The sequence below is a fragment of the Pezoporus flaviventris genome, unplaced genomic scaffold, assembly GCF_033815535.1.
Source record: "Pezoporus flaviventris isolate CSIRO_AGI_PZ_B2104156 unplaced genomic scaffold, CSIRO_AGI_Pfla_v1 ptg000002l, whole genome shotgun sequence".
NCBI classification, from domain to species: Eukaryota; Metazoa; Chordata; class Aves; order Psittaciformes; family Psittacidae; genus Pezoporus; species Pezoporus flaviventris.
The window spans coordinates 65112436-65256614 of NW_026892550.1; positions in this window are offsets into that span (position 1 = coordinate 65112436).

The window sequence follows — 144179 nt, forward strand, 5'->3', positions numbered from 1 at the left end:
AGGTCCTGCTATTTGAGACAAAGCACTTTGCAAGGAAGTTTGCTGTCAGTGACGTTTCAGAAGTTTTTTTATTTGCTGTCATTGATAGATGTATTGTTCTGCAAAGCCCGTAAGAACTTTAAAATGTTATGTCCCAGTGTTTGCAGTTATAGACGGGTTTTACTTGAGAGGTTTCACTTCAAGCTCTTACACAAAAAATGGATTTTATCTGTAGCAGTAATGATTAGGATTTCTGGGTTTAATCTGTAGTCAAAAAAAAAACTTCTTAAAATCAAAACAAACAGCTCCCACACTTAATCGTTAAAAACTTTAGCCTGTAGCTATACATGAGGGAAGGAAGCTAGGTTGTGGCCTTTAATGAAAGACTTTTTGTTATAAGCTGGTATAAAATGGATTATGGGTTCATTCTCATTTTCTTCTGTACAATGGAGTGTTTCAAACTGCTACCTGCACTTTGAAAAATAGCTTCACGTTCCTGTGCTATTTCTTTCTTAGAAAAGCAGATTGTAACACCATACCCCTCTATTTGTTGTGAAAACAAATTATACTCTTACAGTGTAAAAATGAGGAACTCTGAACTTTATGCCAATTTAAATGCCAGTACAGCATTTTTATGCCAAATATTGAAGGCTATTTTACTTTCAGATATAAAGCTTTTCACATGGGTTGGTGTTTTTGCTATTTCTTTCATTTTGTGTTTTACCATCTCTTCTGTATGTAAGTGCCTTTGCCTTTATTCTTGGAAGAACACTTAGATTAAACAGCTAACGACTTTAGCTCACAGTGCTACAAGTCTGTGTTATTTGCCACTGGCACTACTTTGAAGGAAACTTCTCTTATTTCACATCAATGATAGCTATGGAAGAAGACTTTTTTTTTCACTGTCCCAAAACATGTTGCAAGATGTGGAAATTGTTGTCAGTTGGGTACAGTCAATTTTTCAAAAACTTTCAGAATTAGGATTTCAAAAAACAGATTCCTCTGCTCAGTCAGGAGAAAGTAACATTTCTTACTAATGGTGCAAACTTTCTTAGCGACTTTTATGAAAATCCATAAAGCCTGATATTGACTGACTGCTGCTGGAACTTGAAGGTAAGTTGTCTGCTATGTCACATATTGAGCCTTTAACCAGCCTGCTGAGCTTGATACAACTTTCATGATGTGACTGCTTCTTGCCAAGGTATGAATCTGTGAATTTCCCTTAAGTTGTCAAACTGGCATAAGATGGATGGTATTTTTTCATTCCTCATGGGATTTTTTAAAACTGGAAATTAGGGAAGGAAGGTTGTCAGTCTTTTTACGAATTTCAGGCTCTTTCAGATAGAAACTGTCTTTAGTTAAAAGGGATTAAAGAGAATACTGAAGTCCTGACAAGTTAGAAAGGTATAGAGGAAAAGGTAAGGATTGGTAAGTCTGCCTTTGCTTTCGAAATAATTTTCAAAAATGTTATTACAACATAAATCTTAAACTATTCTAGCAAGAGAAATTGCCAGCTGCACATAGCTTTATGAGCTGAAGGTCAGATTTTTTTGGAATTTTTAGTTTTGATATAGATATATTGGTGTTTTCTGCTAGGTGCTAATATGAAAGCTGTTGCTCTTGCTTTTGGATTATTATTCACACTGACTGATTCAAGATCACTGGATCTTATTTTCTGAATATGTTTAAATATGTCTTTCAGAAACCATTAGCAGAGAGAACTAGGTATTAGCTAATGAATCACTAGAGATCATTTGTGGGCCTAAAAACAAGTCATGACAGTCCATGTATTTTTTTGAAATATATTCAGAAATTGTCTGCTGATGAAGGTGAGATCTGTAGTCAGAGCTGTCCAATGAAACTTTCGTTACTTATTTTGGCTTAAGACATATATTTCTGTGAATGCACTCTTTGAATCTCTTAATTATATTGAAACTGCAGACATCTGACTTATTTCAACTTTCTCACCAGACTATGCTAGGCTTAAAAAAAAAAAAAACCCAAATAAACCACACTAAAGTAAAACAAACCCACAAAAACCTCAAACAACTGAAAAGAAACCACAAACCCCACAGGTACTAATTTAAGCAAGACTTTATATATAGCTGCTAACAGCCTGCTAAAAGCTGCCTTCAGTTGAAAGTAACACTAACAAAACTTCCTAATCTTATTCAAAATATTTCTTCAATATAAGATATTCCATAAATCAATTCCATGAAGTTGGTTTGTTGGCTTGTGGGTTTTTTTTCTGTTTTCTGTTTTTTCTTTTTTCCATGCATATTGTTGCAGTTCTTCTGAAATCAGCTTCAATAATAATTGTAATCCATGGTCCCAGGAGTCTTGCAGTGGGTCTGTGAATTCTTCCACAGACACTTCAGTATTACTTACCCATTGGAGAAACCATAGAAGTTAATACATTAATTTTCAAAACTAGTAGTCTTGTATATGCTTATAATACATAGCTCGATAAACTGAAGAAGAAGAAAAGTCTGTGTAATAGATATCTTCATCTTTTTGGAGTAGTGTCTGGAAGTCCTGTCCAGTATAATTCATTTCCATTTATCTTACTCCATTTTGCTTTTATTTCATTTCACTTCTTCAAATCTGCTGTTCTCTCTTCCCTGCCTTGCCTTTGTCTTCCCTACCAGTGAAAGTATATGTAGAATTGTATAGTGATTCTTCACCAAGTCTGTAACCAGTTGCTGCTTATTTGCTTTGCTCTGTTGTTCAGACATTTTAATCTGATGGTAATACTTTTTTTTTTGTTTTTTTAAGCAACGGATTCTATAGTAATCATGTCAGGACAGGGAAGCACAAATACCTCTCATGGAATAGCATGATGGTAGTCTTATTCAAGACATATACATATTTATTCACCAAAACTGCATTCTAGTAATTGAAGATTTTCTCATTACAATAATCCCTGGGGTGTTCTGGCGAAATTGTACAAGAAGGAATGGATAAGTCCCACTTAAAACAAGGGACAGTAAAATTTGATTTTTTCTAAAACAAAAGTTTTCTTATGATGCTAACATTAGTAACAAACTAACACTGGTCAGATATTTTGAAGTCCCAGGCATGTTAGTCATTTTCATGTCTAAATTGTCCTGGTTTTATCTCAAAAAAGTATTCATGAAATTCATAGTAAATCTCTTCCCTTAAATAAAATTGTACATGTGCAACACATCATACTTGTTATTACTTCAAATGTAATTATGAATTATATAATCTAATGAGGAAACTTAATCGTGATAATACTTGTATAAAATATATATATACCATTTCAGAATCATAGTTTGAAAAATCATTTCCAAAGTCCTATCTTCACTCTACCATAACAGTTAATATTTTAACTACTTGTTAATTCATCCTAGATGATAATTACTGTAAGCAGTTTATCCAACCCGGCCTCAGCTTCGTAAAAACTTTGCATCTTTATGTCCTCAAGTACTATTTCTTACAATATCTGTATAGGACGACTCCTGAAAAGAAATGTAGAACTAAACCAAAAAAAAGTCAAAGATAGAATCACCTGTGTCACATTATCTCTAGTACATGCGCATAAACATTACAATACAGTTATTAATTACATGACACATTGTATTTTCCATGGGATCTTTGCCTCATTTAGCATGCAGATGAAACTGCACACAGTTAATGGTACAGCTGTTCAATATTTATTTTTATTTTCAGAGTTTAATGAGTGATTACTTCCCTCATTAATTTGCTGCAGATCATGGTGAATAGACACGGGAAACTCTGGTTTCCTGTCTCATTCACTACCTGTGTTTGTCTGCCTATTGAAGCTGAAATTAGGAGCAACTGATGTAAATGTAGATTTCTTATGTTTACAAATAATAAATCAAAGGTTTTCATTTGCGTAAACACATTTGGATCAGAGTAAAAGCAGATCAAAAGATCCATATTTTATGTCTATATTCGATTTATATCTATGTTCTATAGAGACATCAATTTGATGGTTGGATCACTTGGTGGATAAAGAACTGGCTGGATGGCCGCATGGCTGCACACAAAGAGTTGTGGTCAATGGCTCAATGTCCAGCTGGAGACCAGTAACGAGTGGTGTCCCTCAGGGATCGGTGTTGGGGTCAGTCTTGTTCAACATCTTCATCGCTGACATGGACAGTGGGATTGAATGCGCCTCCAGCAAGTTTGCCGATGACACCAAGCTGTGTGGTTCAGTTGATACCCTGGAGGGAAGGAATGCCATCCAGAAGGACCTCGACAAGCTTGTGAGGTGGGCTGATGCCAACCTCATGAAGTTTAACCATGCCAAGTGCAAGGTCCTACACCTGGGTCAGAGCAATCCCAGGCACAGCTACAGATTGGGCAAAGAAGAGATTCAGAGCAGCCCTGCAGAGAAGGACTTGGGGTTGTTGGTCGATGAGAAAATGACCATGAGCCGGCTTCAGTGTGCGCTTGCAGCCCAGAAAGCCAACCGTATCCTGGACTGCATCAAAAGGAGCATGACCAGCAGGTCGAAGGAGGTGATCCTGCCCCTCTCCTCTGCTCTTGTGAGACCTCACCTGGAGTGTTGTGTGCAGTTCTGGTGTCCTCAACATAAAAAGGACATGGAACTGTTGGAACAAGTCCAGAGGAGGGCCACGAGGATGATCAGGGGACTGGAGCACCTCCTGTATGAAGATAGGCTGAGAAAGCTGGGGCTTTTCAGCCTGGAGAAGAGAAGGCTGCATGGAGACCTCCTAGCAGCCTTCCAGTATCTGAAGGAGGCCTACAAGAATGCTGGGGCAGGACTCTTCATTAGGGACAGGACAAGGGAGAACGGGTTAAAATTTAAACAGGGGAAGTTTAGATTGGATATAAGGAGGAAATTCTTTCCTGTAAGGGTGGTGAGGCACTGGAAGGGGTTTCCCAGGGAAACTGTGAATGCTCCATCCCTGGCGGTGTTCAAGGCCAGGTTGGACGAAGCCTTGGGTGACGTTGTTTAGTGTGAGGTGTCCTTGCCCATGGCAGGGGGGTTGGAACTAGATGATCTTAAGGTCCTTTCCAACCCTAACTATTCTATGATTCTATTATTCACTGTGCCCCACTGAGTTTGATTTCTGCAAGTTTCTGAGATCTCTGAATCCAGTCTCAAAAGACAATTTCAAGTATTGGAATAATCATGCTGCTATCCTTAATTTTAAGCCAGAAGCACCAAAACTTGTGCTGCTTTATTTTACAAGGTGGCTCACAATGCTGGCTATTAACAATTAACTGCAGAATCTGAATTATATCCCATTTTGTGTTATGAAGTTTAAATTCAGGTTGCAATACATGTCATGAATATACTTGTTGACTGAAGTTCATGTTTCTTCTTGGGTTAACATTGTGCCTGCATTATTTATATACTTATCTGTTAATATTCAAAGTGATTTCCCTAGTGAGAAGAACATAGAGAAGCAAGAATAATTTTAACTTCTGAATAGGCATGTGCATGTATTCTTTAAATTTAGGGGCTTTTTTCTGTGTCTTGGTTGTCACCAGGTGGCTTTATTAGTATCACCCACAAAGTTTACTTTTTTGGTAAGGGTTTTACATCACATGTGGCACTCTTATTTAGGATAATTTCCCACTGTGTAGCTATTGATTCTGCCAACAGTGAAATTTCTTCAAATCCTATGAATTACTTTTGACATTTTTACACAGGCATAAAATTGTGTTACATTTCTTAAATGTTAAACATCAATTAGTTCCATGTACTCAATCCCCCCTGAAGTATTTTTACTTATGTAAAAGAAATTCGCAGAACAGCCAAGGGCTGTGTGTACTTTACTGTACAATCCAGAGAATAACTGTCTTGCATGGAAGTGTCAGGAAATGTTAAGTGATTCCAAATTGAATTTGCTTGCTGACTTTTTTTTTTAAGTATTTCTGTAGAGGGTAAGGAAAAGCACAAGGCTGATAGAGACAAAAAGAATCTTCAAAGTTCCTGTATCAGCAGTTCAAAATAAATAAATAAATGCTGTCCTCAACAAACATTATCCTCAGAAACCCAAGCTTATTGTATTGGGTTTTGTGGCAACATTTTGTCGGTGGGGGTCCACAGGGATGGCTTCTGTGAGAAACCACTAGAAGCTTCTCATATGTCCAATAGAACCAATGACATCTGGCTAAAAGATGGACTGGCTGCTGGCCCAGGCTGAGCCCGTTGCCAGTGCTGGTAGTGTCTCTTGGAGAATAAGGTTGCTAAGGGTAAAAAGAAAACCTGAGCAACTACAACTATGGAGAGGAGTGAGAATACATGAAAGAAACAGCCCTGCAGCACCAAGGTCAGTGAAAGAGGGAAGGAGTTGCTCCAGACGCTGGAGCAGAGATTTCCTTACAGCTTGTGTTGCCGCCCATGGTGAGGCAGGCTGTGCCCCTGCAGCACATGGAGGTCCACAGTGGAGCAGATACCCACCTACAGTCGATTGAGGATCATGGGAAGGACTCACACTGGAGAAGTTCGTGGAGGACTGTCTCCTGTGGGAGAGGGACATCATGTTGGAGCAGGGGAAGAGTGTGAGGTGTCCTCCCCTGAGGATGAAGGAGCAGCAGAAACAACATGTGATGAACTGATCAGAACTCCCAGTCCCTATCCCCCTGCACCAGTGAGGAGGGGGGAGTAGGTAAAAGAATCAGGAGTAAGTCTGAGCCTAGAAAGGAAAGAGAAGCCAGAGAAGGTGGTGTAAGATTCAGTTTTTATTTTCTCATTACCCTACTCTGACTTGAGTGGTAATAAATTAATTTTCCCTAGTCAATTCTGTTTTGACCATGATGGTAGTTGCCGAGTGATCTCTCCTGCTGCCATCTCGACCCATGAGCCCTTTGTTGTATTTTCTCTCCCCCATCCAGCTGAGGACATGAGTGATGGAGCAGCTTTGGTGGGCACCTGGTGTCCAGCCAGGGTCAACCTACCACACTTTTTCTTAGTGTATTAATACATGTTGTTACAACAGATCTAAGACAGTAGCTACCAAAGAAGTCATGCATTGGGTTCTCTCATTTACATATACAGAGTTATGTGTAAACTGTCAGACTATAGTAAGACAACTTCAATTTTTGGTGTTTTTCACTATATGTAAGAAAGTGGGAGAAGAGTTCTTGGTGTGTTTTGTTGTGTTGTTTTGCTTGGTTTTTTTTTTTATTAGTTTGTTCAGGGTTGTTTTTTCCTCTATGATTTTAGTGTGTAAGTTGCACAAACACTGACATAAAATAACCATTTTGGGCTTTTTTGCATGCAACTCAATGTGCAAGAGAGCAGGTTCAGCAGTTTTTTATTGCCACTTTAACACCTGAAGTGTATACAACATCACAATGATATTAGAGGACTGAGCTTGTTGCTTTGTATGTTCTTTTGAAAAATAATTAAAAAAATCTATTCTGAATAATTGTCATACTCCATCTTGATATGATACAGCCTTTCTCATAATTTAACAGACCAAAGGAATAATACTGGATTAACATGGATGTGGTAGAAATTTAATGCCTTGGGTCAGACTTGAATATTATGTTTCCAGTAGTTTTAATAATGATATGTGGGTGCTTCAGACTTCCTTTATTATTAATATTTGCTAAAGATTACCACTACTTGGTTTCTGTGAGGACATTCATTTTACCCTTGGTAGTCAGGGCCAAAAGATCCTTCCTTCACAACAAGAGAAACATTGAATGGCATTGTTAAGAAACAATACCTTGGAAAACCTAATCCCTCTCAGAGCTGTCTCTGCTTCATTGTATTTGCAAGGGGACTAAGCACTTTAATTTGACAAAGGATAGCCACTGCCTCCACTATCTAGTTGTCAGAACTGAAGGAAGGATATAGTATGTAAATATGTAGAATACTGAAAACAGTTAATTTTGACGGTAGCTGGATCACGTGGGCTTGCTTTAACTGTTAGGGAGTCAGTGGTACTCATTGACACAGCCAGCCTGTTGTGCTCCTGCATCTCCAGATCCAGGTGGGAGCAGGACTGTGTCTATGGCATATATAATACCTGCTAAGCACAAGCATGTATGTGGCTTCACAAAGCAAGCAACACAACCTTTCTTGACCCCCACAGAAAAACACTGACAGCACAGGAAGAGCATATCCTATCCTGCTCCTTCTCACTGGCTGATGAAGGCTGAAGCTCACTAGGAGATGTGTGCATATATGAGCACACACACACCTCCCTGACAATCACTGTCCTGTTTTCCATGATTTCTTGGACCTTCAGGTTCTCCAAAATCCGTAAGCAGATGCTGGCCCCGCTTATCACACACACAGTATCACAGTATGCTAGAGATTGGAAGGGACCTCGAAAGATCATCTAGTCCAATCCCCCTGCCGGAGCAGGAACACCTAGATAATGTTACACAGGAATATGTCCAGTCTTTCACTTAAACCTGTGGTCTTTTCAGGTGCTAGTCTCCTGGCTAGTCCACTTAAAGCTTGCTTAAGTGAATCACATGCACCTGCATGCACACAGAACGAAGGCAATTGTCACAGAGATTGGCTAGGATTAAAGCTCAGCTGCTGGTATAGAATGAGTTGCTCAGGTGTAGGGCTGTAGGTGTGCTTACCAGCAGCTTCTTGAGGTGTAACATTTCTCCTTCATCTTCCTTCTCTCTATTTTCCTATGCTTGTTCCTTATTCGTTCACCATCACTTCTTTTCCTGTCTCTGGCCCTTCTCCTAAATGAGCACAGTAAACTGTATACATTTCCACAATCCCTTTAAAACATAATGTTTTACATCATCCCACAAGCTATTCCAACACTAGTAAGTTTGTTCATTCCCATGAGATGCCTAATATAGTTTTGCTCCCCACCTTCCTGTCGGTTACAAAGCTCTGTCTTGTTCCTTCAGCAAGCAACCATCAATGGTGGTCTTGGTTATAGTCTTCATCACGTATCTTCTATTTCTTGGATTTGTAAGTCTATCAGATTTATTACTTATCCTGTTTCTTGCCCTTGGTTTCTATGGTCTTAAATGAGATATGTATGTAACATTACATTCCACATATCCTTACTGTTAAGATACAGAAATGTGTCAGTGAGTGGTCAGAAGATGAAAATCCACACAAGTACTGAAGTAAAATACAGTAGGAGTTGCAAAAGAAAGAATAAAGTCTGGATTGTGTGAATAGAGTTTCAATTTTTGAGCTCTCCTTAATGATGTTATTCCCTTCCCAGTAGTACTAATATAAGGTAAAACTGCATACTTTTTGTGGGATGTAGTCTGAATTTTTACATTTCCACAGTCTCAGAAAGCTCAAGGATTAACTTTTTACAGGGCAATTTATAAAACCAATTGAAGTGATGCAGTAATGTATTTTACCTCCCTGACCCTTAATGCTGTATTACCGGTACCTATTATTTCCCTACCTTATGTATTTCAGGAATTTATCTTATCATCTATTAGATTGTGACACATACACTTCCTTCAGCTGTCATAACACCACCTGTGGTAACTCTGCAGTGCTAATATTTAATTACTGATTAGAATATTGGACTTCTAGTATTTTATGGGTTTGTGTTTTCAGCATTTCAATGAGAATGACTGGACACTCTTGTAGTTTTACCTTTTCTCATGAAAAGTACTAAATTCCAAAAAAGGCTTAGGAAAACTTAGGTGCTATTATCACATTATCATAGTATAAATCTGAAAGACACTCAACTAGCTCATTATTACTAGCACCTTAGCTTTTTTGCAGTAGACCCATTCATTTTTTTGAATGACAAAAGCATAAAGTTATAGTAGTAAACAAAAATTATAAAGAAAACAATATATATAATGTGATAAGACAATGTACATATTACAAGAAAAGAATATCTATGGATTTTTAGAAGGAATATAATACTTTTCTTCCAGGGCACAAACCAGGATCTATTGAAAGCTGGAATAAAATTTTCCCTGGGGAGAAGTTATCTCATAACTGCCTATTGCTTTGTTTTCACCTAATATTACTGCATATTTCTAAAGTGGTGAGCCTAGGGCATCTGACACATGCTAATATCCCCAGATTGCTGCCTAAGGCGGCCTTAAAATTCTCCCACATTATTGCAATGTCACAAAATACAGTGATCAGGCTGTATTAGGGTTATGGAAATGACCAGTGCAATAAGTAGAAGTTAACTGTAAAAGAAGCCAATACCTGTTTTCTTTAAGGAAAAATTATGAGAACTGTTTTAGGGAAAATAACTAATAAAGTTATAAGTCAGTTGCTGAAGTCACAGCACTGCCTGAGGAGCCAGTCAACTGATTTCTTCCTCTTCTGAAAATGGGGAGGGGAGAGGGTAGATACGGAGTCCATCTGTGTTATAGAGAGTATTTAGATAGCTTTGTTTTCCAAAAGGCACATTGTTTTTAATCTTATCTTTATTTTTCAAGCAATCATAAGCTTCTTGTCCTATCAAGTTTATTGAATTAAGCATGTATTTACTCCCATTGTTTTGTAGTATTAAGGGTCTACAGTTTCTTATAGACTTAATCTTCTGCAAGCCGAATTTTTTGATCATTGCTCCCACTACAGAATTTCTTGCTTAGTAGTGAATTGTGTGTGTGCAGGTAAATACATTGCAAAAGGGCCTTTTGTCATTGAGTGGCTTTTCATCAATAATTTTCCTTCATAAAATGGTATGCTTCCCTACAGCTTTAATTGGGATACTCTTAAATGCAGAAAGTCTCTTTAATCACTGTCACTTCATGATTTTTTGTATAAGAAACAGATATTAAAAATTATCTGCTGTCAGATTTTGATACAAAATGACTAGTAATACAAAACCCCATTTTGTTTCTACTTTTTTCTTGCTCATTTTGCTTATGCAGAATTCTGTCATCTGCCTGTGTCCTTTCCATTTAAAAAAAGTCTTACTTCTGTAAATCCACAGACATGAGTGAGAAATCAGGCCCCTTTTTTAAAAGAAATAAATTAAAGCTATTTTGAAAACTAATGTTGTTTGTAATTTTTAAGGACTTTCTTAACAACTTCCTATAACATGTATTAACCTTCAATAAAAATGCATTATCATGAAGTAGATTATTTTTTATCTGCATACACAAATTATTAATATATGTATTAGAAATTGTAATAATTGGAAAAACTACATAAACTTATCTTCATGTAGTGTATATACTAGAGAAAGAACATTGGCAAAACAGAAAACTTGTTTTATTACTAACTTTTTTCTGCCCCTAAAATCCTAAAATCTTTTGTTTGTAATGTAGAGGGACTTTCAGATTAATCAGATATAAAAAATGTAGAAAATAATTTTCACTAGGAAATCGACAAACTCAAAAGAAACTGAGCAGTTTTTATCTGAAATCCTCTTACCAGAATATCAAAAAGGAAGCTATACAGCAACATCTTTCTAAGGAAAAATTAGTGCAGTCAATAGAAATACTACAACCAAAGATATTTAGATTAAATCTTTACTTTCTTTTGCTGCTGCTGGCCAGTCACCTCTGAGTGTAGCCAGGTGTGCTGGGTTCGATATAGGTTTTGTCTAGTTATGGAGGGTCAACTCCTGCTTCGTAAAGCTTGAAAGCTTTGGGCTGCCTGAAGCTGACACTAGCTTTAATATCATCTACCTGGACTTCTGTAAATCATTCGACACTGTCCCACATGACATCCTTGTCTCTAAATTGGAGAGACATCAATTTGATGGATGGACCACTCAGTGGATGAAGAACTGGCTGGATGGCCGCACACAAAGAGTTGTGGTCAAAGGCTCAGTGTCCAGCTGGAGACCAGTAACGAGTGGTGTCCCCCAGGGATCAGTGTTGGAACCGGTCTTGTTTAACATCTTCATCGCTGACAGGGACAGTGGGATTGAGTGCGCCCCCAGCAAGTTTGACGATGACACCAAGCTGTGTGGTTCAGTTGATACCCTGGAGGGAAGGAATGCCATCCAGAGGGACCTTGACAAGCTTGTGAGGTGGGCTGATGCCAACCTCATGAAGTTTAACCATGCCAAGTGCAAGGTCCTACACCTGGGTCAGAGCAATCCCAGGCACAGCTACAGGTTGGGCAAAGAAGAGATTCAGAGCAGCCCTGCGGAGAAGGACCTGGGGATGCTGGCTGATGAGAAAATGACCATGAGCCGGCTTCAGTGTGCGCTTGCAGCCCAGAAAGCCAACCGTATCCTGGGCTGCATCAAGAGGAGCGTGACCAGCAGATCGAAGGAGGTGATCCTGCCCCTCTCCTCTGCTCTTGTGAGACCTCACCTGGAGTGTTGTGTGCAGTTCTGGTGTCCTCAACATAAAAAGGACATGGAACTGTTGGAACAAGTCCAGAGGAGGGCCACGAGGATGATCAGGGGACTGGAGCACCTCCTGTATGAAGATAGGCTGAGAAAGCTGGGGCTGTTCAGCCTGGAGAAGAGAAGGCTGCATGGAGACCTCATAGTAGCCTTCCAGTATCTGAAGGGGGCCTATAGGGATGCTGGGGCAGGACTCTTCATTAGGGACTGTAGTGACAGGACAAGGGGTAACGGGTTAAAATTTAAACAGGGGAAGTTTAGATTGGATATAAGGAGGAAATTCTTTCTTGTTAGGGTGGTGAGGCACTGGAATGGGTTTCCCAGGGAAACTGTGAATGCTCCATCCCTGGCAGTATTCAAGGCCAGGTTGGACAGAGCCTTGTGTGACATGGTTTAATGTGAGGTGTCCCTGCCCATGGGAGGGGGGTTTGGACCTAGATGATCTTACAGTCCTTTCCAACCCTAACTATTCTGTGATTCTGTGAAATCCTAGGCATTTTGGCTTGTACTGCCTTGTCTTAAGGATAATTTCATATGAATCGGCAAAGTAGTGGAGATAAACAGAAATTTTGATATATATTTAAGGAAGAATGTAGGAGATCTGCAGAAGATATAACAACTAATAATAAAGTTACCTGTAGTGGCTACAGTTTGTTGAAATTATTACATCAATAATAGTCTGTTCACTGGCTTTCAGTGCCGTTGTTCAGCTATGTATATTTTTGAGAGCAACAGAATAGAAATCTGTTTCAAAATTATAATTACTTGTACAATACTGAAAGTTTTCTGGGATTCAGTAATGAAGTTAATATGTGAAGTGTCATGCAGAGAGCAAAAAGGGAAATAGATAAGACAAACATGAAAACCCTGCTGAAAAGAGTGCTGGCAACTCTGAGCAAACACAGAAGAATGGGAAATGAGAGGAATATTATTCAGTTTGTAGTGTTGAAATAGGAAAAGAATGTGTGAACGAAGCTGTGACATGGAATATGACAACATATGGCTTGAATATAGATTTCTTTTTTCCCAGAAACTCTGATACATTATTCAAGACAGAATAAGTTTTGTCAAAATAGGAGGGCAGATGCAAAAGAATACTGTCAGCCTGTTGGATAGGGGCTAGGCTTTTTCAAGAAGGAAAGTTGTTCAACAGAGAACACTAGAAATTAATAAGAAAATCATCTTTGTTGAAACATTTGATGATATATATCAGAAAATTTTTGGAGATGACTGAATTCACACAGCTTCACCAGTTTTTCATCTGAAAACGTGTCAGGAACTTAGAAGTTTATATAGAGTAGCTGGGAGGAGAAATGCTGCTCCTTCCCCCTTTCTACTGCTTGCAGGGCACATTTTTTGGTTTCTGGCAGTCTACCGCTAACAAGCCCCCTTCAGGAGTGTCTTACCCATGGAGTTTGGCTATCCAAGGTGAAGAATGATGCGCCTATTCTGAAGGGAACGATAGGCTGCAATTTTATTTTTTCTTTTCTTCCATGGGGATATATGATTTTTTTTTTTTTTTTTTCCCCAAATATTTGTAACAGTGGTAGTTGTACAGAAGTTATCAATGGTTGCTTAATTAGGGAGAAAACCAATATAAGATGCTGTTGTAGTTTAAACCCAGCCAGCCAGCTCGTTCACTCTCTCCCCCCTTTTTCCTCCCTCTTTCTTTCCTTCTCCCCCCCCTTCCCGCTCACAGAGGGATGGGGAGGAGAATTGAAAGAATGTAACTCCCACGGGTTGAGATAAGAACAGTCCAGTAACTAAGGTGTAACACAAATCACTACTGCTACCACCAATGGTAATAATGATAAGAGAAAATAACAAGGGAAGAGAATATGATACCACCTGCTGAAAAACAAGTCTGACCCAGAAGACCCCGTGTACTTCGGGGTAACTCCCAGTTACACCCCCTGGCATGATGTGCTGTGGTATGGAATACCTCTCTGGCTAGCTTGGGTCACGTGTCCTGTCTCTGCTTCCTCCCAGCTTCCTCTCCTCCCTGGCAGAGCATGAGACTCACAAAGTCCTTGGTCAGCGTAAACATTACTTAGCATCAACTAAGAGCATTGGTGTTATCAGCACTGTTCCCAGGCTGAAAGTTGAAACACAGCACTGCACCTGCTACCAAGAAGGAGAAAAATTGACTGCTACTGCTATACCCAGGACAGATGCCTTTTTGGTGATGTGCCTATTGAACAACGGAAGCTTTTTTGAATTAATTTAATAGGTGTAATGTATCCTGATTTTTAAATAAACTTCAGAGTACTAACGTCAGAAGCCAAACAGATCTTCATCTTACAAGAGCTATCAAAATTTAAAAATAAAACCCAAACTAGCAACACCCAGATTTTGTACACTAATGCAAAAAGAGTTTGTATATAAATCTCTCTGCTGTAGACCCAAGCGTGCTTTCGTTTTACTTTGTTGTCTTCAGTAAATTAATTACATTCCTAGGAGCGAATGAGCGAATGAGCCTTTTGTTTTCTTCCTATCTATTCTTCTTCCTATCTGTGTTTTTCCCATCTATTTTAAAGTCTAGAAGCCTGTGTTGATCTCTCCATGAAGAAGTTTTTTCAGATAGTGTTAGATACTAATGATTAGTGTCGCTGTTGGGGAAGGGAGGTGCATAAAATGAAGGTTTAGCATATTCAAAATAAACAGCCTAACACAAGTTTAGTCAAAATCACTCTCTCTGGAAAAAAGAATTACTGGTGTGATTTGATGACTTTTTTTTCCCCTCACACTGACAGCCCAAATCTCAAAGTTAAAGGTTTGATTTACTCTGTTTTAACAGTCTCTGTTACTTGTAGCTGACCAGTTTGATACTCTTCAGAATAGCCATAATGGTATATAAACACCTCATAAATTGACATGTAGATATAAGATTTTCAAAACTGGATTTATTTTGTTACCTTAGTTTTTACAACTGATCTTCAGCTGTTAATGTTTCTTTCTCCCTTCAAAAAATAAAACCAACTCTCTAGCTCAGAGTTTTTCATAAAATGGAATAGCTATGACAAACTAAATTTTTTTGCTTATTTAACACATAACATGCTTGGGTGGCAGGGAAGGAATACAAAAAAACCACATAATGTAATGTTACTTACACTCTAGCTTACCTCACACTTTTCAATAAATAAAAGATGGTAAATTCTTTGTTCTCTGTAATTCTGCTCTCTGTGTTTATCTGGATATCTGAGTGGCTTCCAATTTAACATTAAAGGCTGTGTACAAAATCTAGCTCTTCCCCTTGCTCTTTTCCCATTTTTGAGAATCCTGTTTTATGAGGATACTTAGTTTTGTTTTCTTATATGTAAGCAGATACGTATTCATTTCAGATACAAGATGAAACAAAGGAAAAGGTATAAAGAAAGTGTTTCCGAGCACTAGAACTACGTATATTTGATTCACTTGTTGAAGAGCTATGCTACTACTATAGCATCTTCTACTATGGTGGCATTTCACACCTTTGTGGCCCAACCTATGAATGCAATAGAGGTAACTAATATAACAGCAGATAGCAGTGTGGTGCTTCAGTTAGAGACAAATAATTGACTACGATTTGATTTTTCCTTCATTCCATCAGGCTGTTGTCAAAAAATCATAAAATACTGTTGATTTTTATTGTTTTAGTTGTCTCAAAACCAGCTGACAACTTCATGCTCTGCCTTGAGTACAGGCGAGACTGAGCTTCTGCTTCCCTGAAGAGAAGCAAAGGGCAGAATAGAGTCATGCATGGTACTTTATTACAGTGATGTAGGGAAGAAATGAGAACTTCTTTTGTGCCTTTTTGTGTACACTGGTTTTCCTCATTTTATCAAGCTTAGAAAAAAAAATCCTCTTGTTCAGTTTTTCTTTTTCCACTCTGGTGCTTTTTTTTTCTTCTTGCCTTCTATTCACCTATTCAGAAAATACAAATAAAAGAAAGAGAAAGGAAATGTGAGGAAATAGAAAGTGTCATGTTTTAATTCAGAGGAGGTGACAACTGTAAAATACTCTTCCTATGTATGTGCTTTCTGTTTGTGTTAATGCTCTTGTTAACAACAACTTAAGAGGGTTGGTTTTTGTTTTGTTTTGTTTTACTTTTTAAGTTTTCTTGTAGTCCAGTCTAAGATGGATATTATGGGAAGATGCTTATACCATATAGATTTTTTGCCTAACAGTTTAAGTAAAATTATAGCAATGAATTAATCTTTAACTTATGCAAATTGAATTTCCTTGTTTCATTACTTTTAAAAGTGACTCAACAAATCACAACTCCATTAACTAATACAGTAGTTTATTTCCTTCTATGTCAGAATTAAAGCAATATTTTTGTTTGTATTTTTAAAAAGATTATTTAAGACAATACTGGAATTTTTTGCATCCTGAAATATTCCGTGTCTGAGCTGTTGGGATATTCAAAGATAATGAGTATCATATATAAAAGTGTCTTTGCTTTAGTTCAGTAACTTAACATGTAAGGTGAAGTCCTGGCCTTATTCTCCATTAGAACTGTGCTATTTTTATTAATAACATGATTCAGTCAGCTGATCGGAGTTAGCCTAGCTAGAGCTGCAGTCGGCACGCTTCAGCGACCGCGAGGGTCAACGGAGATTAGGAAAATCAGAGAGGATAGCGCAGAGACATCGCGATTCCCGACATCTCCCGATCCCCGAAGCCCCAGCAGCCCTTGCGAGAGAGTGGCTGACGTGGTGGGGAGCATTTCCACGGTGACGGTGACCACCCCGCTGCCCCTTGCCTTGAAAGAGCCTTTGAGAGGGCAGTGGCTGCCCACCAGGCGCAGGGAGGAACAAGCAGGTCGTGTTGCTGACCCTGTTGCTGGTGTCCCAGACTGCTGACCAATACGGTTGCCTCCAGAAAGAGCCTGCAGTAAGAAGACTGCAGCAACTCAGACAGAGACCCCGTCCCAAACCGTGGCTGTTCAGGTCTCTGGGTGCAGGGAGTGTCCGAGCCTGCTGCTGCCAGGGGAGGGAGGACAGCATTCCACCTGCGTGAAGTGTAAGCAGGTAGAAGATCTGCTTAGCCTGGTGGCAAAACTTAAGGAGGAGGTTGAGATGCTGAGGACCATCAGGGAGTGTGAAAGGGAGATCGACTGGTGGAGTAACTCCCTGGCATGCCAGTCGGAACGGTTCCAGGGAGATACCCCCCAAAAGGGGAAGGACCCCCTGCCTTCTCACACAGAGGGGGATGGCCCGAGACACCCCCTGCCCTGTAGCTGTTGCGCAGAGGCAGGGGACCAAAAAGACGACGAGGGTTGGAAGCGAGTTCCAGTTTGGTGTCGTGGGAAACCCTCCCCCCTTCCTGCCCTGCTTCCCCAGGTGTCCCTCCGTAATAGGTTTGAGGCCCTGAATCTTGAAGGAGAGGTAGGTGAGAATGTGGTGCAAGGCCTGCCTACAAGGCCACAAAGGAAAAGGCGGTCGACTTTGCACCTCAAGACTGCCTCTGATAAGAAAGAAAGAAGGGTCATTGTAGTAGGGGATTCCCTTCTGAGAGGAACAGAGGGCCCGATATGCAGAGTTGACCCTCATCATAGGGAAGTGTGTAGTCTGCCTGGAGCCGGGATCAGGGATATCACTAGGGCACTCCCCAACCTGGTGCACCTGACAGACTACTACCCGCTGCTGATCTTCCAGACAGGTGAGGGGGAAGCTGCTTCCCGCAGTCTGAGGGGGATGAAGAAAGACTACAGGGCCTTGGGGCGGATGGTGAAAGAGTCTGGGGCTCAAGTGATCTTCTCCTCACTCCTTCCATCTTCCACTGATGATGTGGGACGGAATGGGAAAATTCAGTCCATAAACGATTGGCTTCGAGACTGGTGCTACAGGCAGGGCTTTGGATTCTTTGATAACAGCTGGTTTTATAGGGCACCAGTCTGGACAATGACAAGTGAGAAAGGTTTATTTCACAGAGGCAAAAGGATGCTGGGGCACAAATTAGCAGGGCTCATTTGGAGAGCTTTAAACTAGTTTTGAAGGGGGATGGGGTTGTAGCTGGGCTTGCCCCAGTGGGGCAGCACTCCAGAATTGATGAAGACTGGGAGGCCTCCTATAGTCCTAGGGTGAAATCGGTGTGCTCAGCTCGCTCCCTGGAATGTCTGTACACCAATGCGCGCAGCATGGGAAATAAGCAGGAGGAGTTGGAAACCTGTGTTAAGTCAGGAGACTATGATCTGCTGGCAATTACAGAGACATGGTGGGACAGCTCACATGACTGGAATATAGTCATGGAAGGCTATGTCCTTTTCAGGAAAGACAGGCCAGCCAGGAGGGGTGGTGGGGTTGCTCTTTATGTGCGAGAGCAACTACAATGCACTGAGTTCTGTCCGGGGACAGATGACGAGCGAGTTGAGAGTCTGCGAGCGAGAATTAAGGGGCAAGCTGGCAGGGGCGATACTGTTGTGGGTGTCTGTTACAGGCCACCAGATCAGGGTGAGGAAGTTGACGAGGTGTCCTGGGTTCAGCAGTAGCAGTCATGTTTTTTCCTTTGTGTTAACTGGTGCAGTGCTGTGTTTTGACTTCTAGTTTGAGAACAGTGTTGGTGAAGCCGATGTTGTCGGTTGTTGCTAAGTGATGTTTACCCTGACCAAGGACTCTGTGAGGCTCATGCTCTGCCAGGGAGGAGGGGAAGCTGTGAGGAAGCAGAGACGGGGCGCCTGACCCGGGCTAGCCGGGGAGGTATTCCATACCACAGCACGTCATGCCCGGGGTGGGGGTAACTGGGAGTTACCCGGAAGGACAGGAGCTTCCGGGTGGAACTCGTTTTCTTGGCCGGTGGTATCGTATTCTCTTCCCTTGTTATTTTCCCTTATCATTGTTTTAGCTGATAGTAGCGGTGGTGATTTGTTGCTGGACTGTTCTTGTCTCAACCCGTAGGAGTTGCACTCTCTCGATCCTCCTCCCCGTTCCTCCGGGAGCGGGGAAGGGGAGAGCCCCGGTGCAGGGGGGGGGAGATGGACACGGACCTTGATTGTTGTCAGCTCGGCACCACTCACTGGGAGTGAGTGAACAAGTTACCTGACTGGGTTTAAACCACAACACGAGGCCTTCTACAAGCAGCTGAGAGCGGCCTCACAGTCACAGGCCGTGGTCATCGTGGGGGATTTTAACTTCCCTGACGTTTGCTGGAAGGACCACTCAGCAACCCAGCCACAGTCCAGGAGGTTCCTCCAGTGTATGGATGATAACTTCCTCCTGCAAATGGTGGATGAGCCAACCAGGAGAGGAGCATTGCTGGATCTCATCCTCACTAACAAGGAAGGTCTGGTCGAAGCAGTAAGGGTTGAGGGCTGCCTTGGTTGCAGCAACCACGAGATGGTGGAGTTCAGGATCTTGTGTGGTAGGACCAGTAGAATAGCAAGTAGAATTGCAGCCCTAGACTTTAGCAGGGCAAACTTTGGCCTTTTCAAGCAACTGCTAGGGGAAATCCCATGGGCAAGGCTGTTTGAAGGTAAAGGGGCCCAAGATAGTTGGTTGGCATTCAAGGATTGCTTTTTCCAAGCTCAAGATCGGAGCATCCCAACACGTAGGAAGTCAAGGAAGAGGGCCAGGAGACCTGCGTGGCTAAATAGGGAATTGCTGGGTATGCTCAAGGGGAAGAGGAGAGTTTACAGGTCATGGAAGGAGGGGCTGGCCACTTGGGAGGAATATAAGGCTGCTGCTAGAGGATGTAGGAAGGCAGCTAGGAGGACTAAGGCCTCCTTAGAATTAAACCTGGCGAGAAGGGTCAAGGACAGCAAAAAGAGCCTTTTCAAATACATGGCAGATAAAACTAACACCAGAGGCAATGTAGGCCCACTGATGAACGGGATGGGTGCCCTGGTGACAGAAGATACAGAGATGGCAGAGTTACTGAATGCCTTCTTTGTCTCTGTCTACTCTGCTGCAGGCAGTCCTGAAGAGCCTTGTACCCCTGAGACTTTAGATGAAGTCAGGTCAACGGAGCGGTTTGCCTTAGTCAATGAGGAATGGGTTAGAGACCAGTTGAGCAATCTGGACATCCATAAATCCATGGGTCCAGATAGGATGCACCCGCGGGTGCTGAGGGAACTGGCGGAAGTCATTGCTAGACCACTCTCCATCATCTTTACCAAGTCTTGGGAAATGGGAGAGGTGCCTGAGGACTGGAGGAAAGCAAATGTCACTCCAGTCTTCAAAAAGGGCAAGAAGGAGGACCTGGATAACTATAGACCAGTCAGCCTCACCTCCATCCCTGGGAAGGTGATGGAACACCTTATCCTTGGTGCCATCTTAAGGCATATCAAGGATAAGAGGGTTATGAGGGGCAGTCAACATGGCTTCACCAAGGGGAAATCATGCTTGGCCAATCTCTTAGCCTTTTATGAGGAAATAACACGGTGGATGGATGATGGCAGAGCGGTGGATGTGGTCTACCTTGACCTCAGCAAAGCATTTGACACAGTCTCCCACAGCATCCTCACAGCTAAATTGAGGAAGTGTGGTCTGGATGATCAGGTAGTGAGGTGGACTGTGAACTGGCTGAAGGAGAGAAGCCAGAGAGTTGTAGTCTATGGGGCTGAGTCTAGTTGGAGGCCTGTAACTAGTGGAGTGCCTCAAGGGTCAGTACTGGGACCGGTATTATTTAACATATTCATCAACGATTTAGATGAGGGAATTGAGTGTACTATCAGCAAGTTTGCTGATGTCACTAAGCTGGGAGGAGTGGCTGACATGCCAGAAGGCTGTGCTGCCATCCAGCGAGACCTGGACAGGCTGGAGAGTTGGGCAAGGAATAACTTGATGAAATATAACAAGGGAAAGTGTAAAGTCCTGCATCTGGGCAGGAACAACCCCAGGTTCCAGTATAGGTTGGGGAACGACCTGTTAGAGAGCAGTGTAGGGGAGAGGGACCTGGGGGTCCTAGTGGATGACAGGATGACCATGAGCCAACACTGTGCCCTTGTGGCCAAGAAGGCCAATGGCATCCTGGGGTGTATTAGAAGGGGGGTGGTTAGTAGGTCGAGAGAGGTCCTCCTTCCCCTCTACTCTGCCCTGGTGAGACCCCATCTGGAATATTGTGTGCAGTTCTAGGCCCCTCAGTTCAAGAAGGACAGGGAGCTGCTGGAGAGAGTCCAGCGCAGGGCAACTGAGATGATTAAGGGAGTGGAGCATCTCCCTTATGAGGAAAGACTGAGGGAGCTGGGTCTCTATAGTTTAGAGAAGAGGAGACTGAGGGGTGACCTTATTAGTGTATATAAATATATAAATATTTATATATTTATATAAATATTAGTGTATATAAATATATAAATATATATATAAAAATATATAAATATGTATATAAATATATAAAGGGGGAGTGTCAAGGATGAAGCCAGGCTCTACTCAGTGGCAAACAATGATAGGACAAGGGGTAATGGGTACAAACTGGAACACAAGAGGTTCCACTTAAACTTGAGAAGAAACTTCTTCTCAGTGAGGGTGACGGAACACTGGAACAGGCTGCCCAGGGAGGTTGTGGAGTCTCCTTCCCTGGAGACATTCAAAACCCGCCTGGACACATTCCTGTGTAACATTATCTAGGTGTTCCTGCTCCGGCAGGGGGATTGGAGCAGATGATCTTTTGAGGTCCCTTCCAATCTCTAGCATACTGTGATACTGTGATACACCTTGGGACATGCATTGGGAGTGCTTTATGAAATGAAATTTTCTAATGAGTGTACTCAAAATGTCTGCGGTTTTTATTTGTTTGATTATTTGGGTTTTGTTTTAATAAAAGAAATTCCAACTCACAACAATTTTTTATCTTGGTGTCTTTCAGTGAATTTAGGCTACTTACTGAAACTTTACAGTCTGTCTTCCTTATAATCCATAGCCTGATGTTTGACTTGCCAGGTGATTTATAAAGGCTTTTACAGAGGCGCTAACTCTTTGAATGTTCTTTGATTGTTTCCTAGTTTGGCTTCTGAGTTAAAATGTTTATTTCATGCTTTATACAAATGTTCAGCAAACCGTTGTGCTGAAAAAAAAAAAGTTTTCAAATTTTCAAATTTAACACTGAGTTTGAATGTTTGCTTAGTGTGCTGATAGGGATAATTAAGATTGTATCCAATGAGTAGCTACTGTTCGCCTCCATAGTCAGGTCTCAAAAGTCATTCAACAAGCTCAAAACAAATTTTCAGATCTTATTTATGTTTCTTTTTAAAGAACATGCTGCTATAAAAGTGCCTCATATTTTGATATCTATGACATGATACAAAACCATCTTCACTACTTATTTCCCATAATAATTTACATAAAAGTAATTTCTAATAAGCTTTTAATCTACATGCTGGAGCAATGTGGATCGCCAGAAGGAGTGAGCTCTGATCATAAATGAGTACAACACAGAAACCGTTATCTTAAATGAAAATTGTAACTAGATGTTTAACTGTAGGTTAGTAGCTTTCTTTGAACTGTTTTCATGTCAAGTAATTTTAAATGTTGCATTGCTATGATATGAAGAGATTTATTCTGTTAAAAGGAGTTTCCTATCCTGAATGTAGCCCACATAACAACAGCCACTACCTTTGTTTTAATTCGCGTTTCTATGGTCTGTGTTTCTAGCTGCCTACTGTTCTCCTGATTTTTGTTTTGTGATGCTGTTTTTGTGATTATTGTGAAGATTACAATAGATTTTTAGAACTTTAAGGAAGAAATGAGAAGAAGGCTTATTTTTTTTTTACCCCGTGGCATTCAAGTGTTGCTAACCACATATAACATCATCAGAAAGTATATGAGATATCCTCATGCAAAGCCTTTAGTCCATATTCAGAGATATCCATTAAAGTAGCAGCTTTGTTGCTTTCGTTTGTGGCTTGACTGTATCTCCTGAGGTCATGGTACATGATCACAGCAGTTGTCATCTTTTAAAACGTTCCCAAAATGGTGGACTTCTGAGCTCAACACTTTAGTGAACAAAAAAAGTACAGATTACCTAGGCAAGATATTTGGATGGTAGATGAAGTATCATGCTTACCTAATCTAAAAATATTAATGCAAAACATAGATGTAAAGAGTATCAATGCATATTATATATTCAAAGTTATATAAATAGCTTTGGCTTAAGTTACAGGGAGGGGGAAAGCTGTAGACTTGTTGCTTGCCATGGTTACAGAGGCATGCTAATTGTAGTTCACTGGAGGAAAATGTGCTATCCTGAGGATTGTATTCTGCTAAGAAAAGTATATTAAGAGTCTAAGGGATGTTTTTCTTTCAAAGAACTCATGTAATCTCTCTTAACATAAACGGAAATCTTGGCCATCTATATTGATGAAAGAGCATATTCCTAAAGCAGGTAATTTGTATGTGCTTTTTGTTTTCTTTCTTATGTTGAATTTCAAGGCACATCAGCCTGAACTATAATTTTAAAAGTTGTTTGATAGAATTCCCCAGTAATGCTAGAGAAGTCAAAGTACAGAGTAGTATCTTATTTTTATGTAACTTAAAAAAAAAACAAACCAGCTTTGGATGTATACTGTATTGCTAATAACTCTGCTGTATGACCTTCATCTTTGCTTGAATTGGCAGTGTTGTCAACTATGTAAACAAAAATAAAATAAATAAAATTAGGCATTGACTTTGCACTTATAAAGTCTAAAGTTAGGCTTAAAAAATTTAGGAGAATGGGGCACTAAAAGAATGGAAAAAAAAAGAGGAGACTGGCATATGGGGCGTGGGGGGCAGAGTGGAATGAGACTAGTGTTCAGATAGTCTAAGCAAGCTTGATTATGATAATAGATGGTTTTGTGGACTTGCTTTAGAATTACTGTGATTGCTTCTTTGTGACCATCCTTAAAATTGGAAAATTTTATGGATTTTAATGCTAGAATGCTTCAAGTTTAACTCTTAGAATGCATATTATAGGACACAGTAGTCACAGATTATTAAAATCTTTCAAGAAAAGCATACTGGGTCTGAAAGGAAACATTCCTTGTAAAAAGGCTTGAGAAAAGACTGACCTCAAAAAAACCCAGACATTTAGAGAACAGGGAATGTAACTAGAATTAAAGAGTAGGTAAGAGATAAAGCATAGTAGTAGTGCAAACGGAAACAGTAACGCAACACAATTAAAAATGAAAAAAAATATGGGGGGGGAGGATAAGTAAATTACTTTGGGTGGAACACTGTTTTCATACCTTACACGTTACGGATTTGTAGAACACTAAAATAACTCAAAATGTCCAAGAGAACCGCTTGAAAGAATCCTGGTTAATCATACTAGCCTGGATTTCATATCAAGTCCAAAGCTGAACCCTGTAAAATACAGATATACCCAGCAATCCTATTTTTCTTCAGCATGAAACTGGCTTCCCTAAGTACCGGATGTGTTTAAAAGTGATAGAATGCCTTTCCTCCTTACAGACTAGGTTGTTTTAGTCTCCTGTTCTTCAGTGTTATTTTTCCTCTGGTGAAAATCTCTACCTCCCAGGAAAATGAATAGTGAGTGGAGGCAGAGTACATTCAAATGAATCCCTTTAAATATAACCCCAGGTTGTACGTTTCAAATGAGATGGATTTTCCAACCCATCATTAAGGCACACTGTGACTTAGGTCAACATAATGAGTAGCAGTGCTGGAGGCTGTGTCTACCCTAATACAACAGCTTTGGTCTAAACATTTTCATAGTGTACTTATTGAATCTGGCAACTAAAGAAGTATAAATAAGAGGTAGTAGGAATTATACATTAATTTTCCTTCTTTGATTAAAGCAAAATAAAGCTAGTTAAATGATGATTCAAATTAAGTCAGTTTGTATATGTTTGGGGAAGTGCATAACTGTTTACCTGTGCAAGAGTGCTTTCTAATTCCAACAAGAGTTCTTTTTGGTATTAGCCATGATGTTTTATAAAAACTGTTTGAAATCTCACTACATAACACCAGCTTCTATTAAATAGACATATGTATGCACACGTGTGCACATTCACACATTCTGAAGATACTTGGAAAATAATCTAGGATTTGATGCATAGCTACAGTCCGATTGCCTGGGTTGATGGGAGAATAAACAATTCCAGTATAACATTCCTTGTAAGTTATTCGAGTGCAATCAAAATTAATTAAACCGAGGCTGTTCAAACAATTTTTTTAAATCAATGTGATAAAATAGCTAAATTAATTAGCAGCAGAGGTAACATATGAGGTATGACTATGGAGACTACAAGAAGCCCATGGTGTGTCTAAATTCATTCTTATTCATGTATTTCTCATACAGCAATAAAAAGCAAGTTGTCCCTTTCTTGAACTGAAGAAGCTAATGAAAAGTAAAAAATGCAGCCCACTATCCCGACTTTCTGTAAATGTTAACATCCTTTCTCTTGTATCTATTGCATTTTTACCTCTTCAGTCAGAGTGAAAGTTGCTTGGTTTGTAACCTTTGCTTTTGAAGATTCTGAGTTAAGAAAAAAACACCTTAAGTTTTTCAGAAGATATGTTCTGTTATTGCCTACTTTGTTCAGGTGTTGCTATACCTTGAACAAGCACAGCTTGTTTAAATTGCATCTCCTGAAACTATCTTGTTCTGAAAATCTGTCTTTATCAGATTTTAATTCCAACTCAAAACCAATAGGTATCCAGATGCTTAAAATCACTTTTTTTTCTTGAATATTTGCTTTTCATATTAATGAAATGTAAATACAGGGGGGAGTTATATTTCCTTCCTTATATCAAGTAAATCAAATTCCACTATAAATGCATAGAAGTGAAATAAGGCAGCTGTTAAAAGCTGTGAGAGTTTATTAAATGATAATTTTATGTATATATATTTAGTCAATCAATTATGGTTCTCATAATTCTGCAGTTCTTACTGAAGAGACTTGGAAGTGTGTGTGTAAATATATGTACATATGTATGTTTATATGTATACACATCACGAGCCACAAGAAGGGACTATGTGATGCATAGTTCAAGTTAGGATTTACAGGAAATACACTAATAAAGAATTGTTTTGCTTATCAAAGGAATAAACCCATGTGGTCTAGCTAATAACACCCAGCAAATCTGGTCAAGTATAAGCGGCGAGGAGAAGCAAGACAGGCCAACCCAATATGGGTGATAAGCAAACTTCCACTTTATTTGTGACGCACTTCGCTTAAATCCATGTGGTGTTTAACCACGCCTACTAGTCAGAACAGTATTGGTTAGTTCTACACAGCTTCCTTCACATTCTCCTCCCACATCCGGTATCCGGTTACCTGTGAGGCCTACCCCTTGCCTTGCTTGCACAAGGCCTCTAAGGCTCCATGGCCTTGCTCTTAGAGCCATTCTGCAACAGTCAAGTATTTTGCATTATGAGAAGAAAATGAAACTTTTTTAAGACTCACCCAGAGATGTAATAATAACATCTGACAAATTGCTTTAATGTCTGTTTTCAAATTGAGACTGTTTTAATCTGCATATGAACAAATTAGGATAGTGCCAAACCTGGTACGATACACAATGAATAATAAAATTATTAAAGTTATGTATTGCAATATTGCAATCATAATATGAATTTATTTTCAGGAAATGAAAGACATAGTGTAGGGATGAAAACTGGCTTAAGTTACAAATAAATACATCAATGAAAACTCATTCAAAATGTACCAATTCTTTGATAAAGTTTTCAGTGAGGAAAAACCTAACTTGGTGTTGGAAAATATGCGCTGGTGAGATTTGATAAGAAAATGTTTGCGTCATTCAAGTCCCATAAAGTTGTCAACAATATATAAAACGTTAGCAAGGTTTCAGGTGCACTCACATAGTGGAATTGCTGTCTCTGTTTATTTCCTTTAGCTGTTCTGCAGAGCAACTGTTATATGATGCAGTCGTGATGTGATAAACAATTAAACTGCTGATTTGATTTGATATGGTTGGTCTCTTTCATCTGGAACACTGCTGTTCAGATTGGTTAGGTACAATTTCTATTTCTTGAACATGGATTTACTCCTGTAGTAGAATCTCCCTAGAAGCTTTGGGAAATTATTTTTTTCTTCTCTTTTACACAGTCTACCTAATGCGAACTTTCTATTATTAATCTGTGTTCCTTTGTGTTTACACCAAATTAAGAAGGGATGCCTTCAAAAAACTCTTAAAAGTGTCTACCAAGAAATTCAAGTACCAATTTTGTGCCAAGACAGCCTGCAGAACTTCCACTGTCTTTTCCTGAGCTGGAGTTGTTTTCACTTTCTGTTCATCAGCAGATGTGCAAGCCCTATATACACTACATGTGTGTAAGAAAATAGTAACTTTAAGAATTATATCAAAGACTTGAGATTTTCCTAGAAGTTCTTGGAATTTCATGCTTTTTGTTTGGAAAAATGAATGAGAGTGGATTGGATGTGATGTTATATCTGACATTTTCATTGGAAGTGTAATTTTTTTTTTCTTTGCTGGTTGAGGTCTACCATAAATTCTGAATGTCCTACTTAAGTACTGAGTAGGTAAGTTTATATAGCAACTCCCTTTGGGGGATGGGGAAAAGAGACACAGGCTTTATTAGTCTTCTGCATTTCAAATAGTAACTGATATGACCCATGCTTCTGTGAATGTCTTTTCTGTCCAGCAGGCCTAATCTTTTTATTTTTCCACTTCAGCTTTTTTTGAGAACAAAGTAATACCTTGATGGCATATATGTTACACTGATGCCTTTTTAGATATATTGCTAAAGGAACAGAATCAAATTTGCTTGGAAATATAAGCTTTTCCTTTAACGGCTTCATGATAACATTCTAAATGCATCCGTCAAATGTTTTAAGATTCCTTTACAGCTTTTCTTCCTTAGAGTGTAATGCCTCATACTTCAGATTGTACATTCTTCCACCAGTGGAGTACTTAAAGTCATTGTCTACAATTCTTTACTTTGTCAGACCACCTGGTAGTTAACATATTGGTCAGATTCCAACAGTAACTGCAATTGGCATTTCTATTTGTTTTTACAGTTGCTTGACATAAGTCACTGTTGAGTTAATAGGGAAGGTATGTTACCTATCAGTGGCATATTCCATAAAATCCTGAGGCTGAATGTAATTTGTCAATGCATCTACGATTGCCATTTCCTTTCTAGTGGTATGTTTCCTTGTTTTTCATCATTCTGTAGTTCTTATTCCCAATCTCAGCACATATACTCATATATGTTTTAATGGATGAGTTTTCTTATCAATCTTTCTAGCACTTTATTATGTGATGCACTTTCTCTTAAACTGCAGTATTGAACTTTTCACTCACAATTGCCATATAGTTCCAAGGAATAACTTTTCCTGTTCTTATTGTCCTCATATAAACCTTCAGAACAGGCTACAACCACATACTCCTATCAGGTATCAAAAAATATGTCCTTAATTTTATATGGAATCTGCAACATAACCTAGGACAGGACTTACACTGATGGGAAAAATGTTACTACAACAGTTCTTCTGGAACTCCTGTCTTGAAAGAACTTTACTGTAGCTTGAACAAGGCTTGGAAAGAATTTGTCTAAATAATAGAAAAATCACAGAAATTATTCCAATTACTTCATGTTTTCTACTGTAGACATTTTGTAATAGCTTGCATTTTGGTGTGCTTGGCACCATGCCATCTTCAGTAATTATACACCCAACATAGTTTAGTTCAATTTGCAGCTGGTTTATTGAATTGCAACAGTCTCTTCTGATATTCCTACAATCTGTAACAGGTTTATTGAATTTAAACAATCTCTTCTGATATTCCTACAATCTGTAACATTTTCAGCAAGGTAATAGTATACGCTAGCCAAGTAATATTCCTATCAGTAGTCAGATTCTCTTTATACATTGTCTTGTAATTTGGTCTTAAATTCTTTTTGTGATTCTTGACATCTTACTTATTGTATCATAGAATGCTACTTCACTGTTCTATCCGTGAGCTGGTTTCTTTAAAGTACTGCTGTCGTAATATTTCTTATTGCTGACGCTACATCCAAAAGCAAAATATTTTCCTGAGAAATCATTTACCACATAAACTCTTTATTTTTGCAGTAGATCAGACCGGTGAGAACCATAACATCTTAATTGAGAATGCGGGATGTTATTACTGGGTTTTGGCACTTTCCTAAAGTGTGCAAAATAAAAAAAGAAACTTAAGAAGTTGTACAGAGAATATAAGCAATGAGAACAGAAGTCACGTGCTTGAAAAAAATAGTTACAAAGGTCAGTGATATCAGTGGTGGTTCCCATAGAAACTAATCTTGAACAGAGACCTCATTGATAATGACAAGCCATGACTGATGATGGTGAAAATAGACCTGATTACTTCTACAAATAGCCTTGATCTAACTTAAGTGTGACATAAACAAGGCAAAGTATAAAAAAGAGAAAATGGAATGAAAATAATAATTTAGGTTCTTTTTTAATTCTTAACAAAAATGTTTACTTCTGTCATTCTTGTCAATTATCAAATGTTTATTTTGCAATTTGAATGACACCAATTCAGAGATACTTCTAGTAGCACACTGCATTGTGTCCAGATTTAAAATATGACAGGAGCACTAACTGATTTTAAAATAGGGAAAACAAACCAAAACAACTTTCATAGATAAACAGTGGCTTATAGCTACATGTATGTCTACCTCAGGACAAACAGGAATTTTGCAGTAATAAACTAGAAAACTAATCCTCTCTGAAAAAGTGATGTTCATAAATATAATGATTTTGTCGCTATCAGTATTGCAGCAATTGTTTCACATGCATGTATTATCTGGGTTTGTATCCATAAGCAAAATGACATAATTTACCGAGAAAGAGAAAATAATTTTTCTGTTGAAATAATTCTTTTGATTTCAATCTTTTTGCCCTTCTTTTCTTTATCTTAGAAATTAAATTTTAATTGAAATATAAATTAACTGGAATAGCCGGTAGCTGGGTCAGAGAATAAGACTTATTCTATCCTAAACAACTATGTAGCATGATGACAGTGATATTTGTCTTTAGCATGGGATTTCTTTGCTTTGATCTGTTGAATTTGATCTGCTGTATAGTATGTGGGAGCCAGAGCTACTAATCTTCCTGTACTGGAAAATTAGCTTATTTTCTGATTCAGAACTTTCATTCTTTTCAAAGCAAGGATACTGGGGATGGACTATTCATTAGGGACTGCAGTGATAGGACAAGGGGTAATGGGTTCAGGCTTAAACAGGGGAGGTTTAGACTGCATATAAGGAAGAAATTCTTTACTGTGAGGGTGGTGAGGCACTGAAAGGGGTTTCCCAGCGAGGCTGTGAATGCTCCATCCCTGGCGGTGTTCAAGGCCAGGTTGGACAGAGCCTTGGGTGAGAAGGTTTAGTGTGAGGTGTCCCTGCCCATGGCAGGGGGGTTGGAACTAGATGATCTTAAGGTCCGTTCCAACCTAACTATTCTATGATTCTATGATTTATCCAGAATTTTTTTTCTAGCAAAAATATTTTCTTGAAACCTTTATCATCTGTAGCAATTCATGACTTGGAACAAACTGGTCTCTCCAATGACAAATATCAAAATAAGAATAAAAGTAATGAATTTTAAAAAATAAAAATACCATCTTCCATTGGTCCTCTTCTTGCACTCCTTCAGAAGACTTCTCTCACTACCTATTCGGTCTACAAAAGCTTTAATGGAAGCATATATATCATGCCTTAATGCAACAAACACCTTGTTAGTAGATCATGAGATTAATTAATTGTTATTGATTATTCTGAACTCGTAAATGCCATGTGGCTATTCACCTTTCCCAAGCAAACAACTTGGGGAAGGGGAATAGCCAGAGATGTTCTGCATTTTTTCTTCTGTGTTCATAATATTCAGTTCCTTGTATGTTCAGTGATACCTATTGTGTAGTAAGTCTTTCTGGTCCATATTTATTTTACTCGGTAACAGAGCTCCAGCTTACATTTGTAGAATATTTTTTTTTGGCATGAAATATAATTTTATGCTGTGTTTAAGTACTATATGTTATTAGCCCTGGAGGATAAATTTTGAATAATCTTTTCATTCCACTGTATAGTATACAAATTTCAACATACTGTCATCTTTATATTTCATGTTAATTTGACATTTAATGTTAGCTGCCTGTCATATTAATAATAATCCATCAGAACCAGCACACATGAATATCAATAACTGAAATGATTGGAGTTCATCCCTTAATCTCCTTCTTTCTAGTTAAAGTAGACCCATGCCATTAAACAGGAAATGTCAGAAATATCAAAGTCTTTCAGAGACTCACCTACTTGCATATACTCTCCCTAAATCTGTTTCATTGCAGTATGAGGTTGGGGAGGGTGAAGGGGGAAGGTTATTAAACTCACTTGTTTGTAGGAAAAATGGTGAATAATAAATAAAAATGTCTAATATAAATAGCATTTGTTCAACTGAGTATCTCAATACTCTATATACCAGTGTATATATATACACTATATATTAGTGTATAGATATGTATATATATGTACAGTGTACTAGTATATCCTCTGCTATTTTGCTTGATTGCAAAACCTTTCTCATAAATTTTTGAGCACTGTTTCCAAGTTTCAAGTTGCATGCTGTTGTCACACGCATATAATATTATTTGCATGCATTAGTTTAAATATGAACGTTCAATGTGCAGCTCCCCACTGTAACACTGCAATTAGCACTGGGGAAAGTGTGCAGGCTTTCTTGTAGAAGTAACTTTTGATGTGCTACGATCTGATTATATGAAAGAGGAAGCAACACTTTCAGCTACTGATGTAGGAGAGCTTAGAGTCTGGCCCATGCAGCCTTAAATGTGCAGAAAAGAAAGGAAGATGTAGATTGCTGTAGCATATGTTTGCTTTAACAACACATTATAACTAAAGATCTTATAAATCATTCTTCCTCGTGTAGGAAGTTCAAACAGAAGAATAAAAGGGGAACAGATTACTTTACAATCTTACCAGGTAACAAAGGTGCTTTTAGGAATGTTTATACTCTGGTAAATGCATATTATCTGGATTAAGTTGTTTACTTACTGTTATTTATAACAGAATAACCCATTAGACACCCCCCCAAAAAAAATTTCCCATATTGATATGTCATGCACCCTCTTCTCATGTCACCGTTATGTAAATGTAAATGTCATGTACTGTTACAAAAAGATCTCCTTTGGATTGCTCTAGAAGAACCTCTTCCTTCCTCGTGCATTTAATTTCTGTGGAATGTGGTCTAACGTTAATTGCACTCTTTCTGTACCTGCAATAGTACAATTTGGCTTAAACTCTTTTTTTTTTTTGTTTTTCCTTTTCACTCTCTTCTTACTAGTTTTCCCACTGTCCCCAGATTTTAAAGACATGGCTTTTAGCAGATAGTGTTCAACCAGAAGAAAGAAAAAGAAAGAGAAAAAGAAAAAGAAAAAGAAAAAGAAAAAGAAAAAGAAAAAGAAAAAGAAAAAGAAAAAGAAAAAGAAAAAATAAAGAGGAATTTATAGCAAGACATGAGAAAATACTCTTTATAATTACAAGAATGAAAGTTTTCTGGCTGCTTTCCAGCTACACTGATCTAAACTTCTACAAGTAAACTTAATTTGAAGCAGACAAACACTAGTCTATTTGGCTAGATGCTGAGAGGAAGTTGATTCTTTTCTTCAGGGTCTAGTGTATTTCATGTTATTTGTTTTAATTTATCATACTAGAACATAAAAACACAGGAAACTTTTCTGTCATGATCATGAAATTACTTTACAGAAACAGGACGACCTTGTTGGCTGAAGCAGTAGAACTAGAATTAAGGGGGGTGCAGAGGAGGAATTGTGCAGACTCATGTATATATGGGCCATTAATAAAACTGTTTCCTGGGTTAGAGAGATGCTTGAGTGGCAGTTTGTTGGTTTTCTCTTCTAAAACAGATCACAGAGTTTCTTCCCTAGGATTGACGGGGAGGGAGTGAGAGAGCACACGGGTGATAGTCTCTCCTGAGCTTTTTTGTATTTTCACAGAATGGTTTGAGTTAGAAGGGACCTTAAAGCTCATCCAGTTCCAGCCCCCTACGACCAGCAGGGACACCTTCCACTAGACCAGGTTGCTCCAAGCCCTGTCCAGCCTGGCCTTGAACACTGCCAGGGATGGGGCAACCACAGCTTCTCTGGGCAACCTGTGCCAGTGTCTCATCACTCTCACAGTGGGGTGTGTATTGTCTAATATAAATCTCCCCTCTGTCAGCTTAAAGCCATTTCCTTTGTCCTATTCCTACCTGACTTTGTACATGCCTCTCCAGGTTTCTTGTAGTCCCCTTTAAGCACTGAAAGTTGCTCTGAGGTCTCCCTGAAGCCTTCCCTAGCCTGAACAAGCACAGCTCTCAGCCTTTCTTCTTAGGAGAGGTGCTCTAGCCCTCTGACCATCTTTATGGCTGCCTCTGGACTCACACCAGCAGGTCCATGTCCTTATGCTGGAGCCCCAGAGCTGAATACAGTCCTCTAGGTGGGGTCTCTCGAGAGCACAGTGAGGGTAAAAATCCCCTTCTCCATATGGGGAGGTGTCGGTAACGCTTCTTTTGATGCAGCCCAGAATACAGGTGTTTTCTGGGTTGTGAGTGCACACTGTTGGCTCATGTTGAGCTTCTTGTCAACCAACACCCCCAAGTTCTCCTCCTCAGGGCTGCTCTCAGTCCATTCTCTGCTCAGCCTGTAGTTGTGTTTGGGACTGCCTTAACCCAGGTGTAAAAACTTGTCACTGACCTTGTTAAATTTCATGAAGTTCACAGGGGCCCACCTTTCAAGCCTGTTAAGGTCCCTTTGGATGGCATTCCTTCTCTCCAGCACATTGACAGCACCACACAGCTTGGTGTCACTGTCAAACTTGCTGAGGTTGCACTCTATGCCACTTTTTATTGCCTAAAGTCTCTGTGGAATTTTTGTATTGTGTTGTGGTAGCTCTGGGCCTTCTTAAGCATAAAGGCTACTATGTCATCAGCTGACCTTCTCAGGATGGCATCAGTACCAACCAACCTTCATCCTTTTTATTTTATGTGAAAAAGCTCTTTTTACAAATGTTGTCAAAGAGGATTGTTCCATTCTCCCAAGCAAGCAGCAGTTCTTTGAACAACCCTTTGATAACTAATCCTCCAGACAGATCACACTAAAACAGACAATGGAAAGCAAGTTTTCTTTTTCACCCTTCCTTGAATACCTTGTTATTATGTCTCAGCCCTAATCTGGAAGATTTATTTAATTCTTGACACTTTAAAAAAAAAAAAATCTGCTTTGTCTATTCTTGGTCTTATTCTTTTGAATACGCCTAAAACATATTATTTCAAACATTTCTAATATATCAAGTACATTGGTCTCATATCAGAACTAAATAGGGTATGGAGATGGAGGATGATTGAAAGGTATTTAATTGCCATTAATCAGTATTGCCCTGTAGCAAATCAGCCAGAAAAAATAGGTCAGGTCAGTCTTTCTAAGACCTGTATGTTACAGTTTGTAGATTTCTCATGATTGTTTCTAGTACTTGAAACAATGCTGTTTATTTCACAGTAACTTTATTATGAATTTTAACACTTCTATTTTTCTCTCGTTTCATCTAGGGGGCAAGCATCATATGAAAAGTTATCTTTGCACATGGGGTTTAAAGCACGGATATAAATTTGGTTTAGTTGGGTCATAGTGGAGCAAGGACTTGAACCCAAGATCTTTGAAACAGATAGGGCTAATATTCACAGACCGTTTATTCCCAGTTTTGTACTTTCACAACTAGCTCTGAAGAGGTAAAAGATAGGTTACTTTAGCTTGTATTTATGAATATAAATGCAATCTTTTTCAAGTATTTGCTTTAAGTATACAGTTTTCTTTAGTATTAAGAATATCAATATGGAATGACTGAAATTTGGGTTATTTTTGTGCTGTTGTAGATTTAGTTTTTACGGTGCCTTAGTAGTTTTAAAGTATTGAAATTTAAGATAATTTTTCTTAGTAAGTGGTGTATATGCTATAGCACTGTAGGTAATGTGTTAGTGAGGCTGTCAAAATAGAACTAATACTGCATAGACTTGTGTTTATTTTCCAAATATTATTATCTGTTTTTCATTTGTTACAGTGCTGTACAAATGTTACTAGAAATCACTATTTCTTTAACTTGTCTATAAATCCATTTTTCCAAGCCAAATGCTCTTAGTCCTTCAGATATGTGAATGCCTATCTATATGGTTGTTATTTGCTTCAGTAAGGTCAGTGAATTCATACATAAAAAATCAGCATATATATTTGTAGAGTCAGATCCTGTTATTTCAGGGCATCCTGAAGATAATTTGATAGTTAGATGTATGTGTGCAGAAGAAACAAAATGTCCTTGTCCCACAGATCTGAACAAATGCTCCTATCTGAATGAATTCTACATCATGTTTTCTATCTGCTTAGTACAACTAATAATTATTAGTTTTATTAAAAGAAAATACTATGGATGACTAGTTGCTAATGACAACTGAATGTCACAAGTGACATTCACTTTGTTAGCAATGCAGGCAGGTTGAGATGGAAAAATAAGATAAATGTTACAGAAAGTCTCATATATCTGGGCTGCTTAGGAAAACCTCAAGAATGCCTTACGATTACATCCACGTATTTTCCTGCTTTTCTTTTTTTTTATTTTCCTGACGTTTCTGAGCATTGTAATACTTATACACAAACACTAATCTGTAGCAGTAGACTACTTTGCTCTAATGCTTGTAGTAAAGACTTTATTTTCTTAGTTTTTTATGGTAACTGGTACACTTAGAAAAAAGTCTGCAGAACCAGCAGGACACTCAATTACATGTTTTATATTTTTCATCTTGGCTTATTTCCCATTAAATAATGACAGTCCTTTTGCCTTCTAAGTAAATGACCTTTTAAGAGCAAAGTTTCTATGTTTCTAATATGACCAATATTTGACCTACAGAGGACTTCTCTAAAGCTAAATTAGCTTCCTAAATGTTTAATCCTGAAAATAGTTTCTCTAGAGTGGAAAAAACTGCAAATGGCAGTATGGCAAAAGTAAGTGATGCTGATAAAAAAGCTTCATTCTGAACAGGTCTGTGTGAAGAGCACATGACTGAGAAACATTTTAAAAATTATTTGATAAAAGGACAGGGTTTTGAGGTGGTTTTCTGGTGGGTTTTGTTGTTTTTTGTTTGCTTTGTTTTTTTTTTTCTGTGTAGGAAAAGCTTGTCAATTGCTAGAATAATACTTTAGTTTTTATCCAACTGTATGAATATTTAAAAAGAATTATGTTTCTCATGTATCGATTTCAGATGATTCAGAACTATAACCTAATTTTGACTATTTCTAAATATGTCAAGTTATGGCAAATAGGTGGGTAATCTTTTTTAATGAACAGTAGTTGGGTTTTGGATTACAGGTTCTCTTACCCAGTAATCTGCTTTTGTTAATGAGGTGGTGAATTTCACAGTACATTTCTTTTTCCTCCTTATGCTCCTGCGATCACTGCTGTGACTCCACACACGTAACAGAGCACAGAATGCAAGTTAGGGAAGATGCTGCATTCTTTAAGATGTGGGAAAGGAAAAAAAATAAATCCAGAACCAACCAGCAATAAACACAAGTGATGCACAACACAACTGCTCACCACTTGCCGACCAATATCCAGTCTGAACTGAGCAGCAATTAGGCCCTTGCAGGTAACTACCCCCAGTTCGGATACTGATTATGATGTGCTGTGGTGTGGAATAACCCTTTCACTACTTTGGGTCAGGTGTCCTGTCTCTGCTCCCTCTTGGCTTCTTGTGCGCCTCCTCACCGGCAAAGGTGAGGTGAGACTGAGGAGTCCTTAATCAGGATAAACGCTACTGGGTGACAACTAAAAACATCGTTGTGTTACCAGCACTGCTCCCAGACTAAAGCTGAAACGCAACACTGCACCAGCTACTAGGAAGAAAAATAACTATTCCAGCTGAAACCACAACAAATATACAAATTCAAATTCATTTGTAGTTTGAAGGATCTCAACATGTACAAAACCTGCAAAGCTGATGGGGTGAGAGTGCTTCACAAAGACAATATAAAAAAAAGGGATAAAAACCTTTACTTAAACTTCTTTTGGGAGACAAGTGTCACTTTTCTGCTTGCTAAAATGGCATCTGTAAAAACACTCTTTCAGCTAACACAGGTTTATAGACTGAAAAAATAGAACAAAAATGGTACTGCCTTGTGGATTTTTGTGCTATCGAAAAATTGACAAAAAACAAACTACAGTAACAAATTAATAGTTCATTCTTAAGTATTAGTTGAAGCAGACTGCGTCACTATATAGTGCTATATAGTATAAAGTTAGAAAAGAAGAAGGAAAACAATCCAGGGAACTTCCTTCATTTCCCATTGTTACACATCCTTTGTTACACACAGCAGTTTCTGGCCGCCCTCAGGTGTTTTACCTGAAGATGATCTGCGTCACAGAGGCTGGAGTCAGCCACTTGTCCCCGGCAAGTATCCGATCCATCTAGGAGATCTTGTGCAAGAGGCTCTTGTAGAGAAGCAGTTTTGTTTTGGAATTTGTTTGGTTCGATGTTTTTTCTATGTACCTTTTCAGTGTAGATACCTAAGTGGGTGTTGTTGTCAGTTGTTACTGATTCCTCTCTTCCTGGGAGGCTAGTTTGTTATCAGGGTTTCTTTATCCTCCACCCATCAAGTTTTCTTTGTCCTGCCAACTACTCCCATCAAGGAGATTTTGGCTGAATTTATCAGGGAAGTCTCTAGACTTCAACAAAGAGAAGCTCTTCTTTGTCAGTTTGTTGGATCAACACTGTGGAGGCTCTGTCAGACCAAGACTAGATGTTAAGCTAAAGAGGTGAATGATTCAAATAAGATTCTTGGACTGCTTTTTGGCAATGATTGCTATCTTTTTGTTAACTTTAAGTTTGGCCATCTGTCCAGATGACAACTGAATCTAAGAGCTGTTGTACTGTATGTAGGATGTTAACTGAATTTGAGCTTGGAAGTGGAAAGTCAGTGCCTCGTGCTAAAAAGAGAGGGAGTAAAAAAACTCAAAACCAGCCAAACGCACAATAAGTCAAGAAGAATCTGCCAGCATTGCTGAACAACAGTCAGGGAACAACCCAAGCACTGCAGATAGGTGATTGTTTAGGTCCGAGAAAGGTCTGGACCTGGATGCAGGATAGGTTCCAGAAGTACTATAATCTCCTACAATTTTAATCAGGTCCTGCAAAATACAACCCCTGAACTAAATCAAGCAAGGTTAGGACTGAATTTTTATTTAGGGCCGAAATTCCAGGGAGTGAAGTTGAACTAGGGTTAGTTCTTGATGCAGAGAGGTTGCTGGAAATTGTTTGTGTGTCTGTAAAGGGATACCAGGCTAGACTTAGTAAGAGGGTCCAAACTGATTCAGAGAAATCTCCAGAAACTCGCCAACAAAGTTTAAGTTGACAAGCAGGTATTCTTTATTGAGGAGCTGGGAGACACGGGGGGGATAGCTCCTCCTAGTGTGTCTCCTCCAAGCATCAACCAGGTTGTGATTGTATTGTCCTTAAACATACATATTCATTAGATTACATACATATTCATTGAGTTACTTATACATTACATCATACTTCTAGAATTCCTCCAGCATGAGCAGTAAAATGTGGTAGTGGGCTTTGGGACCCTTGGTCGTTATTTCTTCACCATCTTGCTCTTCATCACTTCTTTTTAGGATCCTTGTCATGTCAGTAACCAGCAGGCTGGTTCTGGCTAGTTCTTGTGCAGTGCTTATCTTAGCCATTTCCTTATCTCTGTAGTTGCTAATAAAGCCTAGGGTCCTTGAAGTTACTTATTTAGAAGCCTATTCTTCAATCAACCCCATTCTTCAGTGTCCTGGTTTAAACCCAGTCAGGTAATTCGCTCGCTCACTTCCCCCCCTTTCTTGCCCTCCCCCTGCTCCCGGAGGGACGGAGAGGAGAATCGAAAAGAATGCAACTCCCACGGGTTGAGATAAGAACAGTTTAGTAACTAAGGTATAACACAAATCACTACTGCTACCACCAATGATAATAATGATAAAGGAAATAACAAGGGAATACAACACCTCAGCACCAGCCGACCGATAACTCAGCCCCCAAGCCTGACCAAGCTCCGACCGATACCTCCTCCAACCCTGCAGTCTCCCCAGCCCTTCCGGCTAACTCCCAGTTACATCCTGGGCATGATGTGCTGTGGTATGGAATAGCTCTTTGGTCAGTTTGGGTCAGGTGTCCTGTCTCTGCTTCCTCCCGTCTTCCCCTCCTCCCTGGCAGAGCATGAGGCTCACAAAGTCCTTGGCCAAACCAAAACATCTCTATCAGCTCTGTTCCCGAGCCGAAAGTCAAAACACTGCACTGCACCAGCTACCAAGGAGGAGAAACATGACTGCTACTGCTGAACCCAGGACATTCAGTCAACCCTAATCTTCAAGCATTCTTAAAACAGGAAAGCAAGGAACATTTTATAGCTACTTTTAGATGGGGAGTTTAAGGCAGGCTCTAGAACTTGATGCTACTTGTAAAATACATTTAGCAGAAAGAACAGGTCACCAAGCTAAAGTTAGCTTCTGGATCAGGGTTCGTGTTCAAATCCAGGAGAGGTTTCACTTCGGCAAAGGAAGCAAAATCCAGGACTAGGTATAAGAGATTTTTTTTTTTTTTTATTGTGATTAAAAGGTGTAATGATCTGGCATAGCTTTGCTCATTTCTCTGTCTATCCTTTTGCTAACTGTCTTCACTTGAGGAAGAGCTTAATTTAGAGTTGCAAGTAGTTCCTGTAGGAGCTGTGGCTGAATTTAGTGGTGCTGAATCCTGAGGCTGGCAGCAGACTTTCATCTTTTATGGCTTCACTTCTCTTAAGCTAACTTCCATCTGAAATGAGGGAAGTTTTGTCAGATTTTGTCAGAGAGATAACATGATTTTTTTTTTCTTCAGCTTGAGGTAAGGCACTGACTAAAAAATATTTTTACTTTATACAGTAAGAATAGTGTAAGGTTTCTACCCTTACAGAAATTCAAAAGAATACCTGTGACACAAATTTCTCTGCCTAGAGTAACTGACATGTTCTGTACTACAGTTTTGCAATGATTTTTCTTATAAAAAGAAATGAATCTCTCTGGATGACAATGTCTTTCAAACTCTACTTTTTAACAGGCTTAAAATATGCAAGAAGCATTTCTTTAAAGATTTTCCTTGCATAATTCATATTCATTATTCTACAGCAAATGTTTCTTTCAAGAAAAAAAGGATTTATGGAGAGTATGTTTAAAAATTATGACTAAGTTTAACAAATTTAAATATAGATGTGACCAAATGTGCTCTTAAACTTCAGGAACTTCTGAATCTGAAATGGATTAAATTGCGGGCACATTTTCATACCTGTTGAACAACTACGTAACTGACTTGGATTTTTTTTTCTCAAAAAGAAAAGAAAAAAAAAGAAAAAGCTATTGTACTGAAAGATTGGTTTTGCAACTTCAAGTGGAGCCTGAAAATGAAACAATTTCTTGCTCTGTGTAGAAAAGCTCATATTTTCTCTGAATTTGTTTACCTTCCTTTTATAATATTTTTGATCTTTAGAACTTCTTTTCTCATCCTTGCCAGTATTTTTATATTATACTAGGAATGCACCCTTTTCCATACATTTCCATACATCTCTGACTTAGCCTTCCCTTCACAGTTGTATAGAGAAGATTTTGGTTTACACCATTTTCTTATTCTTACATTTTTGAAGATCTTATGGTGGAGTCATATACTGCTTGAGAGTCTAAAGTGAAATAGCAGCTAGCAAAATCCTGGCTTAGCAAGTAAAACCACATGTACTTTATTTTTCTTTATTTATTAAAGCTTCCATTTCTGAGAATACAAAACAATTTATGAATTTGAATAGATTTTGCTAAATCCTATTGGCCAAAACAATAACATTCTTGAAACATTAAAACAATTACTTTTCTATTCTGTCATGTTTCATTCTAGCCAGAATGAAGCATTTCAGCATTTGCTTACCTGACTATAGGTACCAGAGTGGAAGAGTATGTCCCTTTTTCCATAACTTTACTGATTTGTGTGTAGTTTTAACCTGAATCAGCGTAATATGATATACTATAATGTTACATTAGAAACACTCTACTATTGAAAGCCAGAATAGGATGGAGGAAGCTGGGAAGACTCAAATTCCAAGGGATATTTCTTTGTAACACAGAGTATCACCATTGTCAGAGTTTATATGTACCCTAGATCTATATAAAAATAAATAAAACCAAAATTGTCAGTTCAACTCTGTCCAAGTATCAGTGAATCTCTCATCTTTTTTTCAGGTATGTCTTAGCATGTTCTTGGTTGTCATTTATAGTTAGAGTGGTAAAGCAGATCAGGAAAGACGCTAATTTAATAATATGTAGTAATGGAGTTATGTTCTACTTGTGAGATGTATCCAAAGCGGGGGGTGGGGGGTGGGGGGGTGGTGGTTAAGAAGTTTATAATCAGTCTTTATGTAGGAAGATTTTTATAATGAGATTTAGGACAAATGGCCAATGCAGCTATCAGCTATGAAAATATAGAAAACTATTCATAGATAAGCATTTAGCTGACATTATCTCACCTGTCTGTATTTTTCATTTCTAGTAACTGTGCCGCACATGCCACATTAAGTAAAAGGTTAATATAGAAACTAAGCTTTTTCTAATGAGTTCTCATGTCAAAAGTTAGTGTTTAATTTAAATATGTTTGGTAATAGTAATAATAAAATTAGTAACACCTTAGTACACTATGTATTTTCCTGTATATGGGTCTTAAACTACACTGAATACTTAAATTATCAGAAGTGGTTTTTAATAGGTCAGGTACATAATGGTAAATGTAATTTAATAGCAGTATTCTCTACTGGCTCAGTGAAGTAAATTTTCAGAACTTAAGAGCATTTTATTCAGCTGCCTCATGCTTGCTCCTAAATAGATACTGTCACACATGAGTCTACTCTATTTTTTGGTGTGAATTTCAGCTTCTGTTATCAGGAAAGCAGAATCTGAAAATGTCTTAAAAACCATGGGCTGTTGGAAAAGGGGAACTTGGTTTTCTATTTATAGTTTCTCCTCATCAAACATCTTTTCAATAGAATCGGATGTCTCTGGGTTTCATAATCCATTTATGTGCATTTTTTTCTTGTCTAGTATGAAACAGTTTGCTACAGGCCTGGGAAAACTAGAATATTATTTGACTTCAGAAAATGAAGAGATTTTATTATGGTATACTTATATTTGTGTTTGTACATATGTAAAATATAAAAATACAAATATGTATTACTCAAAAAATATGCAGCTTTACATATGTATTAAGTAGGTGTTTAGCCCACATTCATAGTGTTCAGATTCTAACAAATACTGGTTATGTTTCTTTTCCCTAAAACAGGATAGATTTTTAAGGCTCCAAAGTAGGAAATAAATAATACTCTTTTGTCAGAAAAAGGAAGCATTCTTACTTTTATTTTGGTTTTTGTTATTAGTTTATTTATTGGTTTATGTTGTTCTTTTGCACTGAAGAGTTTGGAGTGTCAAGCTGGTTTTCTTCTGAGATAAAACTTGGGTTTTGGCTATTTGTTTTTCTGGGCTTTTTGGGTGTGTTTTTTTTTGTTGTTTTTTTTTTTTTTTTTCTTGTGGGTGTTGGTTTGGTGTGTTTTATTAAAAAAAAATGACAAAAAATAAAGTTTGCCTGATAAATTGTACTCTACCTTGAAGTAGTGGCTGGAGAGAAATAAATGAATGCAATGATCAGCTGTGAAATCACAACTTAGTTAAAAATTCAATTCGTGCAGAAACAAGGCAATTATCCATTTTACTTATCCAATCTCATAGGCATTTTGAATCTGCCTACTATCTGCCAAAGGGAATAAAACCAAAATAGACCCCTCCAACCCCATGCCAAAAATCTGCAGATCAGTTTTCAATGTTGCTATTAAAGGAGAAAAATACTGAGGAACTAGTCTTGTTCAATAGCTCCCTGATCCACAGGTACTGCAGTTTTGGATGGAGTTTCAGTCACAGACTTTGTCTGTTGCTATTTGCTCTGAAGTGCAGGGTGTTCCCTGCAGCTTCATTAACCACAGGTAATCTGTTACCCTTACCCACTTGAAACCCCTGTCCTTATTCTGTCTATAATAGTACTGGTATAATAAAACTGGTTTTCCCATGCTTTGTCTGAAGTTCGCTTACCGGTAGGTAAGTCACAATACTAAGATAGTATTACATGAGAGTAAGGCGTGTGGTTGGCTGCTGATAGCTGTTTGCTGTGTTTGTTTTTTTCCCTTTTGATGGTGTGCAGTTGTTCTCTTCAAGTTGGGTTGTTTTGTTTTGTTTATTCTTTAAGGACTTTTTAAGAAAATTGCAAACAATAGGAATATAGAAAGAGCAGTGTGGTTTTGTACTTGCTATAAATCCTGCAGTTGCTTTTATAGCAGGAAAACAAATGATGAGGTGATAGGAAATGTTAATTTTGAGGCCAGGCTGTCAAAAAATCGGTGCAGGGCATTATTGCTTCTTTGTCTACTCCTAGCAGCAAAAGCTCAGTAGTTGACTTTTTGAATTTGAATAAACCATGAATTTGCTTTTTTTTTTATTTTTTTAAATGCTGAAAGAAATGAACTAATTTTTACAGCCTCTGACAGAAAAATGAAGACCTCAAAGCTTTTGTAGATATCATACAGACATATGGAACAAATGAGTAGCCGGTAATGCAAATGAATCACAGAATCCTAAGGGTTGGAAGGGACCTCAAAAGATCATCTAGTCCAACCCTCCTGCAAGAGCAGGGTAACCTAGAGTACATCACACAGGAACTTGTCCAGGCGGGCCTTGAATATCTCCAACGTAAGAGACTCCACAACCCCCCTGGGCAACCTGTTCCAGTGATCTATCACTCTCACAGTAAAGAAATTTTTCCTGATGTTCACATGGAACCTCCTATGCTCCAGTTTACACCCATTGCCCCTTGTCCTGTCACTGGACATCACTGAAAAAAACCTAGCTCCATCATCCTGACACTCACCCTTTACATATTTGTAAACATTGATGAGGTCACCCCTCAGTCTCCTCCAAGCTAAAGAGTCCCAGCTCCCTCAGCCTCTCCTTGTAAGAGAGATGTTCTATTCCCTTAATCATCTTTGTAGCTCTGTGCTGGACTCTTTCAAGCAATTCCCTGTCCTTCTTGAACTGTGGGGCCCAGGACTGGACACAATATTCCAGATGCGGCCTCACCAAGGCAGAGTAGAGGGGGAGGAGAACCTCTCCTGACCTACTAACCACACCCTTTCTAATGCACCCTAGGATGCCATTGGCCTTCTTGGCCACAAGGGCACATTGCTGGCTCATGGTCATCCTCCTATCCACCAGGACCCCCAGGTCCCTTTCCCCTTCACTACTGTCCAGCAGGTCAGCCCCCAACCTGTACTGGTACATGGGGTTGTTCTTCCTCAGATGCAAGACTCTACACTTGCTCTTGTTGAATTTCATCAAGTTCCTCTCCGCCCAACTCTCCAGCCTGCCCAGGTCTCGCTGAATGGCAACACAGCCCTCTGGTGTGTCAGCCACTCCTCCCAGTTTAGTATCATCAGCAAACTTGCTGAGGGTACATTCAGTTCCCTCATCCAGGTCGTTGATGAAAATATTAAACAGCACTGGTCCCAGCACCAACCCCTGAGGGACTCTACTAATCACAGACCTCCAGCTAGATTCTGCCCCATTGACCACAACTCTCTGCCTTCTTCCTTCCAACCAGTTCTTGATCCACCTCACTACCTGATCATCAAGCCCACACTTCCTTAGCTTATCTATGAGGATGCTGTGGAAGACAGTATCAAATGCCTTACTGAAATCAACAAAAAACACATCTACCTCTCTACTATCATCCATCCACCTAGTTACTTGCTCATAGAAGTCTATCAGGTTGGTCAAACATGACTTCCCCTTGGTAAACCCATGTTGGCTGCTCTTAATGACCCCCTCATCCTTGATATGCCTAGAGATGGTGTCAAGAATAAGTTGTTCCATCACCTTTCCAGGGATGGAGGTAAGGCTGACCAGTCTATAATTACCTGGGTCCTCCTTCTTTCCCTTCTTATAGACCAGCGTGATATTTGCCATCCTCCAATCCTCAGGCACCTCACCTGTTTCCCACGACTTACCAAAGATGATGGAGAGTGGCTCAGCAATGACCTCTGCCAGCTCCCTCAGCACCCGCGGGTGTATTCCATCCAGACCCATCGATTTATAGATGTCCAGATTACTTAACTGATCCCTAACCTAATCCTCATCTACCAAAGCACACTTCTCCTTTATCCTGACTCCTTCCGGGGCTATAGGAATCTGGGTCCCCCGGGGAGAGTCTGCAGGAGTAAAGACAGAGGCAAAGAAGACATTCAACACCTCTACCTTCTTTATATCCTCTGCCTCCAGGGCACCCACCTCATTCAGCAGTGGGCCTATACTGCTTGTGTTAGTTTTATTTGCTATGTATTTGAAGAAGCCCTTTCTATTGTCCTTGTCCCGACTTGCCAGATTAAGTTCCAAGGAGGCCTTAGCTGTCCTAATTGCTTCCCTACATCCTCTAACAGCTGTCCTATATTCCTCCCAAGTGGCCAGCCCCTCCTTCCATAATCCATAGATTCTCTTTTTCTGTATGAGTTTGCCCAGCAGTTCCTTGTTTAATCATGCTGGTCTCCTGGCTCCCCTACTTGACTTCCTACTCATTGGGACACTGATCCTGAGCTTTGAAGAAGTGGTTCTTGAATGCTGACCAACTATCTTGAGACCCTTTACCACCTAGTACCCTTTGCCATGATACTTCCCTTGGCAATTGATTGAAGAGGCCAAAGTTGGCCCTTCCGAAATCCAGAAATGTGGCCTTGCTAGGTATTCTATTCCTCCCACACAAGATCCTAAACTCCACCATCTCATGGTCACTGCAGCCCAGGCTGCCATTGGCCGTCACTACTTCAACCAGACCCTCCTTGTTGGTGAGTACCAGATCTAGCAGCGCTCCTCTCCTAGTTGGTTCGTCCACCATTTGCATTAAGAAGTTATCATCAATGCACTGGAGGAACCTCCTAGACTGTGACTGACTGGCTGTGTAAGTCTTCCAGCAAATGTTGGGGCAGTTAAAATCACCCATAAGGACCAAGGGTTGTAGTCGTGAGGCTGCTTTCTATTGCCTGTAGAAAGCCTCGTCAACTCCTTCGTCCTCATCAGGAGGTCTATAATAGACTCCCACAACTGTGGCACCCATACCAGCCTGTTCCTTAATTCGCACCCACAGACTTTCCACTTGGCCCTCATCTGTCCCTGGACAGAACTCAATACATTCTAGTCGCTCTTTCACATAAAGAGCAACTCCACCACCTCGCTTGGCTGATCTATCTTTCCTAAAAAGGACATAGCCATCCATAACCACAATCCAGTCATGTGAGCTGTCCCACCATGTCTCTGTAATTGCCACCAGGTCATAACAATTAGACCGCACACAGACTCCTAACTCCTCCTGTTTATTCCCCATGCTGCATGCATTGGTGTACAGGCATTTCAGGGAGCAAGCTGAGCACGCTAGTGACACCCTTGGAAGGCAGGAGGCCTTCTGGTCTTCATTCATACTAGAACATTGCCCCACTAGTTCAAACCCAGCTACAACCCCTTCACACTTCGAATCTAACCTAGAGCTCCGCGAGTGAGCTCTATTACCTCTTGCCCAGGTACCCTTTTTCCCCTGCAGGACAGGGTTTAAACAACTACCCTTTCCCTCAAATGAAACAATAGATTGAGTGTTCTCCCTAGTCTGCCATTCTTCAAGCCCTAGCATGTTTCTCTTGGGCTTGTCCCCAACAGTCCCAGTTATCTCCCCTTCCCCCTTCCTACCTAGTTTAAAGCCCTGTCAATGAGCCCTGCTAACTCCTGCCCCAGAAACCTTCTCCCCCTCTGGGACTGATGTATCCCACCTGCCACCAGCAAACCATGTGTCTCATATAGCAGCCTATGATTGAAAAACCCAAACCCCTGCCTTTGGCACCAGTCCCGTAGCCATGTATTAATCTGCAGTCTCTTCCTATTTATCTCTTCACCTTTGCTTGTAACAGGTATGGAGGCAAACACCACTTGCACTCCAGACCCTCTAACCAGCCATCCCAGGGCCCTGAAGTCTCTCTTCATTGCCCTTGCCCTGCTTCTAATAATTTCATTACTGCCAACCTGAAAAACCAGCAGCGGATAGTAGTCAGAGGGCTGCACCAGATCAGAGAGTTTCCTTTTAACATCTCCAATCCAAGCCCCAGCTGGGCAGCAGACTTCCCTGTGGGATGGATCAGGTCAACAAATGGGCCCTTCTGTTCCCCTCAGAAGGGAGTCACCCACCACAATTACTCTTCTTTTCTTCTTGAGGAAGTTCTAAGGCATGGGGGTGAGTGACAAGCCCTAGGTGACTCACTAGATGGATCTACCCCTCCATCACCATTTACCTGGCCCTGTAGTTCCAAGACCTCATACCTGTTACTCAAGGGCAACTGGGAGGAAGGAAGGGATTGAGAGGGTTTTCGCTTACCTCTCTGAGGAGGGACCTCCCTCCATACTTTCTTGTCCCTTAAGTTTACTCCTTCTGTCTGATGGTAGGAGGGAAGGGGATCTATCACTTGTTCAACCACTTCCCTCTGCCCTTGCCTTAGGGTGTGGTGCCACCAATCAATTTCACTTTCACACTCTCTGATAGCTCTCAACCTTTGTATGTCCTCCCTCAGTTCAACCACCTGCTTTAGCAGGTCATCTACTTGCTGACACCGCACACAAGTGGTGTCACTGGCTCTCTCTGATACAAGTGCCAGGCTCAGGCATTCACTGCAGCCAGAGACCTGCACGGCCGCATATCTGCGGGAAGGCTCAGTCTGGGTACCCACGTTATTCCTATCTACAGGTTTTGATCGAGTGGTGACCATGCTCTATCTGGTCCATCGGTCCGTCTATGCCTTTTTGCACAAGCAAGCAGTCCTTCCCCCTCCTGCGCTCCAGTCGAGTCCTCTTGATCAGGCGGTCACGCCACTCACCTGCCCGCACAAACTGCCTTGACCCGCCCGCTCTGGTCGCTGCGCTCCCTGGGCAGGTTTTTACCCGCTCACAGCTGCCGGGGAGCCTGCTGGCTCCGCCCCCGGTGAGTCAGCTGCTCGCGAGAGCTGAGCTGCCGGCTCCTGGGCAAGTCCTGCTGAGGACTTGAGGCTCCCTCCTCAATGGCTTTTGTCGATCTGAGTTGAAGCTCTTAGACGCTGATCTCTCCCCGCTCCACTCCGGTGTTGCAGGCGCCCTCTCTCAATCTACTCACCTCAGCCTTCATTAGCAAAATGAAGCTAACAGTGGTTTTGTAGTGTTCAGCTAGAGGCAGTGTATACAGCTAGAGGCATTGTATACCATCTGCATTCATTAAAGTTCAGGGCATCTGTATATATTTGAAAATAAAAGTTCACTTTCTGGATGAAATGTGTTTTGGAAAGACACATCCCAAATAAAGAAACATTAGGAAAATATACTAGTTGCCCTGCCTTGTCCACTCCTCCATATGAGGTGTTATCTAAATTAATTTTAATGTTGCCTTTCAGCTTTTATCTAGTTCTAGCTCACACTCTCATCTGGTATCCTGGGGATTGGAGATTTGCCATCTTTGTTCTCTGTTTCCCTGACAGAAGTCCTTGTATTTAAGAAGGTTAGATCTCCAATTTAATACATCTTTTGTTGTTGTTGACTTTAGTGAGAAATTTTGAGCAATCTACTTTTAAAAATTATTGCTAAATAGCCTCATATCTGTTCATTATTTTCATGGATTCAAATCTTGCTAAAATAATGGGTAGAAGAGATTATTACTGAAGTGTATAATATATGCGAGGTATTGTGAATACTAAACAATACTTTCCAGATCTTTAATATGTGATTCAAAGGTCATTATTACAATGAAATGTCCCTGATTTACAAAGTAATATGGGCAGCTTGGAGATGAAAATTTCTTGCTAAACTAAAAGAAGCACTTAGTAGTAGAAGCCTTGCTGACTATGGTTTTGTGAAGCTGCACATTAAATGAGTATATAGAATGTGGCACAAGGAATAACCCTTCTGATCTGTGTTTGTGGTCCAAAGCCATCAGCATGTAATACAATGTAAAGTTTGTGTTAGTAAAATGCAAATACACAAGAGAGATATGGGCGTACTGGAGAGAGCCTAGCAAAGGACTACTAAGGTTATTAAGGGCTGGCTTATCTCTCATACGAGGAAAAGACTGTTAGCTTGCAGAAGAGAAATCTCAGGGGTAATCTCATAATTGTGTACAAATATCAGAAGGGAGGTGCAAAGGAGGACCGAGCCAGGCTATCTCCAGTGGTGCCCAGTGACAGGACAAGCGTTAATGGGCACAAACTGAGGCATAGCAGGTTCTTTTTAAGCATTAGAAAAGATTTTTTTTTTTTCACTGTGAGATTGACCAAGCACTGGCACAAATTGCCAGAGAGGTTGTGGTCTCGTTCCTTGGAGTTACTCAAAAGCCATTTGGACTTGGTCCTGGACAGTCTGTTATGGGGTGCTCACATTTGAGCAGGGGAGATTGGACAAAATGACCTCCAGAGATCCCTTCCAGCATCAACAATTTTGTGATCCTGTGTTAATGCCTGTGCCCTCTCTTCAGGGCAAAAGTCAGATTTATTTCCTTCTTTGGGTTACTTAGGGTGAGCTTCTACCATATTATATTACACTGTATATGATGTGATTTAAGATCATGCAAGTAACCCATAGTAGAAGCAGGAAATAAAGGTTTTTTTTCACTCTCCCTACAGCAGTATTTTAAAGTACAAATACCTGGCTTAATTTTGTACTGCTTAAATTCACTGAAAGAAGCTGTGAAATCACTTGGCTTGGAGTGCTAGTTTTGCTGTCTATCTAGTTAGAGTATTAAGTTTATAGATAACTGATCTGAATGGGATGGAGGGAAAAAGCTGTCAATGAAAGTTGAGCGGTATGATACACAGTGCAAGCAGGCATACTTTACCATAAAACAAGGAGCTTTAAATCAGTCTGGTTTTCTTTTATACATAGATATTGCATATCTTGAAAAAGTAAGTCACCTTCACAGTTTGGATTCTTCCATGCTTGAGTAATATAATATGTCATAGTCTCAGAAGTAAATCGTCTACTCGGACATCTATTACTGTTAGCCATGGAACTTCACCAGAATATCATACATGGCTCAGGAGACAATTAATCTGAAGTAATGATCAGTCTGAAGAGCAGATTAAGATGCTTCATATTTCATTTTCATCTTCAGCTTCAACTGTGTCATTTTGTTGGCCTGTGCATATGTCTGTGTGAAATAAACTCTCAGGAGAAACAGATAGGAAAGAGCAAACCAAGCATTAACAATTACATATTGCAGCAAAGGATTAAAGGCATTAGAATAAAATAATTAGAATATGAAAAAGAATGTAAAGTGGTTTGGCTTTTCTGTTTTGTCTTGGTTTTTTGTTTTAGTTTTTGGTTTTCTCTGTGTTTTTTTTTTTTTTTGTGGGTTTTTCTGGTGTTTTGTTTTCTTATTAGGCCCCTTATTCAATCCTATTGCATTTTTTTTAAAGAAAATACGTGCTGTGGTCCTAAATACAAAGGAGAATATCAGTTCACTGAACAAAAGTACATGCTTCAATGGCTTTTTTTATAAGTTGCCAAGTGTTTGGATGGTAGCATTTAACAAAAAGTGAGGAGAAACTAAAAATCTTAAATGGGGGAAGTTCAGGTTAGATATAAGGAAGAAGTTCTTTACTGCGAGGGTGGTGAGGTACTGGAATGGGTTGCCCAAAGAAGTGGTGAATGCTCCATCCCTGGCAGTGTTCAAGGCCAGACTGGACAGAGCCTTGGGTGAGATGGTCTAGGGTGAGGCATCCCTGCCTATGGCAGGGGAGTTGGAACTAGATGAACTTAAGGTCTTTTTCAACCCTAACTATTCTATGATTCTATATGCAGTAAAGCCCTGAGAATACCTGTTTCCATTCTGAAAAACTTCAATTCCTTTCTTCATATTTTCTGGAGTACACTGCTTCTGGCATCTTTTTTCAGATTTGTTTTTGCAGGGCATCAGATTCCCATGTAAGACACGTTTCCTTGCCTTGGATATCTGTCAGTTGATAAATGATCATTAGTGAAGATAGGATTGTTTTCTTAGCTGTGATGAGGAAGTGAAGAGACTAGATAAACTTATATCCAGCCTGTTTCAGAGGGAAAACTCAGGTATTCTGAACCACCAAAGACACAAAACAAGTGGAAAGTACTAAAACCCTGTGCACAGTAGGTGATTTACCTGCAATAACACCAAAGATGTGGGATAGGGCACCACTCAAAGACCCTCATGTTGCCTGCAAGAGCAACTTGCATTTGGAAAACACAGTTTTGTCTTGCTGCTGCTGACCAAAGACCAGGCGGACAAGATTGCTATTAGGGCATAAGAGGCCATAAGGGTTTTGATTAGCAGTCCTTCCCATATTAGTTCATTTGAATTCCCACAATCCATGATTTAGCATTAAAAAAGAAAGCAGGAACTACAAATTATTTCTGAAAATTATTTCTGGGAAATCACATATGAATTAGGTAGGAATGGGATGTTTCTTTGCTGCTTTATATCTTATTTTTATAGTTGAGATGAGCCATTTGGTTTATGCAAGGCCCCGGTCCTGATGTAACAATGCAATATACAGACAGTTAATAATCCATTAAGTCCTTCATTTCTCACAGCATGTCATTTATAGGTAGCTTAATTTGCTCATTGTTCATAATAACCAGAAGCCATCTGACCACAACAACGTCAAACATGAGCTAGAAATCTGTGCTATGAGACAGGGCTGGTAACTTGGCTTCAGAGCCATGATAATGCAATCACAGAGCTCTCCAATGCCTGTTAGTATGTCACATACTCATAGGCTGAGAAAAATGGATTTTGTAACTTGTTCCAGGAGAAAGTGGTGACTAAGTTGTTTAATTTTTATTTCTGATTTAGATACTGATATAAGAAAGTCCAAAACTTCTGTATCTGGCATGTCTGTGCTAACAGGATCCTATATAATAGCTGACTCTTCATTGTATTCATAGACTTCACTTCCTTAAATGAACAATAGGCTTATTCTTGTAAAACAAGTCCACTTTTTGCTTCGTATTTCTGATACCGAAGTGCGCAGCAAAGTCTTGTAAGGCATATAAATTCTTGAAATATTGAATACCTCATGATGGTAGTTAGGAATACTTATCTGATATAGTTACTATAATTATTCACAAAGGTCACTGCTAGGATATGCACAGGTCCTATGGTTTTCCCAATAGGGATGTCTCCCTGTGTTTTCTTCTAGACCTCTACTTATTGATAACTTTATGCCCTTAATCAACCTGCATTTTCTAAAGGAAGTTAGAAATTGTCAGGGCTATTCTGTAAGGTTAAATGATATTGAATTGTTTATATTTTCATTGATGGCACTTTGGAAAAAGAGGAGGTGGAAAAGTATCAAAAGCCATTTTTAATATCCAGTCTTAAGCTTGTGTATTCTGTTTCCAACAGTTTGACAGTACCACTGTTTATTCAAAATATATAGGATCGTTTTAAAGGATCTAAAACATGTTAGGATCCTTTTAAAATTATGTAATATCACATAAGGAGGCATTTGGTGAGTTCAGTGGATAATTTTGTAGAGAATATCACTAACTGCATCACATCATTTCATTTCAGTTACTCAGCATCCTTCTTAGGAGTACTTCCTCTGGATTTTAGCCATTAGGTAAATGACTTTTACCTATATTCATCTACCTAAATAACTAGAACCCAGAACTAGAATGACTTCATTCTGATCTTCATGTTGTGTTAGAAGGTTATTTTGAGATGCATCCAAAATATAGAGTCCTGTGTAGCATTTTATGGATGGTAAACCAAAACTAATCACTTACATTCCGTGATCTGCTAGAAATCTTTTTTTCTACCAAGCCACCTTGAACTTTTGATTAGGTTCACAAACGATTTTGTGATGCTTGTGTCACATCATTTGGTGATAAATAAAGGCTTAAATCAGCTTTGAAATTCTCTGGATATTTTTCTTCTACTTAATAGCACATCTGTTACTTATTTGTATTTAAAAAACAAAGAAAGGAAACAATATTCTCTAGCTGTAAAATACACAAGAGAGAAAATATTGCAGAAAAATAAGAGTGAAAAGAGTGACAGGATAGCTAAAGAGGAAATCAAATAAGATGCTTGGAAAACCTGCCCTTACAAGAATAAGAACAAAATACTAAATAATAAGTTGGAAAGCCAAACTAACATTAAATTCAGGGAACTAAGCTCTCTGTGGAGCTCTGTGTCCCATAAGCATTAACAGGTGTTTATAAAGGACGGAGGACATTGCCAAGGAGTGTTCCCAGATGACTAAGGTGGGATACACCTAACAGACAAGGAAAAAAATACAGTACCTTCAATAGGTGAAGGCTGAGAAATGTGGCACACTCAACATGTGCTTCCTCTGGAAAGTCCTGACTGGCTTTGCATGTTGGTCTACTTACCCTGTATATTTCATGTCAGTTTTATAGGCACATTTACAGACTGAAACTTTGTCCATTTTGGCAGCAAACAAACATCCTATTACTACTGCTGAAACTGTGGTACCCTGAAAACTGATGACTTTAGGTTAGTTGAAGAGAAAGAAGAAATAAAATGAGCAACTTGATAGACATTTATATTTATTCTTTTTAATATTTACAGAGTCTTTAACCTGTGGGGACTCCTGAGATCTTAAGAAAGAGTATTTATATGTAAATTCTGGGGATTAAGCATAGATTATTTGAATGTGTTTAGAAAATGCAGTGAGCGTTCAGTGCATGTTTTATTTCTGATTCCTAATTTATAGTATGATTCAATGACTTCTATAAATTTATTTGTATCTGTAAGATTTTAGAAATTTCTCTTCTGTCTTTACTTTTTAAAAAATGGTGCAAATAGACTGAAACATAGACCTTTTTCTCCTTTTTATGGCTGTCAAGTAGAGAAAAATATGACTGTTGTTCAGTGTTTCAGAAGAATTCATCTGCTGTTTACCTGCCTAAATCTTGTTTTCTTTCAGACTTTGAAGTTCATGATGTTTCTGCTACAGGTTTGTACTTGAATAACTCCTTTTATCTAAGTATATAAATTTTTTTTCTCTTTTTTCTTTTTTTTTTATTGGGGGATTGTTTGGATTTTTGTTTGATGGTGGTGCTTGTTGGTTGTTTTATTTTTCTATAAACCTTACAAAGCTCTGGACGATAGGAAAGCCTCTGCTCTTGTGGATGTATAAACACAGGCAAAGAAATCATGCATCTTGCTTAAGATATATAAAAAAAAAATCAGTAACAAGTATGTTTTCCTGTAATTTGCACAAGCTTGTGTTAGGCTTGTATTTAAAATACGAAATTTTGTCCACTTCTAAATGATCTTCAAGGGTAAGCATCCATTGTGTTTATATCTCAGGATTTAATTTGTCATATGTTACTTTTTAAAAGAAATGTATTTTTTTTAAATAAAGTATTGCTCTTTTCAAAAAAGAAATTGAGCACAGGTGATTCAAGATAGGGATAAGTTCTTGTGCAAAAGAGCAATGGATTTGAAAACAAACATTGCTGAAAACTTCACTTGTCAAATATACTGTGAAGTTTGTACACTGACTTTCTCGTAAGATTATATTGGCTCTGGTGTATCATTCCACCCGACAGATCTGGAAGGAATGTCACAATGAATGTAGCTGGCTGAAAATCACTTACATTTCTTCTTTTGGCAACAGATGTAATAAAAAAATATTTTTACTGATTTCTATGTAAAATTAGTATAAATTGAACATATTCATGTTCATTTTCATATTATATAATTATTTTTATCAGCTTGCCCTAAATTTCCAAAGAGATTTATTATGTTTTATAACTCAAGCTCTTTGGAAACCTTTTAGTAATAAAATTTATGAGAAACTTCAGTATGACTCTCTAGTGTATTCAGAGAATGACAACGTATTTAATCTTAAATGGGTAAAAAAAGATATGGAATGATAGAGCTTTGATCCTTCAATATTGTTCAGATATGCCCATTAAAAGAAACCTTGGAAATCTTTTTTGCTCTAATTTTGTTGTATATATATATGCCCACAGCTAACTCTAAGCTTTTAGTGTGCCCTTTCCTCACCGTTTGTCAGAAGGATCTGAGATTTAAAATTATAATAAAAAAGTGTTGGTAATCCAATTTGGGGCAGTTGACTGGCAAAACTAATTAACTGTTCAAAAACAATCTTCAAAGATAAAGACTCTAAAACTTGAGAGAAAGAAAACAAGGCAGAGCTCCTCTGAATCCTAGCACTGTCACAAGAGCACTAATATTTGTCAGACATAAATTCGGAATAATGTTTTCATTTGAAATTTTACTTCCATTAAAATTTAGTTGTGAAAACAATATAAGTAAATAGCCTTTTATAAAAATTTAATATTTAGAACACACAAAGTTTTAATGAGCCACCTGTCTCCTAAGATCTAATTAACAGCTTGACAAAATGTACTCTCTCTAAATCCATCAAGAGAAGTCCATTTTGCTTGCTGAGATTACATCAATGACTAATATGAAATGAATATTTTACTAATTTTTGAAGTACTATAGTACATCCTTTCTCATCTTTATTTCTAAGGGAAGAAGAGATCTAACTTGTTCAACATGTGTAAAATCATTAGTGACAAAAAACACATAAACTTGTGGACCTGCAGGTGAGACAAAGCCCACAGTACAGAAAAAAATAAGACTGACCGGTGTTGATTAGTACTAAATGGCATGCTTTTCTTCCATGTACTGTTTCTTTAAGCTGTAGCTCTACAATATAACAAAATAATAACATTTTGTGAGTGTGGAAAGCAAATATACTCAACAAGTGACCTGGTAAAACAAGGCATACGTCTGTCCCTTGTCACAGGTATCCCTGCTGCTGTTGTCTCTTAAGTTACCAGCCAATGCAATACTAAGTTCTATTCTGTGGTTGTTGACATACAAATACTGAAAAATATGAGTCAGAAACTGCATAAATTACATCTTCACCAGTGACTTAGAATCATAGAATCATAGAATAGTTAGGGTTAGAAAGGACCTTAAGATCATCTAGGTCCAACCCCCCTGCCATGAGCAGGGACACCCTCCCACTAAACCATGCCACTCAAGTCCTTGTCCAACCTGGCCTTGAACGCTGCCAGGGATGGAGCAACCGATTCCAGTGCCTCACCACCCTCACAGTAAAGAACTTCTTCCTTATATCTAACCTGAACTTCCCCTGTTTAAGTTTAAACACATTTCCCCTTGTCCTATCACTACAGTCCCTAATGAAGAGTCCCTCCCCAGCATCTCTACAGGTCCCCTTCAGATACTGGAAGGCTGCTATGAGGTCTCCACGCAGCCTTCTCTTCTCTTGAAGGCTGAACAGCCCCAACTTTCTCAGTCTGTCTTCATACGGGAGGTGCTCCAGTCCCCTGATCATCCTTGTGGCCCTTCTCTGGACTTGTTCCAACAGTTCCACATCCTTTTTATGTTGAGGATACCAGAACTGCACACAATACTCCAGGTGACTTCAAGCAGTCTGCTTAGATTTGCGCTGACATAACTGAACACCATTCCAGTCCAAAGATGTCTTTTAGCTGTAAGATTCTTAATAACGTTTCTCTAAATACTTCCTTTCCAAAATTAAATAAAATATTCCTTCTGCCCTCTTAAATGTATCATAACTGATTCTAGCAGAAGAGCGTTATAGTAGTGTGATGAAATAAATATTAATAATTTGGTTGTTTAATTTTTTTTTCTATGACAATGGAGGTTAGCTGGACATCAGAACAAGGCCAGTGGGGAACTTGTTTGTATTTAAATTAACTCCCAAGTGAAGAAAAAGGAAAATACAAAGACTTATTCAGTAACTTGTTGATTTTCATATTTCAGAATCCCAAGACCTGTCAGAAATGTCCTATCCATGAATGACTGCATCCTGAGGTGCATTTTAGATGATATATTCTTTAAGAGAGTTTAAATTTAAAAACAGTTGGTGTCAATGATCTTAAAGGTCCTTTCCAACCTAAATGGTTCTAGCACAGGCCTATACAGTTAAGCAACGTACATGTAAATCAACAAAAAGAATGTCACAGGTGTCATGACCCTATGCTGCGGTTTAAAATATTAAATGTATCTTCTGCTATGTGGTAAAACTGCTATTAACAGTAGGAATGTTGTTCTCACTCTAGAAAATAGTGAAGCAATAAGTTGACATTTTTATATACATTAGTTTTATGACACATTACCACTGGGTACTTAAAGTATGGTAGAACACAAGATGGGACAGACAACAAAGGAATGAGTAATTTAGTTTTGCAACAAAGGTATTACTGCATATAAATAAAAGAATTAAATGTGAAGGCCAAGGCCGAGCCCTTCAGTGATGGTGGTAGAGCCTCAACAATAACATATTTAAGAAAGTGAAAAATAAACCAAAACTGCGCAATTGCAGCTGGAGAGAGAAGTGAGAACATATGAGAGAAACAGTTCTGCGGATACGCAGGTCAGTGAAGAAGCAGGGCAAAGACTCCCTTGCGGCCCATGTTGCAGACCCTGGTGAGGTAGGCTGTGTGCCCTTGCAGCCCATGGAGGTCCGTGGCGGAGCAAATACCCACCTGAAACCTGGTGAGAACCCCACGAAGGAGCAGGGGAATGCCAAAATGCAATAATTTTCAATATAAAGTATTCACTTTCTATTTTTAACAAGATTAAACAACATTAGCTATGTAACATAAGAGCTTGATGTCCTACCAGACCTATTTTTTACATAGTAAAATGAAGACAAGTTTATTAGGAATGAAATCACTTAACAGTTGCATTTACAACTACCATTAACTTTTTCCATAAATGAAAATTACAAGTACTGCTGCTTTAGTTCACCCATTTATTTTATGTTATGATGCTTCATGAATAGGGGCTGGTTTTTTCAAACCCATTGGGATACAAGGAGGGAATAGGGACAGGGGAAATAAGGAAAAATCACATTAGTTATGAATCTTTGCTTTAATTACTCAGTGTGAACACATAATGCTGTTTTTAAGTAACTCTGGTACGGAAGCATTAAAAGAAGACTGAAGGACACAGAATTGATGAAATTAGCAAATCATACTGATTCATTGCATGTAAAAGAGCCAGATTAAAGTAAAAAAGTTATTAGCAATGGCGGAAGGACAGGGTCTGCTTTAGTTTTAATGAGACTATTTAGACAGCTTTTAAGGATCAAAAAGAGGTGTTCAAAGGTTGCAGAATCACCGGGCTTGCTAGTTTGGGGTTTGTTTTCCCCTTTCAGTTGCATTTTCTTGTATTATTTCTAGCAGCTGTGCGGAAGGGATTCCTCAGGGCTCAGTGCCCTGGAGTCCATAGGCCTCTGGGCAGATCCTTGTGCCTCTATGGCCACTCTGACGTGCTGGCAGCTCTTTTTTGCAACAGTGAATTGTCAAAGGAATGTAGTTGGACAGCAGAACTGCTAGAAGGCCTGTTTTCCCCTTCCTCTCTGCGTGCAGGTTTCTGAACAGCTTCAATACCTGTATATATGTGCATTTAGAAAAGCTAACTGCATTGAGTTTTTGTAAAAGCAATTGGATTAGCCTATCATAAAAAGTACCTTTCAGAGTGACATCTAAGTAAAATGAATCTATATGCACCATCTTAGCAGAAAAAAAATCAAGGAATTCTTTAGGGTTTTGTTGTTGGTTTTTCTAGCTTGAGGATTCTACCATATTTTGGAGTACTTTGTGTTTCTGGAGAAAGTGTTGAAGTGATGGCAAGCCCCTAGAGTGGAAGCAATTTCATTTTCAGTAAAAATACTGCATTATTTATGTATTATGCTCACCAATTGCCATCTAATTTCTTTTAGACTACTGATTAATTTTCTGCAAGATCCAAAGATCAGCAACTCAAATAGCCTTTTTCCCTGTAGAAGAGAGAAAATTGCAATATGGAGGAAAAAAAGATGACTTAACTGTCCTGGGAGTTTTGGAAACTAAGATTAGCATAGGTATGTAAAAAGGCTGGGAATCCACAGATGTCTTTGCGAAAACATGTGCGTAAGGACTCATGAAATATTCTCTAACTCAGACTCTAACCCTAAAGCAGTGTCTGTCTATGTGTTTGTCTATAAGTTTCATTGTCTCATTTTATCAATTTATACTATGTGTTGGTGAGATAAATTTCTCAGTACTCAGCCATTATTTTTCTGTTTGCTTCCATAATGTATTCACATAGAAATCTGTAATATGAAAATGGGTATCCTGTAGCTTCTGTGCCCTTGATACAGGGATCTTCCACAAAACAAGGGTAGTTCTCCACTAATATATGGTGGTGTTCATAAGTGTGCACTGATATTGTGAATGTGAGCAACACTGCAGTAATACTAACACCTAGTAATTTTTATATTGGATATATTTAAGGTTATAATGTAGTTATTCGTTATTAATATTACCTGCCACTGAGTCAATTCTTATTTCCTCTACTTATTGCTGTTAATAAATGCAGTGAAATTATAAACACTAGCTCTCTTTCCGCATGGGTTATGTTTCTAGTATATATTCACACCAGAAAAGGGTTTATGTCATCCTTGTTTATGCAGATATTTCTGTGAACATTTCCTTAGTTGAACTAGACAGTAATCAGTTAAAAAACAGCTTGAATAAAATGTTCAGATACAAGTTCATGAAAAAGGTAAATTCCCTTTTTTATTGAAGCTAAGCGTGCCTGGTTTGTAATGATGATACAGTGAAGTACAAACTATACAAGTTTTAATTTCAGTGGTAGAAATCCCAATATCACTAAGGTGTGCAAAGCTTATTAATTTAGTATTTTATAACTCTTATCTAGATAAAGGTTTGTTGTCTTTTTTTTAATGTTGTGTTGAGTGCTTGATCATCATATTTAGCAATATGTTCAGTAATGAAATGTTTCTTTTTTTTTCCCTGAGAATGCTGCCATCCTTCTGAGCTGACCCAAGAAAATTTTGGTAGACTTTTGTATTTGAAATCAACAAAAATTGGCTTTCTCTCCCGGGTGAGCCAGGGAGAAAACATGAAATGCTTAGAGGTTTATGAAATACACATATTTGGGGAAGTGGAAATATTTCAAGCAATAGTAATCCTGTTCCTCATTTTTTCTCTTGCTTCAACAGTCTACCAGAGACCTTAACAAATCATTATTTTATCTGTCTCTGAAGCCTGTTTTAACGATAATACTTAACAGTTTTTAGTTTCCCAGGTACTATATAAAGACACTAGGTATTTAATTTCCATGGAGTTTAGTTCAGTAATTTCACATTCTAGACATATATTTCTCAGTGTGCGTATTATTTTCCAGTTTATTTCTTGTATTTCTTCAGGCTTTTTATGTGCATGTGTAAATAACAAATATCTAAACGTATCTTTATGCTTATTTAAGAAATCTTATTGTTCAGAAAATTATCCTTCTAACTGGATATGGTTATTTTAAAATGAAGAATAGACTTTTATTATTCAAGTAAAAATACTGCAACCTTCTTTGGGATGCTACCAGTATTTCAAAGATCATTCTTCTTAGCTGATAACTTAGCATGTTCTATTTTGAAATGGGCATTTGTACAGTTATTTCTAGCAATTTAAAGTTCTTTTTCCTGTAATCACCATTATTTTGACTACTTTCTATTCTATTTTTTGTGCTCCAGTTGTTACGTTAGTGTCTAAAAGTACAGACAAGAGTCTCACTTTTTCCAGGCCCTTTAATTCGAAAAATGCTAGTTTACAGTTTACTTTTCTTACATTTGCCTGGTTTTATAAAACAGTAACTTAACTAATAATGAAAACTAAATAGGGGATAATTAGACTAATGCTGAAGGACAATGGCAGACCATGTTGTGAGAACACTTGCAGGGGCATAAGCCTACCCCTGAGAATTCAGGGAGGAAAAGGGAGGGTTGTCTCAAAGGGAAAAGTACTTCAGCACAGGTAAATAGTCTCCAAAGACTTTGTCTGCCAGAACATGGAAAACAGATTCCTAGAGACCTCTTGCTCTTTTTCCACTTCAGGGCAGTCCTTTTGGCTAACAGCATCTGCCACACCCACAGTCTGATTTGGATGGATTTTCATGTTTAATATTGTCAATTACCAAGTTGAAAAAGAAGACAGCTTTATCAGCAGATAAAGAGATACTTCAGTGACAGCAGAAATTGGGATTAAAGAGAACCCATCTGCAGAAATCTCAGTCATCACTGAAATTGGTGGAAATGTCTGCATAACTTGAAATATGTTTTCCTTTCATAGAAAGAAGAAGGTCTTTTTTGTGTTTGCTTTTTTTTAATAAATTGCTCAACTTTTTTCCATAACTTTGTTATATTTTTAATAAGATGAAAGGAGAGCAGAGCCTACTATGCTCTTGTAAACGTTAGGAACAGAGGAACATAAACACAAATATAAACTATTACTTTTATTAATGAATGCAAGAGATAAAAGGAAAGAGATGGATATCTCCTATTCTCATAAGACGTTAATGAAAGATTTAATTAGCAGTAGCAGCATTGTTGTGCTATAAATCAATTAATCTCTCCTGCCCTTTCCCTTGTGAGCCTTTAAAAAAAAACCACTTAATTAAATGAAAACTTTTGTCTCTCAATCATTGCCGTACAACCCTGAATTATCTTGTGATACAATAGAGTAAAAGTCATATTTTTGATACATGTGGGATGACCCTTCTAGCTTGAATTAACATACAGTGATTTTACAGAATAATTTAGAACAGACTGTTTGTTGTTTAGTTTGCAATTTGAAGACAACACCAAGGTATATATAAATATATGTATAAATAAATAAAATATAGACTTTTTTTTCTCTTCCCTGTTCATCTTGCAGTATGTCCTTTGTACCTCAGTATTGCTAATCAGATCACAGGGAGAAACATCTGTGCTGGAAGTGGTTGTATGAAGGGGACAACGCTGACTTCGGGAAATTATCAAATTTTGGAATGTGGTAAGAGCTTACACATATTTTACGTCATATTTTTCACACATCAGAATGTTCATAAGTGTTTGAAGTGGAAGACAAGTGGGAGATTGTCTGAATGCTGCATATCCAGAAGATAATCCATTTAAAGAATGAAGGGGAGAGTAAGGGAATGAATATTTGGTCTATTACAGTGGCCTAAATGTCCTTGAGCCACTTATCTTGAGCTTAGCTGTTGCTTGCTCACTCAATTACTACATCTAGAAAAATAGATCAATAAATTGTCAAAGTTAATTAGGATGAGTTGGTTATCTCTAGAGAGAAGGTGGTATTTTAACAGCTATCTTTTTATATCTTTATCTTTGTTTATGGGTTAACATGTTAAATGTGTAATTTCATATAATACTTCACCTGCTTTCCACAGCTACCATAGCCCTGTCTGAAATCCTGACATGAGAGAACTGCAGCCAGCCTCTCCCCAAAGGTTAGCAGATGTTTGAATTACTTTTTTGCCATTAAGGTGACAGTGATTACACTCTGCTGCTTGATATGTGTGTGTAGGGTTAAAATACATTCATAAACTAAAAATTCAGAAATGACTAATGCATATTTATAAGAAATTTGTGTTGTTGGCAAAGTTTGCTTTGCTGACACTGTTTATAAAAACACAGGTGTGTGATAAAAGCTTTTGGGTTGAAAGAAATATGCTGTTTAGTTTTGATTGGGCTGTTCTTTTCTTTTTCTTCTGCCATTCACAAAGCATGTTCCATCTTTAACAAATTATCTACTCAAAAGTAATCAAGATGCTCTCAAGTATTCAAGTTGCCAAAAGCAATCCAAAGACTTTCTGCTTGTCTTGGTTTTGGTTGTCATCTTAAAAGCACAGAAGAAATTTTCACTTCACTGTAGTAAATGGACTTTGATTAATGTTGTATGCTGCATTTTTATATGTAGATTTCAGATCGTGTTCTGAAATACACAGTAAGGAGATGCTGTTGGGAAGGTCTGGAGAAAAAAAAATAAAAGTAGATGTTTTGCTAGCAGAGAACCAAACCAGCAGGTGCCACGCTGATGCAAGCAACCACATGGAACTCTCCTGTGCAAGTTTGAAAACACATTCTCCTCTTCCTGTCCAACTTGCTTTTTCTTGTGAGAATGCTGTAATAGAGAGCAGAAGAAAATCTGTTTGAGAAAGGCTTTGTGATATTGGTCAAATGACCTTTTCCTTCTGCTGTTTGTTTAAGCTGCAGTCACATCTTTGCCGAAAGAATTGATGCTTTACCGTGTGCAGAGTGCGTCTTTTGAACGAATTGATCCCTTGGAAAGGAATTTCTCTAGAAAGAGAAAGGGACTAGATGAGTGAGTGTCAGTGTCCGTGAAGTAATTGGGTGAAAGAACTCCAGCAGCACTGTTGACCTGGAGTAGCTGGCAGATACAGTCTCCTAGCTTTTATGTGAAAGGTAAGTTTTAAACCAAGTTCATCAGGCTGTAACAAATCTGTTTCCTCCTGGTTGTCAGTGACTACGAATGACGCAGGGCATCTGTGATTATAGTATGAGAGATTTCCTAGGACTGTGGAGCTAGAACTTACTTGGACCAACTGCTAAAGCATGATTTCTGTCAATCAAATTATACAGGTTTTGGTTTGGTTTGGGTTGGGTTGGTTTTTTTTTGGTTGGTTGGTTGGTTTGGGTTTTTGGTGGGTTGTTTGTTTTTTTTTCCCTTTAATAATTTATGATAAAAATTTAAAGCTTTTGATAAAAGTTGATCTTATGTTTGGCAGATGGTTTTGTCCCTTAAAACCAGGATATTCAAACACAGAATATTTCTCCAGGTTTGCATACTTATAGCCTTCATATTCGTATTACTATGGGTGTTTCTCAATGATGAGAGCAAGGCAATAAAAATGAAAGTAAATCATTCTAAAATAAAATGGCTTTCAGACTAATGATTGACTTAAAAGCTATGCATTAATAAAAATACTAAATGACAGTTCAATTAGTGAGAAAATATATTTAAGGACAAATGAAGATTTGGGTCAGAAAGGAGACAGCAGTTCTTGCTTTAGATGTTAGGTATCTTTTTCTTTTTCCCTTTATTTTTTTAATAAGAAGACAGTGTTAGACTATTAAATATGGAATAAGTTACCACATTTAAGTCAATGATCTTAAAATGATATATTAAAATTTCATAGTGTTATCTTCTAGAAAACTTAACCTGCTGGCTATTATCCTTATCTTAGTAAAAGGAAATGCAAAGGATTTTTTTGGGGGATAACAGTCAGAGCAATCTGGGATATCCTTGAGAGCAGAAAACAAATATGAAACAATTGAACCATTAAAGAATCAATGCTAGCTGGTGTAGGGTTTGGTTTGGTTTTGTTTGTTTTGTTTTTCTTTATTTTGTTATACAGCAAACTTGTGAGCCTGATGTTTTTTATTCTTTGTGGGCTTTGTTTTTCTCTAATTATCTCTGTGTTACAATCACTAAAGATACTGAAGTAAAAAAGTTGTTAAGCAGATGTTGTACTAGAAGGTGGGTCCAGTTCATTAAATCCATTTGTCTCATTTAAATGATTTACTTTTTTTAAAAAAAGAAAGTCTTAAAAAAAAACACATCTACGACATACATAAGTTTACTCATACTAAAAGCAAGAATGTGTCTTTTATTAAGATTTAAAACAAAGATGCTGACAGTTGATGAATGATAAAATCTGTACTCCTTTTGTATGTGGTAACAATACATTCCTATGAAAATTCATGGGGTTTTATGGATGGTAGATAGTATATAAAGATATTGGACAAGGTGGGAAATGGGAGTCCTGAATTGCAGAGGCTTGCTGACTTGTTTGCAATACCTTCAAATCAAATGCAGCTTTTAAAAATTTGTTTTGAGGCAACCTCTGCCACATTTGTGAATCCTTGTTTTATCTATAGGCATGTCTGAAACTTATGATCTATTTTTTGCATTGGATGCTTAACATTTCTATTTTATCTCTGATTTCTTAGAGTTTGTCATAATGATTTGAAATATTTTTGAGGCATTCCTGAAGAAAAGGCTTATTTGATGGCCTGTACTATGATATGGCAACATGGGTTCAGAGAAGGGCAGTGAAGCTGGTGAAGGACGTAGAGAACAAGTCTAATGAGGAACGGCTGAAGGAATGGGGTTTTTTAGCCTAGAGTAGAGAAAGCTCAGGGAGACCTTATCACTGTATACAGCTACGTGAAAGGAGGTTTAGTTAAGTGGGGGTGGGTCTCCCAGAAGAAGAGACAGCAGTTTCAAGATGTGCCAAGGAGGTTAGACAGAATGTTAGGAAAAATTACTTCACAGAGAGAGTGATCAGGTATTGAAACATTCTTCTCAGGGAAGTGTTAGAATCACCCTCCCTGGAAGTATCCAAAAACCATGCAGACAGGGCACTTAGTGACATGGTTTAGTGGTGGACATGGCAGTCCCAGGGTAATGGACTTGATGATCTTAAAGGTCTTTTCCAATCTAGTTGATTCTATGAAATGCACTTAGGAGAGTCACAGACAAAATCTATAGCTTTCACTATTCTGGTTTTATTTTATAACACTCAAATAACTACTGCTGGAAGTGGTCAGCTGTAACATCTTCCTCTCTTCTGAATTATACAGGTACTTGGAGTGAGGAGGGGGAGCAACTCCAGCTGTTTTTCAGAAGTATTTTGCTATACTTCATATGGGAACTATGATCTTCAGAAGTTATTTATTCTCTGTTGTTGTTATTTGTTCTGTGTTTGTTAATTATTACTCCATTTTTGGATGGAAAGTGGCTCTTAATAAAAAGAATGGAAAGTTACTGTGCTGTGTAATAGTCTAGAGCCAGCTCTCAGACCCTGGGCTTCTTGCATTAGATTGCTCTTGCCCCAGACTGGGAATAAATTGCTACTTTTTTTCTTTTTTTTTTTAATTTGTCCTCCATCCCTACCCATAAGAGTGTGTAGATCTTCAGAAAATGTCTTTTTAAGTGTCACATTCTGCACTGTGAAAGACAAATGTGTGTTATTACCGAAGGGAGTGGCATCCACTTCAGCTGCTGCTGTTCAGTTTGGCAGTGATCATGAATCAAAGCCATCCACTGCCACAGTTCAGACTGGTGTATTAAGTGAAAGCAATGGTAATTTACATTAATACATCTGGCTTTGAATGGCAGCAACTGAAGTGGTCAAATTGTCTTATTTTAGTGAGTTTCTCTGCCATTTGCCTGTAACCTCTGGCTTGCAAACCTTTTAATCCAGCTCAGTTTACATTGTTAGAGTTTGCAAGAGCCATTCTGGTCTGCCATTCCCAAGGGCAGAAGATTAATTCATTTTTAATAATAGCAATAAGAATAATAGAAAGATAGTCTGGGGCTACCATGGGACGCATGACATGGTTCAGAATACTTTTCAAATAAGAAAGCTGTTTCTGTAAAATCTGGAGGGAAGGTAGTTCCTAGTGGAAACTAAAAGGTTAAATATTAATCCATCTTTTCTTGTATGGTAGTTATTTATTCCTTGCTGAATTAACTATTCCGTGACAAGCTCCATCTCTATGTCCAACAACTCAATCCAGTTATAATGACAGTTGCATAGATTAGGTATCATGTCCACATTCTAGCAACTTATCTTGGTTCCATCAATTTTATCATTAGTGGAGGGGGATGAAAAGGCACTATATGATTGCAATGGTAATAGTTTAACATTGCATATTTTCAACTACATTGTTACTGAAAACTGTCACAACCCTAAACAAGCTGCATAAATATGAAATCAGTTACACTTTTTGGCAAAATAGCTTTATTTTACATAAAATGTTTATACAGGTTTGTTTTTAATTCTTTTGACACAGAATGAAATAAAGAGAAGTGTTTTCTTTTAACTCTATTACTCCTAGTTAATGTTTATTTGCATATGTGTAAATTTAGAATTTTGCCTATTTTTGACATCTCAAATATTTTTCCTTAAGTTTCCCAAAGTCTGTTTTGAAATTTGGGATTATTTGTCCATATACAAAGAACTATCATACATTTTTAAACACATACAATATTTAGCTTAAAACAAATTTAAAAGACAAAATAAGTGTATTTGTGATGAAAAAGCAACCTCCTGTGGCATCAATTGGAAACCTTATTCTGGACTGAATAGTTTTGCTGTGGCCAGAAAACAAAACAAACAAAACCTTCAACTACATTATTATTGTTGTTCTTGTTGTTGAAAAGAAATAGTTCAATTTCATTTGAAAAATTCCCTCTCTGCATCTGCCCTGGATTAAATATGTTCCATTTCCTTCTTGCATACCTTCACTAAGCTGACTTTATGTTCAGGCATTTAACAGTATTTACATTTGTCTTAGAAGGCTTCCCATACTTTTCCTCCATTCCTAATAGCAACCTCATTTGATTTACATATTTGCTTTGGTTCAGTTGATTCTGAAGCAGTTCTCGCTCATATTTATTTTGTATGCATTCACCTGCAGATTGCAATTGGAATCCTTGAAATTTAATTTAGAGAAGAAATTCTTGCTGCTTATCTATGAGTAACAGTCAGTCTTCCTTAATAATCAGTCTTACAACAATAATTTTATGTTGCAGTATGTGACTAACATGTTACATATGTATTTTGTAAGTAGCATGCTGAATGCTTCATAATAATTTCATAAATAATAGAACTCAAATGTTTTGATAGTAAAATCTTTTACTGCATTTTTGCATAGCCTGTTTTTTACGACTTAGGTATGTAATAACCATAATTTGATGTTCTGTTGCATACTATTGTCTGACTGTTATTTTGCTTTAGTAAAATTTGAGTGTCCAGAACTGGACATTTGTGAATGGAGTAAATGTCAGTCATTTACACTTTAATTATAAAATATTAGCGCACAAAATACACGCTGAATAAAATGTCTTCTGAACCTAATTGCATCATGTAGCTGAATATTGATTGGGCTGTTATCCAATCTTATCTTAGACTAACCATTAGTTACAAGTCAATTATTTTTTAGCTTCAGGGATGCTTTATGCTAAAGTAATGATTAAACACAACTTCTATCTGTTGTAGCCTAACTTAGTTATATCTCACCAAAACAAGAGTTATTGTGAATGTCTACACATGTTCACATAAGCATAGATTCTGGCCCAACGTATTCACCTTTACTGTAGCATTGCCTAATTTTTTTTGGTATAAGAATCTTTACTGGCAAGGGTTGTATGGAATTATGAAAGTTATAATTTACTTAAGTCATGTGAATTTGATACTACAAGGCAGCTCCATATCCTGTAGCCATTCAGGATGACAGCCCACACTACCTCAGGGGCAATAGCATGCTGTTCTGTTTCATGACACATTTGGCCACAAGACTGAACGTTGTTAGCTTCCTTATTCTGATCCTTTTAGAGAGGGAAATGGTTTTGGACTCTACCACATTGCTTTGATCCACATTTTAGCTGTGGTAATTGTTTCATTTTAAAATGTGGCAGTAAAAGACTCTTAAGTTTTAAGAAAAAAAATATATCATTTGAAAAAGTTGTCAAAGGGGAGAGCTTCTTGTCAATGTGAACAGAGAAAACCTGATCATTTTCTTTATCCCCATTAGATTCTATCATGTTCTATGCTGTTATTTCAGGTACTGTATAATTATTATAAGGGATCCTCAAATATTTCACCAATTTTATTCCATTTATGTTTTTATATCTCTTAATGACTCCAAAAATATTTCTCCCCTCTGCTCTGCTGCACTATAGCTAGCTGGTGTTGAAAAAAACACAGACTTCACGGTTTCTTCTCTCTGTTCCTATGCATGACAGCAATGATGACAACATTCACATATAAATTCATAAAGCCTTCTAAAAAGACTTCCTCACTGGTACCCCATGATAATGCTTTGCTCTTACGTAGCTTTTGGTGGGTTAATAAGGCCTGCTTTCTTTTTCAGCAAAGTGAACTTTTCTAAGTACTTGAGACAGGAATGTTTTGGATGGTAATGGCTCATGATGGAAATATTGGTCTTGTGAAGGAAAATAAGCTGCTAGAAAAGACAAATGCTGTCTAGTGCTCACTGGATGATGCAAAAAGCTGCAGTTATGAAGAAATTTTGTATTCTTTTTCTAACTGCTGCTCCATTGAGTCTGGCATCACACAGCTGCCAGAGTAAATTTTTCAAAGGGAATGGTGAAAGTCCAGAGTCTTTGCATTTATACTGTTTTGAGGGTAACATTACTTTGAAATAAGATTTCAAGCCATCTGCAAGCTAAAGTAGTCACAAGCCAGACACCATCAACTTTCTTGGTTAGGACTGATTCAAGAAAAATGAAAAAAACTTGTTGTCAGCTAGTTTTGCTCATTCAAGCTTCTAAACAAAACGTATAATTTCTTGCAGAGCCAAATTAGATAAATCCACTCTTCCTTTGTCTCACCAGGGAAATGTAATAAAACTTTAGAGGGTACTGGAAACTGGGGGAAGGAAGAAAATGAACTTCAATGAGGAGAAAGAATAAAAGAAGGCAGGCACCAGATGTGGAGAATGAAGGGAGGTGGTTAATGTTATTCCCAGAAAGTTTTAATCTTTGTATTAATGTCCTGGGTTCAGCAGTAGCAGTCATGTTTCTCCTCCTTGGTAGCTGGTGCAGTGCAGTGTTTTGACTTTCAGCTCGGGAACAGAGCTGATAGGGATGTTTCGGTTTGGCCAAGGACTTTGTGAGCCTCATGCTCTGACAGGGAGGAGGGGAAGCTGGGAGGAAGCAGAGACAGGACACCTGACCCAAACTGACCAAAGAGGTATTCCATACCACAGCACGTCATGCCCAGGAGGTAACTGGGAGTGAGACGGAAGGGCTGGGAGACTGCAGGGTTGGAGGAGGTATCGGTCGGAGCTTGGTCGGGCTTGGGGGGCGAGTTATCGGTCAGCGGGTGGTGAGGTGTTGTATTCTCTTCCCTTGTTATTTCCTTTATCATTATTATCATTGGTGGTAGCAGTAGTGATTTGTGTTATACCCTAGTTACTAAACTGTTCTTATCTCAACCCGTGGGAGTTGCATTCTTTTGATTCTCCTCTCCGTCCCTCCGAGAGCAGGGGGAGGGCAAGAAAGGGGGGGGAGGTGAGTGAATGAATTACCTGACTGGGTTTAAACCACGACAATTAATTAAGTAATTTGTAGGAAATTGCATATTAGATCAAATAAGTGACCTAGTTTGCCTGTTACACTTCATTCAGTAGTTTTGAGTTTAGATGATTCCTATAGACAAACCTGGAAATTAAATCAATTAGAAGCTGATGGATGCAACTGAACCTTCATATCCTTTAATTAAAACTGCACTTTCAATTACTCCTTTAGGTTTTATATAAATATATTTCATTTATATGTGTGCATGTATGTATAACTATATATACTGGGATATGTGTATCTGTGTATATAAACAGTGAGCTCTTCACATAGTCTTTGTACCACACTGAGCATGTGTGCCTATTGTGCATTTCTGCATTGTCTAAAGCACAGTCTAAATTTTTTCACTTTACTTTTATATCTGCTGCCTTCTCTGCTCATTCACTAAACTTCATATCTTCTGTACCTTCGAAGTGAAGATTGCAATTTATGTTCTTCAGTTGTGTTTACTTCTTTAGATTTTCTTTGTAAATTACTCTTGTAGATACTCCAATTTAAAGATGAAACTACAGAAAAAGGTAGAAAAGTGCATACCAGATGGTACCTAAATCAAAATGAGACTACTATGTCAAGCTTTTGCAACTTCTCTATTTTCACAAGGTCACTGCTGCTGACAAAGACACTTAAGACAGAAAAAATTAACACTGCAAACATTAAAAAAAAAAAATCATCAGGACAGATTTGCAAAACTGACAGACCATTTCCCTTGAGTTTTATTATAGAAGCTTTTACCTTAAACTGGCAGTTCCGAAGGTAGCAGAATGTTACGGTAATTAGATGTAAACCAACATTCATTGCCTACATGAAACACAGTATTAAAATAGAACTGAAAACGTAAAATGCTAGCTGTTTTTTTTTTTTAACTCTGCATTGTGTTCTTTGTATTTAGACTGCTTTTATTTTTTGCTCCCTGTTACAATTTACCCAGAAAATCATCTTTTGCAAACCAGAGTATGCATTGTTTGTGTTTGTGGGATTTGGATGAGTACACATTTAAATAAGGAAACATAATATGGGGATAGGAAAACATTCTTTGTTTGCCAGTAAAGTACGTGAGCAATCACTGGAACATATGGAAATCCTTATTTGATTAAAAAGCAATAGCTATGTTTTATTAGACTGAAACAAGAAAAGCTGGTGCTTGGAAAGCTTTTGGTTTGGGTCTAGCCTCCACTGCTCTCATCTGTAAAGTTCCTGGGTTTGGATGCTGAAAGAGAAGGACCATGTACAAACCAGAAAATCTTATGATTGAGGCCAGTTGTAAAAGGAGCATAGTAGTTGAACGTGTTTTGTTAAAACCCAATTACTGAGTGTATTCCATCTTTGTAGCTTTTCCAAATGTGTTGGAATAGGCTCAGTACCTCTTACTGTTGTGGGAGCTGCTGCTTTAAATTAAAAAGTTGTGTGTTCTGGGCTTGGCATGAATCTGCTCTCTTTACAAACTTATTTTTCAGCTTAAAAGACGTTCCTCAACAATAACATGCAGAATATGATCTCCCTGGTAAGAAATAGAAAAACAGCGAATAGAAACAGAATATATTGCTTTTTCTCAGTCTATGAAAATGTGGTAAGGAAAAAACAGGCTGGTTGCCAACTGAATGTAGGAAAATAATAACAGTGATATAATGGACATATTGCAATTTTTGTCATTATTTTGATGAGATGACTGATGCATGCAATGACTTCCTCTGCTGTCTGGTATTTCCTATCAGTGGTGCGACCTTTGCAAGTCAGGCTGACAGCTTTATTGAGAGTGGATGTCTAACCACATATGTAGTTTTTTCTTCCATATGGTTATAAACACACAATTATTCAGTGCATTAAAATTAGAAAAAAGAATCATGATCATCTTACCATGAAATTTTTTAACCATTGAGAAACTGAGAAAAAGAAAATTGTGCAAGACCTTAGAGGAAAAATGTAGTTTACTGTATACAAATTTTTAAAATATATTTAGTTCATGGGGTTGGGTGGGAAAATCTGGTAATGGACACAGAAATCTTGCCCTTTATTAATGAAGTTTATAATCAAAATAGTAAGAAATCAGGCAGGGCTTGGACTGTATTCTTTTCTCCTTGGTAGTTGCTCAGATAGTAGGACAAGGCTCTATTTCATCACCTGTGTAACATATCGTTTCTTCCTAGCTAATTATAATTATTGCTGTTATGTGACAGCTTAACAAAATAGGGGCCATTGAATAAAACCCCTTTTCCCCTATAACCTACTGGTAATAAGCATGTGAATAACTCCAGATGAGCCAAAACTGTTGGGTTTTAATCCCTAAATTTCACAAATCTTTTTTGCTTCAGTTGTATCATCAGCCAGCTTATATCTGTATTTTTCTGTAAGCTGCAATTTTTCTTTATAAGAAGAATCTACACTGTAAGTCATGCATAAAAATAAGTGGATACATTTGGGACAAACTGTGAAAATTACTTGTTTTTGTTTATTAGATGTAACACACAGTCATAAATATTTCAAATATTCATAAGAGTGCTTGTATTTGTAGGTATTGCGTAGTGCACTACTGTTAACCTGAAACACAGAAGAAGAGCTAAAACACTTGAATATTCATTATTTCTCATCTTGACTGTAGACAAGGTATACCCACAAAAAAACTGAATTATATATTTCTACTGAAAATAATTAACAGAATATGTTTGTTAAGATGGATGAAATATAAATCCAAAATCTTATTTTAACTGTGGTCCCCTGTTGGGAGATAACTTTGTTCAAAGTTCAGATACCATTATCTTCGGAGATAATACAAGCCAACAGGGTAGGTGTCTCATGCATACACTGTGGTTTTTATCCTGTCAGTTCCTTACTTTATGTTTGACTTTCCTTTGGAAAAGCATTCTTTTTTTTTCTACCACTACTCTTGAGCCACTCTGTGCCAGTGTTATTTAGACTGAAGAGTGAGTACTTACTCAGAACTACTCTGGTTGACTCTGAGGACTGTTCACACATTAACCACTTTGCATATTACAAATGATGATGTATCGATACTTACTGGTTTAAACTCAATTTTAAGAGGAGTAAGATCTAAATTAAGAAAAATTAGAGATGCTGGCAATGAAGACTTTAATTTTAATGGTCTTTTAAAATTTATTTATTTCAACACATTGTTTGATAGCTTCATTAAAGATCTGGCAATACTGACTGTGTCAGTAATGTTTGGGTCCAAGCACCTTCAGTTAAAACTTTCCCCTTGGTCCATTTGCAGGTGTAGATTGTTTTCTGTGTACTAAATCTTTTAGTACTGCCAGTCTTTTTGTGGGAGTTCTTTAAAAGAACCTGATTGTAAAGATGCACAATAACAATCACAGATTATTTCCCTGTCTTTTCAGTACTCTAATAAAGAAGTAGCTTTTTATCAGCAGGGTATAACTTTAGAATTCACATTCTGAACAAAGGAATACATTTGTTTACATACTTCATCCTTTTATTATTATTATATTTAAGCAGTAGTCACTTAATCTACATGTATGTTTTTCATACTGCTTTTAACCAGAATTTTCGAATTGTGACAAAGAATCCACCTGTGTCTGATGACTCTGTGAATTGTTCGGATGCTGAAGGTTGCCACACCCACTGCAATACAGGTTGTTATATGTAGGGAGCACAAAATTTATCTTGTCATTGTCACTTTTTTTTTCTTTTTTTTTAATAAGCAGGTTGCGTTCCTGAATAAACAGCACTTCTGTCACCCTCATTTGGCCTTTTGGATGTTATGTGGGTGCGGGGTGTTAACACTCATTAAAATACTGTGAATGAAGGGCAGCCACTGCTACTTCTTACAGGCTAGATCAGTGATTAACAGAAAAAGTAAGTGTATTTTAATTCCATGATTTAGATAAGAAAGCTGGGAAGGAATTGTCACAGTAACCCTGCACTCCACCCATGAAAGGAAAAAGCTATTTAAATTTTGTTGTTGAGTGCTGGTGGAGTTTTATGATTTTTTCTTTTAAGTTCTAGACTATTGGTTTTAAGGCAACATTCAATTCAAACAGCTCTCTTCCTCAAATTTCTCGCTATCTGTTCAAGAATTTTGGTAAAATTTGAATTCCACAAGAATTCCCAAACTTATTTAGGTGGGAAACTCTGGTAGATTCGATTAGAGTTGCTTGAATATTTGAATTTCTGTACTAGTGATAGGAGATGGTCTCTTTTCCTAAAAACGTCTGGTAAGAATGCCAGAAGTAGAGCATGGCAAGTTCAGAAAATAGGCAACTAGGAGATTAAGTAAAAGTTGGACTATATTCATAGCTTGATGCCTGATGCCTCTATGATTCTTTATGCCCCTAACTCTTCTATGATTCTATGTTGAAGATTTAGCTTTGATTATTCCAATTTCCTGGTATATTCCTCATTATCTGGAACAATTAAGTGGAATATTTTTATAATTAATTTTAAATAGCTATTACACGTTTTCTCTCAGACTTTTAGTAACATTATATATAGTGTATAGATATACATATGCTTATAATGTATAATGTCTTTTTTATAATATCCTATGTGACGTTTAATGTCTGTAGTACTCAAAAGCTCTGCTCTGGGTAAGAATTCCTTCCTTATTTAACATAAGGCAATTTAATATTCAAATGCACTTAAAGAACAGGTTGGTTTTAGGACCTGCTAAAGCAGGTTAAATTGTTTTAATCTTTCTGGCTAGATGAACTGTTCTTTCTTACCAGGTCCCAAATTAATTTCCTTCTCCATTTGTGGCTGCTGTGAGGTATGTTTGAGTTCACATGGTATCTTCTCTGATTTTTTTCCTTCATTGCTGTTTTTGTGTGTACATTCATGCATGCGGTTGGTTGACATTTTGGTCTTTGACAGCCTCTGATGGTTGTGTCTCCTGGAACTTATCCTGAAGTTGTAAACTATGGCTGGCACACAGCATTTCATTATATTTATTATGATTTTTGTATGTTTTAATGTCTGACAATTTAATAACTACATGTTAATATTGTATTACATAACACGGAACAACTACTGCACTTGAAAGTTTGTATTTTCTTCATGTTATTGAAAGAAGTATGCCTCAAGACAGTTTGGAATAATTCTGCAGTGAAAGGCAAAAATCAGACAGAGCAAAATTAATCTAACACAGCTTCAACTAAAGTGAAACAGTGAACACATCAACTTTGGTTCATTTGTGAATTAGACATAATTTGGGATTAAATATTATAGTGTATGTAATCATAACTGCTCCTTAAACAACTGGAGCAGTGCTGTTGTAAATACTGAACCATAAAGATGCTGAAAATAATACTGAGATTTTCTTCTTTTTTTTTTTTCCCATTCAGGCCTTCAATACATGTTTGTAAAAGCATAGTCTCATTCAATTTTGTTCACACTCAAAATGTTTTTTTTTTGATCTAAGATATATCATTACAGTTATTCATATATATTTGACCTATTGGAAGTAAATCCTGCTAACATTTGAAGTGCATTAGTTCTGTCAGATATCCTTTAATTAGGAAAAGTCTTAAACATTTGGTTAGTGTAGAGTTGGCTCTTGAATTTACATGTCTATGCTGCAGGAATGTTCTGATGACAGGGTCTTACTACTCAGGTACTGGGTCTCTCCTCCTTTCTTTCCCATTTATCTCTTCTTTTCTTTGGAGAGAAATACTCCTGTGTGTGAAGGCCCATTTGTAAGAAAAAGCTGTTATGATTTTATTTGTTTCCAATCTACCACCGCTTTTTTTTTTTTCTCCCTTTTCTGTAAGGTAATTCAAAAGTCCATATTTCCAGTACACAGCCTGGGGGCTTTTAGAGGCTTTTTACTTTATTTCTTTATTATTATCATCATTTTTATTTTATTTTATTTTATTTTATTTTATTTTATTTTATTTTATTTTATTTTATTTTATTTTATTCCTAACATCTAGCTTTATTTTTAATGACCAGGCCTTTTAAAGTGGAACAATATTTCTCACAAGAATTTCCTACCATGAATATATGATTTCTCTTTATACTGAAATGGGAGCTGATTACCTTTATATTTAGCCAAGAATTTAGGAAAATTTACCTTTTAAGTAACTCTTTGCCTAACAGGCTATCTTTGGCTTTAAGCTTTATACATCATGAAGTGCTTCTTTGGTCTTGGGCCAGGAGATTCAGCACTGTGCACAATCGTATCCTTGATTTTCTAGTGTGCCATTATTTCTCATAAGGCTAATGCCATATATCTCTTAATACTTTACTGCAGAGAACAGGCAGCAGACTCCCTTGAGTCTTCTCTTAAAATGGTCAGCAAAATGTTTCCGAGTTCCCAGAGTTTATTTGAGTTCCCCCAGTGACATCTAGGCTTATTCCAGGAAGGATGATGCATCTTAATATCTCCAGGATCTTGTAAATGCAAAAGAAAATATATAACATGCAAGCTGCTATTATTTCAGAGAGTTTCACATATTTTATATCTATTTTATTTGCTTGAGTAGTCATTTGATCACCAGTTTGATCTCCTGCATATTTAATGGCCAAAGGGCCATTAAGTTGCTCTCAGTTACCCATGCATTAGGATCAGTACCTTGTGTCCTGTTGCCTTTGGGACCCTCTAGAACAAATTTATTTTTCAAAACTCCAGGCATTAAGTTTATTTTCTGAAGTCTGCAGTTAGCTGTGAGTTACCTAAATAATGTGATATCCCGAAAAGTCTAGCAATTCAGCAACACAAGTTGAAGGACAAAGAATATCTACCTTAGCAAGTACAGGAGAGCCAAGGCTACTGCAGATATTTGCACTATATTTTTAGGTTAAAAATTAGAATCACACTATAGAAATAAAAAGTGTCAATTTTCTGAAGTTCTATCTAGCAAGGAAACAGCTTTCTGTTTCTTCCCTCTTTCATAGACTATTACTCTCTCATGACTGTCAATACAGTTAGTTTAGATATAAAATCACACAATTAGACAGAATATTTCTCACCTGACATTGATTCTATCATTGTTCTAATAACTGAAAAATAATCATATAAGAATAGTGTAAAAAAACCCCAAACAACTTTGTACCTACTTATTTAACATGGCAGTTGTTGATTTGTTGTCTTACTTGAAGCTACCGGTATGTGGAAACACTTTTAAACTCTTGCAAGTCCAGTCCTGTTCTCAGTAACTTCAGTCAATTATTTTCCTTTGATAGTAACAGAATGTGAAGCAGGATTTTCCATTTAGTCTTGCTGTTAATCTTTTCTTTAACAAGGAACTTTTTTCTCCTTTTAAAAATTAAATTAGATTGTCATTTTAAAATACTAATTACTAAAAGGAAATATAGAGGAAATGATATATTAAGGCCTGAAGAATTCAGGGAGCATAGCACTATTGAATAGTGATTTGCTTGCTGGCTGGCTTATTAGTTTGTGATGTTGCTTCATGGCAGATGTTATGCTGATTGTACTGAGCATGCAGATGTGTGACAGGTTATACTGTTTATGCATAATTAAGTTTAATCCAGAAAAGCCATCAAAACCCTTGTCTGATTTATTTCAGCTTTTACTAACAGCATTTTTTATTGTGTAAATTTAACAATATACCAAAAAGCATAGAATGCAAATCTTACAATTGTTAACATCTATTTTATAGTTTTATTTAATTCAGTTTTGGAAGATAATGCACGATGTATAAGAATGCTAACAGTTTTGGTGGTATTTATAATTATACATCATAATGTGGCCAGAGTTTATATTTTTTGGTAGTTGTTTTCCTTCACATAGATGTGTTTTCCTTCTGATTTCCTTCTTCTGTGATTCATTTTCTTTTCCTCTTTCAAGGGGGTCATTAATTTTTCATGCCAAAGGCTTCACCTGTATACATTTTGGAAATGTTTGCTGAGTACTTAATGTTAACAGTTCTGACTAGTTTTGTGAGATTGTCAGCTGTACATATAATCCTGAATAAAAACTTGCATTTAGTCCTAATCTCTAAAATGGTAAAGAAAACCAAACAAACGCCAAACTGGTAGAAACACAACTTTTTATGGGTTTAGCTTAAGTTCATTATGAAACCATTTATTTTTCTCTTTTCTTGTTTTGATTATGAATTTATAAGCGCTGCTATTTTTTCAGCAGTTGCAGGATAAATACATGGTGAATCCTCTGCTCTCTAGTTGTATGGTTTGAGCCGAGTACTCAGTTTTTGACAAGAGCACATAGTTCACTACTGGCAAATTAAAAGCTGTGAATAAAGCAGGCAGGGGCACACACATAGAAAATTTGTAACTAACTAGATCTTTCGACTCTATAAAATGCTTTGTGTTCAGCTCATCCAAACTACTCCCTTCTGAAATTATTTAGTAAAATGAGAAGGAGGCACTTTAGACAATTTTCCTGATAATCCAGGCAGTCACCTGTGATGTGGAAGATTGAAATGATAATTCTGTATTCTACATAACTGTAGGTGGTCCAGGTAAAGGATTGTCTGTTCCACAATCTAAATCAATATAGTAACCACTGGTTTTATAAACTCTAGTTGTTTTTTTGTTTTGTTTTGTTGGTCCAGCGAATACCGAGCTTTCTGTATAGTTTACCTGCAAGACTTGGAAGACTCAACAATGAATATGGAGGTGGTTCCAAAGTAAGAAATGGGACATCTGCTCTTTTTCTAGGTTTCATACTGTGCACTGTTTTTAAGAATTTTACCCTCAAAATTTCTTCCCTAAACTGCACAAAGCTTTTACATAAAAAAAATCCTTGACACTAATGGAGCTTTCTCATGAGATTTTTGTATACAAGTAGATCATATTTTCTGATTAAAATAATCCCCCAACTTTGTGCTTTATTAAAGAAAAAAAAAAGTTCTGATCAGCTCAGGAATTTATGAAGGCACACAGACATAACTGTTTATCTTCTGGGGGTTTTTGTTTTCAAATTTTGTAATTAAAATAAGTGATATAAATTTAACAGTTTGTCAGAACTATACATATGGGAATTTTTTACTGCTATAGTATTCTACTATCTTGGTAAGTTTTTATACATTATTAACCTTTTGTAGCATCCACCTGTCTTTGCTAAGTATTCCTAATTGTGAAAATTTTATACTTCATAAAATCTCAAAATACAAGATGCAGGGAGGGAAGGAAGGGGAAAGGGAGGAAACTTTTAGGCTTGATCATATGTAAAGGTGAAACAGGCCTTTTTTTTCTGAGAAGAGTAAAAAACATACTAATATTTCAAAAGTAAGATCTGTAAATACTCTTTTGGAAAAGTCTGCACTGTTTTTAAAGCTCTGTGATCATGTACTTATTAATGGTCTGATGGCTCTAATCCCCAAACCAAATCTAAATACATACAAACATTATTTTTTAAAAAGAGGGACTGCTTTCCACTGTATTATATTACATTAATTTCACTCCACTGTGCTTCAAGTCCTGTTCCTTTAAATTTCAATGTAAGAAGGCACATGAGCATTGGGCCATTGAGAATTATTTCTCCTCATGTCAAAAGAATTTATATGCAGGGAAAACTGAAACAAATTTGCAGAAATATATATAAAATACAATCTGCAAAATAGTCCCATTAAACTCTATAAATCATAGTTAATTGGACTGAGGTTTGCTTTAATTTAATTAGATGTGTCTCTCTGGCACTTAATGCCCAGAAAATGTTCTGGTTGTAAGGTCATTGTTTCTGTAAAATGCTAATGATTTAAAGGTTTTCTGCCATTCCAATTGTCATTGCAACCGTTAATTCATGTGGTTTATAGGGTTAAACACATGGAACTAGAAAAAAATTTTGAATTCCTCTTATTGTAAACTTAGGCTAGTAATAACAGTCCTAAGTTGTTTACAAGTAACTCTCATTGTCTCCCCTGGAAATGCAACTCCTTTTCATCCAAGTGCTTTTTATCACAGAAATATGTTTCAATATGAAGAAATCGTATACCGGCTGTTATATTTTTTAAATTTGTCTTTCACTTTCTTATTGTCTCTAACCAGATTTTAAACTCTCTGAGACAGAAACTGTCTTTGTAAACAAAGCCCTAGTAATAATTATGTTTCTAAAGAAAATTACATTTGATAATGTAAGGTGACAACAGCTCAAATAAGTATTTTTTTCTTTTCTTTCTCTTCTTGTCTTTATACATGAAGTGATGCGAAGGTTTAACTGATGTACAGGGGGGTTAGGGTTAAGCCGCTTGCTTAACAATGTTACTGCTTACTCATGCTTACTCAACAAATGCATGATCAACACTTATCGTGCTTGCTGGAACAGGGTAGGAGGACCAAGGCTATTGAGAGGAGGAAGGAACAGTAACTCGGTTCCTGCTCTCTGGACCCCTAAACCAGCTGAAATCAGCTTTGCGGTTTCGACAGTGACTAAATCACCAGGCAACATGTGCAACGACTAGAGGTGAAGAGTTCAAATAAGATTCATTTACTTCACCTTGAGACCCTCGCCCATGACCACCAGGAGACACTATGCAAGCAAGGACCTCTTACCTCATTATAATACAAAGGGGGGGGGGGGGTAGGTAATGAATAAGTGTGTTGCATAATCTAATGCATATGTAATAGTTTAGAGGATAAATATAGAGGAGAACAAAGCTGGGGTGCTCATGCCTTTGGAGGAGTGATCCCCCACGCACCTCAGTTGCTGAATAAAGCATACTTACTTTACAGCATTAACAAGTTGTGGAGTCTCCCCATGTATCAGAAGTATCACTTCCATTTAGCATACACTAAAAAATAATATTTGTCTGCTAGTTAGATTTGATGTCACATGTATGTAGCCAATAAATGCAGTAAGGTGAAGTTCATTATTGCTTTTAAAATACTTTGGTATTTTGAAAGTAGACCTGGAAGTTTAGCTTTACAGAAAAAAATGAAGCAAATTGTAATTGAAACATGGCAAAAAACCTAAGCAGTTGCATGTTAAGGTATATAAGCAAGTTTTTTTCAGAATTTTTGTTTTACATCTCTGAACAGGGTAGAGCTAAAATTGCTAAAAACGAACCCAACAAAACAACCTTCAAAGCAAAGAACAACAACAATGAACATTCCATGTGTATTAAGAACTTCCACATCTTAATTTCTCAGTTAAAAAATTAAAAGATTATTTAGGAATTTATAATCCTGCACACTGACCTAGGGCACAACTGTTAAGTACCCACTAGGCCTGTAAACTTATTCAAACAATAAGCCAAGTTCAATAACTCTTTTAATGATTTGAGACAGACTAGGATCCAAACCACCAATAAATATTCTTGATCTTTGATTTTAAGAGCTCAATTCAAAGTGATTAGCAGAAGTAAAATTATTAAAATTTAAGGATTCCATAATATTGTTCTAAGGCATTTTTCTTCACTTCCAATTTGCAGTTTCATTCTTCCCATGCTATTTTCAGATGACTGTGGTGTGAATATAAATAAAGGCAAAGCTGTTTACACTTGACATTTCAAATAGTCCTTTTGTCTTGGGCATAGGTTAAGAAATACAAGATGCAAGAGAATGATGTAACTGCAAAATTTAGCTATTAGTTCTTCTGGGAACTGCCAGTAATTTCTTTGGGGAGGCCATAATTTTTTCTTACAGCTGACAACTGTTTCTAGAACTATCATGAGAGCCCTATTGCTTTGCTTTTCCTTAAGAGTGCAGGAAAGGTTTTGTATATTTAAAAATGATACCTAATGCTGGACTCTCCTTCCTCCCAGATTTTTATTTATTTTTTTTTTTATGTGTGGATCTTTTTTTTTAGGTCCAGTATAATTTTATTATATCTGAGAACAAGATTATCTTTAACAAGAGAACTCTCAGGAGAAATGGCTACACAGGATTTGGAGAAGGCTGAGGTTCTGAATGACTTCTTTGCCTCGGTCTTCACTGCCAAAGGCTCTGACCAAACCACCCAAGTCTTGAAAGGCAGATGCAGGGACTGTGAGAATGAAGACCTTGGGCCCACTGTAGGAGAGGAACTGGTTCGAGACCATCTTAAAAATCTGAACGTGCACAAGTCCGTGGTTCCTGATGAGATCCATCCGCGGGTCCTGAAGGAGCTGGCAAATGAAGTTGCGAAGCCGCTGGCCATCATCTTTGAGAAATCATGGCAGTCAGGTGAAGTTCCTGATGACTGGAAAAAAGGGAAATATAACCCCCATTTTCAAGAAGGGGAAAATGGATGACCTGGGGAATTACAGACCAGTCAGTCTCACCTCTGTGCCTGGCAAAATCTTGGAGCAGATTCTCCTGGAAGGCATGCTAAGGCACATGAAAATCAACAAGGTGCTTGGTGACAGCCAGCATGGCTTCACTAAGGGGAAATCCTGCCTGACCAATTTGGTGGCCTTCTATGGTGGGGCTACAGAACTGATGGACAGGGGTAGAGCAGTTGATGTCATCTGTGGGGACTTGTGTAAAGCGTTCGACACTGTCCCACACGACATCCTTGTCTCTAAATTGGAGCGACATCAATTTGATGGATGGACCACTCGGTGGATAAAGAACTGGCTGGATGGCCGCACGCAAAGAGTTGTGGTCAATGGCTCAGTGTCCAGCTGGAGACCAGTAACGAGTGGTGTCCCTCAGGGATCGGTGCTGGGACCGGTCTTGTTTAGCATCTTCATCGCTGACATGGACAGTGGGATTGAGTGCGCCCTCAGCAAGTTTGCCGATGACACCAAGCTGTGTGGCTCAGTTGATACCCTGGAGGGAAGGAATGCCATCCAGAGGGACCTTGACACGCTTGTGAGGTGGGCTGATGCCAACCTCATGAAGTTTAACCATGCCAAGTGCAAGGTCCTACACCTGGGTCAGAGCAATCCCAGGCACAGCTACAGGTTGGGCAGAGAAGAGATTCAGAGCAGCCCTGTGGAGAAGGACTTGGGGGTTTTGGTAGATGAGAAAATGAACATGAGCTGTCTTCAGTGTGCGCTTGCAGCCCAGAAAGCCAACCGTATCCTGGGCTGCATCAAAAGGAGCGTGACCAGCAGGTTGAAGGAGGTGATCCTGCCCCTCTACTCTGCTCTCATAAGACCTCACTTGGAGTATTGTGTGCAGTTCTGGTGTCCTTAACATAAAAAGGGCATGGAACTGTTGGAACAAGTCCGGAGAAGGGCCACGAGGATGATCAGGGGACTGGAGCACCTCCCGTATGACGATAGGCTGAGGAAGTTGGGGCTGTTCAGCCTTCAAGAGAAGAGAAGGCTGCGTGGAGTCCTCATAGCAGCCTTCCAGTATCTGAAGGGAGTCTATAGGGATGCTGGAGAGGGACTCTTCATTAGAGACTGTAGTGATAGGACAAGGGGTAATGGGTTAAAACTTAAACAGGGGAAGTTTAGATTGGATATAAGGAAGAAGTTCTTTATTGTGAAGGTGGTGAGGCACTGGAATGGGTTTCCCAGGGAAGTTGTGAATGCTCCATCCCTGGCAGTGTTCAAGACTAGGTTAAACAAGGCCTTGGGTGATATGATTTAGCTTAAGGTGTCCCTGCCCATGGCAGGGGGTTAGAACTAGATGATCTTAAGGTCCTTTCCAACCCTAACTATTCTGTGATTCTATAATTCTATAAGAGCCTCACTGAACTGAAGAAATTAGACTTTCCTCTACCTCTCTGTTTCTAGAGAACTTGATATTTCTAGGTAAGCTTTTTTTCCCTATAGAGTGATGCACGTATATTTCTTCTGAGGGATCTGTTCACAAAGTGTTTTGGGTTTTGTTGGGTAAAAGCTGACTTTCCTTGTCTTTAGACTTTTGTAATTTTTTTGCTTCATGAGCATGATAATGCTTCATTGTATTGTATATCATTAATTTGACACAGTATAATTTAACACAAAGGAAATGAAATCAAATCCTTTTAGTAGCACTTCTTCCAAGCTGGCTAGTGCTGCTCTGTGCCCAGTCTCACCTTATTGATCTGCCCTGTGTCAGAGCTCTGTCCCAGCTGCAGCAGTCCGACTGGCATGTAACTTGGCAGAGGGAAGAAGTGAAATACTGGTAAGTCTGATTTTTGGAGAACAGCCCATTGTTGCATTAGCTCATGAAGTGTTCTCCATGACCTCGATGCCAAGTGAAATCAAGGAAAGAAAGGTTTTTGAGAAAGCTGGACTCTAAGAATGGACTAACTCCTCTTTCTTTAATTCCTCTGTCAGTGGTGGAACTGTAGTGGTGAAGCATGACAGTATGGGAATATGAAAATTATATTGCGAATATAGAAATTTAGATCAAAATGTGCCTGCCTACATAACAGAACTCTTCTGGTGCAACTGGTGATGTTGATGGCAATTATCTTCTGAAATAAGCATACATAGTTAAGCATAAGCACATACTTTGAGAGTTAAAAAAAAAAAAAAATCATTGTAATATGAGTATGTCTATTTACACTCCTTTATGTTTTGAAACAACACGAGGGCATGTAAACTTGTATGAATATCATTAGTTCAATATGAATGAAAAAATATTTTCAGGTTACACTGAACAGCAAATAATATTTACTTTTATCACAACGTGCAATTTCTTCATATGTAAAGCACAAAAAGTAGTTGGTGTTTACAGTTATTATCATAAATAGTTGTAAAGTTTTGATTTTGTAGGTTTGCATACTTCTATATTATTTTAAACTAGCTTTGATATTAAAGTGAACAGTTGACATCAAAGTCCATTCCAGATCTGTTGCAGTAATCTTACCTAGTCAGCCACCGTGCATCAAAGGCACCTAAAAAGTGCCTTTAGCCACTCAAAAACTTCATTCAATCTACCAGTACAACTAATAAGGCAATCTGTACAGATCTGTGAAACTGGTCCTGGCTTTAGGATGTTTTGTCTTAATTTAAAAAGGAAGAAAAAACTAATGTGCCAAGAATTTAGAGGAAACAGGTGTATGTAACACTTTGGAAAGGGGTACAGAGAGAATCGACACAGGGAACGAGCAGTGTGAATTTAATAGCAGATTATGTTCCCTGGTATGTTTTCCTAGGACCAGATCTGAAGAGAAGCAAGGTAGTTCTGTGTTTTTGCTAAAGCAAGCTTAGTTGAAGACATTCCAGAAAGACTCAGAAAAGCTAGTAGACCAAAGCAGAATATAACCTTTTATGATGAGAAACTGCAACTCTGGAAAAACCATGCTGAAAACAGTTGTAAGTAAATCTCATTATAGCAATGCTGGTTTGCCTGCTGGTCCCCAAGTTTTGTGTTTATTCTTATTCTATAATTTAAAACTTTTCTAGATTGTAGTGCACACTGTGCTGGCCTTTATTTTCATACTCTCTCAAGACTGGCTGTTCCTTGCTCCTCTCATAAGGCTTTCAGTCCCTGCTTTATCTTCAGACATCTTTCCTGTCTTTCCCTGCCTTTCTTCCTTGTCCCCTTTTATTTCCTTGGATCTGTGGCACATGGGAGCAGAGGCTTGGTTGCTCTCGGGGAAGAAGCAATAGCTATGTGTTTCTAGGTGGATACCCACTGAAAAGCAGCTTCTGCCCAGTGTAGTCTTTAAGGGAACATAGCAAACAGTGGCATTTGGTTACTGTGAACAGACAAATACATTAACTGTGCTGTGCACCTGGTATAAATACAATTTTTGATGTTGATATCAGCATTGCTGTAAGTTCAAAAGTTCAGGTTTAATTTTAACAATTTTCCAGGGTTTCTCTTTTCACTTCAATCAGCTTGCAAAACTGAAGCTTTCTATAGAACTTTGACAAGTGTTCTGAGATGATTGTCTGCTACTGGAACTTTCCTGACTTCTCCAAAAATCAGTCCTCTTCTGCTTAAGGAGGAACTTTTTTTTACGTATGTCTAGAACAACTGAAAACTGAGGTCTGTATCTGGAAGAAAATGCTGATGTTCTCAAATAGTTACTATGCTGAGGCTTAACAGCACTGTGTTTAGAGGCTGAGACAGAGCTGGTCAGTTGTTTTGTTACAGAAACCAGACTCAGTCCCCGAGACATCCACTGACCTTTTCATTGAATTGAAGGCAGACATATTTGCTGTTAGTCGGTTGTATGAGACTAATGTGTGCTGAGCATGCTGTTCTTATGATTCCTGTAAGCTGTGGGAGCCTATAGCTTTGATTTTTGTCTTGAGTTTCGTCCTGTTGCAAGAGAGAATTCTTGCTACAAACTCTGACAGGAGAGGGATTTCATGCTTATATTTTCATTCAGGAACTCTACCTTTTAGCAGATGGCTGCATTAGAAAAAAGTGATTTATAGATATTCTTTGGCTATGGATGTTTCTAGTGCAATACTGGCTCCCCACCTTATAAAAGGTCAAAGCTATTATAGATGGATCTGTTTCATCTCCTACCGAAATCAATGGAAGGACTTCAGTGACTTCGCAGGGAGCTTAGCTAGCATAACAAAATCTTCCTGAGAAGTGTAAGGTGTAATGGTTGAAATCCACCAATTATGCTGCTGTTTGCTGCAGTCTCTGGGTGGTGTTAGTTATACAAGTTCTCTACTTAAGAGCATGCTCCTAAAATTCAGATTGTGTAAAGTTAGTACCATTTTCACTAAGCCCAAAATACATAATAATTATGGTAATTATTTTGTCTTCTTTAACAAATAAGGGGTTTATTTTGATTGAACTTCTCATTCCACAGCAGTAGTGATTTGCATTAGACTATGATCTTTTTCCCACAAGTACATAATTGTGTGAGTAAAACAAGTGATTTTAAGCATTTTCTGAGTAGTGTCTAAGTACAGGCTTTTGTAAATACGCTTCTTTATCTAAGTTTTTCCTTATTCTGCAGTAGTATTTTCTGAGTAGTGTCTAAGTACAGGCTTTTGTAAATACACTTCTTTCTCTAAGTTTTTCCTTATTCTGCAAGCATCCTGAAATGATAATCACCTGTAAATAATTTACTGTGATTTTCTGTTATGGACTAGTGTTTTTCTTGATTCAAGGGCCATGGAAAAATTGTCATTCCATTGTCTTTTCCTCATTCCTAAGACTATGTGAGTTATCTTTGATTTACTTCTTTCTAAAGGTGTCCCTGCCTGGCATTAAATAAATACATCTCTCTTTTATAATGCTATTTCTCCCCTTGGGTGTCTTTCAAATGCTTTTAACTAGAAGGGATTTTCTGGAGTAATCCATCAATGCTAGTAAGACCTCGTTCAAACTGTGGAGGCCAGTAATAACATCCTGACTGGCTCTGAAAGAGGTTAAGCGAATGTTAACCTTGCATAAAGCCATGTCTGTTTCTCATAGGGATGCTCATCTAGGTTTGACAAGTTTAATTAAGGAAGCTGAGCAGAATTTGGAAATGTTCCCTGAATTTTCTAACAGTTAGAAAATAGTTTAGATGTAGATAAAAGCCTGTGCTTTTAACATGTGCGAAGGATGAAAATGGAAACAATGAAGAAAAAACAACAACAAAAAAAACCACACAAAAAAAAGAAACCCATCCCTTTTCTGCTGTTAACTGCAAAAAGAATCAATTATTAATATTACTGCAACAAAATTATATAAGTTTTTTTCTTTCTCTTAGTATGATGTGAAGGTAGAAGGGAAAGTCAAGTATAAGGCAGTGAAGTTCATAGTTTTCCTCAGCTCTCAGAATTCTGATTTTTCAGTTTTAGAATCAGACAATAAACTCTTATAGAATCAGATGATGAATTACTATATATTTTCAGAAATAATTTTAAAATATCTGATGCTGAAGTGTCAGCTCAGAAATAGTTTGTAGTTTTCATAAAAGTTCTGAAGAGCTCAATTATTGTATCCCTGGTGTTTAACTATAGAAAAACTAAAGTGGAAATCTGAGTATTAGAAATAATATTGTGTATATTTTTCTAGTTTTATATGTAGCATATTTTATTTTCCTTATTTTATTGCTGTATTATAATAGCCATTGTGCTGTGGATATTTAAGTGCAGCTTGATGTATGTGTGTATTAATACTATTATTTATGTGGATGCTTGCCAGCCATTTTGTAGCAGTAACAAGACTGAACAGTGGGACACACTGATAGGTCTTCCAAAGAAAGAAAATATTTCATTATAAGTAACTTCTATGCATATAAATATTTTGAGGTCAGTATCTATTGTTTCTGGAGAGTCTTAGGTGCATATCCTTTCCATGTTACAATTTAGTGCCAGCCTACAGATACCTGAGGTGGTTGATATCTCAAAATACTTTGCTGCAGCTGTGCTTTTTTTTGTGTGCTTTTTGTTTGTTTGCTTGTTTCCATGCTGAATGAAATCCTGCAGACCAAGTAACCCTATAATTCCAGATAATTGGGTTATTTATTTTAAAATCCTTAGATGGTAGGAAGAAATAAATGCTATGCCTTTGTGAATTAGAAAGGTGCCATTCAGTAAAACCAAGGTAAGACAATTTGTTTCTGGAATACCAGTGAGAACTGAGCTGCTGGAGAATGAATGCCTTTTGAGATAAAACTAGACTAAACAGCTTTAAACTTCCTTTTACTTGTTGGTGCCTGCAGTTATGAACATTTTAATTGAAGTTTTTCTTTTGTTCCACATAAAAGAAATCTTTGTCCATCTGTTCAAAATGAAATGTTATTTTGTTTAAAAGAGCACATTTTGACAGTTGAACTGTAATGCATTATTTTAAAAGCAAATTGGTTATACCCTGACTTGGTGTAAAAGCAATATTAAAGTTAATAAGAACTATACACAAGAAAAGAATCTAATCCATCTACCTCTTCTACTGCATTTAGTATATGAGAGGGCCAGCATTTAATAATATCCTAAGGTAAGCAACACCATTTTGTTTATCATACAAGTGATTTGTATCTGTGTCCTTTTCGATCTATGAGTTGTGCAGTCTTAGAAACCAGTTAAAAGGTCTGGCCTTGAACATCATGTTTCTGCTTTAATTCCTCTGCATGAAAAATAGCAATATATTCAAGTTTTTTTTAAAATATGTTTATATAGTTATTATAGAATAGTATCCGTAAGTCTAAATACAGAAAAGTTATTGTTAAAATATATCTACTTGTATTTCTTCCAATTCATATCTCTAAACTTCACTGCATTTGAAAAAATGCAGTACAAGGATGACAACTGTAATATTTAAAGCTGAGCATCTAAACACTGGTTTTATTAATAAAACATTCTATCACCAAGCAACAGAATACGTTTTAACATCTTTTATCAGATGTCCAAGGAAAGTGATGAATTCTGAGGAAAGTAAAGTGATGTTGTCACTTTTTTTAATAAAAGACAAATACTTCAGGGGATATGTTTCTATTTCCTTTCTGATAATGACTGAGTTCTTGCACAGCTGTACAGAATATAATGAGATCTTGAAGGGTATACAAAGTTATAGCTGCAGTCATTGAGGACATTTACTTAAATGTGAGCTCTTTAATTTTACATGTAACTGATCATAATCTCTAAAGTCTTACAGTGAGTTTTCTTTGTAGCTGGTCAATATATTTGTTACTGTTAAATAGTACTGACTACAAGCCGCTTAAAAAATATGGAAGAAACAAATCTTTAGCATGTGTAAGAAGAGCAAAACCAAGAATAAGAAAAAGATTGATGCAAGTTTCATTCATTAAAAGAATAGCCACTGGATAATCAGGGAGTTTAAAGAGCTTTCAATTAGTGCATAATATTTAGTTTGTAAAAAGTGGGTGCCTAGAAAAAACACTATTATTAATATTTAATGAGTACACTGAATGGTGTTATGTATAGGTTGATGATAATAGAGGGCACTTAATTAACTCATTCATTGGAATGGTAAATGGAGGCATTTTAAGTGTTAGGTAAATCGCAAGTAAAATCATCTGAAAAAATAAAAATGGAATATAAAAATACAGGAAGGATGAAGACTTCAAATCTGCATCTTCTCTTCATAAAAAAATAACCTTAATTCTAAAAATTAAAAAAATTAAAAAATATAAGAATTCTTTCTGTTACAAGTCAGATTAACAGGAAAAGCAAGATCTTTCCTAAGACCTCATGGCAGTTAACACCTACGGTGTTGTTCAGAGACAGAACATGTACACATTGAGTTTTCTCTTGATTTGCACAAACAGCTTTCCATGAGCTTTGTCTTGACTCATCCTGCTTGGCATTATTGCCCTGATCTTGAGGGACCAGTATTAAGTATCAGATTCATTTTTGCAGTCAGTGAGAACTGACTATTGCAGAAGCCAGACATTTTGTGACAAAGTCTGTCTTGAGAGAAGATACCTGTTTGGATGCATTGCTATGAAAACTGACTTTTGGCAGAGAGTATGTAACCAAAATTTCTCTCCCACTTGAAAATATGGATGTCCAGGAACTTCTAAAGATAATCTGGTTTTCTTCTTATTTTGGGCTATTTAGCAATTGTACAGGATTATCTCAGCAAGGAGAGGAACTGCAAAACCAGAGATATTAAAGAGAGATAAAAAACAAGTATGGTGTTATATGTGTGCATATATATATATGCAATCAAAATTATTGTTTAGCTAAACAGTTCAAAACACCTGCAGATCAAAGGACACTCTCTGCTGTTCACAGCCTCTCTCCTTCCACCGAAATACTGTGTGCTGGTAGACATGGTTGGGAAGCTGGTCCAACCTTGTTTGTTGCATTGCCTCCCAGAGCTGGAGAGGAGCAGGAGCGTTTCATAGCATCTGGGAAACATGATCCTAGTATCAGCAACCTTTATTTAAGGCAACTTATCTTCCTTGCTGCAGCCTCTCTTTTGATCTTTGTCATATGAACAACTGGACATTTGGATCCTACACTAAGTGTATCTTAACTTCGCACCTCCAAAGTGTGTGGTTTCCCACCATGTGGCATGATGCAGTGGTGTGCCTCTTAACACGCATTTAAGCCATGTCATCACATCTCTTGGAAATGTGGATGCATCTGTTGCCTATGAAAAACAGTACCATTTTAAAGCTTAGCAGAACAAATATAATACCAAGGGCTAGTTTTATTTTTATGTAAATAAAGGAAAAGAGAAGAAAGCAGCCTGTTTCATTTCTATTTGAAGATACTATTTGCTATGGGATGTGTTAGTAGAACTGATCAGATGATTAGCTTTTACACCAACTGCTGCTTCTGAGTGAGAGCTCTAATTCAACATATTACTCCAGCAGTTAAGTTCACTATATCATTCAACCTGATTCCCCATAAGCCAGTTTCAGTTCCATTTTCACTGCAATTAAAGGAAACTTCAAAAAAGAGTTTTCAAAAATGTGTATGTTCACAGAGCTAGCTGATGAATTTCTTTCTGAAATTATATATATTTATTAGGAGTATAGAATTAAACTAGAACAAAAAAGTTATAAAGACTAAATATATTATAGAAAGAGATGCCTAGAAAACCCTTATTTTAGTGGAAAAAAAAAGTGTCCTCCTTTCTGGTTGCTCAGCTGGAAAACTTGTGATGAAAATCACTGAGTTAGGGGTCAAAAGTAATTTATATTGCCTCGGGTAAAACTTTAAAATACATTTCCACTATCATTCATTCTTTGAATGAATTGGTTTAAGTAGCAAGAAATACTGAAATATTCCCTTACATAAGTTTTTTAATTAGTATACCCTTTCAAGGTATATATACCTTTCTTTTACGCTGTAGGGAGTAGATAAGTCTGAATTCTTGTACTATGTAGTAACTCCAAATGAATTAATTACTCAAGATTCAGGGACACAGTGTGGGAGACAGACTATTAATTGGAGAATTGAAAAAATGTTAGAGAACTTGGTAGAGTCACAGAAGAGCCAAAGATGGACAATGAGATTTGGTGGCTGAAAAAAAGAGCTTGAGGAAAACTCAGCCTGTTTCCTCTCGCAGTAATTGCATATTATTGATTTATAATACCAAAAGCCTTTAAAAATTGAATTATCTATTATTTATTTGTTGAAACATCTAGACTTCATATAAAGTAAAACATCAGAATGGCACCAATTTGAGAAATACTGCTATGATACTAAGAATTTCAAAACTAATCTTAGGAAGAAACAGCATTGATTTAAACATCTGTGCAAATACTGGCAAAAAGAGGTAATAGTAGTGAAACTTGGATATTGAATTATAGGCATATTTTCACTTGTAACATTCTTCTTATGCATTTTCAATAATAAGTAATGATGCTGACTGCCAGAAGCAGTAGTCCGTGTAAGGATGCACCTACAAGCTCCAGAACTCAATTCAGAGAAAGCTCATAAACTGCATAATTTCTTAATTCCTGTTACCAGCTGTTTCTCTTGTGAACAAAAGTGGGTATACATAACCATATCTCAAACCTACCAAGTTTAAATTTTGATCTCTTATTGTAGTGTTACCTCAGTTTATTGTTACGCCTGGGACTTGCACTGGTCCCTACAACCATCCACCTACTGGAGCCCACCTACTGCTTATGTGGTGCATGTGATTTCAGTAGTGAAATTCATATGATTAATATTTGTGGAATCCAAGTAGATATATAATGTAGTCTTAGTTTGCTTTTTTCTAACACTAAAAAAAATAATTCATACTATCCTTATACTTGATGGCTTTCGTATTGAGAATGATTCCACAAGCAAGCAATCTGGTGAAGTCTAAGTTCCTGTAGATTTCTGCTTCATGACTGAGTCCTATAGTGTTTAGTATGCTGTGAACTACAGGTAAATTTTTCCCTCCCTTTTTACAAAATTTATAACAAATCTTGGAAGCTCAACTCTTTTGACAGAGAAGACAATAAAAATACCATTGCAGGTTTCTCAAATCTGTAGACATTGAGATCTTTTCAAAACTACGATTTCTTTCAAATTAAACTTCAGCATAACAGTGATTTCAGACCTACTAGGGAAGGCAGGACAGACTGATTTACAGCTGAGGAGTGTGATCAAATATGATATATCTGGGCCTACTGTTTAATTTCATGCATATGCAAAAGTCCCACTGATTTCAAAACCTGCAAAATGGCCTAGGGAGTTAGCTTCTTTATCTCCAAATTTAAGTTTACTGTAGGAGATGAAAAATGACATTTCAATGCAAACACTCAGCAAAACATGGGAAAGTAACTTTAATTTAATAAGCCAGTTATTTTTCTAGTAATTAAATGTGTATTGATTGTTGCAAGAACAATTATTGAGTTTAGCAAGTATGAAAGAGATTAATCTAGTAGCAATCTAATTAGTTCAGAATTGCTTGGGCAATACAAATGCGTAATTAGAAGGAACTGCACTTGGAAGAAAGTTAGGGATTTATTTATGAAAAATGTTCTAATTGTATAAGCACATATTGCAGAATTTACATAAGAATTCATGGAAGTAACAGTTTTCTAAAGCTGTTAGTTTACCATCTCTGCAGTTGCCTAAACATTACACTTACATGTGTGAAGAAGACAATGATAAGACATGCACAAGTTGTGCTTATAGCCTAAGTCTATATTAAAACTATTTTTCTTAAAGAAAAATACCATCAAAAGACTGAAAAATACCACCAAAAGACTGAAACCTGCTATAACAATAGAAATGCTGCCCTTTCAGTAGATGGCCAAAGGAGAAAATAACTGCCTGTCATTAAAACATTGTGTTCCCTCTTGCAGAGTAGAGGCCATGTAACTAAGCAAGCATAGGACAGCTTGGTTCTTTTCTGCCAGAGGATCTATGCTTCTGAAATGTCTGAGGAAAACAACCCACTGAGAGTGTGTGCGGAACAGAGGGATGATCTTGGCGCAGGCCAAATGAGGCTTAAGGGCCCTTTTTCCCTCTACATATACATAGAGTGCGCCCATCAAAAAGCTTATATTCCTAAATGTTATTAAATTGAGATGCTTTCCCTGACAGGGCTGAATGATTCTTTTTATACAGGGATTTTTAAGGAGATGGACAATAAATTTTAGTGATGCTGGGCAGTATTTTATAACTGTATAGGCTAAATGAGGTTTGTGGGTCATTTTGAAGCCCTTGTTACCTAGACAAGCAAGCAATGTGTTTAACTCTACTGTCATTAATGGGAGAGGAACTGTTGAAATGTGTCTAATAAAATGCTTAGAGAAATTTGGTGAAACACTACGTTTAGAGCAATACAAAAATGATCAATCAAGGAGAAAGGATGAATTAATCTTGTAGCTGCAAGATCACACAGTAGCAATTTAAAACATCATGTAATTCAGAAGAACTGTAGTTAAACTTTTCTAGGTGTACTCAATAAAAAAATAGTATTATAGGATGCATGTTTTGTCTTACTGATAGAATTAATCTAGTTGTCTGGAGGTCAGATGCAGTAGAAACAGAAATGAAGAAATGAAAAAAAAGCAAAAAAGAATTCTTGGAAAATTTGAGCACATTGATGAAAGAAAAGGTCTTTCTTCAGATACATGGTATAGAGAAACAGAGAACTGTGAAAGATAAAAATCTATTAGATAATAACTGGAAAAGAATTTGCTTGTGTCTGAATCCTGAGGAAATTTTCTTCAAGATTGCATTTTCATTACTGTTTTAAAACCAGTATCAGTTCATAAAGCTTTCAAAAATGTGTCACAGGAAATTGTTAGCCCTATTAGTAACTGTCTTTCAGAACATACAACAATAAAATGACTTGTCCAAGGATGGAATGGATCAATAGTGTCAGATGGGATCAAATCCTTTTAACTCCAGTTTTAGTTCTTTGCTTTACTTTTTAACCTGTTTCCCATCAATTTCTTTGGATAAGACAATGCAAAGCCAGTCAAATAACTGAATATTTCATCCTTGCTTCTCCTTTGTACTCTCTTCAAACATATTTTTTTTTTTTTGTGAGACAGAATGAAACTCCATCTGTCTCCATTTGTTTGAGTTCTCTCTCCTCCACACTCTTCCTGACTAAATATTCTAGGTCATAGGCTCACCGCAGATTACCAGCTTCTTGCCCACGCCTTTCTTCCCATTCACAGTTTCAGGACTGTGAGAGCAGAGGGCAATTAACAGTCTTCTGCAGCAGCTCTTTCTTCCACTGAAGACACACACTGTGCATTACTGGCTTTTAGAGTGAGAAACCCAGTAGTGCCCCTTGACCTATCACTGGTGTGTCAGTGAAGGAAGCTGAAACAGCTGTTTCTCAGAGGACAGCAAATATATCAGCAAAACACTTTGTTGAGATAGTTACCTCACACAAATCTAGCCTTTGTACCAAATATAGGTTATTTTGGGTTGTCAAATAACTAATAACTCATGTGTAGAGATTTGTAGAAAGCAAAGTTTGTTCTGCACAATTTCAGTCTTTTCAGTGTGTAGGACTTAGGAAAAGTTGATGTTCTTTTAGGTCATGGAGGTGTAATTTGCCATGTTTTTTCTTAGGACAAACTTTGTGAAGGAAAGTAGGATCCCTTCACTTGGGGGCTACGTGTTCTGACAGTTACTACTCTCTCGCTTATTCTTATATTCCTACCAATTACTGGGGTATTCTGGTGTGAGTTAGACCTCGGTGCCATTATTTTTCTTTCTTATTTATAGGCTAACACCTACACCAGGAAAGAGCAATATTCAAAGGATGAGAAACACTGAAGCAAACTATTGAACATTCAAATATATGTATTTATAGAAAAACAGATGAGAAAGAGGGAATAGCTAGGCAAAATTTTACATTCTAAATATACTGCAAAGTATTAATCCTAGATAATGCATTAGCTATTAACAACACCGTACTATGTATTCGTAATATATTTCAATGAAAAACAAGAAAGGGATCTTGCGAGTGTCAGTTTTCAGGAAAAAATTGCATTGATAGAAAGAATATTTGATTCTCTTGGCATGTCTTTGAATAACTGGTTTAAAGAAATCACTTCTCAAACTTGATTTATGCTAATATCATATGGTAAGGTAATGAAAATGTATGTTCAGCATGTCCATCTGCAAAAATTCCGATCCAATTTTTGTATCATTTTAAAACACAAAATCCGTTTACATGGGAGCAGGTTACTCAATACATGTGCACTTTTACAGACATTTGTAAAGGAAGAAATCCAAAATTAGAGTCTGAAAGTTGGGCAGTGAGTATCTTGTAAGGAGGTAAGAAGCTGCTTTTTAAGCATGTAGGTGGTCAACACTTAGCTAATCGTAACAAGGAAATGTATTTCCATTTCCAGTTTCCTATATGCACAGTAAAATGCTGTAAACCAAGGTTATTACATCCTATAGCACAGAAAGAATATATATTACAGGAATTCAGTATATTTCAGCTGGGAGTTATTATAAATCAGCTATTGTTAAATACAATAGCTTAACCTTTTTGAAAATCTTATATGTACTTCCCATAGCTTTGGTGCCAATTTAGACTAACTGTTGAATAACAACCATACTTATTTTTAAGTAAATTAAATTCAATCTGTAAGGACTGAGAAAGAACTCATTGTGAAGTAGCTGGGCAATAGAAATTTTCACTTTATTTTATTTTTTTAAGTTGCAATAGGAGATCAAATTGTATGTGGTTCATGGCTGTTGTGGTTTAACCCCAGGTGGCAACTAAGCATCACACAGCTGCTGTTCATTCCACCCAGATGAGATGGGTGAGAGAATCAAAGGGTAAAAGTGGGAAAACTCATGGGTTGAGATGAAGACAGTTTAACAGGCAAAGCAAAAACCACACACACAAGTAAAGCAAAACAAGGAATTTATTCACCACTTCCCATGGGCAGGCACGTACTCAGCCATCCCCAGGAAAGCAAGGCTCCACACGTGTAACGGTGACTTAGGAAGACAAACGCTACCACTCCAAGACAGAATCCCCTTTGTCCTTTTTACCCCAGCTTTATATGCTGATCATGACGACATATGACGTGGGATATTCCTTGGGTCAGTTGGGGTCAGCTGTCCTGGCTGTGTCCCCTCCTAACTCCTTGTGCACCCCCAGCCTCCTCACTGGTGAGGTAGACTGAGGAGCAGAAAAGGTCTTGACTACATGTAAGCACTGCTTAGGGGTAACAAAAACATCCCTGTATTATCAATGCTGTTTCCAGCACAACTCCAAAACACATCTCCATACCAGCTGCTATGAAGACAATTAATTCTATCCCAGCCAAAACCAGTGCAATGACATAAATAGTTTTGAAATACCCCATCACCTTTCAAAACTTCCTTGGGTAAAGTGTTTAAAGATAAGGAAAGCTTTCTAGGGTAACAGAGCCTATTAATCCTGAAGGCTTTCTCTGGCTGGGAGAACAGCTCAATATACAGAAATTTCAAGAATATGTGGAAGGAGGAATAAAGGCCAAAGTGTATGTCATGCTGTAGATAACAGTACATAACAGAACTATTCTAATCTCATCAGCACCACACTTTAGTAGCTATAATAGGTGTGTAGCTGCAAAGGAAGATCAAACAGGCACATATCTGGGGTAATGATTTTGGACCTCTTAATTCAAACATAGCCACATTTCCCTATCATTTTCTCTGATACAATGGGAAGTATTTGCAGGATTCAATCCATATCTCAAAAAGTGAATATTGATTAACTGTATTTGATAATTTGTTTTTGCTTTCTCCCCTGATACAGTTATTCTAATTTGGTTGTTGAATGTGGTATCATGAGATTAAAGACTGTAATGTGTAGTTAAAGTATGTCCTGACTCATGGAGTTAAATTATCTTTCTTGACCATCAGAAGTTGGTCTGCTGTTCTAGCACTGAAACAATTCAGGGCTATAGGGCAGGAACATTGATGAACTGATAAAATGAGCAAAGACAGGATAATCCTTCGAAGAATAGAGGGAAGACAGAATATACATGCTTTTTGAACTATGGCTGGCCAAAGAAATCCTCACAAATGTTCATTTTGGCCCAAAAGGTCCAGGATATCTTTGTTTGGGATTGTTTTGTTTCGCTTTGTTTTTAGCAATATGTTCAACTGTACAGAATAATTTTGTGTTGCATTCTCAGAAAACTGCATACTCTCAGTTTAGGTAAGAAGCTAAAAACATCAACATTGCATGTGTAACTGCCACTAAATATTTGTGCTACTTGTCTGAAGGGTACAAAATACTGAATTTATGTTGAAAATAACCTAGAAAGATGCCATGGTAAGGAATGCAAAATATGGTATTTAAAATCAAGAAAAATAGATCAAGCAAAATAAAGCAGACAGAAAAAACATTGTATTTGTGATTTAACAGAAGGTGAATACATCTACAGTTGTAAATGGTAATACTAGCCTGTTAGTAAATAAATGAGTAAAAGTTGCATCATTAGTAGAGTATGTAGGACATGGATTACACCTCCCTGTATTATATTCTGACTAATATCATATGCATTAAGTAAAAGGCATTATCTATCATTGGATTTTAGTTTCAACTATTACAATGCAGCAGTAGTTTTAAAACACTCTTCAGAATGATCTGAGGAAAACACAGCAGCTAGGTAATCTTTCTCTAAGTATTCTTCAACTTACAAAGAAGGTTTAAGAATTGATTTCTGTAGTTACTGCTCTCATTGATGCAGAAGAAAGAAATAGCGTTTTTAATCCACTTCAGATGCTATACTAGAAATTGCTGCTATGTCATATGTTATTTTAGGGGAAACTTCATTTTTTCAAATGACTTTCTACACTCTGAAGGTGAGCAGTAGTCTCTTTAGGTGACTTTTTTTTTGCCACCAGAAGTGCAACCCACATCAGAATATAGTACATCTTGCCTGAAAGTCATAGAATCATAGAACAGTTAGGGTTGGAAAGAACCCTGAGATCATCTAGTTCCAACCCCCTGCCATGGGCAGGGACACCTCACACTAAACCAAGGCACCCAAGGCTCTGTCCAACCAAACCTTGAACACCACAAGGGATGGAGCATTCACAGCTTCCCTGGGAAACCCATTCCAGTGCCTCAACACCCTAACAGGAAAGAACTTCCTCCTTCAAACTTCCCCTAAGTTTTAACCTGTTATCTCTTGTCCTATCGCTACAGTCCCTAATGAAGAGTCCATCCCCAGCATCCCTATAGATCCCCTTCAGATACTGGAAGGCTGCTATGAGGTCTCCACTCAGCCTTCTCTTCTCCAGGCTGAACAGCACCAACTTCCTCAGCCTGTCTTCATACGGGAGGTGCTCCAGTCCCCTGATCATCCTCGTGGCCCTTCTCTGGACTTGTTCCAACAGCTCCATGTCCTTTTTATGTTAAGGACACCAGAACTGTACACCATCCTCCAAGTGAGGTCTCACAAGAGCAGAGTAGAGGGGCAGAATCACCTCCTTCGACCTGCTGATCACGCTCCTTTTGATGCAGCCCAGGATACGGTTGGCTTTCTGGGCTGCAAGCGCACACTGAAGCCGGCTCATGTTCATTTTCTCATCAACCAACACCCCCAAGTCCTTCTCCACAGGGCTGCTCTGAATCTCTTCTCTGCCCAACCTGTAGCTGTGCCTGGGATTGTTCCGACCCAGGTGTAGGACCTTGCACTCCATCACTACTTAAAGGTCCCATTCAAGTTGGTGAGATTATAAATGATGGCTTTTGAATGCTGTGCACCCACTTCATCACAAGTATTTGGAGCTGAACTTTTTTATCTTGGCTTATTTTTTTTAGCAGAACTATTTGCAGGTTTCATCTTTGCTTTTGACGTGCAACGTTAACAAAGAGAGTATTTGTGATATCTATTGCCAAAGAAGTAGTTTCTAAAATAGATGTGACTAGATAGTCAACACAGTTAATAGACAGTCTTGTAACACGTCCTTTTGAATCACTAAAAAAGAGAAATATTTTCACTTCAGCTTCTTTCTTTTGGCAGATGAGCTCTATGACAAAAAATAGAATCCTGCTGGTTCCTTACTCGATTGAAAAAAATACATTGTCTGCCTCTAGAAGACAAGGAAAAAGACAAATTTCCTAGGAGGAAGAGCCTGTAGGTACTATCTGCTCTTTCAGTCTAACTCAGTGTTCCTGAGCAGAAAAAGTGCCTTCAGCACACCTGTGCTATTGCAATGATGTGTTGTTAATGCTTTTTTGTTGGTGTTTTGAAAACACCCATTATTTCTGATCACAGCCTGCACACAGTTAATCATCCTTAGCTGACAGATGGCAGATGAGTTTGAAAAATATTCTGTTTATAAACATTTTCTTTGGATACCTTCACATTTTCTGCATTTTATTTCTTTTTCAGCCTTGAAAATTAGAATTAATACAAAACCAGGCTCTTTTCTTCTAATACCTCAATCTTATCTGCTGTTTTTGTAGCCTGTGGCATGAATAGCTAGTTATTGTGTTACAAACAGGATGGTTACAAATCTGGATAAGCAAAAAAAGACTCTATGAAAATTCTCTGAACGTATTTTTCCCATGCTAAATCCAATGAAGTGACCAACAAGCTGTAGCCTTCTACTAATGAGTTTCTATATGTAGTGATTTGGGAAAACTTTCCACTCACTCACATTTGTGCCAGCAAGTCCTTCAGTAGCAACATAGATCTGTCATCTGTTTTGCTGCTTCATAAAATCTTTGAGAAATAATCCTGTCCATTTATTTAAGTGTGCCTAGTCCTGAAGTCATATTTGCCAAGTCTCAATTTCTCACTTATGTATAATAATTTAACTATGCTTTGAGGATTGCCACATTTTGGCTTTTACTTTTGCATATTTCTATTTTTAATAGAAGAAATAAGACTTATTGAAACTTTTTCACTCTGAAGATGGCGTTTAAACTCGAAAAGCAGGACTTTCAATAAACTTCAGATTGATCATGAGGAAATGGATAGCTTTCAGTTGATTAAAACATCTGTTACTGGTTTATTAAAGATGCAATTTGCTAAGGTGAAAGGGCTTTTAAAAAACAATATTTTAAGAAGTTAAGTCCACTCTGCTTCTTTCCACAGACTTTGTCAGTGAGTTTCATCCATGTATCAGCATAAATTGACAGAGTCAAGTGAAATGCATGGCAAGATATCTGTATTGATTGGCAGACTTGGCTGGTGAAGCTATTACAGGCACGCAGTGAATTTCGTTTTCAGAAGCTGATTGGCATCTTTGCAGACATAAGCAGCTTGATGAGGGCTAATGTGAGGAGGGAAGAGGTTCCAGCACATGTCCTTGATTATATATGTATGTATTTATTGATTTTGAAATGGGAATGACAATGTCAGCTTATTGTACGTGTGTTCTGTACAGCAGATAAGGTAGCCACATTCTCTAGAGGGAGATGCAAGTCTCTCACTCATTTTGTCATTCAGTTTCTACAGGTTTTTATTCCATTCTGGGTATAAATTTTGATAGTGAAATGCTTAGGGATATAAATTCATGAAAAAAAGAATTCAACTTCATGTGATAGCAGCATCAGAATACTCAAAGATACAAATGTGCATAGTTTTCTGTGCAAAGATGAAGATGCTATGAAAATAAAACCTACATCTCAGGATCAATGAAGTTGGTTTAGTTTTCAGAAGAAAAGGAAAAATAAGTTTAGATAAGCCTCTGTTTCTGAAATTCTAAAATTATTTATTTTTGTGTGTGTTCTGAGATTGCTTCTTGTTCTGAGAGTACTCTGCATCTGGTAGAGACCTTCAGAAAAAGTTCAACTTGAACAAAAACCTTTTTTTTTGGGGGGGTGGGGGAGGAAATATTTTCTTTTTAAATATGATAATGTCTCATTTTTCTTGCATTTCAAACTGAAAAAATAATTCTGTAGAAATCCTTAAATTCCTCCGAAGCTAAAAAGTAAACTGGGTTTCTCCTTCCTTCTGCTCCCACCCGAAACCCCCAGCTCCTCCAGTTTTATTTATAGGAATAACATTTACTAGTTTCTGTAATATCTCCACAGTTAAAATATGAAAAATAAAAGTTTTTGTTTCTAATTTAGGATACATAAATCATACTTTTATGCCATTATTCAGCTGTGCTACATATACTCAGATAATAGCTTTTACCAATGTGCTTCAAAGGTTATCTAGTTTCTGAATGGTGATTCATTGTCTCAGCATTACACATCTGGCCTGGTGGTTAGTACAGATGTGGTTTTTTTTTTCATCCCTACCCATTCTTTCCATGTCTTCTGCTTTCCACATGCCTGCCACAGAAGATATGAACATTTTTTGCGTAACTGCATCTTTCTATTCTATAATGAATTTCAGTAAATGTTTTAAAGAACAAAACTGTTCTACTATGTACAAATAAAGAGTTTACAAAACAAATCCTCCAAAGCTAAAAGAGATTCAGCAACCCAGGTTTTGTCTGAAGCTCATTCATTTCTCCTTCAAGTTAAAACTTTGTCTTGGGGAGAGGAAAAAAACAAAAAGCAAAACAACACCTATGTATAAAGAGAATGAACTCCTTAATTACTAATCAGGGAGAGGAGACTCTTGAAGGAGATATCAGTGGAGAATAAATAGTACGTGATAATAGATGCACTCAAAAATAACATTGCATAACCAATGCAAGGAGAAAAGGAAAATGTCATTAGGAGACTGATCAAGGAGATTCATGATTGCGTATTTTTTCTTCAAGATGATGACAGTAATATTAACATTTATCCAAAACACTTTTTCTTTTAGTGTCACTTTGAACTGAGTGCAGTACTTCATACATTGTACAAAATAGACCCCATTAACCTTTTTCTCTTTCTAGAAAATCAAAGCAATCCCCACACTTCTTACAACTCCTGCCAAATAGCGGTTCTGCCACAGGAGTTTGCATTTCATAGGCTTGGCCCCATCTCAGTTGACTGACCTTAAAGAATTTTGCTCAGAGTGTCTAATTTACCCAAGAACTTTCTACCATCGGTTTTATGAAAAGCTGTAAGATCAATATTTGGATGACTCATTTTTTCCAGAGTCTCCGAATATTGTAACCTCTAAAAGAGCAAAGGATTTAAACTTAAAAAAAAAAAAAGTCTTTAAACTATTAGGAGATATACTGTCATGCAATGTGTGAGAAAGTTATGAGAAAAAAAGTGCATCCAAGAAGTAGCTCACTATTTGCTGAAAGCTGTTCATGGGACAAATAAGTCAGTTCAGAGCATCTTACACTATTCTAGATACATTGCAGCTATCTGAGATGTTAGTTTGACACTAATATATAGATACACCTTTTCCTCATTTTTATGTAACTCAAAGTTTACTTGCGCCATGTTACAAGTTGGAAATTAGAAAGGCACCTAGTACTGCAATAACTGGGTTTGGGAGAGTAGTTATGTTTTGGTTTTTACACTATCCATGAAATCCACCTTGCTACTTCCAGCTCTACCACCCCATAATGTGCATGCCGCTACAGTGGAGTAAAAGAAGGTAGTGTTAGGCAGTTGAGATGGCTACCGTCATATCTCTTAGAGCAATTTGTTGCTGAATAAGAGTTGCACAATAGTTTGGGAGATCCTCCAGTGTTCCAGTTGCTTATTACTTATGAAGACAGCACAAATTATTTCCACCTTTAACTATTGTTTCTTTGGCAGGCTCAGAAATTGAATTTAGTTCTTTCTATTTCAGCTTCTACCTGCATGATGAAAGTTCTGCCTCTGTCTTCATGGCACATTGGCTAGTCCACGGCTTTTGAAATGGGAAAGTGTTACGATCCTATTGCCCCCAGATTTTCAACCAGTTTTGCAAAATGAAGTTCCCAGATATTGTTATATGCTGAACTTTTGGAGGTTCTCTCATAGCATCAAGATTAATTCAGATGATAAATGTCTCATGTGAACATTTGCAAAGGTTGAGATTCTGAATACAAGTTACAGTAATTGGAATTAACCCTCTGAGTTATCACTATTCTCTTTTATGAAGGTGTAGACTTGTTTTCAGAAGCCAAATTATGCTTTTAAATCTTATTTTACTCCAACCCTACCCCTTAAAAAATGCCACCAATTTTTTAACACTTATGGCACAAAATAGTGATAGCAAATTGTATTTTTTCTTACAGAAAATCTGCATATAAGCAAGCATTATAAAAGTCTGATTATGATTATTGCTTTTCATTGTTTAACATCTGTTGTTTCTCCTTCTTTCATCTTAATCCATTCGTCTCATATTCATGTTACATCTTTCTTACTAAGAAGATGAGCAATTGCACACTGCTGTATTGTCCATGTCAGTACAGCGACCAACATCACAGGAGTCAGCCTGGCTGAATGCTAAATTATTTATCAGACCTCTGCTTCTGGTGAATGACTGAATGTATATTCAGTTGTCACCTTTTAATTTTTGTATCAACTAAGGCAAAATCACACAGATGACAGCAGATCCAGTCTATGCAGACCCAATTCATCCCTCGAGTGCTGTCCATCCTATACAAAATGCAATTAAGTAATCAAAAACTCTATCAAAATGCACATATGCAGAGGGGTACAGGGAATTCAAAATGCACAGTCAGCATTAATTCTAGCATTTCTTCATTTTTTCAGTGTTTGACACTGCAGACTTAATGGTCTTTTGACAGAGTTTTTCCGTGTAATTTTCCATGTTTGTTAAAAAGTAAATTGAAAGAAACCTACAATGGCTCTCATGGGGAGACAGTATAGAGGCCCATGCAGCTACCATTTAGAGGGGTCAAGTCAACAGTTCAGGCCTCTTTCTATTCAGCTAACAAGACTTATAAGCAGACGTTGTATATTGTCACCCTTTATGAAGATCAGCCACAAGAGGAAGTGATGGCATGTATTTTGCTGGGGTTTTCTATATAATATTTGCCAATAAGAAGTTACATTATGTAAGAACTGCCATTTTTATTCTAGATTTTCTGTATATACAGTCACCCTTTCCTTTTTTGTCAACTTCAGGTACTCCAAAGCTCCATGGGTCTTTTCTCTGTCTCCTGAACTCCAGAGTTTTTGTTCTGCTCCCTAACGTAGAAGATTATTAACATTAAGAGCATTAATCATAAGATTAGTAACTTCAGTGTGATTTTGAAATTTCCAGGGGTGAAGCTGACCTCTGACTCAAAAGGTTCTGACAGGTACTAAGACCACAAACAAAATTAATGGTATAAGTGACAATCAGCATATGAATATATAGAAGTAGATAGAAAAGTACTTGAAGTCCTGGCTTTATTTAAAAAAGTGCTATGGTAAAGTGGAGTGTGATGAACATTTATCAGAATGAAATCTAGAATAACTCATATTGTTAAAGATTATGTGGGACTGCTGAGACTTTAGAGGAGTTATTAATCCATGAAAAACACACCTACAGGCATTGTGGTGGCAGTGCTGTATGCATCAGTATATAATATGTCAGAGAGATTTGAGCATAAATTGAAATAATGTTTATCTTTTTCCAAATAATGATACAATTTTTCATTCATTGTAATGCATGCTAAACTTACATGTATTAAAAAGAGAAAATATTTATATTTCATATTCTTCTGAAAGCATTTGAATTATTTTCCTACTTTTTAATTCTGCATTTGAAGCACAATATCTGACCTTGCTGTCCAGTAGAACTATAGTTTAAATGAAAATCCTGATAGTTTTCCATGGATCCCTGCAGGCTTTCAGTTAGAACTGCACATCAGTTCATAATGCAAGGTGCAACTGCAGTGTAGACCATCAGCATGGTGACATTGGAAACTCTTTTTCGTTTAACCTCTTTGTTAAACAAATGATTAGACTTGGTTTAGAATCTATTGAATTAATGATTGTCAGCAATACTGGAATTTTCTCTGAAAATAGTCTGTAACTTACTGAGGAGCATGATAAATGTCTGCGAATATATGCAATAGCCTTTAACTCCTAGAAAAAGAGGCATGGCTTGACAGAATAGCACAAAAAACAAATCTAATAATAATTATGATCTCAACAAAATATTTGTAGATATAACCTTTTACCTAAGTAATCTAAAATGTCAGAGGGAGAAAAAGACCATTTTTTTTGTTAAAATAAATATTGTTTTTCTGACCTAGGTCTTGCTTTGTGGATTTTTGAAGTATGTAATAGCCCTCAGGGGAGACAGCACTGTTCTTGAAATGTGTGAGTTTAAAGCCTGTAGTGATGTTGAAAGGAATGACAGACAGATGCCTCTTTGTACATTTGATGTAATGCTGTTTAAAAGAAAATGAAATGTTTAAATGGTCCCTGATCGTCTTTTTGACAGATTCAGATTGTAGTCGGCTCTGCAGGGAGATTTAGCTGTCTATTCTGTCAGATGGAAGACTGGGAACTATGAAGAAGTTAGCAGAAGCCACAGATGAAATTTGCTTCTTCAATTACATGATAAGTTCTGTTCAAAAGAAAATATTGCATTCAATTTTCAGTTTTAAATGTGAAATTTCCTTTCTGTTCCCATTGTGACAGACTCTGCTGATAACTTCCCAGCTGGAGGCTGTTATCAATAGGAAGGAGGTCAAAAACACTGGGCAAAAGCTTGGGATAGTAAAGATGTGAAAATAATTCAAGAAGGATGTTTGCAATGTAGTGAGTACTGGAGGTTAAATTCGGTAGAGAATACTTACATTTCTGAGTATGTTTGAGTGAGGAAGTTTTCATAATACTGATAATTATTCTGTACTGTTTCTAGACTCACTCTAGTGATAAACCAGGATACTTGTGTCATCCACCAAAGTACAAAGGCAGAACAAAGTTATCTCTGCGTGTTGTAAAGATGATGCACCTCTGCAAAGGCATTGTAATAAAAAAAAAATTATCTATATTTCCTTTATGTATGTTGTACATTAGTAGTATGTTAATTGCCTGAAGAATTTGCATACATCGTCGTTGGGGAGTTGTGAGCATGATGGTTCTTTAAAAATTCATCACTTCCATGAAAATACATAACTAGCTTGCTCCAAAGAACTTTTTCAGGAAAGTTGAATTTAAGAGATGCATGTCTTGGGTTAAGTCCTGATATGGCAACAGTGAACAGAATTTATGAAAGACATTGTGTGGATTTAATTTTATATACCTATTTTAAGACTAAAAAGCAAACAGGACATCTGTCTCAAAGTCCCTAAGCTCAGTGTCATGCTCTGGATTGTTCTACACAGGAAATTAGCACTAAAACCTTTCTATGCTCTTGTATTCTTACTCTAAGGAGCTGCTGCCTCGTTCTGTGCGTATATACTAAATTTTTGTTTGTTTCTCAAGGTCACAGTAGATATGTATGTAGAGCAATATGTACTTGCTTATATAGTTAAAAGAACAAACACTTGATTATAAAGTTGAAAGTATTTCTCTCCTTCACCTCTTAAAGGAATTCGTTCCAATTTTCTGCATCTTTATTCATTGATGACTAGAGTTATTATTCCTAACAGAACTGTAGATAGCTATTTTTCTCTCTCAAATATGCCAAAATAAACAATGTAGTCTAAAGGTTTATGTATTTTAGCTCAAGTTTTGTACATAATTTCTTCACTTCAGAGACCAAATTTTACGTAGTGACCGTAATAACAGCATTGTCTGCAGTGGCAAGGAGAAAACACTCCAGTAATGAAGAAGACATTGAGCTATCAAAACAGCTATGGGCAGGGTGGAGGAAAAAACATTAGTAAACCTACAAGGGGATTTGGGTTATTTGTCTCACCAATCAGTGAAATTGCAACAATCACCATTCACAAACTGTTACTTAATACTTCATGATTAATTCACCCCATTTAATCTATCTTCAACATTTGACTCGTCTGACTTTTTGGTGCTTTATATAGAAGCATGAGACACAGGAACAAACCAGTTTCCAAGTGTTTTTTATTAGCCAAGATTGTTAGAGGAACATTTTTTCAATGCAGAAGCTAAGCTGACAGTGAGGTGATATTTTTCTGCATTAATTATCAGGCAGGTTAACTAGTGCCTGTTTTAGAATAGGTACAATCTTTAGCATTTGGCAAGCAGAGAGGTTCCAATTCTGCCTGTAAATGAAAGGAACTAGTGTTTGCCAATTAAATCAAGCAGCTGTTTCACAGACAGTATTGCTAATAGCTACCAACTAAACTCCAAGCTGTTACTCTGAATTGTTTAATGAACTGCTTTTAATAAACAGTAAAAGCTAACCTCTGTATCTCAATTTACTAAGAAGGGAAGGATATTTAAAGGCACATCTCCCTTGATACTTCTATAGTATCATAGGAAACTTCTGTGCCAAGGAAGCACTCTTTCTTACACTATATAAATTTATAAGAAGCCTGGAGAGAATAACAGTGCTAGCTAAATTGGTTTTGACAGTACTTAACAAAAATCACAATGACCTGATGCCTATATGGTGACAGCATTGTGCCCTCTTAAGAAGATACTGTAGATATGATATGTAAACTTGCAGCTTATATTATTCAATGTTAACTGCACAAGACTCATGATAAAATCAAAATGCATCTTTTATGATATACACTAATGTATGTAGCAGTTTTGGGTGGTAATATTAATAAAGGTACCAAAAAAATAAGGTTTTTAGCTGAGGATATGTATATTTACTTTTATAAGGTTTTGGTTTTTTTCTGGTTTGTTTTTTTTTTATCTGCAAGGCATAATCTCTGGTATTGGTTCTCTGTTGCTTAGAAGGCTTTCTCTTCATCAGCTGTTCTCTGAGAATAAACATAAATGAGGCATCAAGCTCCCTCTGCTTCAAACACTATTAGTAGCAGGTTCAGAGCTCTGGAAAACCAAGTTTCCTTTGTAGATGCACATTATTTGAAATCTAAGTCACTTAATATTGTTGTTGCTAATAACTATCTCTCTGCTTCTCAGCTGCTGGCTTTTGAATATTTCAGTATTTCAGGTTACAGTGAATCATTATCTACCAAATATTCCTGAATATCAACAGTGCGCTCTGTTGCCAGCATGCTTACAGACATTTTTTTAGAGTTAAATCTTGAACTTCTGAAGTGTCTTAGAACGTTACCATTCTATCTTGATAAGCTTCATTTGTCCAGCAAATAACAAAAGTATCTTGAGACAAAGTGATAAGAATGAGTTTATAATTTGAATCTTAAATGTCCAGGGAAACAGAACACTGAGCTTCAGCACAAGGAGGAAGTACATGCAAGGCAAAAGAAGAGAAAGGTTACCCAGGCAAAGTATAGAAGCACATTAGGCATGGAGGGACAAAGTTGGGAAAGCCAAAATTCCACTACTCATGAAAACAGGAAGGGACGTGAAGGGCAACACAAATTACCTCTGTTAAGTACTTTAGCTGCAAGAGGAAAGCGGAGCAAAATGTGGGCTTGCTCAATGATGTCAGGTGACTTGGTGATGAAGGACATGGGAAAACTTGATCAGTTGCCCTGTGGAGAGAAGCTGTGGGAATAAGGCTTGTTCAGCCTGAGAAAGATTTGGCCTAAGAGCTGATCTTGGGTTTGTCTACAGCTTTCTGATAGGACTGTGTGGAGAAGGGTCTCTTCTCAGAGGTGAACGGGAGGCAAAGGACATAAGCAGAAACACAGGAGCTTCAAAGACAAAAAGAGTGACGGTGGTTGGTGTGGTTAGTTTCTTTGATTTTACTGCTTTTGTCAAGACAGTTATCAAATACAGGAACGGGGTGCTCAAGGTGTTGAATCTCTATCCTTTGAAATACTTGGAACTTTTGTGGATATGCCCTTGAGCAATGTGAGCAATCGTGGAACAAGGAGACAATGTAAACAACCTTTGGAGTTCCCTTCCAACCTAAATAATTTTTTGGTCAGTAACATGACCTTATTCAATCCTTTTAAAACTATGGAGATTATTCTTTTAGAGCCTTCTGTTTTCTAATCAAAGTTGCCCTCTGAACTGATTCAAAAAGAATGCCAGTGACAACGCTATCGTTATAGAGGGTGGTGGAGTATTCAGACTTATTTTCAGGGGGGTTTTCTCATATCTGTCACTATTTCATTCCTGTCCTTCAGATACAAGTTGGTTTGGTCTTTTTCTTAAGTTTCCTAAGAGAATTTCTGAGTTGGTGAAACTGCAGAGAGGGGGTGTTCCTACCCCACACCTCAATTCTAATGCTGTGCTAAAAAGGTCTAAATGTCTTTTTATTGATTCCATCAGCATTCTACAGACACTGTTGCATCAACTTAAACTGCAGTTAGTCATGCTTGGTATGTTTCTGTGGCTTAAGCATGCAGAATCTAGAAGTAAATGAAAACTACAAGAAGCTTTCATTTTATTCTTGTTATATAGGTCTTGTGAATCCCTTAAGTGCAGCAGTGAATAAAAATATAAATATTTCTTAGAAAATGCCTTATTTTCTTTACTTATTTCCAGCTAATATCTGTGTTTTAAAAAAAGAGAAGAAAAAAAAAAGGAAGAAAAATTAAGGAAGTTTCCATAGACCTGTTACAATCAGTGTTCTCTGTGCTTTTTCTTTTCCTGTTTTATGAGTAAATCAGATTAGAGAAATTACATTTATAATAGGAGGTGGGGAGAAACAATCAAAACCAAAAGGCAGAGATACAAACTTGTGACTTTACAGATGGCTGTTTTTCTTAATTATATGAATAACTTTAGAAATATCTAATTGGTCATGCTTGACAAGTAATAGCAGTTTTTCCAAGATAAACAAATGTTCACATTTTTCATACTCAATCAGGGAGTTTATGTGCAAAAATGACCAAATGTATCATCTATCCTAAGCCCTCTATGTTATTTTGTAATAAACCACCATCTGTACTTTGAGTTTACAAAATTGGTGCGTGATGACCACAGAGTCTGTTTACATGACAGATGGGTTCAGGGAAGAAAATAGATTTATTTGATATTTATTTTTAATTATTATTTTTTAAGGTAAACTATAAAAGCTCACTTAAATTAGGCATATTAATATAAATATGTGTTAAATTACACATATCCCCAAAGCAAGTTTATTTTGCTTTTATCTGGGAGGTAGTGCTCTGAATATTCAATAACTTACTCTTGCTTTCCTGTGGCTTCCAAACTCATAGATATTACTTGATGAATATATTCAGCTTGTGATATTGTGTGTTTGTGTTGCATGTTTGCATATTGGTTGTTTATTTTCTGAGTTATTTAAGTTTTAGTGAATGAGAGTGTCCTTTACGGTTAAGATATTATTTAGTCATCTGCTGAGAGCCTGGTAATTTAGTGTGGCATTTTGCAACACGGACTCAAGTCGATGCAGAGACTCAAATCCTTGTTTATTACCACCGAGGCCTTTTTATCCCCTTGTTCAGTACTTTCCCATCCTGCGCATACATACAACGTTCAATCTCATTGGCCACTGTGAAACTCTCCAGGTAAATAATCCAATCACAATGTTGCAGACCCTCTCACAACCCCCACGTCCTCTGGCCTCCAGCTGAGATTCCCACCACAATTACATCTTGGCCCCTCCTCCCAAGGCTTGCCTGTTTACCTTTCCTGTCCTTCAATTGTTCCAACTCCTCACCGCAGGGCTTGTCAAACACCAAGGCCTCAGAGCTCAGTCCCAAACTCTTTTTCATGCAAATCTTATCGCCTTCACTCCCCACAGTTTAGTGGTTTTGGGGTGGTTTTGTAGTTGCTTGTTTTATGAAAGTTCATAACTGCAAATTTTGTCCTAGTGAGTAAATATGTCTGAAATAACTATTATTTGCTAACTTCTTTGGTGAGCAATTCTTCTTTCACACCAATAGTATATCTGGGTTTTGTTGTTTAAAACATTCTTGCAACATGCTACTGGATGGGGCTGTACCCAAAGGGAGACCTGAAGTGGAGAGGAGTGTCGTAGAGCTGTGTCCTGGCTCCTTACAGGCCAAAGTATGCTCTCCCTTTCTCCTCAGAACTTCTTTAGCCGTGTCCCCAAACACACACCATACACTGAATCTGATTATGTGCAAGTTAAGAGCATTTAGTTAGGAAGGCATTGAGAAATAATGCAAAATCACACCTTTATTTCTCAATAACTTCATCATCAGAAAAAGTCTTAGCTACCTCAAAATAATCTGAAATACTATCTCCCCTCAAATCACTCCTTCCCCCCCCCCAACCTCTGATGATCCTGACTCCAAATTCAGGAAAAATAGAATATTATCTGTGAAACTGGGAGAATATTTAGCTGCAAGCTCTCAGCTACTCTGAAAAAAACATATGGTGACCTGAAAGTCACTTATGCCATCTTTCTACATATTTTTTCTAGTCTTCCATACTGGCCATCCCAAGTTTAGCCTTTAAGAGTGGTTCTGTCTAAATTGTACTCTTTAGGATGCCTTGACCATGCTGTACTCTAGATGACTTTTACTATCTATTCTTCGTGCATTCAGGGAGGACAGCTGACACTAGGATAGATGTTAGCAAGATTCCATGTGATTAAAAACTGTGGTCAGAGTAGAGTCACAAATGGGCATAATCTTGGCCTGAATGATCATGAGAATATAATTTTTCTCCACTGTCATGAGCTAATTTAAGCTGATCGACATAGTGTAAAATGACAAGATCAGAGTGGAAAAGCATTTTACCATACTACCAAATTTAGAGTAAATTCCAGTTCAACTAAGTTTTGAGAAGCAGTCTATTTCCAAGCTATTGCAAAAGCACATCCTCTTGCATCTCATGTCTTACAGATTTCCTATTTTAGTAATAGTAGACGTGAAGAAGAGAGGAGAACTGTCACTAAAGATACTTCCAAAACGCTTATGGTGATAGCTGGAGATGCTTCATTCTGGATGTATATGGGTTGATTGGCTTATGTGTTTTCATTTGGCTGTTTTTTGTTGTTGGCTGTGTTGTCCCTCCACCTCTCCCCTTCATTCCCTCCTACTCCCTCCCCTCCTTCTCCCTTTGTTTGCTATTTTGCTGTTAGAATTGGGTTGGGTTAGTTGCATATTCACAGCTCCAAATAATTGGTTAATACCTGTTAATAGGCAAAAAGATTAATTATACTACCAATTACTCCTCTTGATGAGGGTTGCATATCTTGTCTGAGCTGCAGGTATGAATGCCTCTTCTGAGGGACTGAGGATGAAACATGAGAAGGAAAGTTCCTAACGTCTGCCCATCCATACACTTCTTTCTGATTGCCCTGGGGCCAGGAGACCTCTAAATAAAACTTGGAAAAATTTCTTTCAGACACATGCTTGGTAAAATAATAAGAAATTTTCTGAATTGCATGGGCTTAATAAATGTTGAGAACTGGCTTCATGAGCATCGCTCTCTCCCAGAATCATTGGTACCTACCACCCCAGGTCATGCTGGAACAGCTACATGCATAAGCTTTGTTATGATACTTCAGGACTTTTATTTCCAATCTCAGCTTGAATAAGGGAGTATAAATGTATGCAAAATTGAAATTGGCTGTTAAAAAAGTATCTTTCTTTGTTTGTTTGTTTGAAAGCTTTTAAAGTTCCTTTTGGGCTTGTTTCAATTTATGGGATAGAATTTGCATTGCTTTTTATTACATAAAAGTTTGTATTTTTCTTGTTAATATGGAACAAAAATAAAATGCAGAATGAAATAAGAAAATATGCAACAACATAAACATATATAAAAAGAAAATATGTAAAAATGTAAACCACTTTATTCTTTGTACTGAGCAAAAAACTCCTAGAATTTTAATATATATGTGCATTTAATTTTCATAGTGTGAAATCCAGTATTTCCCAAATAAAAAACAAAAAACAAAAAACAGGAATATTAGCACAGTAGGAAACTAAAAGTAAGATGGAAAGAGAAATATCCACAGATGATCTGCAATAAACATATTCTAGGCTAATTCATATTCTGGCTAAACCTCATTAAGATCATTGGCTTTTTCTTCACACATAAGCTACTCACAAAGAACTTTGTAGATTTGAAATCTAAGTTCTGTATTCACTGTATTTTATTAGCAGCTTGAAAAGAGATTAAAGAATTTAATTTTATTGTTCAAAGTCTTGGGCTAGATAAACTGTTCTGAAGTGGATTAAAACCATTGAACATCATTCAGATTCTTATCAAAGCTTAAAACACAGCAGAAAATGTTGTGCTAACATACACTAGAAAAGCATAAACATGAGCAACTTGATAAAGATTGAACAGTTAGTTTGAATTGCAGCATGGAAATTCTTTTTTTGTATGTATTAAGTAAAATAAATTAGTGTGATTAATATCCTGTTTTGGAGAGGTGATTTCTATTTAACACATTTGTGAGTATTTTTTTATGAGATTGTAAGTTGACAGATGCAAATGTTGCTGTTGACTTCCGCAAATCATTTGAGATTTGAGTTACCCTTGCATGATATTTTGATTAAAAAATTACTGGTATAGAATATCAATATGCTTGTATTCTCTGATAATATACAGGAGCATAACCAGCAGGTTGAAGAAGGTGATTCTGCCCCTCTACTCTGCTCTCGTGAGACCTCACCTGGAGTACTGCGTGCAGTTCTGGTATCCTCAACATAAAAAGGACATGGAAATGCTGGAGCAAATCCTGAGGAGGGCCACGAGGATGATCAGGAGACTGAAACACCTCCTGTATGAAGATATGCTGAGAAAGTTGGGGCTGTTCAGCTTGGAGAAGAGAAGGCTGTGTGGAGATCTCATAGCAACCTTCCAGTATCTGAAGGGGGCCTACAAGAATGCTGGAGAGGGACTCTTCATTAGGGACTGTAGTGGCAGGACAAGGGAGAATGGGTTTAAACTTAAAAAGGGAAGTTCAGGTTAGATATTAGGAAGAAGTTCTTTACTGTGGTGGTGGTGAGGCATTGGAACAGGTTGCTCAAAGTGGTAAATGCTCCTTCCTTGGTAGTGTTTGAAGCTAGGTTGGACAGAGCCTTGGGCGACATGGTCTAGGGTGAGGCATCCCTGCCCATGGCAGGGGCTTTGGAGCTAGATGATCTTAAGGTTCTTTCCAACCCTAACCATTCTGTAATTCAATGAATATAGACTCAGTTAAATGATTTGGCCAAGCATAAAGCCACGTCTTAAAAAGAAAAAAAAACACAACCCAGTCATTTTTGCATGATAGGAATAGTTATAAAATGGAAGTGATGTAGGGCATTATGCAGTTACATGCATATATATGTGCATATAATTATACATGCATCTTATGTAATAAAATGTAGCTAACTGAATATAATCTTTAGAAGCAGAAAGGGACGTAAAATGGAAGATGTCAGAAAAAAATTCATTGTAAATGACATGTAAGACAATTACTTAGAGTTCATGAACAAGCAACATGCAAGGTTTGGAAATTAGCTTGCAAAATTAAAGAGAAAAGTATAAAAAATCTTTAAAGCCTGCAGAAAAAAGACTTTGTGCCTGTCTGAAGTGTTAATATCTGTTTAATATTGAAAAGAGTTATGTTTAGCCTTGATCAGCAATTACAGATGTTGACATCCTTATGGATGGAAATTTATTTAAGAAGTTTCTGAGTCAAGTAATGGGGGAGGCAGGGTAAGAAAACACTGAAGATTCATAGATGATTAATTTTGTGGAAGATTGCCTTAGTCAAAATAAAATCAGAAATCATTTTTCCATAGTGAGCAAAAGTAGCCTGGCATAAAACAGAACGTAATGGAACACTTTCAAGCCTTCAAGATCTTACTTATTTCTAGAGTGTCAAAGTAAAATATAAATTGTCAGCCATGTAGAAAATATGAACTTATGCACTGTTAAGATTTTCAAGTCCTAATTGATGTATATTCTGAGTTAGTAAAAAACAATCACAAAACTCATAGTGTAATTTTTAGAAAATATTAAGTAAGGAAGAAACAGATTTACTCAGAAGTTAAAGAAGGCATAACAGGTTTATGTTTTTCTTGTGAACTTTAAAAAAATATTACCATAGCAGACTAGAACAGCAAAGTGAAAGAACAGCTACAAATCAGAATCAAAATTGTACCAAACATAAAAAAAAACATATTTCTGGAAAGGAAATAGTCTTGACTAGAACAAGTCTAACTTAGCAGTTGGAGTAAATTATATTCTGCAATGAGCAAATATTTACGAACTTGAAATGCATTTGGGTTTCATTTCCTGGAAATAAATAAGAGCTAGAATTTTTTAATCGTGTGTCACTTGAGATAGGTAATCCATCCTCAAAAGAAAACTTTAAAAGTGCATTCTCAGTCTCCTTCTTTTTTGCTGTTACTGCTTGACCTTAGCCATCTTAAAGAATAAAGCATCAGATCCAGAGCTAAGCCCCTCAGAGGTGCAGTATAAGTCCCACAGCACAGGGAGGTGATGCAAGTCAAGGCTGTCATTTCTACAGCAGGAGACCAGAACCCCACGTACCTGTCTCTAGGACACTCATGAAGTGATTTGAGCTGACAAGAAATCCAGCAGGGTTAAATCTCCCTGTAAATTCATCATTAGCAATCCTCTTTCTTAGGAAAAAAAATACATATATATACACATATATATATGTATAAATAAAATCCATTTTCTACAGATAATACATACTACTTGCATTAGACATGACAAGGAGTCTGACAGATTTTATTCATTTTGTGCATTTCATTAAAGGAAAGAGCAGCAGTTCCTTCCTTTCGCGTTGATCTAGTCACACTGGTCACACTATTATTCATACATAACTTTATGTTTTATTTTAAAGTATTTTAGTTTACCTGCAGAATCAGAAAGGTGATGATGGCTCCCAAACTCGACTGTTGCTCAGTATGACACATAAGACCTACAAAAAAAGACATCTATGATCCAAACTTCATATAGCAGTGTGCCAAGGCTAATAAGCCCTGCCTTAAGTAATAAAGGATTCTCACCAGTGTGTTTTGTCATGCTTTGCAGTGGATAAGGGACTTTGTCAAGGATCCCAAAGCTATATTCTCTCAATGGTTATCCCTTGTGTTTTCACACTAGAGGATATAAGATGCACTTCAGGAAAGTGAGTACTACTAATATGGTTGCACCATGGATTTAATCTACAATAGCTGCTGCTTCTTCTCACATTTGCCTGTGAAAAGAGTTAATGGTACAAGCTGTGTAGGTTACCTCTGTTTTCAGCATTTCCATATTACATTCCTGATTTTCCCTACTCTGACAAATTTGGTTTAGATTAAGATGTCTTTACATGTTAGTATATCTTAAATACCAGCCTCTCCTGCTGATAGTGTCCCAGCTGTTGCTTTCTGGCTGAGAGATTTTCCTGTGCTTCTTAAAGCCCTGCCACCTAGTGTACCAGGACATCATGCCTAAAAGTGGCTCCCCCTTTTTTTTTTGAATATGAGAATCATACAAGCTGAGAGATTCCTATTTCTGTAGAGAGTAAATAATAAATCAGTGTACTTCCCAGGCAGGTTTTTTAGTGGTACAAATATATTGTCATCAAAATTTCACTGAGTTCACTGAAGAAATCTTATCCTACCCAGGTGATAATCTGTTCCCACTAATGGAAACATGACAGTCTGCTGCGACTGATATGTTCATTTTTCCATTGCTGTTCAGCATGAACAAACGTGTTACGAGAGAAGTTTCCTTAGGTTGAATACAGCTATTGTTAGGGTGGGATTCAGTTGCCTAAGCATAGATGTGTAGTGAGCAATATTGTAGGTGCCCTGGAATATCCAAGACATCCATGTCAGGCTGGCCAAAGTGTCACAGGGCTCACAAGGAACCTGTGTCCTTCTAGCAGGGTACATACAGCCCAAGAGTAATACACTCTAAGATATCTGAAACAGCAACAATTTTTTTCTAGATTCATATAAAATACATAGGTTGGTAGAAAAAGTTTCATTCCATTCTTTCATTCAGTTGTGGTGGGTTTTTTTTGTCTACAGTTTCTTTATAAGCAAAATCAAAGTCTTAAGATTAACAAACAATCAAACCATCAAACCCAACATAGTTTGGCCTCCCCCACTACTATATAGTACGTTCAAGATTTCAGAAGTTTAGGAATCAAAGAAAATACTTCAGGGAAGATATTTCTTCTTTGTAAACTTCAGAAATCTGTGCTATCACAGATCTGACTTTTTAACTACTACTAACTCAGAATTAGTCTTTCACAGGTCAACAGATGTCTACCAATGTATTAACTTGTTCCAAAAATCTGAATGTAGTTTCCTTGTTCAATATTACTATTGCTATGCTCGAGTTTTATTGATACGAGCATTGTTGTTTTGTAGAAACATAGTGTCTGATACTACAAATGCTGCTCACAGATAATTTAAAGCTAATTTCTCCATCCTGTGGGGGTTTCTTTTGTGTGTTTTCGACCAATATTTTAAAGGCAAGTTGTCTTGGATGAAAAGTTGCTTTCTGTAAACTTTCACATCTTGTTAAAAATTAAGTTCTGAATTCTCCTAATCAGAAAGTATCTTCCATCCTATATGTTTCTTCTTTAATATAGAGAAAAATGAATGTTTCTCATCTTAACCAGATATAGTCTGAACCAGCCATTGTCTTGATGTTATTTTCATATATCATTTTGTACTTCCATATATCACTTTGTACTTTCCAGTATTATTTGTGCCTTCAAACATGTTACATTTGTTTTGGTAGCTAACGGTTCAAGGTCATTCTGAAATTCTGCTTTTCTGTTCTGCATAGCACAGTATTTATATAGTGAATAGCTCCCTCTTACTAATTGCAGTAATTTATTTTCAACATTTCTATCTTGTAAAGCCTTGTTCATTTTTTATTTTTTTTTATTATTTTAAAGAGAAACAAAGAGTGTTAAGTATACGTTTTTATGCTGTATATCTGTATGAGATGAGAGCTGTACACACACCTGGATTTTAAATCTATGAATGCCCTACTTAATAAGGTAATTTGGGTAAGGTTTGTCTCTTACTAATGGTTTGTGCTAACCTAGCTCAATACTTTCTGGTCTTTGGGTTGGCTATGAAGGTGCTACTGCAATACAAATAAGTGATTATAATGACATTTTAAAGCTACTTGTCTTGCTGAACTTAACCTATAGCATCCCGTTTCTTTAGACACAAGGCCAAGCTCTTCTGCACTAAATCAATTCTTCCTCTCATTTGAACCTTCTTAAAATTCTGTATGCAGATTGCCAGTTAAGTCATTACAAGGACATATCCCAGACTTCTAAGCATTTGAAGGAACACAAGGGAAAAGGGGAAGCTTGGTACTTGCCTTGATATATTTTTATTTACTGTTCTTCTGTTTAGTACACTTAATTTATGTCAAATAAATCACTTGAATTCTTTTCAAAGATCAAGTGAGGAAAATGTCATAGCATTAAGCATAAGTATCCATTTTTTTCCTAAAGGTCTTGTGGTCCCTAGGTACATGCCTGTAGAAGATTCTTGGAGACAAGCATGTACCCTTTATTTCAAACTCTTGTCTGGTTTTTACAATATTCTAATCTTGTTTATATTTGGAATCAATTTACACAAGTGAAGATTAGCTCCTTTGGATAAAATAGAGATCTCTGAGATTAGCAGATGGAAAAGAGGTATCTGTATCTATGCAGCTGAAAATGCAGATTGTTATTTTCTCCCTATTATCAAGACTGAAGTCACCAGGTGGTGCTATTACATAGTGTTGTGAGACCTTCGCCCCCCTCCCCCGGAATAAACCCTTTGCCTTGCAGTTAAGAGAAACTACAGCAGCACATTGACCATTTGGAAATAGGAGTCTTGGGAAGTGGACATGGGCGGCATGTCTTTCTTCAAAACAGTATGGTTTGCATTCTGTTTGTGGTTGCCTTTGTTCCTAGTCTGGAATAATACATAACTTGATATGACATCCAAAACATTTTTTTCCAACCCTTGAACCACAAGGAAAACAAAATAAAACTTGGCAGTAGGTCAACAATTTTATTAGTAAGAGGAAATATATCAGAAAAATAACTATGCTATTGTCTGCCTGGAGAATAATAAAATGACTTTGGGGTGGGGGGCTGTTATCTGTTTAAGAAAAAATCTTCATTATTAATTTCCTTTCACTGGACTTAATTAGAGAGAATAACTTAGAGTAACCGTTCAGGTGACATTGACTTAGATTTTTGTCAGCAAAACCAGTTCAAATCAAACAAATATAAATATGTAAGGAAAAAAAAAGGGGGGGGGGGGGGGGATGAGGGCAAGGTAGCCATTATCTGCCAGTACATGATGTAGCATAATAGTGATAAAGAAAAATACCGTAATGGGAAGGTAGCCATCTGGAGTTTAAGAGACTAATGAGTCAATCTGCTTCAAAAGATTTAGCAATTTTAACATAAAAAGTCTTGTTAGTGACTGAGATGAGAATCTTTTATCACCTATATGGGGAATGTGGATGGTGCTACTTACCTCATTAGCATTTTAAGCAATAGCAATGACAACTGCACGAAGAGAATCTGATAGAGGGGGAAAGTTTTCTTGGTAACTATTTATATAGTTCACACAGGCATGTGTATTTCTTTTTTCCCAGGATAGTCTTTATTCTTGCAAGAATTTCTGCTGATGGTTTTCTTCCTTTGATGAGGTTTACCTGCCACATTATGTCTCTACAAAGTTGAATTCAGTTAATTTTGAAAATACCAGAAATTATTGGTATAGCTGCATTTTGATTAATATGGATAATGTCCCTCTTTACTGCAAGTTCTTAAGTAATCTTTGTAATGGTTAATGTCTTTATGCTTGGATAAATTGTTAAGAATGAGAATAGTAGCTTAATTATACCACAGTGTTTTCTCAGAGGATATCTAAACATGATTTTCACTATCATTCAGCTGAGCTCTAGAAACAGACTTTTATTTATGCTTCAAATACAATTTCAAAATGTCTTAAAATTATTCTAGGTATGTAAAAATTGCCTATGTCAAAGAATAAGAACTTTTATTATCTATTTTCCAGGGTTGTTCTTTTGCTTTCTTTTGTGCTCAGGTTACGATAAAGCTTGACAGTTAATGTAATTTAGGACACGCCTATATTGGATGGGCTGGATCAATCCAATGCAAAAGCTGTTATTGGGAAAAGTAATTTTTTTTTTTAATTAAACAGGTTATCATATAGGTAATAATAAATAAAAACTGGGTACTGGTATCTTTAACAGCTTAATATTGTCTTCATATATGTAATGTTGAAGAATTCATTAATTGCTTTTCTTGGTTACACTAGATTGCTCTCACTAAAATGTATTTTTAATAATTCACATAATTTTCATTAACCTTTTGGTACTTTATTCATCTTCATTAGAGCAACATCATACAATCAAACCAATATAAAATCATAAACAGACTATTTTAAAAGCACAAACAAGTAGAAAGTCATGCAAGAAAGGACAGATTTCCATGAGATCAAACCTTCACCTTTCCTCTCACTCTTTTCTACCTGAGCATTTCTTGCTATTTTTTGAATTTCCATATGGCCTTCCATTCTGCTCTAATTCATTAACATGAGGAACTTGAAAACCAGCTTATGACTGCAATCCTAACTTCTTAGAAGATGTGAAAAGAAACGCAGGCCTGACTAACATTTTTGATCTGACACTGATTTTACAATACTGTTATTCTGCTGACATCATTAGACTTTCCTATTTCCATCCCCACATTTGCATCTTGGGAGCTGTATTGGACTCTCTGAATCTGAGAGAAATGTTCCCCTTTTGATGATTAAGTCATTGCTCTTTTTATAAAACTAACATATTGCCTGTTTTCAAAATGTCAAGCTTTATTTTGAACCATATTCCTGAGTTTTATGCCACAACACTTTGTTCTGAACCTTGATGATGTGTGACTCAGAAATTATACCCTACAAGGATTTTAATAAGGAATTTGGCAAAGTGGAAGTGTATCACCAAAAAAAAAAAAAAAAAAAGGAAGGCTTGCTGAATAGGAGAACACCTATATTTACACATGCTCTTTAGCTGTCTGAACACAGAAAACATAGGTAAGACGTCATGGATGGAGTCATGCACTTCACTTGTAAGAGAGAAGCAACAATATACTTTATTGATATAAATAGTGAGTTAAAGATCAGTGGTAAATGCTACAGTGGTTTAACAAGATTCAATGGCAAGGTACACTTGAGCATTTACTGCATAGAAGACAGGGTTAGACAGAACTGTCAGGGAGATTGCTGTTGAGTCATGAGGTTCAGAAATCACCCTCTTGCTTTCTGTGTTGCCGTCCATCCCCAAAGTCCAGCATAAGCGCATAAACTGGATGCAGACACCACAACCCCCCATCTGTGGTTATGGCTTAATCAAGAGAGGGGTGGAGGGGTGTGGTGCACACCACCACATAGGATTATAAGCACCTTCCAGAGATTGATTTCTCTATTATAATCTCTAGATAAATGCACACTTCAAGATGTCACAAATATATTTGTCATCCTGAGAACATCTGGGATACTTGTCTTCTTGGGACGTTTAAAGAACAAAACATTAAACATGAGAACAGTATTGTGTATACATGAGAACCTGTGGTTCTCTAGAAATTGTCCTCTCTCCTAAGAGAACAAAAGAGATTTTAAAATGAAAGCTTTGAACTGACTTGAAGTTCATATTCTAGATATCTAGAAGATATTCTTTCTAGAGACATCTAGAAGAAAGGAGGTAAAACCATTGAAACAGAGATTTGGAAGAAGATCTGCTTTTTCATTCTTGATGTGCAAGATTTCCTCCTGAGGTGGAAAAGTTTTATGTGCGTACGTAGTGGGAGACTAACAAGAAGGCTAAAAGAAGACCTGGTTGGAAGCTGTGAAAATTTTTGAAGCAGTGAGGACAAGAGCATAAGCTAATGCTGCAGGAATTAAAATATATTTATAGTTCACCCTTAGTGGAAATAACATAAATTTACATGTAGTGAAATTTTCTCATGTTAAAGAATTTCTACTCTTTACTGAGTCACAAAGCAGATTGTGCTTTGTTTTTTGAGACAGTCTATCTCAACAGTGTTTCATTTCTTTAGACCAAATCCTTCTCCTTCACTAATTTGTTACAGGATTTTTTCAAAACTCAGTTTACAGTTTGTATGAATCTAGTCCTTAAAAAGGACATTCAAATATGAATAACAAGATAAATACCATCTAGGAATATTTTCTATCTATAAAGAATATAATTTACCTAATGAAGTGTCCCTCTCCAGCATCCCTATAGGCTCCCTTCAGATACTGGAAGGCTGCTAGGAGGTCTCCACTCAGCCTTCTCTTCTCCAGGCTGAACAGCACCAACTTCCTCAGCCTGTCTTCGTACGGGAGGTGCTCCAGTCCCCTGATCATCCTCGTGGCCCTTCTCTGGACTTGTTCCAACAGTTCCATGCCCTTTTTATGTTGAGGACACCAGAACTGCACACAATACTCCAGATGAGGTCTCACAAGAGCAGAGTAGAGGGGCAGAATCACCTCTTTTGACCTGCTGGTCACGCTCCTTTTGATGCAGCCCAGGATACGGTTGGCTTTCTGGGCTGCAAGCGCACACTGCTGGCTCATGGTCATTTTCTCATCAACACCCCCAAGTCCTTCTCTGCAGGGCTGCTCTGAATCTCTTCTCTGCCCAACCTGTAACTGTGCCTGGGATTGCTCTGACCCAGGTGTAGGACCTTGCACTTGGCATGGTTAAACTTCATGAGGTTGGCATCAGCCCACCTCACAAGCGTGTCAAGGTCCCTCTGGATGGCATTCCTTCCCTCCAGGGTATCAACTGAGCCACACAGCTTGGTGTCATCAGCAAACTTGCTGAGGGCGCACTCAATCCCACTGTCCATGTCAGCGAAGAAGATGTTAAACAAGACCGCTCCCAACACCGATCTCTGAGGGACACCACTCGTTACTGGACTCCAGCCGGACATTGAGCCATTGACCACAACTCTTTGCATGCGGCCATCCAGCCATTATTTTATCCACCAAGTGGTCCACCCATCAAATTGATGTCGCTCCAATTTAGAGATAAGGATGTCGTGTGGGACAGTGTCAAATGCGTTGCACAAGTCCAGGTAGATGATATCAACTGCTCTACCCCTGTCCATCAGTTCTGTAGCCCCATCATAGAAGGCCACCAAATTGGTCAGGCAGGATTTCCCCTTAGTGAAGCCATGCTGGCTGTCACCAAGCACCTTGTTGATTTTCATGTGCCTTAGCATGCCTTCCAGGAGAATCTGCTCCAAGATTTTGCCAGGCACAGAGGTGAGACTGACTGGTCTGTAATTCCCCGGGTCATCCATTTTCCCCTTCTTGAAAATGGGGGTTATATTTCCCTTTTTTCCAGTCATCGGGAACTTCACCTGACTGCCATGATTTCTCAAATATGATGGCCAGTGGCTTCGTAACTTCATTTGACAGCTCCTTCAGGACCTGCGGATGGATCTCATCAGGACCCAGGGACTTGTGCACGTTCAGATTTTTAAGATGGTCTCGAACCAGTTCCTCTCCTACAGTGGGCACAGGGTCTTCATTCTCACAGTCCCTGCATCTGCCTTTTAAGACTTGGGTGGTTTGGTCATAGCCTCTGCCAGTGAAGACTGAGGCAAAGAAGTCATTCAGAACCTCAGCCTTCTCCAAATCCCGTGTACCCAATTCTCCCGAGAGCTTCTTCCTTAGCCTACCTCTAGCTAAGTTTAATTCCAACTGAGCCTTAGCTTTCCTAACCTGGTCCCTAGCTTCTCGGACACCATCCCTGTACTCTTCCCATGCCACCTGTCCTTGTTTCCACTTATTATAAGCCTCTTTTTTCAACTGAATTTTCCTCAGGAGCTCCTTACCCATCCAAGGAGGTCTCCTGGCCCTCCTGCTGCACTTCCTTCTGGTTGGGATGCAACACTCCTGAGCTTGCAGCAGGTGATCCTTGAATATCAACCAACAGCCTTGGGCCCTTCTGCCCTCTAGGGCTGTATCCCATGGAACCTTCCGAAGCAGGTTCCTGAAGAGGCCAAAGTCTGCTCTTTTGAAGTCCAGGGCAGTGAGCTTGCTGCACACTCTTCTCACTGTCCTGGGGATCTCAAGTTTGAGCATCTCATGATCGCTGCATCCAAGGCTGCCCTGGAGCACAACATTTCCAATGAGCCCTTCCCTGTTGGTGAGCACGAGGTCAAGCATGGCACCTCTCCTTGTCGGCTCCTCTATTACTTGCAGAAGGAAGTTGTCTTCTACACAATCGAGGAACCTCCTGGATTGCTTGTTGTCGTGGTTTAAACCCAGTCAGGTAACTTGTTCACTCACTCCCAGTGAGTGGTGCCGAGCTGACAACAATCGAGGTCCGTGTCCATCTCCCCCCACCCCGCACCGGGGCTCTCCCCTTCCCCGCTCCCGGAGGAACGGAGAGGAGGATCGAGAGAGTGCAACTCCTACAGGTTGAGACAAGAACAGTCCAGCAACAAATCACCACCGCTACTATCAACTACAACAATGATAAGGGAAAATAACAAGGGAAGAGAATACGATACCACCGGCCAAGAAAGCGAGTTCCACCCGGAAGCCCCTGTCCTTCCGGGTAACTCCCAGTTACCCCCCACCCCGGGCATGACGTGCTGTGGTATGGAATACCTCCCCGGCTAGCCCGGGTCAGGCGCCCCGTCTCTGCTTCCTCACAGCTTCCCCTCCTCCCTGGCAGAGCATGAGCCTCACAGAGTCCTTGGTCAGGGTAAACATCACTCAGCAACAACCGAAAACATCGGCTTCACCAACACTGTTCTCAAGCTAGAAGTCAAAACACAGCACTGCACCAGTTAACACAAAGGAAAAACATGACTCCTACTGCTGAACCCAGGACACTTGCGCCGGGCCGTACTGTCCTTCCAACAGATGTCAGGGTGGTTGAAGTCACCTATGAGAACAAGGGCCTGAGAGCGTGAGGCTTTTCCTATCTGTCTATGGAGTGCTTCATCAGCAGGTTCTCCTTGATCAGGTGGTCTGTAACAGATCCCCACAGTAATGTCTCCCATAGCTATATTCCCTTTAACCCTGACCCACAAACTCTCTGTGGACTGCTCACCTGTCCCCAGACAGAGTTCCACACTCTCCAGCCTATCCTTAACATAAAGGGCAACTCCCCCTCCCTGCCTGCCAGGCCCGTCTTTTCTAAAGAGCCCGTAACCTTCCATTCCAACACTCCAGTCGTCGGAGCCATCCCACCATGTTTCTGTGATGCCTATTATATCATACTCCCGTATGATCACTTAGCAACAACTGAAAACATTGGCTTCACCAACACTGTTCTCAGGCTGGAAGTCAAAACACAGCACTGCACCAGCTACCACAAAGGAAAAAACATGACTGCTACTGCTGAACCCAGGACATTATCCACCCCTTATTCCATACCATTCACGTCGTGCTCAGATCCCACATTTTCAATACACCATCGCTCTCCCATATATATACATCCATACACATACAGACCAAGAGGAAAAGATCATTTTCTTAGTGCATGGACCAATCCCTATAATGCTGCCGAGTCCATTCGGTCCATAATGTTCAAAGTTCATTCTCTGCTGGGATGATGGCTGGAGGGAAGTCAGGGCCAGTCGCTGGTGACCTGGAGACATCTAGTTGATGGTCTATAAAAGCATTACACAGCAGGCAACAGCATACAATTAAGTTCACTGGCTGTTCTCCCCTAAAATCAAATCCCCTTGAGGTATACATCGGACTTCCCCACCAACGTGGAGGCAGAAGATGCTGAAGATAGGAGGATGGTTCTGGTGCTAAACACAAAATCTAGACATGCCACTCCTTCTTCAGCCACCACCAAAAAAGCACGTGGTCTGTTTCTTAACCAGCTGCACAGGCGCAGCCTGAAAGGCGGAAGTGCACTGACAGCAGTACCTTATACCATGTAGGAAGCCATCAACTAGGAAGCAGTCACCTGTGACAACCTTATGCTGTACTCTCCTCCTGGCAATATGGGAGCTTCCTTAACTGTACAGAAGTATCAATGATAAATTCATTTAACTGAGCAGCACATGTTTCCCACTCATGAATAACCTGGGCAATAGTGTCCATTGTTAAGTCCACCCCTCGATTTCTGGCAACTGACTGGGTGTGTTGGAATGGAATGATACCCCCTCCCCCAACTCATCTAGTTTAAAGCCTCCTTGACCCATCTGGCAAGCCTCCTACCAAAACTGCTCTTTCCCTTCTTTATCAGACCAGCTCCACCAGCCCCCACTAGACCTGCCCTACAAGCTTGGGTGCCGTGTTCAAGACACCCAAACTCCTGACTATGACACCACCCTTTTAACCAGTTATTAACCTGGCTAATCCTCCTAGCTTTTTTTTAGGTCTTCCCCTGTACCCTGGAGAATTGATGAAAAGACCACCTGAGCTCCAGAGCCCCTAACCACCTCCCCCGGGGCTCTGTAGTCCTTCTTTATGTTCCCCAGGCTACTACTAGCTATATCCCTAGCACCCACATGTATCACCAGGAGTGGGTAATAGTCCGTGGGACTTACTAGAGCCGGCAGCCTCTCTGCCACATCCCTGATCCGTGCCCCCAATAGGCAACACACTTCCCTTGAGACGGGGTCTGGCAGGCAGACAAGTGCTTCTGTCCCTTTCAGTGTAGAGTCCCCTACTACTACAACCCACCGCTTCTTCCTAGCAGCACCAGTAGAGATCTTCTTTAGCAGTGCATCAGCTGGCTGTTTCTGGCTCAAGTGCATTTCCTCATTAGCCCCCTGCAGGACAGCAAAGGGGTTCTGCATGGGGACAGGGGATTTAGGGGGAAGCCCCTTGCTTTTGGTTGTCCTTTTCCTTCTTTTTTTTTTTTTTTTTTTTTTTTGTCACTATTTCCCAGCTTCCCGTGTTAACGGCCTCCTTCTTTCCTTCATGAGCTAGAGGGGAAGCTCGAGGCCCCTGCACAGTTTGGGCCTGCAGCAAGCTTTCCTGCTTCCTTTCAGCTTCCCCGACATCTCGCAGTCTATTGACAGCATCCCGCAGCTCAACCCCTGCTGCAGGAGGACCTCCACCAGGGAGCACCGAGTGCAGCCCTGCCCATTGTGCACCCTCCCCTCACCAGACCAGTGCAGGCACTCTCTACACCCCGAGCTCTGCACTGCAGCCTCCCCTCTCATCGGCTCTGTCTGGGTGCCTACGCTGGCCACCGCCGGGGCAGCCAGCGCAGAGCTCCCGGACCGGGCCCTGATCACACGACGAGTGCTCACCATCCCGCACAAACTGCCTCACCACGCTCCTCCTCGCCCGCCCCCTGTGGCAGGTTTTTACCCAGTCAGGGCTGGTGCTGCTCCTCCTGGCTCCGCCCCCTGTGAGTCAGCTGCTCGCTCTCGTCAGCTGAGCTGCCGGCTCCTGGGCAGGTCCTGTCGAGGACTTGAGGCTCCCTCGGTGGCTCTTGTCGCTCTGAGTTGAGGCTTTATTGAGATTATCAGAATATAGATGTATTTCTTGAAAAAAAAACATGTAAATGCACTACTGCCATTACATGTCAGTCTTGTGTTGATATGTAGTGAGTATATAACTACTGACAACACATAGTAATGAATTGCACTTGTATAGCGCTATGCTATACTATAGCTGACACTATTTAGAGGTTTTGCAGTGCACAGACATGCTGGAAAACCCTGACATCCAGCTTTAATTGTTCCTTTCCTCTGATGCAGTAGGTGCCATTAATTTCTTAATCAGATGCGTCAGATAAGTAGACAGAGCCCATAGTCTTAAACCTAAAAGGAGTTTTATTGGCTGCTTCAGCAGGGTTAGCCAGGTAATTAGGAATTCAGGACCAACTCGAAAGTGTTTGTAGAAACATTGTTTAGTGATGTTGAGTAGTGAATGCAGCCATAATACATTAAGTTAAATAGCTGCAGCATACTTTTGTGTTTGAAATATTTTTCTAAAACAAATATGCAGTTGTTACTTTGCCTTGCTTTCATGAATATTTGAAATGTGAAGATCTTCATAGGAGCAAGGCTTTTTATTTTCAAGTAGGGGTGGTCTGTGTACCAAAGCGCACAAGCTGTTTTCATGTTCTCTCAAGTAAATCACAATTTGATGGGTGAAACTGTAAGTCTTCAATTCATAATTGTCCCAGTGAAAATAATTTATCACCTGAGCATAACTTCCACTAGGGAACTCAGAATATTTACTATATTTTTTTCATCATTTCAGAAGAAAAACTTTACAAAATACATAGATCTCTGGTCTACGTTCAGGTTTGCCTGCCAGACTGAGACAAACTCTGCCTTCTGGGCATTTCATTTCTGTTATATATGTTTATCAATATATAGGTCATATTTTTCAGATTGACATAAGAGCCTTAAGTCCAAGTTTCACCTAACTTGCATGACTTGGAAGAGTAATTAAGTTTTAACTCCTTCAGACCTGCTCTAACAAGACTTCTTTTTGGAGGGGTATTTGTTGACCCTAGAGCCAAGATTGAAGAACTAATTATGATGTAATATGTTTATAGTTTTCTTTAAAAACGTAGAGCTTAAATAAGGAAATGGGGAGGAAGGTACTGTTCTTCTGCTGTAAGGAACTTAAACTTTCATTTTTACTGAGGGGACTGAGGTTGAGATGCCTTCGCTTGAATTACTGGAAGCTATTGACTAGGACCATCTGTCCAATTTGGGAAGATTGGGAATAGAGACAGCTTCTAAAAATGCTTCCTACTAAAATGCTCAAAAGTTATACATAGCCTCAAGTTTTGATTCATTGGTTCAGTGTCCTGCTAACTGAGGCTAATCAGTTTTGGTTTCAGGAAAGCTGGCATCTGATTTACTCAGAACATAGGCAGAATGTGCTCATGTCTGTTTGCCAGACTGTATATCTGTATTAGACATCTTGAAATTAGTACTGTATATAATTTTTGGCAAGTGTAGCTTTTCTGCATCATTAGTGAGCTTGTTGAGTCAGTACTGGAGAAGCACTTTCAGTATTAGTGATGATGCATTAATACTTTGCAAAGACCAGCACCTGGAGAGTGGAAAAATTAAAATTATCTTGTTTAAATCTTTATTTTGAATCACTAAATAAGATTTACCAATTGCAGAACTCTGTGCTGGTATCCTGACTGTGCACAAACTTCACAGCATATACATTAGAGGAACTGACTTCCATTTTATAGCTCCTAAGGGATGCTAAGTATTAACAGTCTCCACTAGATTCATGAGGCTTCAAAGTGCTCAATAACTTCTGTATTATGCTGTTAATGAGAACTCTACAGGGATAGATTAGTCATTCATACTCAGTTAAGATTTTGTGTACTATGTGTTTGTTTCCTTTTAGGAAATATTTACTTATACTTTTGTATCAAATATAAATATATAAGAAAAAGTAAAAAAGGCAGATACATCTTTAAGGTCTCATGGTCATACACACGCTGTCTGTGAGATTATAAAGTATGTATTCTGTGACAATTCTCATTTATATTGGCTGGGTTCTCAGAATAATTTGCATATTTTGCAATTATTCCACTAGGAATTGCTTTGATGGTAAAATTTAAAAGTAATGTATTTATTCAGGTCAGAAACAGAATCAGCAAACTCCAAAATGCATGCTGATAAAAATTGTTTTTAATCTAATTAGATCAGTATAAGCTAAAATTTCTATATTGATATGTGCGTACACTGAGATATGCTTTGGGATAGTAGCAGGTGATTGCCTCTTGTTTTAGCCTTTTAACTCTCTTAAAGTCCTGTTAAGATATGAATGCTGGGAAACTAGATTGACCAGAAAGTACAGATCTAGAAGGAGAATACAAGGGGGGGGTGGGGTATTTATTTACTTCTGTTTATTTATGTAGTTTCCAAGATGTCCTTAAAACACTACTGCATTGTATAGCAATGAGATCTTGCACAAGGCATGGCTGAAGAAGTGAAAATAATATTACATCATAGGATATTGATCAATATATAAGTACTATAAATGAGATATACTTTAAAATGTCATAGAACAAATTGCTACTTTTGCAAAACCTGAGCAACACTTTAATTCCAAATTTTCTGTGTTTTATTTTTATTATACTTTATCTCATAGGAGGAAAAAAAAAAACTCATAAGAAAATATTGCAAGACTGCAGAACTAAGCAGTCTTTAGAAGTTCAAGTTGTTTTGCTAATATAAGCAGATTTTCTCATATCTGTCCCAACTTTCTTTTTCTCTTTCTGGAATCAAATTTGTGTAGAACCCTGATCATCTCGGATCTTCAGTGGTGTAATTTCTTTCCTAGACTTGGTGTCCATGACCTGTCTCTGATTCAAAAAAAGGATGCTAGAATAAGCTTTATGGATTGTTGCTCTGTTTTGTCATCTTCTCTTGCTCTTTAACTTTCAATTGTTTTCATACAATTTTTTTGTCAAGTATTCATATCACTGCAAACTTACTTTTCCTTGATCTCTGTTGAGATGTTTAACCTTTACGTTACAAGATGGGCATGTTTCCATCTGCTCCATCATTATGAGCAATTCTCTTGTGTTTTGAAAGGAATGATTGAAGTTTCTCTGACTCTACAGAAAAACATGGTTGTCCATCCATCATGTCATCAGCTTATCCTTTCATGTGTCCAAATATGGTGCTATTTCTATCTTTATCCTACCACTCTGCAAGCTAACAATGACTAGGTAAGAGGTAAAATCAATCCATCATTCTAACAGTCATTTCTGCCTCTGTAACTACAAGTGACCCTCAAATCCCTTTCAGCTATCATATCATTAAAGCAGGGTCATTTAGCATATTTTGTGCAGATCCTTGCGAAACACAGCTCAAGATACCTGGCCTCCATTCTCATTACAGCTTTTTAGAAGGAGCTGGATTTGAGCTCTTTGTAGGTATCTGTATTTGGGATACAATAAGATTTCATTTACATCCATTATCAGTAAGTGATCTCAAAGTACTCCTTTTTTTTTTTTCTTTTTCATAGCAAGATGAAATAAAACTGTTGCCTGCAGCCAGACAAAGAAAATTTTAAAAGATAACTTTTTTTGTAAAAATCAGTAAATATTTCAGGAACATTTCAATTTCAAAATATTTTCATGAAGAGAAAGATTTCTATAGTTAGTTTCAAAATTGTGGAAATACTTTATTCCAGTGCTAATCATTGCGTGATATTTTACTATCAAATTTATATATTCAACAGGTTCATTTACATATTTAAATATAAAGCATTTATGATATAGAAAGTACAAGGGATTTCTTATTATTTTTTTAAATGTTATTGCAGAGCTGAATTACATTTGCCTGTTCCCGCACTTCATAATGCTTTTTTTTTTTTTTTTCACAAAATATCACAATTTTCTGGAAAGCAGAAAATCCTACTATTAGTCCAGTCCTTTATTTTATATTTTGTTTTCTTCATTTATGTTGGCTGTTTGTTTCTGTAAAGAATTATACTTTATTCCACAAGATTTTTTTTGTTATTGCTCAGCCCTACACAAATGTTGGCATGTGAGTCGCATTCATGTGTACCACCTTTAAATTCCAAGAACTCAGAGTTCTGAGAAGTTTCTGTGTAGCTATATCTATATATGGCTATGAACACCAAAAGGGCAAAAATTGCTTATAAGCAACAAATACACAGTGGTATCTTTGTCTTTCTGATATAATTCAGCACACGCTTAGAAGTAATGATTAAACAGCACTGAGTAAGTACTACTAGCAAAACAAAAATATTTTTTTTTAACATATTCTACAGATCTAATTAAATTTAATTCAAGAAACTCTTCTAAGAATTTGGAGTCTATAATAAAACTTAATAAATTTTGCATCTGGTTAAAAATTCCACAGCTACATGCAGAGACCTCTTTGTTCGTCAACAGTTCCCATGAAAAACAATACGGGCAGACAGGTAGGTGGTGTGAGTCTGCACCCAAGTCAGTGTAGCAGCACTTTCTCATACTGGATGGGTGATTTATTCATAGAAATCAGCTTTGCAAAGTTCTTGCATAACATTTACCTTCAGTGTATGAGACTTCACTTTGTCAATAGTTCTTGGTATTATTATTTCTAACAGAACAATAACAGATGATTGCAAGAAAAAAAGCCAGGGTACTAGTTCTTGTAGAGAGGAAATGGCTCCTATTGAATGTGTCTTTATTTGATGCACTGGTCCCCAGATGCAAAATAAATATTTTAAAAGTTTGTATTGCATTCCTAATCCCTGAGTTATGCATTACAGAAAATGGGAGAGGGGCTTCTTCTTTGAGGTTTTTGGGGGTTTATTTTCTGGGGGGAGAGATGAGTATTTTTTTGTGGGGGATGTTTCATTTTCTTTTTACTCGGTCTCTGTTTAAAGCATGCTGCTTTAACTGCAAAATTCTTTTCAATTCTTTGTAAATAAGATCTGTTCTGCTAGATTTTTCTTTTACTGTTTTACTCCATTTACTGTGGAAAAAAACAGTTATGTATACTTGCAGTAGCCCACAGCAAACTTTTAGGTGTTTCTTAGGTCTATGATGTTACAGGGAGAAAATAAAGGGAATAATGTCTTTTTCAGACATCACACTAAAACAACTTGTACTTTGTAATTTATTCGGTAAGTTTCCAAAGAACTTGGAGAAGGACTTGGGGGTGTTGGTTCATGAGAAAATGAACATGAGCCGGCAGTGTGTGCTCACAGCCCAGAAAGCCAAATGTATCCTGGGCTGCATCAAGAAGGGCGTGACCAGCAGGTCAAAGGAGGTGATCCTGCCCCTCTACTCTGCGCTTGTGAGACCTCACCTGGAGTATTGTGTGCAGTTCTGGTGTCCTCAACATAAAAAGGACATGGAACTGTTGGAACAAGTCCAGAGAAGGGCCACGAGGATGATCAGGGGACTGGAGCACCTCCCATATGAAGATAGGCTGAGAAAGTTGGTGCTGTTCAGCCTGGAGAAGAAAAGTCTGCATGAAGACTTCATATCAGCCTTCCAGTATCTGAAGGGAGCCTATAGGGATGCAGGGGAGGGACTCTTCATTAGAGACTGTAGCGACAGGACAAGGGGTAACGGGTTAAAACTTGAACAGGGGAATTTTAGATTGGATATAAGGAAGAAGTTCTTTATTGTGAAGGTGGTGAGGCACTGGAATGGGTTTCCCAGGGAAGTTGTGAATGCTCTATCCCTGGCAGTCTTCAAAGCCAGGTTGGACAGAGCCTTGGGTGACATGGTTTAGTGTGAGGTGTCCCTGCCCATGGCAGGGGGTTTGGACCTAGATGATCTTAAGGTCCTTTCCAACCCTAACTATTCTGTGATTCTATGATTCTAACTTCTGCTGATTTACTTTAAATACAAACTCAACTGATGTCTTCAAGGTCTTAAATTCATACTCTGGAAATTATATGTGTATATATTTACCAAAGTTTTTAACTTGAGAAATCAACTTTTTCCATGAAGAAGGATAGCTGATCTAGAGGAACATTCTCAAGAAGCTGTATATACAGGAAATGTATTAACTCTGCCATTAAGATCTTGCTGCTCTTCTCAGATAAAAGATTATCCTGAACTGCCTGCACTGCAGTGCTTGCCCACAGAACAGGGCTCCTTTCCTCTTCTATTTTCCCCTTCTGCTCTTCCTCTTCTCTTTCCTCCTTCTTCAGAGGTTCAGCCACTGTATCACATCTGACTTCAAAAAAATACCTTGAACAAGTTGTAATGGATTTGGTGCCTGATGTTGTGGGCTTTTGAGCTCAGTTCATTAGTCATCAGTACTAATAATGTTCTGAGCAGATATTCAGGAGATGAAAAAGAAGGTACTCAAACAAAATTGCTCCACTTTCAACCAGGTTCAAATATTGGGGGAGGCAAGAAGAAGGAATTTGTTTACCAAAAGATGTGTAGCCAATTGTTATTTTTAAATTCAATGAACATTATTCTTGATTTAAGGAATGTGAATTAGCACTGTGTCAACTGTCTTACTCCGTTGGCTCAGATCCATTCTTTCTATAAAGTGAATCATGGCAATTTTATCACAGAAGTGATGCCTTTGATCAGTCCAAGAAAGATGGTATTTTTTCCTTAGAATTAGAATACACTCTGACAAGTCTGTTATTTATCATTTCTCATGAAGCATCTTTTTTTGCTTATAAATAAATTCAATTGAAATTCAAAGGTACTTATGGATGAGCTTCTTTTTCAATATTTGAGTCCTCTAGGTATTTCATAACTTGGGGTTTAATAACGTAAGAGACAACCCAGCATGTAAATACCATCTTTAAAAAATTAAAACAACTGTTAGAGAAATAGTGGAGGCAAACACCATTCTATAATATCTCTTCTGTAGTGATGAAGACTTAATTTATTTCATTTATCAGCCTCTGGGACTGTTGACTGAAAAGCTGATTCTGTTAGAACTAGAACCTCCAGTGAAACCTGAATAAGAAATATATAGACAAGTTCCCACTTGGATTGGCTCTTCTCAAATCACATGATATGCTTGTAAATTTATTTTATATTTCATCATATGAAAGCAAGAGGGCAAGTTTGTTTCAAAAGACTGTAAAAGCATATCAAGAACTGTAAGAGTTTTGAAATAATATGTCTCTGACATCTTTAAGTAAAGATATTTGCCTAAGACATCATTCTATGAGGTCTACTCAATAGGGCATTTTAAAACTGGTCTTTTCACGTCCAGCGACTGTAAGGATTTATGATGCTTGTGGATTGGCTAATACATAAGATATTCAGGATGGAAGATATATTTTTTGGCTAGTGATAAGGAGGGGCAACATTTAAGAAATAAAAGTGGCCATAATTAGGTGAGAGCTACTTTTTCTTTTATACAAATGATACTTATCTGAAAACTCAGTAGTTTCAAAGTATGTGCAAGCTGATATCACACTGTTTACAGGCTGATCTGAATGTATTTACTACACTTCTGATTCTGTCAATGTTTTTTGGACAAAATGATCTAATGGATAATTATTCCATAATTTATCCATTGGATGAATTCACATAGGTATTGTTGAGATTTGTTCTATCAATGTGTGTAACAATGTCTGTTCTTGTTTTATTTCAAAGCATGATTTTTTTTTTTAAGTTATGTTCATAAAAGACATTTTATGGACCTCATGAAGTTGGTAAAATGTCCCAACTCCAGGTAATCAAGAAATTCAGAAAGATGAAATAAAAATTTCAAATAAAAAATAATCTAAACATCTACCAGTAAATTCTGATGCTGTGCATGTGACATCCAAACATACAGTGGCAGTTCAGTTGAATCACTACTCTGTGGAAACTGAGCTCAGAATTGATACGGCTGGATCATCATGTTCCACTTGGAAAGGAAATAAACACTTTAACAATCAATCCTCAGTTCTGAGTGGAATAAAACCTGGAGCTGTAAAAATTATCCGTATCAAATTGCTTTTCAGGCAAACTGTTTTGAAAATATTGACTTGGAGTCCAACACATCTGCCTATTTCCTCTTATTTTACTTTTTTCCCTTGGAAACTGGACTCTAAGTGAAATTATTATATGAAACATTCTGATTTCAGCATAATGATCTATTGTAATGAAATACAGTCTGAGCAAAAATATTATGAACATGGTAACTTAGTTATAGTTGCTTATGGTTAATACGTTTTAATTCTTGGTTAAAAAAGTTTTTGAGATTTTGCTACAGATTGCTAATGAAATATGTAAACAAGCAAATTAGAATGATGTTTCTTTTACACAGATAGAAGAATAAGCAAAAATGTCAAAATGTAATTTCAGAATTTGTTTATCTCTGTGGTTTTTATTATTTATGTTATTTTGTATGCATTTGTAGTAGATTTTGAAACTGTTGGAGTTCTTAACATATTTTTATTTTTGTTAATCAAGACCTGATAGAATATACAGTAATATTCCATTATTTCATGCTCTAAAGATAGTAAAAATAAAAATAAAGTATTAAGATCTTGTTTATCCTTTATTGATAAATGTGGATATATTCATGTTGGCTTTACAGACAAATATCATTGAATTAAAAAAATGTTGCTTAGGTGCATGTTTATGTCTTGATGATATATCTATAAATATGTGTGTTCGTGTAGCATTTATTTACCCTAAAGCTGTAAAGTTATATTTTGACAGTTGTCACATAATTTCAGAGTCAGTTTCCCTTTTCTTCACATGCCTGATCAGAAAACCATGTGATAAAACTTAGAAGCTCAATCACCCCATTTCCTTTGTTTAATCTCCTGAATGCTTTAAGTGTCCCTGTGTATTTTGTTTCACAGGAATCTTGCAAGGACTATTACCCTTGTGATCGCTCAGAGTTGTATTCATCCCTCACTAAGTTAAGAAGTTTAATGAGCATATTAATAGGAAAACAAAAATGCTGAGTGTACATTAGCTGTGGCTTCCTTTACAAACCAGGAGGGATTTCTATTTGTCATTAGTTCTAGAGTGATTAATTTGTATCTGCCAGTTTTCTTCTCATACTTGTGAGCATTGTTGTCTGTAGGCCTTCCAGCGTCCTCTTTATTTTCTTCCAGTTCCATGACTGATTTATATGAATACGTACTACACATAATGCTGTCCTAGTGATAGCTTTTCTGTGTTTACTTTTTTCTGTTTTAAGGTCCCTCAGCTCCTACCCAAATTATTGTTCTGTTGGCACCCTGGCAGGTTTGTGTTAAAAGATCAAGCATGGAGCATCAGCACTGGCATAATTTGCTGCTCTGAATTACAGACTCAATATAGGTTCTGATGCTTAATCTCATTTGTGAATTCAGTGAAGTGTCAGTCTACCATCAAATGTAAGAAGTTACGCATGCTGTGTACTGATGCATAAACCTATGAGTTTAGAAACCCTTTTCTCCATGTCTGCTACGTATGTAGTACTTTTATGAAGCACAAGGTATAGTGGAAGCAGCTACAAATAACGGAAAATTAGGTGTAAAGTACAGCTAAAAGTATGTTCTGATATAACAATTGCATCTGTTATGACCTCACTTAGGGTCTGTTGAGCATAGTTTCTGCTGCAACTATGATACCAGCTATAAGGCACAGCACTGTGAGTGCTTCAAGGGAACTGTTTTTCAGACTTCAGAGTCTTTTTAACACTGCTCAGACATCAGGTAGCATGTCCACTATGTCCAGGAAATATATTGGCAGTAAGGCATATGAGCTCTATGTTACTTTTAAATAAAATTTGGTGAATATTAGCAAAATACACTATATTTTTGTATTTTCTAGATTATGGATTAACCCTGTGTTTTGTGTACTCACAAATTTCATAAGAAAAGCCCAAATTTTAAAAATGCGCTACTAATCTGTATCCTGGGCTGCATCAAAAGAAGTATGACCAGCAGGTGGAAGGAGGAGATCTTGCCCCTCTACTCTGCTCTCGTGAGACCCCACCTGGAGTACTGTGTGCAGTTCTGGTGTCCTCAACATAAAAAGGACATGGAGCTGTTGGAGGAAGTCCAGAGGAGGGCCATGAGGATGATCAGGAGACTGGAACACCTTCTGTATGAAGACAGGCTGAGAAAGTTGGGGCTGCTCAGCCTGGAGAAGAGAAGGCTGCGTGGAGACCTCATAGCAGCCTTCCAGTATCTGAAGGGGGCCTACAAGGATGCTAGAGAGGGACTCTTCCTTAGGGACTGTAGCGTTAGGACGAGGGGAAATGTGTTTAAACTTAAACAGGGGTAGTTCAGGTTAGATATAAGGAAGAAGTTCTTTACTGTGAGGGTGGTGAGGCATTGGAACAGGTTGCTCAAAGAAGTGGTAAATGCTCCACCCCTGACAGTGTTCAAGGACAGGTTGGACAGAGCCTTGGGTAGCATTTTCTAGTGTGAGTCATACCTGTCCATGGCAAGGAGTTTGGAGCTAGATGATCTTAAGGTCTTTTCCAACCCAAACTGTTCAATGATTCTATAATTTATTTAATATAAGTAACAATGTAGTATTTTTAATCTTCACAGTATGACTTTTCTTTGCCAAATTGCTTATTTTAACTAATCAGCTTTGTCTAAACAATTATGTTGCTATGAATAGATTTTAAGCCCCTCTTTGATCCTTAGTGGAAAATCAAGCCATCCAAGGTGAAAATACTTGAGTCAGGCTTATTTTTATGATTTCCAAAAATAAATAAATAAAAGAAAAAGTCATCATCTTTGCCATTAAATTTGCACGTTAGTACTTTGCGAAATAAGTCTGCAATATGAGAATTACATGCTGAATTGCTTTTATATTTCCTGTTGCTGTTAGTGATGTGAATATGTAAAAGATTAATTCTGGTACCTTTCAACACATGCTACTACTTTATTGTTTGGTTTTTTTTTTTCAATGTCGCAAACTATTCTTTATAATAATATTTCCTTGTGAAATGATTCATGTGATATGCAATTAAATATCCACATAATAATTATATAGTGGCACTAAATTAACGTGACTATTAGATAGCATTGAGCTATTACTGATTTTTAGATTACCTTCTACCTGAAAATCCTTCTCTTAAAGATTGACAGCATATAGTGCATTTTCACAGTACCTTAAACCTGGTAATTTTTTTCATTATACAGATATTATTAACTGATTAAAGCTGTCCTGGGAAGAAGAAAAAAAAAAAACACAAAACAACCAAAGAAAGAGAGTAGAGGGAATATTTTTATATTTTATGGGGAATGTTCCTTCTTGAGTGTCAGTCGTTCCACTAAATTGCAGTAGGTCTGATTTCTATTTCCAGATCAAAATACAGTCAAGCTGGAAAGTTTCCCAAGAAAGCTCTGTGGCCAGACACTGTTAATGTAAACTGTAGCTCCACCATTCAGTAATATTCTTAGAGTGAAGTTGACAAGTGATTTCTAACTATCCTTGCATGACTTACCATACACAATTGGCTTGTTGTAATGGAAGAGGGAATGTAACATGGCGTCTCAACTGTGCCATGAACAAAGACCTACAGGAGACAGGCAGACTGTGAAGAACTTAAGCCAAAACTGGGGAATCCATTTGCCTAAATACACTTCTCAGCCCTCTTCACCTTTCCGTTCCAGGAGAACACTGGCAGCAGAGCTGACTCCATGCTTTGTTCTCTCTGGTTTCAGTAGGGAAGTTGTGCCATGTGTCCTTATGAAATGATGACTGCAGTCTCCATGTGGGCTCCAACTACTGCTCTGTGAAAGATTAACATCTCTGAGATCTGCATCCAATACATAAATTATTCACAGGCCTGTCACATAAAGGTATGACTAAGCCCATCTTGCAGTGCTGACTTCAGTTCCCTCTTCTTTTACAAGAGGACTGTTGATGGCTACATACTGAGAAAGGGGAAAGTATTAGCACATGATCATCTTTCCTTTCCATTAAGTTTGTGCACTTTGGCTTCACTTTACAATGCACAGCATGGTGGAGCAGAGACTCCTATAGAGAGCGGTGTTACTCTTGCATAACCTATACCACTAATATGGTTAAACGCTCTTGCATAAATTTTTGGAAGTCACTGCCTTAGAGTTTGCTAATAAAAGTTTCAGATAAAGCAGTGATAACAAGAAAATTTTATGTTTAGCTCATTAAATGGTCCTGATAAAAAAAAATTTTAAACCACTAAATTTAAAATTAAGCTTACATTGTGTCCAGGGTCTGTTTTACCAAAAGATGACCAAAGAACTGAAATGAATTAAAGACGGATTGTCAGTACTATTTTTCTGATTTTGTTTTGTCTTCCACTGATGAATTTTACATTTCCATATGGAATTCTTCCATTTCAATTTTAAAGAAATGAACTGTATTTTATGGAAAATTATGAAATTTAGCATACATAGGTCAGGACCATAATGACTGCTTAAAGCAATTTCTGGGGTTTGTTTGTTTGGTTTATGTGATTTTTATTTTGCCTGTTTGTACCATTATGCAAGAAATCTTATTCATCCAAGAATTTACTGGTTTTAAGTGTGGCTTATTAACAATCGGTATGTGAAGTTATTTCAGAATAGAAACAGAACTGATGCAAGTAATGCAAACTCAGAATTTCTCAAAGCTAGTTTTGAAAGACAGATCTTCATTCATCATGTCTCTTGAGTCTTTACACACCTGTTAATAGTGCTTGCCAGTGGTTTTCTTTTCCTTTCTTCTCTCTTTTCCTGTTAAAAATTGATCATACAGTTTTGCATAAGGAACAGAGATCTTTCCAAGTGCCAAAGAATGTATGATGATAATTTTGCAGTTTCCTGCAAATTTTGCAGTTAAAAAAAAAAAAAGAGAAGAAAAGAAAAGAAAAAAAGAAAAGAAAAAAGAAAGAAAAGAAAAGAAAAGAAAAGAAAAGAAAAGAAAAGAAAAGAAAAAAGAAAAGAAAAGAAAAAAAAACCACTTAGTTTCACTTCTATACGGGTTACAACAAAAGAGTCCTCTCTGCATTCAGATCCACTAGATCAAAAATTATTTTCATAGAACCACAGAATGGTTTGGTTTAGATAGGACCTTAAAGATCACCCAGTTCCAACTCCTCTGCTGTAGGGGCTGGTTGGTTTGTTTTTTTCTGTGGCTTCTGGAAAATCAGTGGAAGATTCGGTTTCTTAACAGAGGTCACTTTCTTAGGTTGTGCTTTTCTGTTTCTAAAGGCAACTTGAGCATGTTAGCAGGTTATAACTGATGCCAGTTTCCATGCAAAAATGCCCACAAGGTCACAAAAATGTTTTCTAAAATGTCATTCCATGACCTAAAGCCCATCAGCTGTGTATTTGTAGGTGATGTTTCTAAAAAGAAACAACAGAAGAACCACAATGCCAAACCATATGGATTTTTATGCATGTGCTGTTAGAACAGAGCTGCTTCTGCTGTTTCCCTTCCAGCACTTGCAGTCATTTTGACATGGAAAAATTATCTCCGAGTTAAGCAAGGAAGTTGCTAAACTACAGAATGTAGTTTTCCTGCTGAACAGAAACCTAGGTGAAGTTCCCTGCTGTTCTGTGGAAGCTGAGGTGATCACAAGTAATCCCTCAGGTTCCATCTGCTCTTCTCGTGATAAAGGCACTGGCTGATTTGGTTGCCTGCTGATTATTTTGCTGTTTTATTTGCTGATTCAAGGGAGGGGTGGTTTGATAGCTCTTTTCAAAATTACTTTTTGCTTTCTGGAATTCTTGATGGGAATGAAGTTTTCCTCGAAGTAGTCTCTGTAGTCCTGAAAGCTTTCATTATTGTTAAACACGGCAGGACCTTTGCTTAATATAGGAATATTTCAAATTTGCCACAGAGGTCCCATGTTCAGGAGATACATGTATACTGCTGAAGATGCATCTGCAAATAATGATGTGTATGAGTTTTTTCAGCTTGTCATTATTTTTTTTATTTAGTATTAACAACTTCCTAACAAGAACAAGCGGCACATTTATGTGAGCTATGATATGAACCTACATTTCCACAAAGAACTAATGCTCTGGTGGTTTTTGTAAATGCTGGTAAATTAATAACCATTTCTATTTGAAATTAAGATTTTAATAAAAATTGTGATGATCATTGATATTTTGGAGAAAAAAATATCATTGCTGATGTATTACTCATAAATGCAAGAGGTATTGTATGGTACACTTCCATAACTTATAAATGTCTTGTAATTAGATAGAAGACATGCTTAAATAAAAAGCTGTAAGCAAATATTTTCTGCTAGTTTCAGCAGAAGAATTTCTATCAAGTCTAAGTATACAGAAATGAAGCAAGAAAGAATTCAGACCATCATGTTTTACAGAGGTACATAAATGTGGTCTTGAAATGCCAGTTTCATGTACAGAGTCTCTGCATGTGTAAGTATTTCAAAGCCAGAGATTTTATTTTCACAGAAAGCCAAATTTATATTATTAACCATCATATGTCAAATAATGTTAATGCTGAATAAATGTGTTAAAGGCAACATGTGGTGACTAGATTTTAAATTATTGGTCTGCATTACCTGGCAAAAAGTGAAAAGTGCTTTCATAATTTCTAAATAGAAATTGTGTTCCAGTTGTTTTTTCAAGCATTTTAATTCTTTTCGGAGCCCTGATACTCATTTGATCTATTGGAATGCTTCCAGATATTGGTTACAGAGACATAGATACCTAAAAAGTTAAAATAATCTGCAGGACAGACAATAAAAATCACTTTTAATAGCTGATTCTTGCTTACCTTACACTGTTCAAATCACTGCTTACCTTTCTTAAGGTTAGTCCCTGTTTTGACTAAAGAAGTGAATAAGTATTCTAATGTTGTCTATTTGTTTTAAACTTTGTGCGGTTTTCATTCATCCAAGAGCTACCTTTTTTGAAACCATCTTAAGGGACCCAAATTTTAAGTGCAAGTTATAGCTATAACTTCATACAAAGACTATAGGTAACTGAATTGGAATTTAGTTTATTCACTTCTATCATAAAAAATATTCAGCAGAACAGTCAAGGTAAACATTTTCTTTTAAATGTTGTTTCTCTTCCGTATGTTACTGTGTAGTAATTTCCTGAAATTTTTAAACAAATGGTGAGGGTATCTGTCCTCTTAATTTTCAGTTAAAGTTATAATGAAGAGATCATTCTGCTGATAGTTACTTTCTGTCAGGGTCATACTGATATTTTTTTTTTTTATCTCCTAGCTGCTTCTCTTGACTTAGATGAGACAAGTAATCATTTCTTCAACTGTTCAGCTGGAATTACCATGTAAGTAAAGTTGCAAAATGTAAACACTGCATTAACTGAGCCAGTACACCATAGTATGCTACTGTTAACATGTTAATATGCAATTAATTTATCCACTTTCTCCCATGCTGACTAAAACTATTATACAAAACAAACCTATGCTACGGCAACATGATTCACATGGAGTTATGCTTATGAATCTTTCTATTATTATCAAGAATGTAATGCAAATATTTTCAGAAGTAAGAAGGGAAGAAAGAATGAGTGGTGGCCCATTCATGAAAATATTCCATACAAATCAAATCTGTTAATAATAATTGTATTACTTTTTCTTTTCAGTGCTTAAATATTACTCATTTCACTTATATTCAGTACTATATGTTATTGGATATGATCGGCAATCTACCTTATCTGATGAACACCTTGTTAATCTTGTCAGTGCTATTCCTGGACAAGCAGACATCTAATGGCTTAGTGCAAAATGGAAGAGTTTGAGGAGGTTAAGCCAGGACATCTCATCCCTAGTTTCCAGCCTGTACTCTGTGCTCTGTTTGTAGAAGGTAGAAGGTTTTAAATCCTCTTAGGGAAAAGAATTGAACTGTGATTTCCAAATGAAAATGATAAAAACTACTTGATACATAGGGAAATATATACAGACATAACTGACAATCTTTGGAATAAAAATCACTGCCTATGCCAGGTGCAGCAAATTCCAGCTCTGAACCCCAGCTACAAGTAACCATAGAGTGGTTGGTGTTAGAAGGGACCTTACAGATTATTTAGCTCCAACCCCACTGCC